The following is a 144,179-nucleotide window of genomic DNA, read 5'->3' on the forward strand; positions in this document are numbered from 1 at the left end:
GGAAGGTCATTTTTGACCTGCAGGAGTCAGAAGTCATCTTTCTAACCACAAAGGTGCCAGTCTAGCCCCAGGACTGCAGGTATCATCTTGGTTGCTCAGGAGGTGTTTAAACAAGCTCTTGGTTTTTGTGCTGGATCCAGTCTGAGCACAATTTAAGTTTACCTGCGTACAGAAGTTCATCCCTTTGGTTAAAAAAAACCCAACCATTTAAGTGTCAAGGACTAAATTTGTGAAGAGAGAGCTTCTTTCTAATAGTAGGACTTTGCCTTTTCAGCAATAGAAGAGTTTTGGAGCTCCCAAGCATGAAATAACCAAGGAACTCTAGAGGTCCCTATGCAGGAGGCCAGGCCACCAGAGCACCCCTTGATCTTCTCCAGAACAAAGCTTTTTCTTCTATAAATGCAGTAACAGTTTTTAGTTACTAGCAAATTCTTATTAAACAATCTCATTATTTGACTCTTCAGCTCTATTTATGCAAAACATACTATTATGATTGTTCTAGTCAATTACACAAGAAATAAACTTGTTTCATGCAAGGCTAAAAACCAGGGATCAGGAGAATTCAGAGTGTGTAGACCAAGTAGTTCGACAATTGTGACATGTCAGAAAGGAAAGACCCTCAAAACTTTTCATTACTGCACAAGAATCATCTCAGTCTCGCTTCACCTAGCGGAAGCTCACCACTTTTCACCTATTATTTCACCTGATCCTTTCTAAAAGCCAGCTCATAAAAACACAAAGAACTGATCAGCTACAAGTTGTGACCCAAGATGAAATCATCTCATCCCCACAAGGTTCTGAAAGAATCATTGGAACGCATTTCCAGGAAGAAATGTCAGCCTATGTCTACTGAAGAGGGCTGCTTGCAACAAAACCTGTCTCCCAATTAGAACAGCACAAGACCATCCACTTTGGTATCCCAAATCAACATACTAGAAATCAGTCCCAGTGCACTTAATTACACTCTCTGGAGCAAGTGAGATGGTCAGATGGTCACTATGCCTCAAGCTGACACAGGAGAATACCCCACCAATTCAGAGGATTTAAATACATGAAGTGCATTGGAGAAGTGTAAGACAAAGCTGATCACTTCTGTCATGTTACTAACAAGACTTAGCTTGGTGTCTTTCCTCTCTTTTTGTGCCTAAATTAAGTTTAGGAAGTTTGGCTACTGTTGTCAGGAGACTAACAGAAAACAGGAGGTTATCAGAGACAAATCAGAACAGCTGCAACTTTAAGCTTCATCTTACATTATATCCAACATGGATCAGGTAATGTTGAATTAACTTGAAGCTGTAATGCAGAACAAGTACATTCATAGTGATAGAACTCTTGATGAGACTAGACTGACTGCACAGACTTCAGCAGGTCAGCTGTAATGAAGCATTCAGCCATTATATTCCCTACTTTTGACCTATACTCCCAGTATATTTTAGAGTATATTACAGTCTGGCATTTTAATTGAGAAAATTTATCTGTTCTTACAGCAGTAGAAAGGTTGAATGGTTTGCAACAGTTCAGTTTGCCCTGCAATAATATTCTAATCCATTTTTTCTTATCTCAACCCTGCACAAGGCTTGCACCCCTAATAGTAGAGAGTTTACTAACATGCCAGTGGTACTTCCTTCCCTTCCCCCAGCAGCTAGGGAAAATATCCTAAAATGATGCATTTCCCTACCACATTTATATATATGGTTACCTTGGGTTTTACTCTCCAAATACACCTCATTTTCATATGTAAATATTTGAAGGAAAGACAATTTTATTTGCTAGATCTAAGATCAATGCTCTTGTTTAAGCTTTTTTTTAAAACTTGAAGTCATGCATTGATAATAAAAGAAATGAGACTTGTGCAAATAGGCTTAAGATTTAAAAATATTGAGGGCTAGTGCCTCTGCCAGTGTAGTGTCAGCACACTCCCTTTGATAAAGCTCTGTTAGTTAACAACAGCCAGGATCCAGTCCCACCTGGATTGCCTCTAAAGTAGATAAAAGCAGTGCTGAACTCTGAGGCATGAGCCAGTACCAAAGAGATTTCAAAGAAACTGCTTCTGTTTCCCCTAAGTTAAATTCAGATTCAAGCTACCCATTGCCTCTAAAGAACCTTCCCCTTTTATTCAAGCATAGCAAGTCCTTGATGAACCTGCTCAAAAAAATTGTACATGGAATAGTCCAAGAGATACACTTCTGTTTTGCTATGGTATCAAGGATAGTAATCATATACTCTTACTCTGAAACATACATGATACTTGATGTAAAAGTGAACACAGCTCTGAGCAGTCATTTAAGAAAAAAAGAGAACCTGTCAAACTAAATATCACAATCCTGTGTAGTCTGATCATAAACTGAAATACTACTGATAACTGACTGAAGGTTTTGCTATACTACAGGATAAGATCTTGGCAAATAAAGCCTCTGCAAATGTTTGAAAGGATCTTATGCATATGCTGGATCATGCAACAGTTTAAGGCACTTCTTTCCATTTAAGAGCTGGGGCCTCTTTCTGAAACTAACACACTTGAATTTTATTTTAGACTACGTAGGAAACATTCTTTTGCATCACACAATCCTTCAATACTGTACTTCACCAGGTTAGAATAAAGTTCACTTACTTGCTTGCTCAATAATGACTGAGAACATTAATTTTCTGTGCTGGTGGGAAAAGGTGCAATATTGCCCAGTATTTAATCTGCTAGCTGCATTTCAGCAGTCTCATAGCTTAACAGAAAACAGAAATTAAAAGGCTTAAGTCCTACTCCTGCAGGCAGTCTGTGCACAGTCCCACAGAGGAGGTGACACTGTGAGCTAAGCTCCCAGCCCTCAGGATAGAGGCCAGGTGCAGCACTGTGTCCAGCAGCACCCTGCTGACACTCCTACCAGGCATAAGCGCAGCTTCAAGAAAAAGTGCTGCTTTTTGCTCAGATGTAACAACAACAAACATCCAACCTTATCTACACAAGGCAATGTACACAAGAGCGTGGTACAAGGCTACAGGAAAGTCATTTTTATTTCTTGTAGACAACTGAAATGGGATTCCAGACAGTGAATGATATAGCCCTTCCTCCTTTCAACATCTTCAGCTTTGGGAACAACAGACCAGCTCAATTATTTGTAGGTGATATATAAAGGCTATTGCTGAAGGACTACAGATCAGTTATCAGAAACATCATCTGAATATATACAATGCCTTTTAGAATATTCTAAGATTTATCCTCGTAGCAAGCTTATTTGCCAGATGAAATATTTCAAATAATTACACAGCTACAGAAACATGTATGGAAAGGTTCATTATAGATTATTTCATTTTAAATTCATTCTTCATTGCTTCTCAGAATCTCCTAGGCCACTCAATACAACTATATAGCTCAGAAGAGAAGCAAGCCACCGTTTTTTAAACTTTAATAGAAATAATGTAGCAGGTTTTATAGATATAACATACCCAGAATTTATACACTCCTGACTACAATTTAAAGATTTTTTTCTTTGCATTCTGTTTCCTTGATAGCCTTATGCCTGCAGGGATTTTGTTTCTTAATTTGGGAGGGGCTGTGACTGCATGCATGCTGAAGAATACTACGCCATTTACATAATTTTGGCCATTGACTTCAATGAGAATGAGGCTAGAGCCAATAAGGCATGTCATCATAAAAGCAGCTTGCAAACTGTAACTGCTCATTCTTCCCACTTTGCTAGGAAGGTGAGATTAGTGATGCCATTATCCTTACGCTGCAGAAAGAATTGTAACAGCGGCTGAGAGACTGCCAAGGGCCTTGGAGGGAAGCAGCATTTGGACAAGGAAAGAGACTCAAAGAAGCCCCTGGCTCCAAGGGCAAAAAGCACTTTTCATTACTCTGAAGAGAAAAGCAAAATTTAACTAATAATAAGCCTGTCAGGTGTTTAGGTGGAAAATTAAGATAGGACAAAGACACAATAATCATCTATTTAATCAACTTAGTGGTTTTCTAGCTTTTTAACATACCAAAAAGCATCCATACTCATGTAGATAAAAATGATAATGTAATGAGAACAATGAACACTTCCACCATACACTCATATTTAATCTGCTGAGAACATGAAGGACATGTCTTAACTTTGTGTGTAGGTGTAAGTTTTGAACATTTTAGAAACTTAAGCAACTTGAGTTACATGAATCTGTACATAAAGTACAGGAATTAATACATAAAGTACATTAATTATGTTGCCCATTCATATTTACATACATGCTTGGCTATGAATGCCCATAGAAAAGATATAAGAATTACCACACAAATTTCTTTGAGCACATAGTTCAAAATTTCACTGCTTGAACTAGCTAGTGTTTCACTCTTCTGTAGTCTATAAGTATCTGAGCAAACCTTTCCTCCCTTGTGCAGATTTAAACATTAGATTAGTTATATTTAATCAAGGCTGCATTACTGTTTGCCCCCTGAAAAGATGACAGCAGCATGGAAGGTTTAGTATAAATTTTTTTTCCAGTGAGTCAGCCTAAAATTAATACAGTCCCATTGCAGAAATCCACAGAAATTAGTAGAATGTCTCCTTTTTTAGCCCTGATACTAAGGCAAGTAACACCAAACCTTGAAAATTACATATACATACCTCAGTGTAAAAAATTTGAGGAGAAACTAGTTTTTCTGCATGTAAAAAAAAAATTGAGTTCTAGTGAGCTGCTAAGTTTTAGAATAATTTTTAGGAAAGATACTATAGGTGAAGTCTAAAGAGTCCTGAAACCACTAAAAATTAGTATTTCCTCTTTATTGTCCACAAATTTCTTTTGTCCACTGATAAGTCAAGACATGTAAATTCCTCTTTCAAAGTAGGCCTTTGCATAGCTAAGAGGAACTGCCCCAGCAGCTCAAACAAAATTAGTTGTAACATCCAGAATTTGCCATCTGACAAGGATTTGAAGATTGATGGTAGGTGGCAACAGAGGGTGGCAAGAGCTACCTACTCCAAACCAAATTAATAACCCCTCTGCAAAGGAGCTAAGCTACTTCTATATCCTATTCAGCTTGAGAATCTATAAAAACACTGGGAAGGCTGTAAGGGGAAGGACATGGAAGTCTTTGCAGGGAAGGAGGAGTCTGGCTGTAGCTGCACCACTGGGGGAAGAGGGGATTCTGCAGTAAGTCAACCATGCACACATGTATAAACTACACTGCTGCTGAGCTGCAGCACTCAGAGGTCTCATGAAAAAAAGGATGAACCACGTGTTAGGCATGCAGTTTGTCCCCATATAGATCTCTGGAATGGGCCCTGTATATTTAGTTATACAACAAACACAGGAAACAAAATTAACCAATGAAGAGATAATGGCATACCAATTAATAGATAGCAAAAGCAAAGGGTGAAGGGATGTGCAAAAGAGCCAAGAGTGCCTGAAATTTCAAAAGACATTTCAGAACAGAGTAAGCAAATCTTGCCCTTGAGCAAGCTATAAATAAGCACATGTTAGTGGCATCACTGAAAGACAACTCAAGACAGAAAGCACTGTCAGACAAGTGTATTTTTGTATGATGTAGATCTCTTGCTCATACTACAAAGGAGGTTGAAACACCTGACCTAAAATGAGGAGGAAGTGGCAAAGACAGGGCTCTAAATGTTCAACTCCAGGTCAATACTACTGAAAATGATTCTTACTTCTACAAACCTAAACCCAAATTAGCAAACTATTTACAATTAAACAGATTTGTTGATATCTAAGCCTATTGCCTGTCTATGTAGAGCTAGGATGTATGCAACACAAAGACCAGACTGGTGGTTTATAGCCAGATTTATTTCATCTTACAGCTTCAGCCACTGTGCATGCTAAATCTGTAAAAATCAGATTATAATCAATACAAAAATAACAATCATAAGAAAAATGTCTATCCTGAATTATTATAGCATAAGATCCATAATGGGTCAGATAAAATGAGAAACTTTTAATTCTCAAGTATTAGTTTCAATATCAGGGACTGGACAACACACTGGCAATGAAAAAGCAGCTTTTCATAAGCAGGCTGCCTGCTAACTCCTGTCCCATCTACAGAGATCCTCCTCGGCCTTCTGCAGCCAGCAGGCCAGCTGTGCTGCTCCACTTCTTACTGGATGCATTTCATTATCAAAAAAATGAAACACTGCCTGGAACAGAAACTACCCTGGGCCAGCATTGTCCTCTCACAGGCAGCTGGCCAGCCTGAACACCGAGGTCTAACACAGGACACTGTTATCACCTCACTTGCTGATAAAAACAGGCAATGAGCTTCACCTCCTCAACTCTATTCCACGCTGTTCCATTCAGCAACAGAGCACTTCTGGGGAAGTTCTGAGAAATGACTGCCTGTCCAAGCCATGTTGCTTTGCCATAGTCCTTCCTCTTTTTGGTAATCATACCAGTACTGTCTGGAACTTGGACTGCTGTACCTCATGCAGACTCATCTTGCAATTACACTCAGTGCTGTTTGCTGGGAGGCTGAAAGCTCCAGCTGCAGAGAGGCTGCACAGGCCAGCTGCTTGCCAGGAGCAGAAACCTTGGAAAGTTACAGAGGGAGTGTAATTAATGATGCCTGCTCCCTTGACCAGGAGAACACTTGGACCCAAGATACGAAGCAGCAATTACTGAAGTGCACTTGCAGGACTGTGGAAGGGAACTCTAACGTAATAATGAGCAACAATATTCTACAAACTGGGTACATGTGATGCATCATTCAAATGATTACTCACACTGATCACACACTCAAGGAAACAGTGCCAACATGGCAGAAAAAAAACCCCAAACATTTCTAAGGAGAAAGACTTTGATACCCAGAGAGATTGGGCTTCCCAGGACACTCTACCTCACAGAAGTAATGGGTCTATCTGCAACTCCATATCCCAGAGATGCTAGAACTAGGCAGGCCTTGGCAGGAGCTACTTCTTTTCTACTTTCAGGATGCTTTAAAAATTGCCATTATTATAATATCTGCAAGCATTTTTTTGGTGCCAGAGGTCATAAAATGCCAGACAATAGAAGCCACGTTTATTCTTTGCTTTACAGTCACAGAATTTTTAAGACAGAGTAGACACCAAAAAACCAAAACTCCCACTCCTCTAGCAGCCGATGGTATAATTGTTGTTCATGTACCTCAGCATCTGGAAGGTACATGAGAAATACATCAACAGCTCAGGAATTTGAGTGCTCCAGGCAAGATGTGCCACTTACCACCCAAGTCAGGATTACTGTGCTGGACTATATTATACAGTTATGAGGAGAACACCTTCTGAAGGAGAAATCTCAGACTTGGAATTTGGAACCCTGAGCGCTCAGGGTGCTCACCTCAAACTTCCCTGTTCCACTGCAAGACCTATTCCACTAGAGATTCTTTTCCTTTTCTTCTGTCAGCCAGCATTCAAGGAATAAGGTGAAAAAGGGAAAGGTGTGGTTTCTGAGGAAGATGCTTAAGTTTCTCCAACTTGCTTTTGCAGTTTTGGGTATGGTGACAGACTCAAAATGTTGGAGGGAAAAAAAATAAAAATCAGTGGTGGAAGCAATCAAACCTGTTCAAGACAGTTATTGGGTGTGTGATGGTTTTCCTAAGCTGAAGTACAGACTACACCAATCTGAAGATCTGAGGTTTAAAATAAACATACAAAAAAGTACCCTAAAATCTCAAAACTAGTAGGTGGAAACACCTTCCACAAAGCAGTTAAACCGAGGCTGTGGGATTACTCAAACCCTGTTTGCAATGGCTCGGCAAGTTCCTGTGCACTTGGTGGTTTGAGAAGGGTCCTTGCCAGTCCTGGACACAGCCCCACAGCAGGATGTCTCCACATCTGGCAGCATTTACTATTGCTCTCCTGCCTCTGGCAGGGAAGGGAGGAAGGAATGGGGACTGGCACATGGCCAGGGCTCTTTAGCTGGCCTGAGAGCCAAAGGGGGAATGGCTTTCCATCTTCTCAGCCATCAGCTCCAGCTGAGAGCTGCACTGAAACAGCTTCCTTTGCTGGCTTATCCCAACTCCATAATACTGTAGTTGACATTAGAGATTCATTTAGGCACTATTGCTATCAGTGTTATATTGTTTCCATAAGCACATCAAAAACCACACTAAACCATTGCAGTTTTAAAAACCAAAGTTATTCAGAAAGGGAAAAACTCCAAACAAAACCAGCTAAACTCAGGAGAACTTTAGTTTATTAAGAGTTTGATAGACAAACTGAAAGGAGTGTATAGCTCTATACATATACTATAGCTTTTCTTGGTCTCCCAGGGTGAAAATGTCTTGACTTGTCAATTTTCCAATCTATTTATGCAGAAGTGGAAAAAAAAATAATGGAAATTTTAAAAAAGAAAGCACAAAAGAAAAAGCACCTATTTGGGCAGGGGAATAAGGGTGAATAACTTCTAGCTTGCTCAAGGTAAAAGGCTCTCAACTGTAGAGAAAGAGTACTGAGTGGCATGATATCCTGGAACAGAGCAGTAATAAAAAGCGGTGATTTACAGTACTTGAGAAAGAGGAAGAGAGGGTGGAAGCAAGATCTAGTTGGCATAGTTTGTCATTTGGCCTTTCCACTTTTCCACACTTGCTGATGTCTCTCTGAGAAGAGAAGTTATTTCTGATCTGCAGTGTTGCAGAGTTTTTCAGCAAATCTCCAAACTAATCATAATACAAATCTCAATGGCCACAAATTCTTTTGGAGTGCACCTGCAAAATATTAAACAATGGTCCTTACAAGGGCCCACTCATTAATGTACTCGGACACTGCCCATAAAGTCTCAAGTTGGTAAGACTAAGTCAGACTTTTTTCAAAGTTTGCATTCATAAACTCTAAGTGTATTTTACAGGTTTTACATCTGATGAGATCACTTCTTGTTTTCCTCTGCTTCAAAGCATACAAACCTCAGGCCAAATTCCAACCTCATTTAAAGCCAAACTGGTTGGTTTCAGGTGGGAGTAAAGCCCAGGTCAGAACTGGCTCTACTGCTGTATTTCCTGAATGAAAGAGACATGATCTCATCAGGGCATTAAAGATCCTTTATAAGATGAGTCTGCACCTGTTAAACACAAGCTAGTGGGCAGAAATTGAACCACATACTACATGAGTCCTCACAGAAATGACAGTATCCCACTCACCATTCAAATGGAAGGAAACCCAAACGATACAAACAGCATATTAAAGTTTTAGGGCAGGGGTAATTTGACACAATTAGCAGATGTTGAAAAAATTCTTTTTGCTCCCAAGAAGTACTGGGCAGATTCAGTCTGGCCAGAAAACACTCACCATGATGATTCAGGCATGCAAATGGGGTGGAAAGGAATTTTTTACAAAAGGCATGGATCTATAGTACATGGGGTAATGGTTAAAACTGAGAGTTAAGTCTGGGTTAGATATAAGACTAAACTCCTCACCATGAAGGTGGTGAGGCACTGTAACAGCTGTCAGTAGAGAAGGGGTGGATGCCCCATTCCTGGAAGTGTTCAAGGTCAGATTGAATGGGACCTGGTCTAGTGGAAAGTATCTCTTCCTGACAGGGATTGGGAGTGGAACTGGATGGTCTTTAAGTTCTATGATTCAAACTGGAAAGTTACTTCAATTGCCAAAATTTAATGCACTTTGCACATCCATTTCAAAGTTTTATAGAAAACAATGTTTATAAGGTCTTATTTCAACATGTTCACAAGGAAGTTTTTCTGCCAGAAACAAACAGATTTAATTCTTCTTTATATGCAAGAAGTAAATATTCAAAGGCTAACAAGTCAGTTATTGGAAAAGAGAAACAGTCATACTGAACAATAACAATGACCACTTAAATGAAGGGTTGCAAGCTTGCAATGGATTACTTTTTAAAATAAAAATTAAAAAAAATACCAAGTCCTTTAACAATTGAATCAAAAATCAGTATTTAAATTTTTAAAAAACAAAAACAACAGTTTTGCTTAGCCAAGCCCCTTCTTCAACAAGATTAAACTACTTAAATAAGTGCAGCTAATTTTTGCTTCAGATACTGCTGAATCAGATTTGTTGTCCACTGTAAGATAAATTGCATTTATTCCATCTAAAAGGAATGTAGGTCTTGACTAGATTCTTTCTTCATATTAAGTGTCATGCACTGTTAGTCTCACACAACACTCAGTCTCAGAGCACACAGATCGACATAATCATCCCCCTCCGAAGAAACAAGTGTCCATATGCGGAGCTGCAGAGAGGACAGAGCCAAGAGCTGCTCAGAACACACAGGATTTTCAGGCACATGCAGGGGAAATGAAGGTCTGTACAGCTCTTGGCTCTGCACAGATTAATTCTCGCTCTTAACCAGACTACAGATGCACATGAATGCTTTTGCTGCTGTACCAGTAAGTGTCAGTATGGAGAGTCGTCATGCCTAATTCCAGAGCTCAGCACAGTTATTTTTCAGACACTCTGGGTTAGTACCATTCTGTTTATTCAATCACACTATAATAACTGAGATCTTCAATACAGTTGACCAGGCTTTTATTTCAGACTTACCATCTCTCATGGATCCAAATGAATACAGACTAAGTACTAAACCACTGAAGGTACACTAATTCTTTGGAGTATTTCTGGTGATGCACAAAATTATTTTTGACTGCAATTTTAAGAAACAAAGTAGGAGTTTTTCTAGTGAGTCAATTTTGGGATGACAGCTCCCCATGATCACCTTTTCAGCTTCCACTGGGAAGCTCCTATTTCTTTCCAGTCAGAAAAATGAGGTGCCTAGGACCTTGCATGCAATCTTGGGGCTAATACTGGCAGGGCTGAGTACTGCTCTTGGTGTCATCTTTGATCAGAAAGAACTCCTGTAATAGTTTGATCCTGCTTCTTAACATGATATCCTATTCAGTGGCAAGCAGTTAAGCCCTACAGATAATATTTCTAGACATAGATTAGAAACAGCCTTTGTATTTTTCAGTTTCAAAAACGAAAAAGCTTTCTCAGCTTTGGTCTTTCTACATCCCAATTTATTTGGCTCCCCATGGCCTTTCCCCACTTTCACCAATAGGAAACCTCGTAAATAACAAAGATGTTCAACTCTCTCCTGTTTTTCTCTGCACTGACCTTGCTGCAGTACCACATACAAGGCAGCCAGGTTACAGACCTGTCATTCAACCACACAGCACCAGGAACCACTGGGGTGATGGAAACCAAAAATCTAACTCACATGTAAAAGCATTTAAGATATGGGAGAACAAGTATAGAGCTTTCACTTTTTATTATGCCTGACTTTTCCACCCCAATTCCTCAGACAAATTCCAACAGCACTGCCCTATGTCAATAGCTACTTTTACCTTGCACTTGACTGTGTCACCTTCACTGCAGGCTCACAAATTGATCTATGATTCCCTTTTTCTCCTGATAGTTAGACAGTAGCAGATTGTCCACACATGTCAGTTAAGTAGGAAATTCTATAGTTTGACATAAAGGCAGGGGTATCCCCACAGAACACTTTCCCTTCTTTTATCTCTAGAGGGTCTCTGTTTTTCCCTAATATTTTGCCAAGTTTGAATCATCAAGTTTCTCAGTGTGGTGCCCTGTTATAGTTTTATCAGTTAAAGGTATAAATGTGTTTTATACACAGTAATCCTCACAAATTTTCTATAACACAGGACTGTTATTCATGCTCCTTTTATTTCTACTAAAAATCATTTTATTCCTGCTCTAATACAATGCTACACAAACCTGATAAGAACAAAGCCCAATTACTATAACAGGACAACATGCTCAGAACTCAAGAGCAAGGCTGATAAGCAGCCAGATAACATGAATGAGTAAAATTTCTGTCTTCTATTAAGCGGCTAATGAAGGTAACCAAGACATATGTAGCATTTTAGAAAGGAAAATATAAAAAAGGTCAAAATACAGCATTTTAAAAACATACAAACTTATGGTATATTAATTTGTCCACCTTGAATGTGGATAAAAAAAGCTAAAAAATAATCTTTTGATGGTACAATCCTTATCCGGTTATATAAAACTACAGAATGGAAATTGGTCAACATAAGTATGAGAGATGCAACAGACGAAGACTGCTGAACACTCAGATGTCACTGCATGCATGAACTATTTGTTCATCAAAACATATTATTGTACTTGGCCTTCATCTGCCCTGACTAAACAAGTGCACTTGCAAAGTGGAGCAAGGCTGAGCCTTAGAAAAGAAGGTATGGAAAGATTGGAGCAGACGTTGAAGTCACAGGCAAGCATCTCCTCCCAGAACTGTATTTAAGTGATTCTGGTACTGCAAATACTTAATGTAGTGGGAGAAAAAGAGCCTGGAAAAAATAAACAATGCCAGCACTACAGCTATTCTGATTTCTCCACAATAGTGATTTGGACATGAAGATACTGGTGAGAGGAGCAAGGCAAATGCAGACCAAAGCTGAGATTTGTGTATGATACTAAACTAATGACCACAAATAGCATCTGCAACACAGGTTACATAAGCAATATTATCCACCTTAAAAAATATCCTAAGGGTTATAAAGTCTGCAACTATCATAACTTCTACTCTGAAGATTTGTTTCTCTACTCAACAGTAATAATTGTGCTTATTTCTTCCTGTTTGTTAGGTAAATAACTAGCAGTGACAGAGCAAAAGTCAATCATGACAAACTGTACAAAAAGACTTGTGATAAGTGACAGCAGTTAAGGCCATTGGAAAATAGCTCTGTATGTAGTGATGCTCTCTAGCTCCCCATCCAGTTTGCTCTCATGAGGTGTGGTGAAAAACATCCATCCCAGTAACAGCCACGAGAAAGATAAGCAGCGTTTTCCATCTAAAACTAGGCAGAAGCATCACAGAACACAAGTATGCATGGTTTTCCCTGTTTTTCCTCTGCAACCTTGGGCATATCATTTGTCTCTGTTTCTCCTTTGCAAAAATGGAGATAACTACACAAGAGCTCTTCAGAATTTACTGCCTCTTGAAGGCTATCAAGTAAGTACAGCAAGAAGTACAAGAGAAGGCTGGCAGGCTGCCTTTTGCCACAGGACAAGGTAGTGTCTGACTACATATAGAGAAGAAATTTTTTACAAGCACAGCGAGACACTGAAACAGACTAGCCAGAGAGGTGATAGAAGCCCCATCCTGGGAAACATCCAAGGTCATAGTGGACAAGGCCCCTAGCAACCTGCTCTGCTTGAAGATATCCCTGCTCATTGAAATGGAGTTGAACTAGATGACCTTTAAAGGTCCTTTCCAACACAAATCATGCTATGGTACTTTAAGCGGTAATTTCACTGCCCTTGGTGTTTTCTCTTCTTGTCCACTCTAAGATAAAAATCTGCTGCTGATTTAATCACCAGAAAAGGAGAATCAGTTTAACGGGCAGTAGTTTAACACCTTGAGAGAGCTTGAATAAAAACCTCCCAATAATGAAGTACTGACTTGGGTCTAATAACTTCATACTTTGATCTCAACAGGGAAAATGAAGAGTGAGGCCACTACATGCTGGCCTTAACATCAATTTGTCCTCCCTTTCAAAGGTCTGCATTTAGGCCTCAAACACTCAGATGACATTTGTGCTGCAGAATATAATCAGTATTGCTGTTTTAGGCATACCAAGTTGAGGTTTCCATGCCTGTCAGTGTTAGATACAGAGAGGGTTTATTAAGACAAGAGCTGCAGCCAGAAGGGAGGCCAGTCACACCAGGGCTTGCCTGCTCTGCAGCACATCCCTCTGTCCCCCCTCCAGGCTTTGCAATGACTGCCCACAGTATAGCACAAGCCAAGGTCCTCACAGAAACGGGGCCTCCTGCGCACCCTCTTCCACAAGGACAATGGAATTGCTCAGACAAAGCTGCTTTTGGAGACACAGCCAAAATCCTCACCTCACTGAGTCAAATGGGAATGTGCCAATGACTCCCAAAAGGCTAAACTTCAGCCTTTGCTGAGAGTATGAAATATCCACAGCCTTGACTCACTTCCAACACCACACTGATATTTGGAGGCTGCAGAAGCATGCACATATTCATTGTCCTGTACCACTCAAACCGCATCAATCTCCATTTTTATTTCAAAACAATTTCCAGAAGCAGAATATTTGAACATTTTATTTCATGTTGAATTATGCTTTAAAATAAATCCTTATATTTAATTTTATAGTTATTGTTATTTTATGACACAGGTCAATGACAACATTAACTACAACACGTTACTGAGCCATGTCACAAGCTTTATAAACATGTCAGATTAAGTCCCACAAATATTCTCATTTTAAGGGTGACTACTGGTACTTGGAAGTCATTAAACTCCTTACTTTATTTTTGAGGTCAAAATATTTCCTTTTACCCTCTGTAATAAGACTTATTGTTGTTTTCCAGATCAAACTATTTCTAAACTGAAGAACAGCTGCTTTCAATATCTTTGAGCTTCTAGCCTGAAACTAAAATGGCTTCTTTCAACTATGGGATGTTTCAGGGACTGCAATTACTCAGAAATAATACAAACCCTATCTGTATGCTTTAGTTACATATAAAAGCACATTTCAAACTAAAGTGCTCTGTTTATCAATTTAAAGTTTCAAGTACCTTCTAATATACTTAATTTCAAGAAAAATTCTAATAAAACTCTTTTCTTTCTATGGAAAGAAAACATAACTACACATTCTGACTTCTAACACAAAATGTTTCCATGTAAATCAGCCCCATATCTGAGATAAGAAATGGAAGAAGTTGAAAAAATGCAGTTTATTAGGAAAGGATACTTTAAATTTTGATTTAATAACTTAGAACTAGTAAAAGTTGTTCATCATTTTTCTTCTACAGCAAAAAAGTTGCTAAAAGTTTCAAGTTTCTACATGACTCTGCTTTTCCAATACTTCTAGGTTTTGATTTATTATTATCCAAGAACAAGCTCAGATTTTTGCCAATTATGCTGCAGCCACTAGGAAGAACATTTTACAGAAGGGAGTCAGAGCAGCGCACAGACCAGGAGTATCTGCTCAGACCTGAGCCATGCTCTGGCCATTAACAAATTTTCCATGAGCAAAGCAATTTCCAGAGCAAATAAGTTACTTACTGGATGGACCTACATGTTCTCCCACTGCAGGTGATCATTTCCTTTTCATAAGGTAGGTCATCACTTTCAATACCAAATTACATTCTGTAACCAGCTTCCCATCCAAAATATTGGTATAAGATTTTACTCACACTGCTTTCCTACCATGCACCCTCAACAACACTGCCCTGGTGCTCCCAGGAAACCAGCTCCCTTGAGAAAAGGACTTGAATAGTGAAGTCCCAGCTCCTTTGCTCACCACAGCCTTCAGCTCCCCTCAGATTTCTTTTGACTTGCTCCAGCAATACCAAAATGAGGATAAATAATTCCTAACTTGCAAACCTAGCTAATCAAAGCACTACACATCCATTTTGACTAAGTGGAAGAGCACAGGCCTTCTCCTGGCCTCTTAAGTGCAGAACACTCTTGGTACAGAGTGAAGAAATCACTGCCTAAAGAGTGAGAAACCATGATGATTTTGTAGGAAAAATAATGCATATAGACAGAACTGTGCTGAAACTGAATTACACACATCAGACCATGGTTTCGTCTGGGGCTTCTCATTATTTGGAACAACCTAGGAAAAGAAAGATCAAGGCAGAGGAGAGAAGGCTGGGCAGCATGCACAACAGGAAGAAACAGCAGAACATTTAGAGGAGGAGTGGTTTTAGCCAAAGCTGAAGCAGAACTGAACCCTTTCTCCAGGCTCAGACCCAAGCATTCTCAAGCACAGCCACCAATGGCCACAGAGGACAGCCCTGCATCTTCCACTGCCCAGCCCCATGGGACAGCAGCCACACTGCTCCCAAACATACCCTACAACCACTCACACAGCAACCTCCACACAGCTTAGCCTGCAGTAAATCCTCATCAGCATTTACTCTGAGGAATTAAAGGATTACTTCACTAGGACTGCCTGAAATAAATACCCTGAAGACAACTTCTTCAATAGTTTACTAAATGAACAAGCCCAGTTTAGTTGCTGCATCCCTAAGAGCTGAACAAGATTAAGCAGTGGCCTCCTGTTGCCCTCTCCTAATCCCCATCAACCTCACCCCAGCACAGGCCAGAGCAGGCACCAGGCTCCTCCTGCACCACATCTCACATCCTCCACCAGAGCCCTCACCTGCCTTCCCTCGGGGGCAGCACCCAACCTGCCTCTCCTGCTTTTGAGCACCAAGAACTCCCTTCTGCTTTAGCCAGCAGCATCCCTAAGAGCCAGGCTGCACATCTCTGTCAGCACACTGCAGGGCTGATCCCATAACCCTTTACTGCTGCAAGCAACCCTGCCAAGCTTTCATTTACAACAGGAGCCAGATGCCTCAGGAGAACTAAGAAGGGTGGAAGGAGGCACAGAAAAGGTTGGGCTCTTGCAGTCCAATTGCTATAACCACACAACAAATACACATTAAGATTCAAGCTCATTTGGATTTTTTTTACATCCAAACCATTATATGAAGACTGAAAAACTTCTAAGCATTATTTTTTTTCTTTAAATCAAGCATGGCTTATGTCCAAATGCTTCCAGAACATAAGCTGAAAGCCCAACCAAGCCAACCTCTAGACTGCAGATATTCAGCACCATTATATTATGGAGATTCCCAAATTCCATAGTTTGTGTCACATTCAAGCAATACCAAAAGAAAAGCACAGTGGGGAGATGTTACAATTTTTTTTAAGGAAAAGAAAATCTAGGCATTCTCTCACCCTCTTTGTTATCTGAAATGCACTTGTCCAGAAAGAGAAATCAACACATCCAGTGGAGAAACCTCAGCTGGGAATTCATTATTAAAATTCAGTTATTAGTGATCTCCTATCCTTTTAACCAACATTGTCTCAATTTCATGACATAAGCTTCAGATCAGAACACAGTAACTCAGATGACCACTAAATAAGAGTCAAATGCCTTGAGGCATCCCTAGATACTTAGAGAAGTTGAAGGAGGGAGAAAAGGAATGTCCTACCCAAGGGGTTTTCTGCATGTTAATCATGGAGACTCCTGCACCACTGGCCTAATCTCTCCCATCTACTTCTCTTGCCTGGAAGGCCAGAAGCTCCATGCTCATGTTTATTCCAGGCCAGGTGCCAGCACAGGTACACCTAAAGTTAAGATCTCCAAGCCCAAATTAACACTATTCTATCTGTCACTAATGGAAATACACAAACTTCCCAGCTGCTGCAATTCAACATAGGAAGGTTGTGACTGATGGCTTGAACTGATGCCAGGAGCTAAGGAAATACCCAGGCTCTCTAGGGATTCCATTTTGGCTCCTTCAGACAATGATCAAGACCTGGACTAAGCCCTGTGCCAGCTATTACTATCAACAGCCATCAACCCAGCCACAGCTATCTCAACCAACTCCACCAATGCCCAGTGATAACACAAGCAGAAACCCACACACTCTCCCCCACTATAAGAGAAGTCTATTTCTGGAACCTTAAAAAAAAAACCACAGCAACTCTAATCAATTTAGTGGTACTCTCATAGTTGCACCATAATTACACCATTATGTCTATATAGGCACTGTATAATAATACAAATTATTATAAAATTTTGGCTAGCCTGCTTCTTTCTACAATTATCAGGACCCGTGTTACAGAAAAAAACTTTTGGAACATAGGGTAGTAAAAATAAAACATTAACAGCACAACTGCAGGCACTTTTTCTGCAGCTACAATCTTTTTTTTGGTATTTTTTATTGGGTTGTTCCTTCAATATATCTTTGAGACAGTACAATATATCAGCATGGTCTTCATATAAATTTAAATTAAGAGAAAAAGTAATTCCCAATCATTTGTAATAGCAGGAAGAAACATTTCATCTCCCTTATGAGGCTTCCACACAGACCGCATGGAAGCAAAACTGTGAGGAGCCAATTTCATCTACTTTGTTTGCAATTTTGAAACAAGAGAAGTTTTGGCATCTGCTGCTAACAGCTCAAGTTCACAACCATTTGCAGTCCCCCTTGAGAAGTATCAGGCAGTAGCTACAAAAATGTTCTGTGGGATCTTGGAGATTTCAGTACAGGTTATGTATCGGTGCTTTCATCACTTTCCATGAAGTGTTCTAAGCGTTAATAATGAAATCGGCCAGAGCCTATTAAATACTGTCTGAAGTGACAGCTCTGCTATATTATTACAGTGTTTGCACAGCAATCATTCTGCAGGTTAAGTTATTTTAGGATGAGTGGTGTTTAAATTAAATATAGTCCCCTGTGTTCTTGTTTCATTTAAAGTCTACCACAGACTGCCTGTCTTAATATTGTGCAGCATCAGTAAGTTTTGCTAAGTCTCATTTGTTTGTTTTGCTTTTACCCCTTAGCATTCTTTTTGTCAGGTGAGATGAGGAATTTGAAAGAGTCCTGCTGTAATATTTCAGAGGTTTTCATAGCACAAACCACCGCAGAGCATGAATGATGGTGGAAACCAGGCTTAAATAATTTAACCCAAATAGCACACACAAGCACTGCACACATCCTAGCCAATCCAAGTATCCAACTACTTCTACAAAAGTCAGTGCCACAGTGGGCCAAAGTGAACAAGGACAGCAAATCCCAGGTCTGTTCTATCCAGGTCTTTCTCTATAAGCACAGATAACAGAGATACTGTATTTAAGTTCTTTAAGAAAGAACAGCTTCCGTCTCTGCTATGTTGTTAACATGGCTGTACACAAGTACTTACCTACTTAAGAGCATTTTTCAGAGGCATATTATCTCCTTCAGACAATTTATGGCATTAATGAGATTTAACTAATAGCTTTCTTGAAAAGTGAGCACACTGCAGTAGTTGTAATCCACCTATTTCTCAACAGGGAAATATTTAAAGTTGCAGTTTATACTCCACTTTCCCCAGTGGGTTGAAAACCCATAACAAAGATTAGCATTGTATCCATTATTAATGCTTACTCAAGCACATTTTAATAAACACCACATACATATGCATATAAGTACATACTCTACATCAGCCTTTGAATGCTCATGGCAAGGTATTTCCCAGAGCATACACTGCCTCTGCTATAGCACCAAGTACATTTCCTGCTAGCTGGGAGACAGTCCAATTTGCAGGAGTAGGAAGAGTAAAGAGACCAGCACTGTGAGGCTGCAGAAGAACCAAGATAGGAGGAGAGCAATGAGTTGGATGGAGGTCTGAAGGATGGTCCCTTCCTAAAGACTGAAGAACCAGCACAGCCCACAGTGGGTCAGGAGGTCACTGTCAGTCACAGGGCTTATTTCAGCTTTAACATAAAATAACTATACTAAGGCTGGGGTGGATGAGGAAGAGAGAAGAAGCAGGATACTCTAACAATAATTTTTATTACCATGAGAGCTATAACAAGACTAAACCCAATGGAAACAATAAAAAGGATAAAAATCTCTCCCTAACACCTGAAGATGCTCCAGCAGTGCAGGAACTACTGCATTCAACTCAGCAAAATTCAAGCAAGTCAAACCCCAGTACCAGTAGTTTTTCAGAAGCAGGACAGACCACAACTAAAAATAATCTGACCCACATTCAATACCATAGCTCCATATCTATACAGTCACACTAAAAAAAAAAACCAAACAATTAAAACCAAGCACCCCAAAAGACATCTGCTTAGGAAACAGTTGTGGTACCCTAATGCACTTCAGCCCCTACTTTTTTCCATTAAAGATACTCATCAACCAGAACCCAACACCCTCAGAGACATAAAACCACAGTAACTTACCTGCCCATCCTGCGGAAAGGAGCCAACACAAATGTGAGGACAGCCCCGTGCTCCCAGCAGCTCCCATACTGCAGCCAAAACCCCACTCACCCCCAGGCACTGGGAAAAGCCCCAGGCTGTGCCCATCCCAACCAACCAGGCTCTGGCACAGCTCCTTTGCTCATCACAAACAGCTGGGCAGTGGGAACAGCCCAACCAGCCCCAGCTGGGACCCAGGGCCAGGAGCCACCAAAGGCAGGCAGACTGCCCACACCTGAAGCGCCACAATGCAATGGGGACTAGCCTGAACGTCAGACAGCTGGGAACAAGAGCACTGCAAGTGAGCACAGCTGAAATGTGTAAAGCAAAGTGCTGTGTCACAAGTTTTACTGAGGGAGTAATTTCAAAGTACATTCTGGTTGGTTTTTTTTTTTCCTTTTATGTCAAAATTAAGTGTGTGTATCTCTAATGCCACAGTATGGAAAGAGCATGTGAATCTCCTGAAGGAGCAGAAGGCAGTAAGGAAGAGGCAGTCCAGGGAATGCCAGGTGAGGGACACCAATAACAATCAGGAAACTGAAAAAATTGTGGCATTTTAATACATGTTAAATCACCTATTCTATGAAAAAGGCCACTCCTCCAATTCAACATGAGTACTGGACTTTTATTCACCTCCTTTTTTAAAACATTGAACCATGGAAAGCTGGGCTTCGAGTGGTTGGGTAAGAATGACATGAAATTACCAAAACAGCTGCTTCACATTTACCTGAATTTGTATTTTCACAATAGTAAGGCCTTTGGAAATGATCTTTAAAAAATATTTGTTTTTTGGATGCTCAAAGTAACACCTTAGAATGATTCTGCAGTTCCGAGAAGACAAGATGATCACTTCTAGAGCTAGACTCCTTTTAGCTGTGATGGGATGAGGTTTCAAATTCCCAGATAACTGAAAATCTTGAAACACACCACATGTTCCCAGAGTCTGCCATGCTAGAAACACTGCTGAACATAGTAGGCCCCCCTCAGCTGAGTATTAAGTCATGTGTAGATATTTGCAGGGTCAGGGGCCTGAGCTATAAACAGCTCATGGGATATACTGTAATAAAAACTGGAACTAGCAAATTCTTGCTTGAGTAGCATTTATGAAGATTTATTGTAAATATATGTAAACATTAAGTAATAAATGTTGTAAAATATCAGAATGTTACAGGCTTTAGCTGCTCTGTGTGAAAACATTTTACCTAAGATAGCTTTTAAAATAGCCTATGAATATCCATGCTTTCCCATCTGCTTTCGAATGGAATGATCCCTGGAAAGCAGCACCATAAATATTTCCACAAATGAGTGATCTGTTCACACTATATCCCCTAATGCTATCTTATGGCAGCGCAAACAAATAACTCACATGTCACATCACTGCACACAGCAACAATAAGGTGTACTCTGACTGGGTTTTAGCACATTACTAAGAACTGCATCACTGGTTGTCTCTGAGGATCTAACCTGGCTTTTTAGAGACATATTTCTTGACAGCCTGTCAAGAAAGGCTGGAGATGCACATTGAAGAAAGAATACCTTTATCATCTCATTTTTTTTTAGACATGATGAATTCTAATCTGGGCTGAGTCTCAAAAAGATCTGAACAAAAGGATAAATAGGAAGTAGAAAAAGAGGATTTACAAAGGTGTTTTTATAAAATGAAGTCTTAAAGGCAGAATATGCAAAAGGAAATTTTTATGCATCAGTTATAAAATCTTCTAGTCTAGTCAGTATTTTAAAATATAAGAAATTAATTTGCTGCATTTATACAATTGTTAGCTTTTTCAAAATGCTCTCAAGAGTTTCTTTGGAGACAATGACAATTGTAGCAGCCAGACAAGCACACACACAAACTGAAGTTGAGTGACTGAAGAAAATATTTCCTGCTTCATGTTCACAAAACTCCAGGTCTCTCCTTGATCTTCCCAGCAATGGATTCGGGCTGAAAAGGGGGCTTTGGCATGCTTTTGGCATTTTTTTTTCTGTCTGGCATTGAGCAGATCAGTGGGTCCTGGGGACAGAGATGCTGAGCGGTGTGAGGAACATGTTCACCCTTCTTTGAGCTTTTGCTCTGCAAAGCCCCACTGTCAGTCAGGTTTGATGAAATCAGCAGCTTTGCCCTAGAAATGGGCTGGTTTGGGTGCCTACACAGAGGCAAGGAGAGCTTAAAATAGACCTTGTACCTGGTGTGGCAAGATCAGGGAAGTTTTCCAAGACTCTGTACCACGGAGTGCTGAGGCACTTGCTGAGTCTGCCCAATGTCTGTAGCTCCCTAGTGGGAAGCTCTGTGGGAAACCCCTGTTATTCCTTTTATTTTAAAGTAACCACTGAAGAAAGCCATGTTGTAGGGGAGTGATGTCAAATGCCAAAGGCAGATGAACAAAATCAGTCTGGTGTACACTTGACACCACATCACATATAGATTTTTTTATTTCAAAAATGAATGAAGTAAAGCATTGCTTTAATAAGGCTCCTTTGTTTGTCAGAAATAAAGCATAAAGCATTCAGAGGCACAAGTGGGGAAATTATGAAGGAAGAGGAGTTAAAGTCTACTTAATCCAGTTTTTCTTATAGAAGCCATTCTTGAGACAGATGGCTTGGTCTCCCTCCCCTCCTAAAAACAGAGAAATAGTCCTGCAGGTGGAAGCAAACAAAACTTCAACTAGATCGATTGTTTTAGGAGACACACCCTCTGCTGAAGTAGCTAACAGCACTGTCTGACTGACCTCAAAGCTGGTCCTTCCTGTGAGGAAAGACCTTTTCCTTTATGCTGCTGCTGGGGAGTGTCCTCTGGGGCTAACTCTGCCTGGCAATTAGGAAGCTGCCTTTAACATCACAGCATCCAGTGTTACATCTAACTTTGCCCCTGGGTCAACTGGTAGCATCAAGGACATTACCTATTGGCTAACAAATAGCAAAAATGAGGCATGGTTGTAGAAATAATAATACTCATACAATGGCACAAAGACCTATAGGTTCTAAGAAAATTAAGAATACCAGATGTTACTGTTCTTTCCAGTTGCCATGCAACCACAGCCACCCTGCTATGCTTCACCTTCCTAATCTCCTTAACAGCTAACTCTAAAACAAGTACAATTAATTCCCCAATGAACAAGACAGGACATGACCCAGTCCCGTGGTTACAGGAGTACTTTGATTGTTTGTATATAAACACAGAACAGATACAGCACCAGCACACAGTGTGGCACAGAGCTGGCATTTTGTACAACAAACACAAGTCATTGTTGCAAACTATGAACTTTCCTGCAGCACAGCTTTTTACAACTACTCCTAACTCCTATTCCTTATGCTGCTTAGGAGACACTCTGGCAGCTCTCTGGTGATCTAGGCAGCCTCTTACCCTAGAAACCCAGATAGAAATGAGTGTGCTGCGCTGCGGCTGAGCAGCATGTCGAGGCATTAGGACACAGAGAGCCCACTTACGCCCTCTGAAAATAGCTTTATGAATAAGGATCATATTTTCTCTTTTAAGAGCAATGTCTCAGGTGATCTGCTGTGTTGTGGTTTTAAACAAATAGCTTCTGTACCGTATGTATAAAAACATGATTGTTATAGCTGTGCTAAATTAGATCACTTCCATTATCAATAAAATGGATGGTGAAGAGTCGCTTCTGCTTCTAACAAATATTTGTGCATGTTTATAGATTTAGAGAAAGTAATAACTACACAAAAACCCCTTTGATTCTGATGTTCTCATTTGCACCAGGCTTAGACCCATGATACTAATATTTCTACATAGCTTCCTGACACAGTACAGAGCTGGTAAGCAGCCACTGAAATTATTCAATTAGCACTGAATATAAAGATATCCCAGGGTTTCTGATTTAGCATTTAAGATTGTATTGTAATAAGTATAGATTGTACAAGTGACATGCCAGATTTGTGCAATGTCTTATTTCACAATATGGGGGAAAAAATACATGAAAGGGGAAAGAAGCCATTCCAATTAATTTTCTGAATTCAAGCTTGGGGGAAAACATGTATTTGCATATAAACTGTGTAGCAATAATGATGACATTTCATATTTCAAAAATTATAGCTTTCTGATATTTTTAAATGTGTTCTTAAGCGATAAATACTTCAGTTAAGTACAGGATAGATATGCTCTCAAACATTTACAAGTGGTGAAAATTCACTTTGCATCAGCTGTAGAAAATACTGTATTGGAAAGAGGAACATATTTGACTGTGCAATATGGTAGTATTAAATGCTTTCTTTTTCACACCTCCTGTGAATGTCCTGCTCCCTCTCAAAACTTCTCATGATGGATTTCTAGTCCTGCTTTTGACCCACTGCCAGAAGTCACCACATTGTCCCAAGATAATCAGAGTTCCCAGGCCAACCTGTCCACTTTTGATATAGAGGCCTTGACAGTGCTGCAAAAACCAGGAAAGAATTAAACAGCTACATGTGCCAGGGCCTCATCTTCAGAATACCAAAATGATATGTTGATTAAAGCATCAAGAGTACACCCATGCCTGGAACTCTTCTTCCAAAGATTTCCTCCAAAGGCTTCCAAGGCACAGTTGGAAATATAGCATATAACCTGTTGTATTGGCCAATGAAGAGAAGAGCAGAACTGACAGGTTACTCCCAAAAAATATCAATAAGTGGATGATTACCTATCAGTCTGGGGCTTTTAAGATGGAGTCTAATAGGAAGCAAGTTAGCATGGGCAGGTATGTTAGAATTTAGTTGGTCTGACAGGGAGCAGCGTCTGAATTATGTTGTGTCTAAGTCAAATAGATCTTACCCTTGGCTTCATAGCACAAGTATGTACTTGTCCAAATTATGGTTTCATGAGCTCATCAGGTTGTAGAGTTTGCCAGTTTTCATGCACTGTTATTCAAAGCAAGATTCACAGAAAAAAAATCACATGTTGTCTGCATAAAAGCTCTGCATAGCTGTGTTCTAGAGCCAACTCACACTTCAAAGTCAGACCTGATCATGTTAGGCTCTAACTTCACAGCAGCAAGCACTGGTGCCATGATTTCCTATTACTGTTTCTCAAGCATATGGAAATGCACAAATTTTTCATTGCCATACAAACTAATACACAAATCAATTAAAACAATATTTTAACATTCTGATTGTATACTTAGATTATTAATTGCTAGTCTGGTTCTCCTTATATCTTCCCATCTTCTCATTATCTGGTTATTGCAGTGGATGGATGATAAGGGAGAAAGACAGACAAACCTGAATGGTATTGTAGCCAGAGGGGCATTTAAAATATTGCTCTGCACCTGGGAAACAGGTTTAATTACTGGTGCTGTCAAAATGTTTTAATGTAAACAGATTTCCTGATGGATCACATTTGCTTGCTGAGAACTATCATCCCCCAAACACAATCCACTTTATGGTGGGGCTTAAAAGGCAGGTATCATAAATTAGAGCAATGAAGCTTTTATGATTAAAGACGCTTCATCTGCTTTTAATGCCCCAAATTATAGAAACTATAACAAGCCTTCACATTAAAATTTAAATAGGATTAAGAGTCTGAAATTCTTTATAAAATAGGTGTCATAGGCCTGATTCTTTCTGAGTTGGTACAGAGTACAAAGGAGGAAGGCAGCTCCTACTTCTTTCTTTTGGGCAGTTTGGAATTGGTCTGGCTGTTGGTGTGCATTAAAGAGACTGAGAGTGCCCTAAGCTGTACAGCAGAGGCAGTGTTTGATGTGCCAAGGCAGTGCTGGGGCTGCCTCAGCCATGCTGTGCCTGTGGCTGGTGCTGCTCGCTCTGGAGGCACCACAGGGCACTGCCTGCTCTCTGCGCCTGCCACTGCCCTGCGCCCCAGGGCAGCCCAGCACCTCTGGGACAGGCAGCACACCTCCTTTCACCTGCTCCAAAGGAGAATCCACCACAAAATACCTGCACCTCAATTCAGAGAGCATTCTGATTACTCTGTTGTGTTTGATTTATGTAAGCATCTTACCCTGTTCACGTTACTCCTGGTAATAATTCTGAGAGCAGGTTTCGTATTAAGCAGTGTTTGTCAAAAGTAGATTTAAAATCTGTAATTATAACATCTGCTTCCACAGCATATTTATATTCTGCTCATCCATTCAAGATACAGAAACATGGATCTTATTTGACCAAGCACCATTAGGTAAGGAAGCTCTGCTTTCAGATCTGCATATTACCTCAGAATTTAAAGGGAAAAAAAAGTAAAATAAATGAAATTATTTCACGTAGGTGGTACATGAAAGAAGAACCTCAATTCATCTTATAAATTATTCATGGTGATTTATTCACTTGACTCATATAGAGACAAAGAAGGTGTCTTTTTATACTATAAAATCTACTCAGACTTAAAACCTGTATTAATATGAAGCAATGTGTGATTATAGTTGGAGATGTACTTTTAAATAATCCTTGTGAAATTCGACTTTACTAAGGACACTTACTAAGGGTGCACTCTGTTCCCTGGTAAGAGCACTCACGTGGAAAGCACACAAGCGAAATGCAGAATTCGAGAAAAACTAAATGTCACTCAACTTGGTAGACCAAAGTTCTTTCATTCTTTTGAGGGATGAAGCAAACAAGAAAAGTCCAAAACACTCTAAGGGCATTCCACAAGAGTTCTGATTTCTGTTGTGAGACCACAACCTTCTCTGTGTGTACCACAGCAGACTTTAGAAACTGCATTTTTGGCAATATTTACTAGTTCAGACTTATAGGATCCTTTTGCTAGATTATAAAAAGTCAAAGCCCTGATCCTTGCAGCCTTTAATCATGTTAACAATGGAACTAGGAATATTCCCACTGATTTATGACCAGATTTATAGTTCAAGTGAGTGAAAATACATACATACCTGCATGTTAGCAGCCTTAGAAACACAAGATGGAAACTTTTGGTCAAACAAGGCCAGTATTCCAGCACTGAAACACTGCTATAAATCAATGCCCTACTGAAACAGAGTTCTGAATTCAAGACAATTTTTCTTAGTAGAAATCTCTCTCAGAGCCTCACTACTATAAGAATTGGGAACATTTTCTGCTTATTTTTGTTCTACAGTCATTCATATTTTTACCATTTTGGCCTGCTTCAGCATGTTAGGATCAGGTCTGAACCTGAAGATACTCTAAGTTTGATAATACCTCATTTTCTTAGCTGAGATCCAGAGTCACACATCTCACACTTGACTAAACACCCCTGTATCAGTGAAAGCTCATCTCCAATAACTAAAATCCTTTGCTGATCAAACATAACTCTGTTGAATGAGAGAAAATGAAGTATTAAACAGCTCCAGAAACCTATTCACATGTAACAGCACAGACTGGAGAGATGTAATAACTTGCTGCCTCCCTACCACACACACCAACTAGTTTCCATGATTATCTCATATTTTAAGGAAATGATTAACACTAGGAATACTGGCTAGCTGGTGAAGCCATCTAGATGGTGGGATGGGAAATAACTTTTCTCTAGTGATGACAGGAGTAAACCTTTCCAAATTTACAAGATTATTGCCATATTTTGTCTTTCCCAGGAAGGTTCTGGACCACCAACTCAACAGTCAGAAACCAATGTCATACTTTGTTGTCCCTCTTCCCAGTGCACAGGATGTCAATGTAATATTGCTGGGCATGTTATGGGCTCCTCTTGGTCCAGTTTACCAGATCACCATAAACTAACCCTGGCAGCTAAGAACAGATTATACCGTGCCATGCACAATGTTACCCTCGGTCTGCTATTAGACTTTTATGCTAACAGTGTTTCCTGAGGAAATAGAAGCAAAAATCCAATATTTCATGAAAGAATGGAAAAAGAAGAGAAAGTATAGTTTTTAGAAAGTTTACTATTTAAAATGAAAACTGTACTGACAATAAACTTATAACAATGGGGGTCAAATTGCAATACTGGAGTTGTTTAAAATCATTCTGTATTCAAATTCATGTTTTTTTCTGAATGTAAAGATACTTTATTTGTTTTAATCAGGGTCTTTTCCATTGCTTCTGTTAACCAGTGGAATTAGGGCCAGTATGAGCTTTAGACATGTGCAGTCATGCTTCATTGCAATAGTAGGATTGTCACTAAGAAGATTGATAAATTGATGCAAAAGAAACCTGATATGCAAAGTTATACCCAGACCTTTTCAACAGGATGTCAGATATTTCATTCAGTTCCCTGTATTTTATTTAGAGTGATCCAAATTTTGTTCTGAAGACATCTTTCCTCTTCAACTTGCTAATAACTGCGAGATCTAAAATTACCTTTTTTATAATTCATTAATATTAACAGATTTGATTTTCATCCAGAGAACTTAAAGAACTGTTTATTTTCAAGGAAACAGTATAAATCAGTAAGATAATATTAATTAAGTTGTGATGCTATTGTATTAATTTATTACATCATCCAATTCTAGTAGAGACATAGCTCAGAATCAGAAATTCATCAAGGAGTTTTTATTTTGAGTCCTAATCAGATGACCTTCTGTCTTTAAACAGTGTTTTTTGCTTAAAGTATCCTTTTTAAAAATGGTATGCCTTAGACTTGGCAATTAGAAGTTTTAATTATAATGCAGAGTCTTAGCATAATTTATCTCACCTAACCTTCTTATTTCTGTCAAGAAAGCTGCATCTCCTTCCCTTTCAGATATATTGCTATTAATTACTATGAATTGGAAGTACAAAGTCTTTTGTGCTTTACTTTCACCTTTCAACTTTTAATCCAAAGAATTAAATGCACTTGCAAAAGATTTTTCCTTCAATAGACACATATTAGAGACAGGCTTAAGCTGCAAAGTTTGCTTCTGTACCTTCATTTTCTTTATAGGCACTAGGAAAACAACCAATAACCTGCGTAATTTTGGAAAACAAACAACTTCCTGACAATTAAGAAGACTATTTAAATCACTTAAAAAGAATTTCTTCTAGCAAAAGATTACTAAAAGTTTCCACTCTTGAAATCCAAAAGGCAGCTATGAGATCCATAGCTGATCATCTCCTAATCCAAACAAGGCAAAGCAGAGAGCAGGAAGCTCTGTGCCTCTGCTCCTTTCCTGCAGCTAAGCAGCCACTCTGCTCCTTCTAAAAGTAATCAAAAGGGATTTGGACATTGCTAGCAGACAGACATAGAACTGTCATCACAATATTAAAACACAGAAATATATGTAGAAGAATCTGAGAAAGTCTAGCCTTGAAAAATCAGCTTTTATCCTTCAGTTAATTAATTCTGGAGAAAATTTTTGATCAAATCTCATTTTTAACCTTGCTGTCAGTTGGTGAATTGGCCTGTTTTTCTCAAGTGGGTGTTGGCTGATAGCAATGTCTTATGTCATACATCTTCAAAGATTTCTCTTCTTTAAAAGATTTATATTGGGAAAGGACAGGAGGTCTTTTGAAATTAAAGTACAAACATTTAAGTTTACTTGTAAGATGTTTCAAGCTCTATGTGTCCCACGATGCGCCTCTCATGAAAAGTTTTTTTGATTTATCACTGAAACAACAATTTGAACATCCTTTTCAGAAAGGACGCCTTTTTGTAGAACAAATGGTTTCATAAATACCAAGAAAAGTCATTATTTTTGTGTTTTTAACTCAAAACTTCTATGTTTTGGGAAGGAAGTAGGGAGGGAGGGGGAGAGGGTAAGAGAATACTGATCAGCTAGAAATTATTACTAAAAAGAAAAAGAATTACTTTTGCTACTGTGAGAGGGACAACAGCAAAATAGCTCTTGCAACGACTTTCTAAATTGATTCATAGCAATAACTGCAGCACTGCACACTGCAAAGTTGTTTCTATACTAAACATCAGCTTGGACATGCTCACATTTTTTGGAGTGAAAACAAGTCTGCATTTTTCTCTAGCGGACTGCATTGTGGGAACATTTGTGTTACAAACATGACCCAGGATTTCATATACTTTGGGTGCTTGCTGGAAACTGACCCTGTGACATAGGTTTGAAAATTATTACACACAGATTAGCAGGCTATCTAGTACTTACATTTTTGCTAAGAAAAATCTTCTGGGAATGTGAAACATTGACTCTGGCAGTTCCTTTACCAGGAGACAGAAATGCAAAAAAACGTGCAAGTTAATCTGCATTATTTGGTCTGTGTCAAATGTTGGATTGCAAGTGTACATGATGCTTACCCAATTACTATTTTGTGTGAGGGAAGAGTAGAACAACAGTACTAAAACACTGCACAAAATTCAAAGCTAGAAACTTTTTACAGTTAAAAAGGTGTCTTTGAAAGACCTTTCTACAAATTTTATAACCTAAATAAAAACTTTAAAACTTTAAAAATGTGTGGATTATTTAGGCCTTTCTATTATTGCTAAGTAAGGACATTTTCTGCCTGGTTCTATGAAGACCCCTTGTTCAGAAGAAAAGTTTTACAAAAGGTAGCAAATAGGCACTCACCTATTGACAGTTACTTTTGCAGGAGACAAGCCTAGTGAACTGCCATCTTTTGAAAGAAAATTTCAGTCCTGAATACAGAAATTGTATTAAAAGTTAAGATACATCTCCTGTAAGCTGCAGGTTGTCTGCAAATATCCCCTGAGCCACTGTGCCCTTGGATCCTGCAAAAGAGGACCAGAAACTTTAATTCATGGTTTGGTACTTGTCTTTTCGGTCCTTCTCTGTAATTTCTTCCTGTGTGAAGTTCCAAGAATCAACTTTTTCCCCCTCAGGGGTCATGGTAGACACAGAGGCAGAGCAGAAACAATGGCTGATCCTGGTAACAAGATGTGGCCCGTACTCATGGACTGGAGACGGGCTGAGCACTGAAATGACTCCCAGCATTTCAGATACTGGTCCCTACCATTACCTCAGTGCCTCAATGCCTCTGAGCAACTCACTGCTGCAAACTGCTCTGGCTGTGACTGCTCAAGAACAGAAACTTAGACCACCACATACATATTTCAGAATATTTTTATAACCACGCTTGGTACAGAAGCCAGATTTCTTGTATTTTAGTGAGTGCTAAATATGATCCTCTCTATGGTCCTTGCTGTCAAACAGCAGAATGGTTAAAACACCATTAGAAACCCCAAATATCCATCTCTATAATATTTTCTGCATTGCTGCTACCTACCCTAACCCTTCCAGTTAAGCTTAGGAAGTCGGTTGCAGAATAAACCTATTTTAAAAATTGCCATAAATTTTATTCTAATAAAAGATTAAAACTTTTTTTTGTTGTGAACACAACACATCTGAAAGGAAATTTTTCTGAGTGACAGCTGAAAATCCATTATCTGTAACATGTGCAGCAGAAATTTCACATCCATGCTCATCACGGCATTAAGGGCCTGAGAAAAATCTATCCAGTTCAGTTCAGTGGGTGGGGGCATACTCAAGTAGAGATTAATAGGACAAGAAAGACAAACAGGTTGCAAAAGGGATTTAAGGAATGAGAATATCAACAAGGATACAGAATCATTGAAACACCCTTAAAATTCCCATTTAATGTGCTAATAAAGGATATTAAGTACAGAAGTGTCCTGAGGGAAAAAGACAGATGCAAATATTAAGAATGAAGTAGTAGCTAACCTTCAGGTTTTGGATTAACATGTGCTATGATTCAAGAAGTCCATGGAAGCCCATCAACAGCAGTCTTTACTCCTTTCCTTTCTCCACGTCCACACAGCAAAGAACAATTTAATACTCAGGCTAAGAGGCTTAAGTATTGGCTTTTACACAATTTTACTGCTTTTCTGTCACCAGGGCTACAGCTATGACTATTGTTACTACTGGTAAAGAAATAAAAGTTCAGCTTTACTGAGTGCTTTGAAGTATTTAGGCAGACAATGCAACTGAACATGAAAATAATCATCAGTTTCTGCCAGGGAATGTAATGAAACAATCTAACACAATTCAAGATCAATATTTTAAAAACAGATTATATAAAATTTGTTGGATATGACAGAAGAATGGAATGATAAAGCAGAAAGTCAGAAGCGACTACCATAAGACATCTTTGTTCAGTTTAAGAGCAATTTGTGATTGGAATGTAATCAATACTGGAATAGAATTATTTTTATTTATCCCATAGAGAAGAAAAAAATTAGTTCAGGTAAGAAAACTGCAAAATTAATTTTCTTTACTGATGGTATTTAATGCTTTTGTAACTAAATTCAAAGCACTCATGAGTTCACCACCACTATCACATTCATTTTGTAGACACTGAAATTGAGATACATGATCGGAACAAGTAGGTTACAAAAAATATGTATCAAGAAATTGCCAACACCAAAGAACAAATTGTGGAACCAGCAGGCAAATGGATATAAAGAAGAGAGGGAGTGCACATGTAAATTATACTAAGCACCCACACAGTTGCTATTTGTCTATTATCCTCCACACATAATGACCTCTCTTAAAGCAAAAAGGTAGCCATACAACCTCTATCTGATTCTTATTGCACATAATTGTTTTCCTTTATTTGATAAAATAGATTTAAATTACTGTTGCATTCTCAGATTATTTTATCAAACACATTGGCTAAATGTGTGTCAGGTGACAATTTTGCCTGATTGGACTCCATGTGACTGTCAGACATATAGGACATTTCACCAGTGTCTCCATAAGTAAGGAACACTGTTCCTAAGTCCCAAATAGCTGACAAGTGCACAAAAGGTATATTTTCAGTTCAGCAAACTTGCTATCATCACGTCTGGTTTTTGTTTATTATGCAAACCAAATGGTATTCAGTATTTCTGTACAATTGATAATTGCTAATTATGGAAGGAAACGTTATCTGATTGTCAACCATGGAATCAAATGAATTGAAAATATTCCATCAAGCATTTAACGAAAGTGTAGGAAAAAGGCAGACTAAAAATAACAATGAATGTGTTCTTTGTGTTGAAAGATCATTGGCAGAAGTAAATCACACAAAATTCAGATCCTTATTGCTTAATCATCTCACATTTCATTAGCCACAGCTGCCAATTGTCTTGTGCAATGTGAATTGCTTTTCCTAATGAAAAAAAAATCGCAGGCTAGAAATCAGTTTCACTAAGATGCAGTGTTAGAATGCAAATATTAATTTCTGAATTAATTCATGACAGAGGGCTTGGCCAACCTGAGCTAATCACACCCCTGGGGTCCTCTAATCCTCTAAAGCTGATTATCTCATGATTGTCACACCCACTGGGAGTTGCCTTTGTCATTAGCAAATTCAAACTGTAGTTTAAAAAAAAAAAAACAACTTGTTTTGATGCTAAGGTTGGATAGTGAATAGCAGCCCCAGCTCTAATCCTTTGGCTGGCTGACAGGAGGAAATGTACTCTAGAATGTGTTGTTGCTCCCTCAGAATTACTTGGATTGAGGAAGAATGCACAGCTACCAAGTCAGGAGGCAAGATTATATACTGATAAGACAGGTTTGTTCCTCCAAACTTAAAACAGATACCAGTAATAAATACATGCTATTATTTTTTTTCCCCTATTCATTATTTTCTGAGTTTCTTTTGAAGGCAAATTAGCATCAAGGTGATGCTATTTGTGCAACAAAAATTATGGATATGTGTTCAACACACATCTCATGATGTCCTTGACAAAACCTGTATTCTATCAAGACTGTACAAGCTGCAGGTGGAGTAGAAAAATTCACAGGATGCATTTGAAACAACTGGAAGTGAAGAGGTGACATCTGTCTCCAGCACATACTTGTTAAATCTATTTACTAGATTACATCAGTAGAGAACTAAAGTCAAAGCTTAAAGCACACTGCTGGGGCATTTACCCATACACAGCCCCATCGTGAAGGAGTTTCTCCATGTGAGATAATTTTAGTTGTGTTCTGTGAAACTCATGATGTACAAACACTATAAAATTTGAATCTGTGTCAAGCTGAAAAATTGTGCAGGGAAGCTGGCACTGAGGGTATGATTTCAATTATTCATCACAGTTGTTCAATTTGCATTGTTTTTGTGCCTGCATTTCCAAGCTGCTGGAATTTGTTTGATACATTAGCTGTGTAACCACTGCATTTAAGTGCAAGATAGTGGCTTTCCACTCCCTAATCCAAACACTACTTGTGTCTCATTTGAACTGTTTACATCTCTCATAATGACTCTGTATTTGTTGGATTCTTTTTTCTTCACTGTTAAATAAAAAGCAAATAATCATAGGTGAGCAGAGGTGTGCCTTCACTTGCAGGTATGGGATATGCTAGAATGTAAAATCTATTAACTTTTGCAGCTGGTATATGAGAAAGCTGCTGGTACTGCCTTGAAATTCTCAGAAATGCTAGTATGACATATTTATTTTGAATCTATACATCCATTTAAGGTTTCACTCAGCTGTAGTGTCCAATAAGTACTGCAATATGGAGTCTTGCTTAGTGAGATTCAAACTTATGTCCTGAAGTTTGCATAGGAGATTTGAGAGTCCTTCTGCATGAAAGCCTGGTTGGTGTAATAAAATATGTATTTTGTGAAAATATGTAACACGGTGTGGAATGTGCATAGCATGGCTCATGATGTTGCAGCAAGGTAAAGTAGTGCATGATCTGCTGTAAAAGTGTAATTGTGTGTGCTCTGCAGTTAATTTTGCACACAACCTGAAACGTAGGCTGCTAAATTTGTGTTCTTTCTCGAATAAGCTGAGAAATTTTTATCAGGCAAGTTCAAATCTATTCTGCCTCACACACTGATGATCTGTTCTCTGTCTAGTGGTACTGCCTGCACGCTGCTACTCATGTGAACATTTGTACTTCTCTCAGGTGTGCTGCAGGGCCTGTGCTCAATGGTCCACACTGGATGGGCATGCTGAGAAACCCAAGCTGCACAACGAGAAATTTGCACTGGATTTCCTGTGAAGGCACCACTTACCTCTCCCACAAGGTACTCACAACATACATGTACTATGAAATGTTCATTGTAAAAAGGACATCAAATTTTACCAAAACAAAGGGACCACTGCAGTAAAATTGTGCTAAGTACACAAAGACACAGATGCACGCACAGACAATAAGGTCTTGAAGATACTACAGAATTTTAACAAAACTCTACCTACAGTGGTGGCAAGATTTTTTTTCCTCAAATCTTCCTGATTCTGCATGAAATTAGAAATGTTGTTTCACATAAAATGTTTTAGGTATATTTTTTTTATAAGCTTTTAATGGACTTGACAATCATAATGAAAGTTTTATAAATTGAGTTTATTCTCGAAAACTTTACTATTATAATTTCAAAACCAGTGTTGCCAATCTCCCCAAGCCATTATATACATGCTATTTTCATGCAGCCCCAGCTCCCTCTTGCCAACATACATGGAATCTTTTAAACTTTAAGTGAATTACTCATGTTAAAATCGAAAAGCAAGAACTGAAAATCAAGGCTTTATGCACATGGACCGAATAAAAACCAGCCACCCCTGGCCACAGAAAACTTATATTTTTAAATTGTTTTACAATGTCAGAAAAGCTTCTACACTGGAAATTATAGAGAAATACTAAATACTAAATTCTCTGAATTAAAAGTCAGATCTCTCAATCAAGTTATACATTTATTCAAAATGATGATTTTAAGAGGCTACTTTGCCATGGATTTTATAGGGTAAGCTAAAAAAACTGAAAAAAATCAAAATCTCTAGGATCATGTAAGAAACAGGTATCAGAGTATATGCATAATCAGAATTTAAAATAATCTATATTTTTCCTTACATAGCCCTTTAATGGGTTTGTTTCTTTAAAAGCTACATATCTGAAGCAAACTATTTATTCTATCTTAATACACTGTGAAATTCTCACAGGAAATGAGGACATCTAAATTAGTGTCATATGACAGTGAAAACAATTGAGCTGTATGAATTGAATTTACAATTGTATTGGTGAACCCAAGGCTTTCCCTGTACTTGCCAGTGATTTAATTCTTCAGCTTTTATTGCAAAAATTGTTTTTTCTGATTGCTTTAGAATGTAAATCTTCAAACTGATCATTACAACTTGTAAATCTCTTAGAATTTTTTCAAAATATTGATGCATTCTACACTCTTCTTATTCTAGAGAGCGTAGGATGTGTGTGTGCAAGCACACGTGCTTGTGTGAACACACTTCCCTCAGTGTGTCACCAACAAAATGATCTGTTTGTCTTTTGAAGTATGACCAAGCTTTTTACAATCTAACTATGGAGAAGGAAAGAGAAATGAGATTTGAAAAAAAAAACCCTCCCTTCTTTTGAAAGCTGTGTATAAACCACATCTCTAATAGTTCATGGGTGAGCATGAAGAGATGTACGTCACATTTCTTCACAAGGTTCCTCATGTATAGAGAAGTCCTGTGATGAATTTGAGACATATCAACACTGCAGTAGACTGCATGAGTCAAATGGAAATCAGGTGGTAAAAACATCTTTTAAAGCTGCGAATACACTATTTTTATTTACTTATATTTATTGTGGCAAAACAGAGGCCTCGCCAGAAATCAGGCTCTCTCTATGTAACAAACACATTTTCTTGTCTCCAAAGGAGACAGAGAGCTTGATAGCTTATATTGCATATTCTATAGACAGTTATGTGGACCCTATTGGCTTCTATAATATTTTGAAAATGCATTCACAATAATATTCTCTTTCCATGCTAGTAATGTCAGTGGGAGTCCTGGTAGTATGCTATTTAGGCACACTGAGAAAATAATAGGATTTACAATAGCTGGCAATTTGTTTTCTACTGCCACAATGTCTGCTTTTGTTACAGTCTTTGTAGCTCTTAGAAATTTCTTTCTGGCTATTCTGTTCATCTTTTCCACAGAAACATTTCTTCAGTATGAATCGCTTCAGTATGAATTGGAGTGGTTTTGCTGCCATGAGTTTTTATTACTAGAACTAATACAAATAGTGCAAATGTTTTTTTCCAGAAATAGTCATTCACATTTTTAATGTCTGTGGGGCTGATGGATGGTCTCACCAGCAGTACTAGCATGCTATTTCAGAAGGCAGAGAATATTGCTAAATCCTGGTAGCAAGCTTGTTGGTTGTCCTTTTGTCCTTAATCACTTCCAATAATTGGAGGGAGCCAAGCCTCCGGGTCTTCCTTTACCCATTGCCAGGCCATTCTGAGGATTTTTTTTTCATATTTGATAAATTAAGAAGGAAGAAATAGTATTTGTCTATCACATCTTAAATAGAGAATTGTAGTCCTAAACTTCTTTTTGAACGTCCAGCCCAATCCCATAGCAAACTGACTGTTGCTCTGGTCACCTGCCACACAAGGATAATAGTAATTAACTTTTTAATTGCTTACCATTTTCTTCAGGTTAATCAGTCAGAGCTGTCTTTCTACATAAATACCCAGCAGAACTCAATCCAACACTAGGATCCACAGACCTAGCTAGTCTCAAACCCAGACCTACCCAACTTCATCTACTGACCAAAAGATGCTTGCAGCCAGTGCCTGAATCCTAAAGGAGTGTTTCATTCTGCGGTCTCATCACCAATTTTTCCTGATGGGCAGGGACGAGCCCAGAAGAACCTCAGCAATTGAGTGCAAGGCTAGACTCAGGGCCAGCCTAGACAGATGGCATTTGGGAGACTCCTAACTGAGCCAGCACCATGGAACAGGCACGGCCCTTGGTCCCAAGGCCAGGGTTCAGACAGGGGGCCCAGTGGCACAGTCTCACAAGTGCCCACTGTGCACTAGGGAAAATGCATTTAAATATTCTGTCTTTCCATATTCAAGAAGATAGAAACACATTTAGTAAAAGATGATTATTAGAAGTTAATTTGCTGTATTTTTTTCTGCCAAATTACCAATTAATGTAGCTGGAAAGAAGTATTTTACAGATGTATAATCAAGCCCTGAAACGAGAGCTTCAATTGAAGCCTCTAACTATAAATGTATTAAATTATCATGATGTATCTTCAGCTGATTATATCAAGCACTCTTCTAGAATTTGAGGAAGTAGTAATAAATTAAATGATAAATTACTATTGATTATTTTTTAACTTATTATCCTCTAGATTTTGATATGAATATTGCCAGCTGATGATGAGATATAGTGAACATAGGAAATGGTTTCAAACAGATACTTCTCATTATAATTGTGTATTAGAATTGCATTTTTCTCTTTGCTCCATTGCTAGGTCATGATGATTTATGGCAATCCTTTTTAGGCATGAATGTATGCATATGCACACAATAAAAAGTTCTCTTCAAATGGAGGAAGAGATCTAACTATAAGGTTTTCATTTAATTTTGTTTATCCAAACCTGCTATCAACAGTACAGAAAATTACTAAGATAGCTAATAGTTTATATGAAACCTAAAACATAATATTTATATTACTACAGTAATTATAATAAATATATAACTTCTTATTAATTTTTGGCATAAAAATGCAATAATTTTACAGTACATAAGAGTGTTTTATTGATCATTACAAAACTCAATTTCCTTTCACACAGCTCCCTATCTGAAGTAAGTCCCTATTTGAAGTAATTTCAAATCTGAAGTTTTGTCTCTCAATTATAAAAATATTTCTGAATGCATTTTTAAAAAATCAGAGGTCAAACTATCTAAAAAGACCATTTGAAAACAGACTTTTGAAAGTGGCCAGCTACATGATTCTGTTTTCCTTAGAAAATTCAGCCTGGAAATGTAATCACAAATCTAGGTTTCACAGCTTGGTGGAAAAATACCTCTGTATCTTACTTGTCCTAGGCTGTCTATATAGTCAGCTTTTAATAGGGAGGGAGAAGCAGATTATTCTGTCTTGAGAATGTCCATTTCACAAAGAAAGCAGCATAATAAAAAATCTTCATGAAAACATGAAAATACCCAAGGCAGCAAAATACAACTCTGAAAGACTTTATCTGAATTATTATAATTATCCAGGAATGCTTAATTTGTAGAAAGTTCTTAAGGTAAATCTGAAGAGTAGGCATCAAAAACCACTAGAAGTCCTTCCTTGGTCCTCCTGTCAGCGCTTGGTTACAAAGACACATCACCTTAATGATCTCAATCATCATCAATCCACCTTAATCAGCACCTATAATGACTATTTTGAATTTTAGGTTGGAAGCCATGAATATAAAATCAAGTATTCTACATACCAGCACTGCTTTTTTCTTGCAATGTGTGATTATCACCTTCAGAAGCCATGTGAAAATGTTCTGGCCAGAAAGAGAAAAAGTAAAGCTAAAGACAATTTCTTTAAAAAAGGCTTGAGAAAAGCAGAGAAGTGATTCTAGTAAAAAAATTAAAAGTAGGGAAATTTATAAGAAGTCTGATGAGACAGAAGAACATTTCTGAAAAGGTGTCCTATTCTACAGAAGAGATTTAAATATCTTCTGGTTAATGTGTAAAATCTTGCCAGGCAAAATTAAAGACATTCTTCTTATTCAGTACTTATTAACTTTTAAAATAGTAAGTGGATTCAATGACTATCATCAACACTGTAATCTGATGCCCTGTTTTCAGTACAGAAAGAGAAAAAATTATTTCCCTATACCAAAGAGCTTTATGAATTTGGGTAAATCAGTGAGTCATGACATCAACAGTTCTTGTCATTTCCCTACTTTTTCTTGTTTGCTATACTCTCTTACACCTTTCACTAAGTATGAAACAGTGGGGGAAATGAAAATCTTGAAAAAGTAGCCTGGCTCACAAAATATTATAATCTAATGTCCCCATCAATAAAAATCAAGATTGCAATTGGTCCTGTGAATAAAAGCCTTGTGGATTATGGAGTTAACTCTTTCTAAGGGCTTGGGACAGACTGTTTTTCTGGTCCTGGTGGCCTTATTTCCTTCCTGAAGGAAATTACCTCAAAGCAGTGGTAGACATTCAAAAGGTTTTTGCAAAAAGCATGAAAAATGTATTAACTACTCATGCAGTGGGACACCTTACCTGCTGTTATTCATTATTATGTTTAGGACGAGGAATAGGAAGTGCTGCAATTACAAGCCCCAGCTCCCAACAAACCCTTCACCCAAAGTTACTGGAATATTGTTGTGTTCAATGGTTTGTTTCTGTTCAGTTCCAGGGAGTTCTATAGCCACGAGCACAGTGGGAGGGATAAGAATCAGAAAGAGAAGAAAAAGAGCACACAGCATAGAGGATCATTCTGCGGCTGAAATTATAACAAGGGATGACAGCCAGGCACCATTTAAAGCAACTGTTCAGGAGACATTGTGCACAGCAGAAGAGCTGTGTATGTGTATGAAGTTCATGCATGCAAATAAGAACTGAAAATTGGAGCTTTACCATTATCTATGAAACTTAGATAACCATTTCCTTTAAACAATTAGATAAAATCGGGATGCTCCATCCTGGCTTGAAGCAACCCAAAACAACGGAGCTAATGTCTTCAGATTCATTAGCTTATTTCCAGCACTGACATTAAAAAATATTGCACAAATTTTTGCAGAGTTTTAAAGGCATATTTAGGTAGTTTTCTATTAATAAGACATTATTAAAACATTGCTATAGCAACCTAAAAGTTATAGTTGAAAGAAATTTTCTAAGTCTTTTTACCCTGGTACTTCTAATTTCCAAAGCTTTTTGAAAATCCTTTAAATTACTCACTGGTTTCACTTAAATATTTCAAATCTGTTGTTAATAGCAAACACTTTAGAAAAGTTTTTTTGAGAGGATTGTCACGCTTGACAAATCCGTGTGTATGAATATCACACCTTGCATTAAGAGGTATATTCAGAAGCTTAGGAAGTATTCAATGAAATGGGTATAAAGGCAGATATTGAAATGATAAGTAAGGCTATAAGTTTATACAAAATTAAGTCTGTAAATTAAAAATTGCTATATCCTTAACACCTGCAATACTGTCCTAAGCAGAGATATTAACATACTCCAGAGGGCAGTATTAAATGACTAAAGTAGGCAGCATACACAGCAATACAAAACACTATGTAAGCACAGGGATATTTTGGGAAACAATTTCTCCACTTGTGTGTACAAACCCTTATGCTGACATAGGGCCTGATTTACTGTGGCAGAAATGCAGCAGAGATAAGAAGAAAATCCACAAGCCTGTCAGTGGGAAGTTTTCCCTTCAACAAGTAGCTTTTACTCAAAAGTAATAACAGTTTTCACCTACAGACCTGTATGCAGGACCAAGAGATCAGCTCTGTGGCATGCCTTGGCTACCAGGTGAAACAGCTGTGCCTTGTCTGAAGGCACGCCTCTGTGGAGATTTCTTCTCCTCCTCCATGAAAGAATCCATAGGCAAAGTGGAATAATCTAGAAAACCCATTATTTTTGGTATGTGCAAGTGTTGCCTTGAGGACAAATTGGTTATTTTCACAGCTGACATTTTCCTTTCTGGCCAAAAGAGAAAAATCTAATTTTCTCATGGATGTCAAATGCTTTAATTTTTTGAATCTTTGAGTCAATGTTGAATCATGCACTTCTGGCCACAGGGAGACAATCATGACTGGAATCACAGGAGTATATCTCCCTACTCCAGAGCAGAATTAACCTATTTCTGATAGATGTTGTCCTCTAGCACCCTCTCAGAAACCCTCCATGACTTCACAATCTCACAGACAACCTGCTTTATTGTTGCATTGCACTTAGGAAGGTGCAGTAATCTTAGGGCTAGGAAGTTTTTCCTGATGTCAAACATAACTCTCTCTTCCTGCAATTATGCTGAATTTATCTCTTGAAGAAAAACTACTGTGTTCAGAGGGAGATGATGTGTGGATAGTGATGTGGTGACTTGTGAAAAGACATCATTGCTCCTCAATGGGCTACTCTTACAAGACAGGCAGTTTATATTTTCACTCGAGATCATTCAGATGAAAAGACATATTCATCTGAAGGGAATAGTCTGGACTTCAAAGAAATATAATTTGCTACTACTGATTTCTTTTTCAGTTATACACAGGATATAATATACAGTACTGTATACAATACAATACAAATAAGCAATCTCATAGAGGATTCTGCAGGGAATGTTTTCTGTTTGCACAGAATAAAAATTAGGTCTTGAAGGAAAAAATGCAAATTTTTCTCTACATGTTTAAAAACTTTTTTCCATATGTACTGAACAGCCTACAGAAAAAGTTCCTTATAAGCAGATACATACTAATAGACAATAAAGACTGGACTGTTCTCAAACATCTGAAAATTTTTCAGTAAGTTCCTTGATTCCTTCTGAATACAGCTAGAAAAAATACTCCATTCATAACATTTGTGACAAAAAATGATGATTTCCTATTTTAGGTAAATAAAAATTTTACATTCCTAAGGTTAAAGGTTTCTAAACACAGCTCTTTCTGGCATAATCAGAGAAGAAATGCATATGGAAGAGACACCAACTCACATATTCTGTTTCTTTCTTCGGAGTAGTTTATCAAAACATCTTTCTTTTCTTCAGGAAAAATTGACCACATTTAATTAGTTAAATTCTTTCTGCACAGCTTGTACTTTCTGGATTTTACACCTGTGGATATTGATTTATACCTCTGGCAAACAATGAATGAGAAATGTAGAGAAGAATATACAGCACTGTTCATCTGCGGACTGGAAAAGACTTCAGACTTAGGGGACAGAAGGGGACTCAAGTAAGCTTTTACATCAGAAACAGTGAGTTCAATTTGCACATCAGTCCTCAAAGAAAACAGTAACATAGGTTTGGCTGGGATAGAGAGGATGTGATCAAAGGCATCAATATGTGATGAATGTAGACTGTAGCAATGACAATCTCATTTCTAATAAGGGTACTGAAGCTGCTGTTGTTGGAAGTCTAAATTCAGTCATTGTCTCAGCAGCCCAAAGGGATGATAGCAGCATGCAACACTGTGAATATAGTTAAGAAAAATAAAGGAGCTATTACATCCCAGAATCACAGCTACATTTCTGCATCGAGGCAATTTGGCAATTTAGTGACACCAAAAGCTGACAAAGCAGGACAGGCAACTGACACACACTGACACAGAGAACCATTGGCAGTACAACTGCTCTTGGCAGGGAACATGTATCCAGATCCAGACCTGCTGCAGTGTAATTGCAACCCCATGGAAATCAAACATTTAAACTGTGCAAATTGGGTCTGAATTCAATCTTTCAGGTTTTATACCAATTTAAATGAGCCTCCTCAATTTTTTTTCCCCAGGACAACAGTATTTGATCTAGGTGCTACCAACAGCATGGAAAGATGACAGCAACAGCAACTTTGGGCTTCTTCATGGTTCTGTTCTGCTCAAGGAAGTGCTGAATTCATAGAATCATAGAATTTTTTGGATTGGAAGGGACTCTAAAGTTCATCTAGGTTCAACCCCACTCAGGGGGTCCATTAGATCAGGTAGGTCAGGGCCCCCTCCAACCTGGCCTTGAACACTTTCCAGAAAGGGCCATCCTCAGCTTCTTTAGAAAAGATGTTCTAGTGCCTCACCACCCTCATAGTGAAAAATTCCTTCCTCATATCTAAACTAAATCTCCCCTCTACCAGTCTGAAGCCATTACCCCATCTCCTGTCCCTTTATGCCCCTGCACAAAGTGCCACCCCAGCTTTCTTGTAGGCTCCTTCTGGTACTGGAAGGTGCTCTAGGGCCTCCTTGGAGCCTTCTCCTCTCCAGGGTGAACAACCCCAACTCCATCAGCTTGCCTTCAAAGGACAGGAGCTCCAGCCCCCAGATCATCGACTGGTGACTCAACTGATATCATCAATACATTTTTTTTCCTAGCTAAAATGAAAATTCCCACAGATTCAGCTTTCACAGTTATCTAAAAGGAGCTCCATAAAACAGGAATATATTGTGGATTAATTTTCCACAGGGAATATTTCACACAGCTTTTTACCTAGAGAAAGAATCTTCAAAGGAAAAGAAAACTAATGACTGAAGATGTTGGCTGACAAGGGCAGGTTTGTAAAAACAAACTGGTTTTAATTGAAAAGATTTATGTTAACCATTTAGTTAACACTGACTCAAAATACAATACATGGGTGCCCCCTCTTACGATCTAGCTATGCCTTTTTCCCTGCAATCCTGTCCATGAAATTCTATGCTGTTTAAGAATTTTAGCAGAGTCAGAGGCCAGAGAGCAATTAAAATTAATAACTACTCACTTTCTGTGAAGAAGGTTATATAGAAATATGCTTGCTGTCATAAGTGTTAATTTATCACTTACATGACACCTAGGGAACACAAATATGCTGAAGCATGAAAACACTGCACTGGAGTTAAAACATTTTTTTTATTCCTTTTCTTCACTCCTTCAACTAAGATATATGATGCTGCTACTGAAAACCTATTCATATTTGGAACCAGATCAGGTCTGAAATAAATTTAATATTTTCTATCTGAGGAAAAAAAATAACAAAGTAAGAAAAGTAATTTATTTACCAAACCCATGCAGCCATGGTATCACTTAAACCAAGGCAAAACATTACGAAATAAGAATTGCAACATTGCACACAGGTGTAAATGAATAATTGCACATGAACATGGAGTGTACAACAGACTGCAGAGGATGCAAAAAATGTTCCCATTTTTACTCAGATTAATATTTAACTGTCACTAAATCCACCTAAGTACAATTTCCATTTTTTCTATATCCTTGGTTTTAGTTTAGAGTCTGCGTGTGTATGAAAATATCTCACATGTACTCACTGCTTCTATATACATCAAACAAAATAGGTTGACTTATACAGGCACATCAAGAGTCCTGCAGGAATGTTTGTGAAAAATTATCATTATGAAACCCCAGCTTTTTATTTTTAACATGTTTTCTGGTATTTTCTAGCACACCAGAAGGCCAGGAGTGATTCCCTGCCATTTTTGTAGGACCTGGGCTCATTCACTGCAAGGTAAGTCCATTCTACTGCAGACCACAGTGATTTCTCATCATTATGCACTGCACAGCTACTTTACTGTGATTCATGTCTTTTCAAGTGATTTAGGTATTTTCTGCTTTGATTTCAACTGGTATATTACTTATTTTTGCTCATTATTTCTTACAACAGGTTTCACACTTGTAATTTCTATATTCCTGGGAAATGCCTTTATTAAGAATTTCATAGTACCAAGTTAAGACTGAAATATTCCAAGAATATGTTAAGGAATCTTCAACTCACTACTGTCAAAAGGCAGTACAACTGAAAGCATGTGTTTTCTTTAATCTTCCTAAAACAAACGTAACATATAGAAATGTTTAAAAACAATGGGAGCCATTTTTATAACTATAATCATTGCTTACTATTCCACTGCAGTGTAGTGATCAAAAAACCCCAAAGATGATGCGTTGTCCAAAATATTTATTACCTAAACAATAAAGTAGATTAAGAAACAATCCCTCAGCAATTCTGTGAATATCAGAGTCCATTAAGTCTTCTTTGCATTAGAGTTGCACATTATGGCTGACTGGTTTTGATATTCAATAATATTAATGATATACCATAAGTTCACTTTTTATTGGACACCAAAGAATACCCACAGGAGAAAAAAATTTCAAGGCTGCACCTGTGGAAAAACCCAAAATCAAACTTTTTATCAAGAGTCCACAGAGGAGAGAAACATAGACTATAATACCTGTATTACTCTGTAATACCTAATACATTGAGTCCCTCAGTTCTCTGCAGGGATTTTCTACTGTCTAGTAAAAATAAGATCAAACTGTATTCTTTCTTTTCAGATGAATACAAAATAAATTCTTTTTTTTTCTGTGTGGCTATCTTCTTTGATAAAACTTAAAGACTTTTTAAATCCTTTACTCCTCTTCCAAGTTTTGCCAAAGGCTTAAAATGCATTTGTACAGTATCACAGACATTTTGTTTCCTCAAGAAACCAGTCCCAAAACCAGATGACAGAAGAGCTAACAAAGAGCAGTTGGTTTATTATGGTGAGAGGTGACAAGACTGGACAAGCAGGCACTTAAATAGAAAGAGCTGGAATGAAAGGTCAAATGAGGCAGTGAGGTGGGTGGCCAACCTGACACAAGAACTTAAGAATATGAAAGCAAACAAACACAAAGAGAAAGTAAGAAAGATGAAAAAAAATCAGAGAATAGAAAAATAAATAAACATAGAATGGATGAGAATATGAAGATTAAAAACTAGCTTTTTGAAGGGTAAAGATTTACACTACTCAACAACTAGACCCTCTGGAGGATATAATCTCAAATTATCTGCAAGAACATTCATTCATCTTCACGCAAATTATGTAAGGAAAAAGAGGAGAGCATCTCAGAGGAGATGTTATCCACTCAGTCCTTTCACTTCTCTGAGGAAACAGCATCTGCTCAGCACTTCCAAAGCAAAGAAGTGAAAACTAGCTTTATACAACAGCTGCAGATGTAGACTTCCAGGAAGTCAAAGTAGTTCATTGCTTCTTCAAGACGAGAGTCTAAAAATTCACAGCTCCTGTGATCCACTGGAAGCTTGTTGGGGGCTATAACAAACAGTTTGAAGAACTCTCCTGTGGAGAATAGCAATTGTGGAGCCCAGAGGATGCAAGCAATGGAACCTACAAAAGGAAAAAAATCTTCATATTTCACATGACATAAGAGATGACAGTTATCAGAGACTCTGGATATCATTGACATTCTCCAAGATGGAGCAGAGAGGGCAAAAAGAAAGAATGTTGCACACTGAAAATGCAAGAATGAGAAGCTGTTCAGAATAGGCATTTGAACAATGCTGGAAAATAATCTTCAATTAAAGCCTCATGCTCCAGGACTGCCTTGGGAAAGAGGTCATGGTGAGACAAGTTATGGAGCTCTGAGACAGATGATGAGTAACTTAACAGTCAGTAAATGTAAATAGTCACTGGCACTATAACTAGTTTGGAAATGCTATAAAAATGTGAATAATTGTAAAGATTACAATTAATCTGATCTGACAATGAAAAGGTCTTAGTTTTATTTAGTAATTTATTGTGAGTTTAATGCTAATTTAAAACCTAAAAATGCAACTGAATTATTTTAATCCATTCCTGACATTGGTTTGATGAGGGCCAGAACATCTCATCAGCTCTTGTAGTCTCCTTGCTATTTAAGAACATTGTGGTGGGTAGTGCTGAACACGATGTAAAAGCAATGCTCTCCAAAACTGCCCGTGGCCACCGTGCTCTTCACAACCACGTCACTGGTGCAAGTCCCACCCTGCACAACTGTGGAAAGGCAGACATCAAGGGAGGAGCACAAGGCCTGCAGCTCTATTTGCATCACCCACCCCTACAGAGCTAAGATCTCTCAGTTTCTCTACTGCACTTTTCCAGAAAAAATGCCATCGTTTGACCTTCCCTATAACAGAAACTATTGAACAGTTCTCTCATTTGGTGGCAGGATAAGAACATGATACAGAGAGAAGAGGTAAGGTTGGCATCTCATTTTCAGCTCTCGAAAAGAAATGAAATCTTTCCTTCCAAAGAAAATGTTAATTTTATTTCCAGAAAATAGTCCCACAAGGAGCTGGGCAGTCAAGTCTGAGGCTTGACAGTGCTTCATGGAAATGGGGAGGGAGGGAATTAGTAGTGCTCCCCTGCCTTAAAATTAGATGTGTTTCACAACAATCCTTTCTTCTCCTAATTTTAAAACTGATTATTTTCTGAAAAACTTTGAATTTTGAAGTTCTGTACTTGTTTTTAAAATCACTTTGGCTAGATTACATAGCCATGCAAAAGACAGCCCAGAAGACACAGGTTATTCTGTATTTCCAGCTGGTGGTCTCAATAAGCCTTAACAATATGCGCTGATTAATGGTTCCAAGGACCCTGAAACATAAATAGGAACTATTCTTATTTTACAGATGAGGGAACTCAGAACGGCTCTGTGACTCTGAGGTCAGAGTGCACCAATGCTATCTCTCTCCTCTGTCAATCTCTGCTGCCCTTCCCACAGTATATGATCTTCTCTCACAAATTAATAACCAATATTACAACATGCCACAATTTTAAATTTGCCCTTTCCTTTCCCCAGACAGGGTTTACCTGACTTATTTTCTCTTCTTACTCTCCATTCTGACCTTTTCTGCTTCCTCTTTTTTTCATTGTTGCTTTAAGCTGAGAACATTGTGGGGCTAGCAGAGCTAAAGGAACATGTTATACTTCACCCTGAAGGCTTTGAATGTTGTGATCATTCCTCTCTGGTTCTGCAAGAGCCTCAGAAGTCTTCAATGTCTTCTGCTGTCATGAGACTTACCCTTGAGTTTAGGAGAAACACTCTTCACATGTAAAGTAGATGGCAGGAGAGAACATTGTCTGAAAATAAGCTGTTCCAGGTAGTGACTAGAAAACAAAGCTTTTAAATTGAATAATGATATTCTGAAACTGATCCAAATTCTGTGGAGGGCCAGCCTACAGAGGGAAGCAAACCTCTTAGATTCCAGGCAGCAGGGTAACTATTAGTGAGCAGGTACACCCAAAGATAGAATAGAAATCTCCCCTTTTTATTGCTTGGCAGAAAAGAGCTATTTATTTTTTAGTTGGAAGCTCTGTTGTATGAAGAAATGTTTCTAACTTGAGCACACTTTGGAACAAAATACAGATTTGCTTCTTCAGATATGATCCTGGAAATCTCTAAGCTCCTCTGCCAGGTGCTGAAGCAAAGATGGACAGGCATCACCCCACATCAGAAGCAGGCATTTTGTACATTTCCAGGGAGTGCCTTTTCCCAGAAATCTGTCCATTTCTTTGAAAGATATTAAGTCCTGTGACTGCTGCATGGTTACTGCCCACCAAAGAAGGTTGACCTATTCTGCTAAGTATGCTCAGGTCTCCCTACAATACAGTCCGTCCACTTTCACTGAAAGTTTTCCCACTCATTTCTCTCTTTTTTTTTTTTTTTAACAGGGGGCGGAACCAGAGATTATCACTTGCCAGCCCTGAGCCACAGGCACAAAAGCACTTCCTATTCTGCTGGATATTGCTTGTATGAACCATTACTTTCAGTGGTTTGGAATGACCCCATCAACAGCATAGAAACTAAGAAATAATGCAAAGAAAAGAAGTTGCACTTTTAAAACTCTTTTTCCATTTACATGTTTACTTGTTGTGTAGAATTCTATTAAAGATAAATTTGTGAATGTAAAGACTGATTTCACTGCTTCCTTACTATAAGAAACCAATGAAAAATAATATGCAATTAAAAAGAGTTTTGTTTGTTTCGGGATTTCTTAATTGAAAGAGATATCAGACAAGTGTTTCAGCCAGGGCTGGAGACTTAAAATGCAAAATTATTAAATGGATATGCTGATACTTCTGATTAACTGAATCTTTTTTGTTCTATACCTCCTTTATCCTTGATTTAATACTAAGACAATAAAGTACCACACCAATGCACCAGATAACTATATATTGGATATTAGGAGATATCATATGTAAAGCATTGATGGGAGTTACCAGCTTTTCTCAAAACAACCTGGCCATCTGTTTATATGTTGGCATTCAAACACTTAACTTTAACCTGTGTTCCAGTTCAACACTAAATTAGATTAATTTGATTGACCAAGATGTTCTTTCTTAAAATTTCCACCAGTAGGATTAATACAGTCTACTAGGAAGAACACTACTATTTGAAATCATGATCAGCAAAGGCCAGAAGTTCATTCTCACACATGGCTGAAAGAGAGACAAAAATAAGCAGACCTCAGGAATAATGATCTCCATTTAGCTAATTAATTAAAACAACGTAAGGTAACTTAGGAATAAGAACACCCCTGAGAGATTTTTGGTGGCTTTCAAGATCATGGATACAGTACAAAGTAAAGTCATCTTTTGATGTTAGATGAGTGGAAGCAGCTTCATTGGCATATTTTTTTCTGCTGTTTTGAAGTTAGCACCATGTTCTTATTTGTTCTGTCATAGCACAGTCCTCTCTATTTTTATTTAACCTAAAAGCACTCATAAAACCACAGAATGTTAATATTCATATTAAATATTAGTGAAAACATAACAAATGGTAGTAAATGATAACTGTTAGAAATTCCAGTATGAATAGGCAATACTACAAGTAGTCTGATCCAAGCAGAGCTGGCATGAATTAAGCTTGCATTTCCTACACTTTCTCACCAGTGTTGCACAGAACACAGGAGCATCATTTCAGCTCAGCTCCAGTTGGAGACATTAAAATTCTTTAAATTTAGGCTTTAACTCACACTTTCATTGTGCTAATTATATTTTTATATTTTAAACTTCCACCTCAAGTTCCTGCCCCATTGTGCCATCTTCATGAATAGCATATTCTGTGATACATACAAGTCTCCTACCTGAAGAGATGGAGTAGGTTAATTTACATATTTATTAAACATTGTAAGTAAAAGCACAAACTGCAGTGCCACACTGCATTGTGAAGGAGGACTCCAGAAGCAGTTGGGATTACTATACTGGAAAACACACAACAGTCAGTCTGCTGACATACATGCAAATAAAGGTAGGGAAATGACACAAGAGCTATTTAAGACAAAAAAAAAGAGAAATACCTTCATTCAGCAGTGCAGCTGTGCTCCACAGGGGCACAGAGAACATCCTTGGTCTCTCATTCTCTGCTGGGAGCTCAGGAGAAACAGCACAGTGGCTGGCCAGGAAGGACACTCATCTACCAGCTGGCACCCAGCCACATGAGCAGTAGTGAAGGACTCCAGAGAGCGCCTGGTTCAGTTCTCACTCAGAAAGAGGGTGCTGCTCCAAATTCTAAAACAGAAATTCTCATTACAAAAAGGAACAAAAGCTCAAAGAAGAGTTTGTTATTGAAACCATGGGACAAGACTAAAATCAGACTCAGGTCTCACACCTGCTAATCATAACTTCTTTCCTGTGCAAAGATTTCTGGCTGGTGATACTAAATGAGCTACTTGAAGACAGTCGCATCTTGACATCACACAGACGGGGTGATAAAAATGACTGTGACATTAAAGCAACTCAGTTCTAAGTTTGCACCACTTCACCACTCAAATACTTCAGAGAAACATTTCAACGTGCTGAATGACAAACAGAAGGCCTCCACTTGCCCTGAGGATCCAATCTTTTCTTGCTCTTGAGTTTTGCTAGTATTTTTCCAGGGCCTGACTTTCCATCTTAGATGGCTTTAGCTGTGATTATTTGAGACCTCACCACTCAGGCTCTCGGCCTGTATGCAACTGCTCCAGCACAGGAGGCAGCAGATCACCTATGTGGGAACACTTCAGCTGAGGCTGCCCTCCCCTCTCAGCCCTCACCACCACCATGGGTGGAGATCTATTCTCCTGCTGCAACTGGAAACACTGGGCACGAGTCCCCACTATGGGAAGAAGTCCCACTGACCAAGGCACAAAAGAAACTGCTGGGAGTTGCAGCACCTTCTGCTATTGCAGAGACTGCCCAGCATGCTCGCGTCAGGGCTGTGGAAGACCATCCCTGCCCACTTATTTGCAGGGGTGATTTATCATGATAGGGCCCTGACTTGACTTTCCTGTCCCTTTGTGGGAGATCAGGGCTCCTGTACATGAAGGGAGTGCACAAATGCAGATGGTTTTTTGTTCCTAGTCAAAAAGCAAGATGCTATAAAGCTACTCCACATGAGTCTTTGGTAATCCTGACCTTCATAAGCTAAAAAAGGTATTGCTTTTCTTTATTGCAAAACAGCATCAGTCAAGCAAGTCTTTACACAGTGCAGACATGATAATGGGAAATATGTAGAGGCCTTACCCTATAATTAGGGTGCTTTCAGAAGTGTCCCTGGCTTTCCAGGCAGGCAAATAAATGTAAAGCACTGTGACTCATCACTAGAAGGTGTGATGGCTCTCAGGAAATTTGGAAGATTTTCTTTAAATGCTGATAGGTCCCTTCCTCGATGGGATGTCAGAATTTGAAGAGCCTGATGGGGACTGAAGTGCCAAAATGCTGATAAGCCAGATAAAGCTATTTGTGCAATTGTCACCAGCCCTAAAGGCTATGAAGGAAATCTTTTACTCACCTAACCCCAGGGAAGTAAATAGGTTAGTCAGACCGAGGCAGTAAGGAGCTGTCCAGGATCCTTTTTCTTAATAACACAGTCAGGTGGGCCAATTTAGTCATGTACTTTTTAATTATTACTTTTCTATAAAAACACCCATCAGCTTATGAATAATGTCTGCCTCATGTGTACATTTCTTTCTGACTTCATCTTGGTCAGGTGAATTTGACTTTATAATTATCTTGCCTTCCCTTGGCTGGCATCAATGAGGATATCAGCTCAATTACTACCAGCCTATACACTTTCTGCTTTCACTCAAACTTTGGTCTTTTGGACCCAGAGCTTTTAAGGAGCCAAAGGTTTCCAATCTAAGCAGTCTGTAGATAGCACTAAGACATGTGCTTGTGTGTAGACTTACACACAGTTTAGGAGTAGAATGTCTCTACTTGTAAAAGGGAAATGTAATTTTCAGTAGGCCTTCAACATTATTCTCTATTACAGTTTTCATAGCAGATTATCACACACCAAGAATGACAACACAATTTTACTACACCCTGTGAGCAGAAAAGGGGCAGATTTCATACTGAAAGTTTTCCAGAAATGCTGGTCTGCCAGGGCTGTATCTGTAGAGCCAGGCTCTCCCTAGCTTATGATTTACACGCTGTACTGATGAATATACACCACAAAATAATTTTATGGAATTCATAACGTTACTTATAGACCTATTCTTCTCACACTTTGGTACAGGTAGAGCCTGTATTTACATTTTACTCTACTGTAGTCAAATATTCAAGACACTGCACTAAAAATGAAATGCATTAAAGCAACTGTAACTACACATATCTATACATCAAGGAGAAATTTACAATTAAAATTTCAAGGGAAAAAAATCCTCTTACTTGCAGATGGAATAATGCTTATTTATTGAAGGAAATATCTTTAGGAAAGTCGAATTACTTTTGTCCAGTAGTCAAGAACAATTCCACTTTAATTTTCTCTAATTTTTCTTGCTTTTCCTAAAGCTTTCCAAGTAAAATGAAAATGACAGCAATTAAAAGCTAGTGAATGCAAGCTGCTTTCCACAAAAAAATAAAGCATGGATTTTTTTTAAAGCACTGATACTCATTTGACACACATAGCACTGAATTCATTTGAATGAATGCAGGAACTCCAAAGAGGCCACTGTGTTTTTTCCTTGCATCAATAATCCACACACAAGGAAAGAATTTACAAAACAGAACACAAGAACTGTATGTGAACACTGTAATACAGACATATCCACATAACTTTGTGTTTTGGAAACATGCATTTATCTGTAATGTTTTTAAGCACTTAATGCTAATCTGCCCATTAAAAACCAGTAGCCAACCAGTAGCCATTTAGTCTTCCAGTGTGTAAAAGACAACTGTCAAATACAATCTATGCTGAACAGAAGGATTTATGGTCTACTACTTAGGATTATGATGAAGATTAATTAATATATGTAGTGCTTTAGTTCATGCTAAGTATTTTTCTATGGATTTTGATACAGCAGTATTCAATGTTATAAAGGATCCTAGCTAAACAGCTAACTCCTGTGATAAAAAAAGTCAGCAAAATTCTCCTCCAGATTCTATTCAAGCATGCAAGGATTCAGAGAAGGAAAGATATCCTGAAAAGTCCTGTAAGAATCCCAAAATCCAGGCTTCAGGACAGGCTGCATTACAGCAGTCTCGAGATTATTGCTGAACTACAGCAGCCTCCAAAAAGTCATTCTTCAAACAAGAACAATTGAAGCACAGCAGTGTTCTGGCTCTTGCCTTCATCTCTTCCACCCAGCCCCCTTCCCATCCTTCCTCCACCATATTCCCATGCCAAACTTTGTAAGGTGGCAACACAAAACCAACAGATGGGCCAAACACCAGCTGACAAAGGCACCAGGAGGTGGCTTTCTAATGGCTGCTTCCTGTCCACTGCCACATTATTTCTCAAAAAATTTACCTCTGCTGCTCTTGTGAATTCTTAAGAACAAAAATGAAGTAGGGACATTTTTCTTTAGGGGATTGTTTTTCCTTCATAAACCCCAAACAATTCACAGCATCCCAATGTAAGAATAATCAAAGTTATGGAGAAGGTACAACAGGATGAGCTGCTTCCTGAACTCCCTTCTGTAAGTCACTATATCCCTTCTTGGCCCAAGATTTTTGCATAATCTGGTTTCCTACAACTCTCTGTTAAAACTGTTAATTATCTTGGGACAAGACACACTGACTATTTGAAAAAAGAGCTACCTTACAAGGAGCACTAGTTGCTGCTGCGACATTACCCACAAACAAAAACACAATCAAAATTTTACCCCATCCACCTAAAAAAAAATAAAATTGTTCATTTCCTGGTTCTAGCACCTTGTCCCCATCTATCTGTAGCACTGTGGTAGGGTGCTGTAGCAGGAGTCCAACAGGGGCTTTAACACAACCTGGAAGGGAAATACACTTAGGACAGAAAGATGCATTTCTAGGTGATTCCTAAACCTAGAAAAATATGTTCAGATGTCTATGCAGTCCAAGGCAGCTGTTCAACCTCTGTGTGCTAACAGAAACTTCATATCTGTGCTCTGACAGAACAGGGAGGGAGGCAGACCCAAAAAGACACTGGGCTTCTGAAAAAAACATCTACTTCTGAAACAAACATCTACCAATCTACCACCGTTTGCAAACAGGGCTTCTAAAAAACATACCCCAAAGAACACAAAAACAACAAAACAAAAACAACAAAGGCAACTGATTGGGGAAAAAAATGTAGGCCTGAGCACCCAGGACTTCCTTGGGAAGGCTCTGCAATGCCAGCTGCACTTCCACAATTTGAGCACACAATAAACTGACAGAGAAAACACATCTACTATTCTGTACATCAGATAAAATTACACTGAAGTCAGATTACAAGGGATATGAAAAGTCACAAAGATGTAGATTTGTAACAATAGCTACTAAAATTGGCATTTTCCCCTCTCTTTCAAAGAAAGAACCCTTTCTTCCTGTGAATAACAAACATAGCCAATGAACATACAACCTCATCAGAACAAAGTGTCATCCTCTGAGACCTGATGTCAAATGAATGAATATTCAATCAAATAAATATCTTCATGTTCACACATTGGTGTAGTAAATTCATTTTAATATAGTAAAAAATGCTGGGAAAAAAATAAAAGCTAGAATAGTTTTTCTATTAGTCTCCCTTAAATGAGCTTTCTTAATTTTCACTTTGTATCCTGAAAGCCACAAAAGCCACACATGCAGTAGCTGATGTGGTGTACAACTCTTGGCCAATCTACTTACTTTCATTCTGTAGATGTACATTCTTCTACTACTTTTTTTTGGGGGATGACTGCAAATTTTCCCCTGAAATAATTTTAAAGACTTAATCCTGACTTTCAAAGTTCCAGCAAGCTTCATCTTGAACATCATCAACATAATGGGAGGAGGGGAAAGGGAAAAGGCTCTCAGTGCTGACTGATGGATTTTTGATATTGCTGCGCTTCCCTTTTACTAATTATGCCCAGATTGCTCATCATGCCAGATACTGTTTATGCTAGGAATTTTCTACAGCATACCTCAGGGGCAAATTGCCTGTAGTGGTGAGCTGGGAATTCTCTATAGCCTACTTTAACAAACAAACCACCAGTATTCCTCCACATCATATCATTCAACTTTCCTGCCAAATCTTCAGCATACTTTTCAACTGAGTTAACTTCAACTGAAGGATATTCCTTGACACTCCAATTGTTTATTCCCTCTAGAGCATGGTCTATGCTCTCTGAGCCCTTGATCTGGTACAAACTAAGAAAACACAGCAGTTTTAAGTCATTAGGCTGTTGATGATGAAAGCTATCCAGGCAAAAGCCCTTGTGCTGGACAGCAACTGTTAGTCTTGAGATTTCTTGTAAATTTCACAAACATTTATAGTAATTGTTAATTTCTTTGCAGAAGCCAGTTATCCACCACATCAACCTCGTCTAGTTTTCACAGATAGATAAGATCCTTTATAAAGAAACTGGACTTCAATGTCAGCGTGATCAGGGTCTAGGACTGGAGTATTTACATTCTCTGAATCGGTGGATTGCTTTGGGCAGTGTGAGAAGCTGTTCCAGCGCACACCACCACCGTGCATTTGGAACGGGCCAGAAAACAAGCTACACCTCCATACCATAGCACCTTTCTGTGACACCACAATTGCCATCAATTGTCCCCTTTCCTCTTTAAAACATTTGGGATTTGGTGTGCCGACTGCTCGCGGAACAGCTAACTCTGGTTTTGATGCCGAACCCTTCTATTCGGAGTGGTGAGGCTGCAGGGCGGCCGGCGTTTTTCCAGTTCCCATGTGTGACAAAGTGCCAAGGGCAGGCGTTTGTGGTGGCGGGGTAAGAAAGCACCACGGGTCCCGTACCTGTGCGTCCCTGCCCCGACACGGGGCGCAGGGCACGGGCCGAGGCGTGTGAGGTGTGAGGCTGGCGAGGCCGAGGGCTCTGGAGACCGCACGCCCCCCCGGCATCGCCGTTGCTGGGCACCGGCCCGGCGAGTCCCGCGGCGGGCCGGAGGCTGGAGCCCCTCGGGAGCCGGGCTCAGCTGACGGCTGCGGGTGACGCCGGGCCGGGTCGAACGGCCACCGAGGAGCGATCCCCACCCCCCATTCCCGGGCCGCCGCTTTGTCCTTGCCCGGCCCGGAGCACGCGCGCCCCCGGCCGCGGCGGGAGCGCGCCTGCGCGCACCCCGGCGGCCGGCAGGCGGGAGCGAGCGCCCCCTCTCCCCTCCCCCGCTCGCCGGGAGCTCCGCCGGCGGCCGCGGGCGGGCGGGGGAGCCGGGGCGGGGCGGGGAGAGCCCGGGGGCGGCCGGGCCCCCTCCCCGCCTCCGCTCCGCGGCGCGCGCCCGCCGCCCCCCGCCCCGGCCCCCCGGCCCGCCGCGGGAGCCCGCGCCGCAGAGCGGGGCCCGCCAGCGCCACCCGCCGGCCGCGGGGCCGCACCGCGCCTCCCCCCGTCCCCCCCTGCTCCGGCTCTCAATGTTCCACACTGCCCGGCCACAGAGCCGCCGCCGCCGCCGTAGAGCCCCCCGGCCGCCTCCGTCCCCTCCTCGGGCGCCGCGGGCCCGGCCCGGCCCCCCGCCATCCCGCCCCTCCGACCCAGCAGCGGGACAGGACGCCGGCGAAGGTAAGGGAGCGGCGGGCGAGGCGGCCGCCGCGGCGGCTGGGCGAGCGCGGTGGGGGGAGGCGGGGAGGAGGCGGGGGGGCTGGTAGAGGAGCTTTGTTCTTGTTTTCGGCGCTCGCTGCCTGGCGGCGGCCGGGGACGCGGGGCCGGCCCGAGTTCACGCCTCACTTGGTGCACACGCACGGTGCGGAGCGGGGCCGGGCGAGCCGCCGCCGCCGCCCGCCGAGCCGAGGCGAGCCGAGGCGGGCTGGCGCTCCCCACAAAGCGCGGCCGGGCGGCCGCCTGGATCCAGCCCTGCCGCAGCTCCCGCCGCTCCTCCTCGGGCCCCCCCGGCCGCCGGGGCAGCCCCCTCCTTCTTCCCCCCCCCCCCTTTCCCGATCGGCGGAAAAATGTCGGTCTGCCTGGCGGAGCTGCGCGGGGAGCGGCGGCGGGGAGAGCTGTGCAGAAGGTGCAGTTTGAATTATGCTTCTTCCCCCTCCGGCAGCTCTGTGGTGGCCAAATGCAGTTCTCGCTGCTGGCCATGTAAATAACCGAGGCTGCTGCTACCCCAGTGGCTTTAATTGCGTCGCGGGGCTTTTCCCCTTACTAAAAAAAGCCCTTCCACCAATGAAAAAACCAAACCTCGTTCCCCCCGTGCCAGCCCTTTAAACGCTTAGAGCAAGTGTACATTTCCATCTGAAATCAACCCAAGTGTTACTGGCTGTGTATTTTCTCGGAGAGAGGGGAAGAGGGGGGATCTGGCGTTTGGACCCAATAAAATGCTCTGCTCCAGTGTAAATATTTACAGGTTATTAGTGACTTTTTAAAAAACATTTTCAATGAGGTCTGTTATTTACAGTGTGTCATAAGTTATTAATGTTCATTGCCTAAGTACCCTGCTAAATCTGTCTCATGCCTTAGAACAAAGTCGACAATTGGCATATTGTTTAAAGTATGAAAAAAATGCGAGTGGGTTTAAAGATTGGAAATATCTGTATTTTCAGAAGTGTAAATATTGCTTTGTAGCTGTCAAACTCCAGTCCTCGGGTATGAGACAAGGAAGTATATTTTGATTAATTTCTCACTGAAACTGACTTGTCACCTCTACAAAGTTTTCTGGAACTTGGAAAACGTCAAGAGAGAGTCCTGCCTGTTGTATGAACTCTCCCTCTTTTCATCCCCAAAAATGTTTCACGTGATGTCCAGTGGTAGGCAGAGGTCAGTGGAGCTTGGGGAATGACAAGGGAGAGTCCTTCCTTGTGTATTAACTCTGCCTCTTTTCTTTCCCCAAAAAGTTCCCCACGATGTCCAGTGATAGACAGAGGTCAGATGATGAAAGTCCAAGTACCAGCAGTGGTAGTTCAGATGCCGATCAGAGGGATCCGCCTGCACCTGAACCTGAAGAGCAAGAAGAACGAAAACCCTCTGCCACCCAGCAGAAGAAGAACACCAAACTATCCAGCAAAACTACTGCTAAGCTATCTACTAGTGCAAAAAGGTAAAGGAAGGAGTGAAACATCCTGCAGTATTTTTGCACAGTATTTGGAGTCACAGTACTCACACTGCACTTGTCAGGGCCGAGGCGTTCTTCTTGTAAAGCTATGTGGAAGGGAGTGAACTACCAACTCTGGACAGGAGCCTGCTAAGCCATGTTTTAATTGATCCAAGTCTTGTTGGTGTAACAGTTACACAGAATGGTCCTATGTCTTTTGAAGAGTTGGTACAGAACTTGGTAACTTACAGGCTGACTGGGAGGGGGGCACCTAGGTACATTTTGTATTTGCAAAAATGTGTGAGAGAGCTCTGCCGCTTTCTTTCTGAGTTGGGTTTCCATGCCTGGTTGGTATAGGGTGGAGTCCTCCTGGAGTATTTTATTATGGTCGGTAGACTGATGACAGGCAATGCTGTCTAATTAAAGAAGTCATAAAACCCCAGTGGCTTCTCTGGGTCTTATGAGAGCTTTTCAAGATGATGCACAGGAGAGCCTTACGCACCTTGAAGGAATGGGTTCATTCTGCCATTCTTCTGGGAGAAACTTAGGTGACTTTTCTCCCTTAGGATCTGTGGATTTAAACTGTGACGTTCTACAGGTAGCCTCTACCTTTAAATATGAGAATTTTCAGAAACCTTGTTTAGTTATTTTGGTTGCACTTTCATTTACATATATATTTATTGGCAGTCTGGCTCTCAAGATGTACACTCTGGTACAAAGATCAGCTGTATGAAATACTCAGACTGTAAATTCTTTAATTCCAGCTGTCTTTGGAGATGAAGCATAACTTTCCAGTCCTTTCCCTGGAGTTGCTTTTCTTTGAAAACATTTACAAGTATCCTGTAGCAAGAACAGTTGTAAAATAGTTGTAGTAGCTTCAAATTTTGCTTACTCAGCATGACTGTTGTGGTTCTGACTTTTACGAACACTTTAGTATTGGACTTAAACTTAGTAAATTCCTTTTGAAATATGTTAAAAATGTTGCAGAGAATGGCTGCTCGGCTTTGATGACTTTTGAGCTTGTTAAAGAAACCCTTTGAAATAGGGCTGGCTAAAGAGAATAAAGTTTTGCAACTACTCTGTAGCACTTGTAATTTGTTGTTACTTGTTTTTATTTGACAAGCCTAAGATACAGGTTTTTGACACAGAGTTTTCTCATGTTGTCTTTATTTAATTTAATTGTTGCAAGTCTAATTCCATGCATCTCAGATAGTTCAGTAGGCTGACTGAATTTATTGGTATTACTGCAAGGACATCCAGAGCAGTTTCTGTTAGCTCACCTTTTAACACCTGCTATTTGCATGAAATTCACAGTATTGCTCTTATGGGTCCTGTTGTGAAGAGAAGTTTTGATTTTTTTAAGAGGAGTTAACCATGTGTATTTTGAAATTGCACCTCTTATGTACCTGAATAAACTTAAATTGACAGGAAGTTTTCAGTACTAATTTTTCAGATCTTAACTCCTCGTGAATGTTTATAATAGAGTAAAGTTATGCACAGATTATTTCAAGTTATTGTATCAATTTTTAGGACATAAATACAGCTACTGTATAAGGTTGCAGGAGGAAAGGCAGCAGAAGGTATGGAGAGAAGCAAAGTTGATCCAGAGAGATTATTCCAGTAACAGAGCCTGGCAGATCTGCAAATCCACTTTTTAAACACACTGCAAAGTAATAGGTAAAATATTGTGAAAAGACTGTGTCTGCTGCCAGCACGGTTCATTTGAGCCTCAGTCACAGGTCCTGTAGCTCTGGTTTAAAGTCATTGTCAAATCTGCTTGTGCAGGCTCCCCCCCCCCCGCCCCCGCCTCATTTGCATATTAGCTTGAAAAGAAAATCTCCCTGGTAAAAAGTGCTCGGATGTGAAAAAGAGTTACTTTTCTGAATAGTTGTGGGAAATTTCTACCCAGCTCAGCTGTAAGGGTTCTGTTTACATGCAGCGTGGAGCAGGAAAAAAGCTGCAAAGTTTCTCAGCTGTGGGATTTGGGTTATGCCTCTGAGAACAAAGAGGAAGCAGCCATGTTAGCATTACTGAAGGCAAAGCCAATCTTGCATTTAACTGCATGGTGGTAGAGGGCAGTGTAATTCCCTGATTTATTCTATAGACTATCTCAAATGCTTTGTGTCTGTTCTCATTTCACCAACAGAATCCAGAAGGAGCTAGCTGAGATAACCCTTGATCCTCCTCCTAACTGCAGGTATGTAATGGCTTCTTAAATTGTGGTCGGTGGTAGGAAATTAATGTGCTCAGGTTAACAAAAGGCAAACTTAGTGTTTACGACGGGTGACTGTTAGACAGAAATTGCATACAGAGGATTGAACAAGCACACAAAACGTTTGAAACTGAAGTTTGATATTTTGTTTGCATGTTGGAGGTTTAGTCATTAGTGATTGATGTATGCAGTGAAATCTGTTCCATTTGTTGTTCATAGCTGGTCACTGCCTTTGTGAAACATTAATTATATGAATGTCAAAATATGCTGAAGCTTTCAACTTAATGTCTGCATGTAGTTTGAACTGGGTTTTTAAGTGCTGAGTTTCTAGAGTGATCTTTTCATTCTGAAGTGAAGAACCGTATGTGATTTTTATATGCTTTCTCTTAGTATGTTGTTTAACAGATAAACTGAAGTGTTGCCTCTAAATTTATGTGTCTGTTGGTCAGACTTCTTGTGTAGTCTCTTGATAAAGAATATTTCTGAGGAAGTTCCCAACTTGGGAGGCACTTGTTTGGTTTTAGAAAATGAAATTGTAAGCATGGAAGGCTGAGTTATTTAGTTTTAAAGTGATGGTTTGGAATTGAAGCACTTGATCTGTAGGAAAGTTAGATAGTATCACAGTTAGCTGATTTCTTTAAATCTTTTGCATGTTTTACTTTTGTTTAAAGGATACATTAAAATTCTCATTAGCTATGAGCATCCAGTGTTCAGATTTGCAGTAAAGCTACCTTTAAATAATGTTGCTTTCATTTGAGGCATCTCCGTAAGATTTCTGACTGGAAGGTATCTTAATAACTCATGTAACAGTGAGCCATGTACATGTTTTTAAAATTTGCTGGAAATACTTTCTGATTCTGTGTTGGAATTGTTTGGCTTTTGAATAGTTGGTGTGTGTTTTGTGAATTTGATAAAATATGAGCTACTCCTCTGTCTCACTAATCCATGAGTGCAGGGGCTAAGCCAGAGCAGTGTTTTATTGAATTTGTGGTGAAGGCATCTTGTCCTGAGGACTGTGCTGTAGATTGCCTGTGGCAGCCTGATGTATTTGCATGTAGGGTCAGTGGCTCTGTTTAGGGTTTGGGGTTTGTGTTTTCGTTTTAGGTTGGGGTTTTTTTTTTCTTTGGTTTTGTTTTGTTGGGGGTTTTTCTGCATTTTTGTTTTTTTGGGTTTTTTTTTGGTTTTGTGTGGGGAGATGGGTTTGGTTTGGTTTTAAATAAGTGCTTTAGATAACTTTAAATAAATTACTGGGATCTAGTTCTGTGTTGGTCCTGCAATTTATATTTGGACCATCAAAGGGGCATGGCAGAAGAGAAAGTATTTAAATGAAATAGAGCCCTGATGCTTTGCTTACAGTTGCCAAAAAGATAATTGTAGCAGTTTCGGGTACAGCAAGTTACAGCTTTTAGAAAGAGAAGCTTTCACACTCTGCAGCAGCACTATCTGTTACTTGGCTTCCTGGCAGCACATGTTCCTCTCATATTAGCACAAGAGTATTGCAGAGCATTTTGCTTATGAGCTGGTACAGCCAGATGCCCAGGAATGATGTTGAGAATGAAAACCCCCCAATGTGTCTAAAATTATTCAAGTTTCTTTCCTACAGAGAGTAGGAAAAAAATGTGGGGTTTTTTTTGCCATTGAGGAAGTCAATGCTTCTGTTCCCATAGGTATTTTTAAGAGGAATTTAGTGGATTTACTCAATAAAAGCTTTATGATGACTGCATTTTTACCTTTTGCAAATTAATTAAAAAAAAAAATCTACAAGAGAAACAAGCTTCTGTAACAGGAGATCTGGGTTTTCATGATAAACAGTTGGAACAGAGTTTCAGTGCCCAAAGTATTTACTGTTCCGTTGAAACTGACTTGTTAGAAGGAGCCTTTCTGATACTACGAAGTAAATGCAGCTGTGTGTTATGTGCTGAAACAGTTGGCACTTTTGCTTTCTTATAGGGTTGTAGTAGCACAGATTAGGCTACACAGCAGGCTGATGAGACTTCTGCACTGCTCATCATGCAACACGCAGTAGAATGCTACTTATTGCATTTCTTGTGAAAGAAAAAGAATTTGTAAAAAAAAACCATTTAAAAGCCTGTATAATTTGGGCATATTCACATGTGCTTTAAAAATAAAAACCTGGTGTCTAAGTTCTCCCAAAACCAGTTTTCATGCACAGTTGTTTCTCTTCCACTTCTAAAGCACAATCTTACCATTTGCAGTCCACATACTCCAAACTTCACAAGAATAAAACTGGCAACTAATGCTCTTGGATGCTGATAATCCTTCTGCTTACTCAGTTACATAAGTAATGAAAAATTAGCAATTTTTAAAATGCAGTAATGGCACATATAAAATGTTAAATGTTACTTTAACAGGATCCTGTTAAAGTAACAAATACTAAAGTACAAATATGTTGAGCTCTCTCATATCATGTTAAACACTGTTGTCTGCTGCCACTTCTCACCTGCCAGTACAACTGCCCAATCACCCCGTGGGAGTGACCAGAGGCTGATTCATCTACTTTAAAATGACACCGACTGGCTGCACTGTGATTCTCATGCAAAAGAGGTGTAGATTTCCCCAGCAGTTGTTTTTCCTGCAGTCACATCTATTGCTGTAACATCTGCTTTATAAAAATGCCAGAGCCCCAAGAAAGCCCTGTTCCTGGGTATGCTGAGCAGGCCTGGGCTGCACACTGACTTCTATTTTAGGTACTGGAATAGCAGAATGACAGGCACAGTAAAACTAACTAAACAGTAGTTTTTTGCTTGCCTGTCTCAACAGAAAGGATTGATTTCTGATTCTGTTAATTGGACAATGAACTGTTGAAAAAATCATGTTGTCATGTATCATGCTGTCATGTTTGTGAGCAGTGAATACGAGCTGCATCTTGGGGGTACCAGCTATAAAACTTAATATCTTCATGCTGATAGCTTTACTCCTTAACATGCAGTAGTACTAAATTCCTGTGATTTTGGTGTGGTTTTCAAGGAAGATAAAGCATCAAAAGCAATAAAATTCAGTCTTAGGCCACTAAAGATGTTGGAGAAAAGTTAAGTGCTGCTTTCCACTCATGTTTTCTCCTCTTCAACAGAAAGGCCTGAAACAAGTCAATTACTGTCCAACATACACCTTAGCACTAGGACACGTAGGTAAACTGAGGACAGGTATCTGGTTTCATTTTTTCTTGCTTTTGCCATCTTAACTCAAAGTTGTGCTACTTGATGCAGTGTGCTGTATTTAATTTCTTTTGTGCTTTTAATAGCATAAAGCAAAGCTAAAAAGATCTTGGCCCTATTGCTCCTAGGCAGCTCAGTTTCAAATCACGGCCAAGCACTTATGCACACTTCAAGGTGTGGAGTGTGCCAAACCCCACTGTTACAGACTCTCAGGTAAATGCTGCAAAGATTTTGCACGTAGTGCATGGTAAATCTGGGCTGCAGAGATGCTCTTAAATAAGTTTGACATATCTGGAATAACTATTTTCAGCTCATAGCATAAGACTGTTTGGATCAGAGGTCACTGCACTGTAGTTAAGGTTTTGTCTGAGGCTGCTGTTGAGACCTGCAGCTCAGGTGGAGCAGGGCGCTGCTGTCTCCACCTCTCATTGTATTTCCTGGATTTTAGGGCTGGCACAAGTGGGGCTGTTCCCAGGGGTGCTGTGATTTATAGCAGCTTCCTGTAGCTGTTCCTGGCTGCCCTGCTGATCTACAGTAACAATAATGTGTATTCCCAGTTTTCTTTGCTTGCTCTTCCTCATTTCCATTCCTAAATTAAATATTGTTCTTCTTTGTGGAAAAGTTTTTGAAGTTCTATTTAATAACACTCATGTCAGCTTAGTTTATAGTTTACAGCCCATTTACAACAAATCCACTTTTGTGTAAACTTTGCAGGAAATGAATGCAAACACCAAATTCAGTCTATCCACTCAGAGCTTAATTCATGTGGTTTAAAAAGTGGTGAGTTGAAATAGTGCATCTTTCCCAGGCAAGCGGGAAAATGTAAGTCTTTTATATCCTGTGTTGTAAATTGGCTTTAATCTCTTCTCTTTCCTAAAGTGAAAATCAGATGTTTGAAAGCAGATGGTTTAAAAGAAAAAAGTAAAGTGGAAAGGCCAGGCAAAGCACATGCCTTGGAGCACTGGTCAGAGAAACAACTTGCTTTCTTTGTAGCTGCTGGGAAATGGGACTTAGTGCTAAGGGAGAGCTGCTTGGATCACCCCAAAAGCTCCCTGATCTGTCTCATCCTCTAGCACTCAGTGCCTGACCTTATAGGTCTGTTGAAAAGATTTTCCTTAATATAATAATTTATTTTCAGGCCTTGTATGCTAATACATACTAATGTGATTTCTTGAGCAGTACTACAAAAGCTGGCAGTTGATGATTTTGCTGTTTGTGGCCTCTCCTGGACTTGCAAATAGGTTGATGGTTTATGAGTAGTTAATTTTGAAATTATATATTTTAAAATAACACTCCAAAGTATGTGGACTAAGAACAAATGGAAGGAAGATGTGTAAGGGGTTTGTTTTAATACAGGATTTTTCTGCTTCCTAAGAACCGCATTTGTCCCTTTCATTACTGCCACATCTTGGGCTAATTCCACCCTGCAGAGTGCTGCCAACGCCAGGGTCTGGAGTTTGACACAAAGAAGAATGCCTGCAAAACCCTGGCAGGCGAACGCTATTACTGCTTTGGTTATGGACCCATGAATCCAGATGTTTGTAACTGTCGGACTGCGCTTGTTATTCCATCAGTGTGGGAGCACTGCAGTATGTGTTTAAAGCAATATTGTGAAGGTACTCTTCAGACCAGCAATTTAAGCTCTTTCAGTTGAGCTGTCTGAAACAATGAGGAGCAATGAAAAATTGTGCTGGTGGTGCAGGCTCGTTCATGTGCAGAGGTAGCACTGGGTTTGAGCTAATGCAGCCTTGTGATTGTGAGGAAGGTGCTGCAGCTAAGCTTGTAGAAGCATTCCTTTTGTTAAACATACTCTGTCTGCAGTAAGGCTATAGGCAAATGTTTACTCTGCAAACAGTTGTGCCTGTTGAAGATGTTACTGCACAGCTGTGGTTTGCTCCAGTTCTGACACGGAGGTGACTACTTCAGTCAGAAAGCAAAGCAGATTCATGTGATTACTCTGTAATGCTCCCCAGGGAGGGGAAAAAAAAAGGGGAAAAAAAAATCATCCAAGTTTCCTTAAATGGTTTAAATAGGTGATTCAAATGAACTCTGCTGGGTTTTTCCTCTGTCCTCTCAGAGTAGTCATTGTTCACACAAAGCTTTTTGCCACACACACCAGGATATGAATAAGCCAATCCATCCCTTTGTCTCTCAAATGTAGTAAGTTTCCATCTTCCCTTTGTCAAAACCAGGCATTCTGTTGCTTTTATGAAATCAGGAGGAGAAAGAATACATTGCATGCAGTCAAATAGGCCTTTATACAGTAGCACAAGTGTGTGCCCCTCTTCACGTGTACGTTTTTTTCTTCTACTCAAGCTGTTGACTTTCCAGATCTGTGTAAGTTTTGTGTTTATTCTGTTAATTTCTTGTTGAGCAAATGTCTTCATTGTACTAAATACTGAATCCCAGTGAAAAAAAAAAAGTCAAATTTTCTGGTTTCCACCTCTGCAGTCAAAACCCAGTTGTGAGCGCTAAATGGTTCCTTATAGAAGAGCAGTAGATTAAGATGTGTAAGAGATAGTTATGTTTAAGAGTATGTCCCCAAATGCTTGTGCTGAAGATGAACGAGCAAAATTTATAAAAATCACCCAAACTCTACTTAATAATGTATCATAATGTGACATGTTATGCTTTTTATTGTGGCTCCCTGCCCAGCACTGCCCAGCACTGTCACCACTGAGTGCAATAAATGCATTCTGCATGAAAAGAAAGCTGAAGTTTGCAGAATGGTTTTAAGAATATAACCCACAAGATTATTTCTAACACTTCCTTCCCTATACAGAAGTTAACAGTTAAAAAAATACAGTGAAGAGGGTTCATGGCTCTGCTACAAACATATTTGAAGTAACTCTCAAATGAATATTGAAATTCTACTTGTTAGTATTGCCCATATCTGATTTATCTAGTATTATTTCTCCTAAGCAATTTCTTCCCTTGTCTTTCTTCCTTCTTTTTTCTAACCAGAAGAATGTAGTCCAGGTCAGAGTAGAAAAGAGTGATGTAATTTAGCATGGCAGTCAGAAGTCTGGTGTTTTTGTATTTCTGTCCAGTTGTGGAAGCAACTTTTATGTTACAGAGTGGCTTTTACCTTATTTGCTGGTTGTGAGTGAAACTGCATTAAGTAAGAGGGATGATGCAAATTTAGAAAGGCATTTCAGTAAAATATTTAAGTGTTAAGTAGAGCCAGACTGCACTGTTATTTAATATACTTTCATTTAAAAACTGCACTAGTGAAAGATTGTGTAACTCCTGAATGTTTTGAATTGTGAGACTATTCAAATTACTTTCTTTTCAGTTGGAACTAGATGACAAATCTACTGACTCAAAATGCCTCAAGTTATGGGGTTTGTTTCCCCTCTGCTAGTATTGACCTCCTGCAAGCTATAAACCAAGGTTTTTTATCAGCCGTCACGCATTGAATTTCTCATGCAAGTTTTTTCAGTGGCATAATTAAGAGAGGATTATGCAACACAAATCAACTTATTGGACTAAGTTTTCATGCCTGCAGATTTGCAGGTTTGACACTTGTGTGAGGAGTGTCCACAGTACTGTCCTACCTGCTCTGAAACCTGTGTGTTAGTCCAAAGATTATATAGATGCTTCACTAGTTTTTATAGCACTACTGTCAAAATGAAAAGAAATAAAATTTATGTTTGTCTACCTACTTTAAAGTTGCAGAAATGGTTCAAACACTTTTTCATTCAGCTACCAGTGTTAAAGAACTGATGCTCATTATGTCTTAAGTTTTATCTGGAAACAATAGAAAAGCCTGACCAGTTTTTTAAGCAATTCTTTAGGTATTAATGCAAAATTTTGTGAAAATGCCAAGTAATGGGTCTTAGAGTTAAGGACAAATCTGCTTTTTGGGTTTGTATAACTGTACAAAGGCCATTCAGGCTCTGTGATAAAACTTACTAAAATATGATGTGTATATGTATAGTTCTTTCTTTTTACACTCAAACTGCACATTGCTCACTCCTGCCAGCCTGTCATACTTAGTTTGTGATCAATAGTATGTATGGCAAGGTCCTAGCATTGAGTGCTTCCCCCTCATGCTGACTTGTCTCTGTGTATCAGTTTCTTTACTATTACAGACTTGGGAGACCTACTTCAAATTCAATTTATCAAAGTGCAAGTACAAGAGAATCAGCTAAATAACATCAAACCCTTTATGTAAAATTACCTAATCCCCATAAAACTGATGTGTGGAGGTTTCCTGGAGCTGGTGTACCGTGGGTTTGTATAGATGTGGAACATTTTGAGACAGGTAATACACAGATCAGGAAAAATACCTTGAGCATATTTTCTGAGTACAGGGCTGGGTAGGCAGGAGCAGGAATATCCAGCTGCTGTCTCAGACAGGGGCATGTGTACCATTAAGCTGTCCAGGAGCTGTGCTGTTCCTTTACATTGATGCCTTACTTTGAGCCAGTAACTGCTGGTGATAAATGAGTCCTAGCCTGCTTGCATTAATTTGGATTAATTTTCTCTCTGCAGAGAGTGCACTATACTGTTACCTAGTTCAGAACTGTGGCTGGAGCAGTTGTTAATTTTATAGCACTTACAGTAAAACAGACTGGCCAGACCTTTTAGGAACTCAGATACAAATTTAGTTGACAATGATTAAACTACCATTGTAAGCATCACTTTCAGAAACAAAGGAGGGATAAGATTTTTTTTGATGAAGCAGCAAAGTGACCTGTAGTTAGAAGTGAGTCACTTTCATGTTGGAAAAATCTGTAGAGGACCATCTGACAGTCCCTAGTAATTGATGTTTTCCTTATTGATGAGGATACTGGCCTAGAGCATATAAATACTGCCTTTGGAGTTAACAGTGGGGACGAAAGAGTTGTAGCACATTGGAGGACAGGACTAGAATGATAAGTGATGGGGGCAAATGTATGAAGTGACCTTTAAAATATTGTGTAATTTAATAAACAGAACTGCAAGGTACAGTGCTTTAGTAGGCATAATCAGCTGCACAAATCTGTGGGGAGAAAAAAACACTGGATGAGAAGTTCTTCACAATAGGTGTAGCCTCTTTGAGGATCATGTGCTTTGAAGGAAGAAGGAAAGAAAGGAGAAGATCTTCAGACACAGAAGAAAGTTGCTGCAAAGGAAATAAGCAATTGTTACTAGTCCAAGGTTGGTAGTTATGAAAAACAGCTTCAGTTGCCATAATGAAGACCTAATATCAATGTAGGAGTACCTGGACATAAAGACAGCATGCAAAAGGTGGTGGGTCTGCATTGCCAGAGGTTTTCAAGAAACAAAGGACTGACAGGATCAGTTTAGATACAGTTGTTTCTACTTCAAGCAGGAAATAGACCTCTTAAAGACCAGTTTGACCAAACTAGCATTAATACTGGATTTAAATTATAATGCTAAAGGAAAGCTTGTGGGAAAGTGATTTTCAGTTCATTTAAAAACTGTAATTTAGTCAGGGTTTTGTAGTATAATCATCCTGGAAGATATACAGATGCTATTATTCCAAGCAGCAGCAACAGTTATTTAAAAAGTCACTGGAAGTGCACAAATTTTGTGCTGTTGTCAGTCAAAAAAAGCAAATGTCTTTCTGCTGATTTATTATTCCCCTTTGTCCCTCTCACCCCCCCCCCCCCCCAGTTTTGGCTTTGTTTTAATTGTTAATCCTACTTTAATTGCACAAAGTTGTCACCTTCTGCTAACTAGAAATAAACTAGGCACATGTCCTCAGTTCTCCAGAAGTTTGTCACCTTTGTGAGAAGCAAATAGCACAGTAGATCTGCAGTAGATCCTGAATTTTGCTGCTTCATACTCTCTGTGCTTGGGTGCTGTGTGTTTGTTCCACAGGCCCATGAGTATCTCTAACACTGAGCTAAACAAAAGCAAGGGCCATTTTTGTCCTTACACAGAGGCAGTTTGCAGTAGCTATGCAAGCACTAATGCATCTTGCCCAGCACCCCAAATGGATCAAGCACATCAGAAAGCAGTTGTGTAGTGCTGTCTGTGCCCATGGATCCTGTCTCGAGGCACCCTCTGGAATCAGAGCTCAGACGATTGTAGTGAAAATGTAAGCAGCCTGGCAGGTTTCCAGCTGATGAGTTAATGCTGCTATAAACTTGAGTAGTTCCTCTCTGAGGCATGCAGAAGGGTGCAGGAGCTGGGAAGGCAGCCAGCAAAGTCAGAGAACAGACGGCAAAGCTAAAGGCCAGCCTCAGGGATTCACAACGAATTGTCTTGGAGGTGAGTTCCTCCCTTGCCAGAAACCCTTCATGTAGCTTCAGTGGCAGGGTGGAAATCAGTAAGAAAATTAAGGCTCTCATTCAGTGCAAAGCCAGCCTGCCTTTTGGGAGCTTGTTTAACATAGCTTGAGCAAAGGTAGCTGTGCCCAGCACTCAGGCCACCCTGTGACTGACTTAGCAGTACAGGTGCTGCAGAAAGCCAAGGGTTCTCAATCAACGCTGGCTCAGTTCATTGAGCTTGAAGCTGCAGTGAGGTGGTTTAGGTTTGAACTCAGGTTATCACTTCACTCTGAAGCCTAGACATTGAAGTCACCAAAATGTGATAGAGTGAATCAGTACAGCATCAGCTGGTCAAATTTCATTGGACAAATGAAATTGGTGCAAATGGGTTCTCCCCTTTCTGTAAGGGAAGGTTAGCAGCAGAAAGCTGGTTTTGTTTGCAATTTCAGTAAAGCGTTTATGCTGTAAATGCTTCGAGCAGAGTGGATTTTTGAGGGTTTGGAAAGTGTTTCAATAGATCAGTAGCTATGCAATAGGAAAGATGTTCAGCTGATGGTGGTTCTTGCTGTGGAGGCTGCAATTGTGGCACACTGGGCAGGTTCCTCCCCAAATAAGCCTTTTCTGACTAAGGACCTGTCTACTGTGTCCCCACTGCCTGGGGTTTGCTGGTGTTTGTCCTTCTCCCTGGTATCCCAACATCAAAGACTTCATCCAGGCTGGAGGATCCGAGGGACAAGTGAGTGGTGCAGGGATGGTTAGCTGACACAGAGCTCTGTGTGGGCATTGTGCATCAGTACCTGTCCTAACTTGTTCATAGATACCTAGGGCATATCTGTATCTACTTCATTAATATCAATGGCAAAAGCTGTAGTTGGACATTACAGATTTAGCACATCTCCCTCTACAGACACCCTGAGGGACCAAAGAACGAACATCCTTATGCAAATACCTGGTTTTCTGTTTAGAGCTTTGGACTTAGAAGGAAAAGAATGAGTTTTGATTTGATTTCTATTAAGCTAATGCAAAGAGAAGTCTTAAAGAGACTAAAATAAACTTGCACTGAATACTCTATATTCACATGGAAGCAAATCTAAGTGATCTAAGTTACGCAGCACAGCCTACTGCACCCTAAGCATTGCTCAAGTGATACATATTCTTACACAAAAGGTAGAAATACTGTAGAACCTCAAATTCTACAAGCGTGATTAAACATTAATCTGAGAGGGTGATCTTCACTTGATAAAGTATTTGAAGCACAGTCTGTGGCTGAAAACATGTTTCTTGTCTGGAGTAGAAATTTTGTATGATACCCATACAGGTTTTTATACAGCCAGGTAGTGCCTAGCTCCACCTTCCCCTTCTTCCACAGAGTCTTGGATAGCTGGAGTAGTATGAAGAGTTGCAGTAGCAACCTGGCTGCTGTGTATTTTGAGTGTAATTTGCTTCTTCCTTTTTTTTTATAAGCCAGAATTCCAGGTGGTGTACTTAGTTACACCAGAGCAAACACACCACAACTTGTTTTTTTTAAAAAAAGAAACAAGTTTCTGAAGTGAAAGGGACATCATCAAAACAAAGCAGTGATTTGTTTGATAATACAGAGTAACAAGCCTTAAATAGATCCATATGTGGAAAAGTCGGTTACTTTCAAGGTTCTCTGAAAACAAATGCAGTGAAAACATTTTACTTTCAAGTGTTTTGTTTGGTTTATTTTTCATGGTAATACTGCAGACTAGCATTATTTGAAGTCGTTGTTTTCTATTAAACCTGCTTGGGGTTTTTTGTTTTAGGAATAGAAGAAGCAAAGTAATTTCTTGTCAGTTACAAGGAAAGCTGACAGTAGTGGCTCTTGATGCTAAAACAGCTGTTGTAGGCTGAGCACCATGTGGTTCTCCCAGATGTAAAGGGCATTTGGCAAAACTCCTGTTCAATGACCAGTGTGCCTTACTAGGAATTAGAGAAGGTGGGATTGGAGATGGAGAAAATGGAGACTGATGTGAGCTGTACTACTCTGAGAAATGACTTTTCATCCTTCTGGATGCTGTTTATGCTGTTTGCATCGCCTCTGAATTTCTCTGCAGGCCATGCTTGATAATTTTGCTGTAGATGGTTACTGCCTGCTTTTCATTCAGGTAGGACTGCTAAGAGAGATTTTGATAACTCTGGGTTTTTTTTTCTGACAAATGCAAGTTGATGTGCTTAATTTTTCTTAACTCCCAGATTCTGACCTTGGAAAAAAAAAAAAAATAAAATCTCTCATCTGGATTGTCAGACTCAGCTGTGCTTGTACTCTTTTTGTTTTCAAACATGCGAGTAAGGAGACAGGAATGACTGTGAACACACCTCTCCCCACACCTGAGATAAGCTGGATACCTCCCTGCTAAAATCATCCATCCAGGCTGGGCAGCTTTCCATTAAAGATGACACGTGCCCACCAGTGTGATAGCAGCTGGTTTCAGGAGGTGGGAAGATAAGAGTGCTGTTTGAAAAAAAATGCACCAATAGAAATATCATTTGGGTTTTCTGCTTCTTGAAAGTGTGCGGAGAACAGATAATTATGAGAGACTATTGCCCAAGGTCTTAGTCCAAATCCATTTATGCCTAGAAGAGTTCCATGTTTGTTAGTTTTGAAAGACCCATTGGCTTTTGAACCCTGAATGAAAAAAAAAAAAGCAACACTAAATTGTGCAGTGAGCAGTCCATGCAGTGCACTGAATGTTATTTCTGAAAGTAATTCTGGTGGTCTTTTTCTGAAGTTGGTTGCTGATCACAGACCAAGGGGTCAGTTCTGGTTAGCTTTGCAGTAGATGCCATAAGCAGTGAATGCTTGATGAGTGTCTGAGAGATGCTGTGCTGCATCTGCTTGTGCTTTCCATATGCAACTCTCTGTTCCCTTCAAAGTCATCTTGAGTGCAAAGCACCGTGAGTCATCCTGGCACTCCTGCAGTGTGTAGCTACAGTCTCCTAGGTAGGTGCAAGCCAGAGCCTGGCTTTTATCCAGTTTAGATGCAGAGCAGGACACAGGAACACCCCATTGTGCTGTTCTGTCTTAGGTGGGAGGATAAACTGCACTATGAAATTGCACCAGCTGCATGTGTTCCTAAGAGGCTGAAACCTCTGTTTGGAGTGAGCATGTTCCTGGGGCACCCCAGCTCTGCTCCAGGACCAGACCAAGCCAGGGCACCTCTTTCTCCTGCCGAGGGGCAGTGCTGGGCCCAGTGTGCTGGTGGTGCAGCTGTGTTGTGCTTGTAGCGTGGCTCCAGTGCCTGTGCTAATAGGCACTGTGCCTCTCAGTCTGTCAGTAGTTTCTCTGAGTTTTTTCCGAGCCTCTGAAGTTTTAACGGGGGAGTCTGGACCACCACCGGAATAGAAATTTGGGGGAAAAGGTTTTTCTGAGGGAAATTTGAAAGACAGAAGCTTTACTATAAAACCTTTCTATTCTCATTTTTGCAATCTGTAGAAAGTTGTTCCTGATAGTATTAATTCTTCTGGCAAGTAGAAATAATTTAGGTATTAGTCTTCATGCTGCTGTATGAATTATAGATTTAATTATGGTCCAGGTGCTCAGAGCTTTGCCATTCTTCTATATGTTAAATATAAAGAAAAAATAAGTCTGAGTAATTTTTTGGCTTACTGAATAAATGTAAACACTTGGAAACTGTGCCAAAATATAAATAAATAGAGGATTTACTTCACAGAGAATGCTATTATCTACTCCAGGGCATTCTGCTTTATGGGGAGGATTAGTGCTTTGCATTATACTGGAACACACCTTTTTACAGCTACTACTCTCTGCAGCAGAAGATTAAAAAGTTTTCCTGTAATTCCTTGTAGTTCCAAATTTTCTTTTGCAATTACAGCTCATTACTAGGGGCCAAAGGTTGATTTGAGTTAACATAGCCATAACAAGAAACAGTCTCTGATTCCCTGGCAGGGGTAAATTACCAGCCTACTTGTAGTGTTCCTCTTCTTCTGAGTCACTCGGTCTTTTCTGCCTGACAGTTTTGTCAGTCCTTGATTCACAGTCCTTGAAGGTTCTCGTGCTGCATACCATAAGTGTGTTTGTTTCTTGTCCTAAACCAGATTTTCCTCCTATTTTCTCCTAACCTATAAGTAAATTTAATTTTTGATTGCAATTTAATTCCATTAAACTCTTTCCATAACTGTCTGTTCACAATCAGGCTGGATATGAGAGCCATGAAAAACCCCTTTTTTTTTGAGATTTCCTAGGATATTTGGGCAAGGGGCAAGTATATGAAGTATGTTAGATAACTGGGACTTACTTCTCTTCATTTGTCTTTTGTGTCTACATTTTTAATTACTGCCTTTCTGTTTTGTGTCCCTGAGTCAGAGGAAGCCCACCTTTCTCACCTTTTCCAGGAAACTGTGTGCATGTTTAAATGCTTTTCCAAAGGGAATGTGAATTAGCCTTGTTTCAGCTCCTACTAAACATCACTTGACAGAGCCTGTGGGATACCCTGCCTGTGTATAATATGCCTCCTGCAGTATTGGGGACAAAAAAACCTTAAAACTATACTTCTTTAATATATTTCACTATTAGAATGCATGCCATTTATGGATGCAATAGTATGAAATTTTCAGATGAGGGTCAACTAATTTACTCTTGCAATTGTCCCCTTATACTCCTTCTAATTTGTGGGTCAGAAAAATGCGTGTCATGATTTCATTTTTCTTTTGGGCGCTGCAGCTACCCTCAAGAGTCTGCTCTTCCTTAGACACGAATAACATATTTGATGCATCTCCTGAGGAAGCAGCCAAAAGTGCATGTTCTGACCTCATCTTTAAGCCTTTCCATTTCCTTTACTCACACTTAATGAAGTTACTATCACAGCCATTAAAGATAATTGTGTAAAAGTAGATTATGTAATTATTGGAGTTGTACTGGTTTAGTATATAGTCAGGTATTGATTCTGATTCTTTATTTTGGCCCAGTATGGCAATGCTAGTTTACTCTGACTGTTGGATTTGAAAGTCTGTGTTGGTTATTTGGGGTAGCTAGGGAGTTTTTTCTGAGGAAATCTGAATAGTTTAGAGCACCTTGATACTTTTGTTTGAGAAAAGAAATTAATATACATTGAAGAGACCCTGTTTCAATGTCTCAAAAGTTTTTCCTCTGTTTCTTTGATGCTTAGTACAGGGGATCATTTACAAAGATTTGCCAGTATCCCTCAGGTCAGTTGTGATTCACTGGTATTGATGCTATGGAGAGCTGTGCAGTTGTCTTCTAGACATCACTGGTGTGAATGGATCTACAAGTGAGTTCTTACACTTTTTGTAAGCTCTCTTGATGCACTGCACCTTTTGATTGGGGAAGCTACATATGCAATTTCTTTATTTGAATACACCTCTAATGTGGTTAAGTTAAGACTAAGATCTGGAAGTAAACTCTTCATAGGGATTTTCCTGTAACAGAGACTAAATTTAGCCTTCTTTTATATGAGCATAATTTTAGATCTTGGAGAATCTACACTTTGTGGGAGGTTAGTGAATGAATGGGCTGGGGGCTGACCATGTATGGGCTTTCAAGTCCTTTACTCAAGAGGGAAATGCAATTGGTGTCAGCGTGTTAATTTGATGAAGTACATTTATGGGAAGCTTTATATAGCTGTTGGCTGTTGACTTAAAACCGTGTCTTCATTTTCTACCTTTGTTTGTTTGTTGTGTCCTTAGGTTATTTAATAAAACATGCAGTGAAACACTAGAAAAGCTGAACTTCGTCTTCCAAACAGCTATTGTTGTCAATGTAAAGGGTCTTCATGTCTTAAACAAAGCAGTAATTTTTCCTTATAGCAAAAGTATGATTTTGAAGAGTTACTTTATGTGTTACTGTGTATTTTTATTTTAAAACTGAATTATATCAATTGGGTCTTCTCTGGATGTTGAAGTCAAATCAAGTCACTGTGACTTCTAGAAATAGAACTGCTACTGTACAAAATCCTTATTAGTATAAAAAACATTCAGAAAAACATTTCAACTCCGTGCCCACACTCTTCAGATTCCCTTTGTTTCTGAAGGCCACTGTGGGGTTTGTTGTATTTCTGTGTCTGTGGTAAATCAGTGCATACAGTGGTGCAGTGCATGAGACAAGGTTGGCTTGGCACCACTGAATTGTCATCAGTCCGCTCTTGTTATTACTCATAAACTGTGCTTGGCTGTAAGCACACTATAGATGCTCCCTGTTTAGTGCTCAGGAACTCTTTCCTTGGAAATTGTGTGCCTTTTTAATGTGTCATGGCTCAATTATCACATTCATTTTGGCTGCCAAAATAGCCATATATATTGTCTAGCAAGTGACAGCCTGGGCCTTTATCTCTTTCTGGCTGTTTGCCAGCTGTTTAATTGCAGCCCTGTGTTTGCTGTGTGTCACATCTTATGGTGGTCTATTATACCCAGCTAAAACAATATTTTGAAAATGTTTCAAATGTAAACTAATTCTGTGAGACTTTACATCCTGTTATTTACATGATCTGCTAGGAATGTAATGTAGGTCATTTTTCCCCCTACAAATACGAACATTTATACCTCGGATCATCTTACGAATTTCCTGGGCAGTGAGAAGACAAGATGGGGATGCAGAAATGTTCTCTCATCCCCTTGAGAGATGTAATTAAAGCTGTGCACTTGTCATGCAGTTTTTCATTTGTAGTTTCCAAGACGTTTTTAAAGGCAAATATTCTCTTTGTTCTACCTTTAGAAAAGAACAAGCATACAGGAACTGAGCTGAGATCTCAAAAGGAATAGCAAAGCCTGTGAGCCATTTCTGCCCAAATGGATACTTTGGGTGAAGGTGATGTTGGGGTTTGCATGAATGGTGTCTCACAAAGGCAGAGAATTGTGCAGGTGCTGTTTGCAGACAGCACATTTGGTTTGGCAGCCACCTGCTTTCCATCAGGAAACACCTAAGGCAGGGCTGGCTCTGTGTCCTGCCACCCCACCCCACCCCACCCCACCTGGAGGATGGAGCCACTCAGTGTGAAACCAGGATACTGGAGGGCTAAGCACTCCACAGCACTTAGGTGTGCAGGGAATCCTTGGGCTAAGTATGAGTCCAGTTTTAGCTGCCTCTCTTTGTACAGATATTAGTATCTTGCTCATTTTTTGCCTGAAGAGCTGTTATCTTGAGAGTTTCAGCTCCTGGATGGATTGCTTTGTGGTGCAAAATGATTTAGCCTTAAGAGCAATGAAGGTACATTAGCTAACAATCTTGGCTATGTAGATTTTTTGGCCGAAACTTTGCTTTTCTACTGCTTTAAGAGGAAATCAGGATTTGTTCTATTGCTTGTTTAATAGGAAGAATAACTGTTTAACAAGAAAGACGTGATAAAAGTCTTGATAAACAGCGTTGCAGTTGAGAGGAAGACAGAACAGAAGAGCACTTAAGATCCCATTTTTGTACAAAACACTAGATTTATAATTAAGTAGTAAGGATTAACCTTAAAAAAAGGAGAAAGAACAAATTATCCTGTAGGCAGGATTAGATCTACAGGATTTTTCTCTTCTTGATTGGGAAAGGATCCCATCTAGCTAAAGCCATCTAGCTTACTGGAAGAGGCTTGATATTAAAATGAGCTTTTTTAAAAGGAAATAAAATTATTAAGAATGCTCTTGAACCTTGTGAAAAATCCAATATTGTGTGAGGATAATGTATTTAGGCATGTACATGTTTGTTTTTTCTGGTTTATCTGCTAGAAAAATTGTGGTAAATAACCCCCTTTTAAAATGTCTATTTGAGAAGGTGACCTGTTACAAAGTGAGCATTCAAAGGTATTTAGGAGAGAGTTGTACACATATGGGGCAGCTGGAGTGAGAATAGTTGTGGCAGTTCTGCTGTGCTGTCACTGCATGTCTCCTCAGGAAATGCATCAAAACAGTCACTAATGTAATTTTTTTGTAGCAAGACCTGCATAATTGCAGTAGTTTACAATGTGACCAGTCTATCCAGTGTCAAAAAAAGGCCACTTGGCTTGAGTTTCTGCTTGACAGAACTCCTCCTTGTTTCATTAAGCTTTTGCGCAAGTGCTGTATTTAGCATGTTTTGTGTGTGAGTTTCTTACGTATCTCAAATCACTTTACTTTCTGGTGAGTCTGAAGACATCATCAGCTAAGTTTTGTAGTATACAGATGAAGTGGGTGCTGAAAGGCAGCCTGCAGAAACCCTTCCTCTCTTCATGCTGCCTGGTTCGATAAGGCAGGTGTGCCTGTGTGCCATTGACACAGAGGTGTAGATTTTTACTTGATTTGTTAAGAAGTTTTTTTTCTGAACAGAAGTTTCAGCACTCAGTGAATAGATACCCTCTCATTGAAAAACGCCTATGTGTTAGATATGGTCATTGCAAACTAACAGTGGCTTTGGGGAAGTGAAGATTCTCTCCTATTTGAGATCTTCTAATATCCCGAGAGTTAGATACTAGGAAGTTAAATCCCAGCAAGGCTTGTACAAAGCCAAGCTGGCAAAGCAATGATGCCAATTACTCGTCATGGCTGAGCATTCACTATCTACTCGACAACAGATATGAAGGACATGATCAGGACGGGTCACAAGGATGCATAACCCATACACCACTACAGGCTGATCAAGCCGGAATGTTGAAATCATGAAATATTAATCAAATGCAGGAAACTGGTGGGAAGTGGGGTGAGAGCAAATACCCATGCTGCATTTGCTGTGGAACTGTTCAAAGGTGCAGTGTGGTGCAGCCACAGTGCAAAACTGTCACAGACCAATGGTTCAGACTGAGTGTGGACCAGCTGCAGTACTGGTGCTTCAGGGTTTTGCTTGGCTCTTCATGTCCCTAAGCTTGCTGTGCTTCCTGTTCCAAGTCCTGTTTCACATGCTGCCTTTGTTCACCATTGCTGAATTTTTCCATCCTCTTCCTCTTCCATCTCCACAGCTGTGATTTCAGTAATTGGGACTAAACACTGGCCTTTCTTCAGTGGAATGTGTCTTGTATAATCATAGCTACTTTCTTTGGGGATTAAATAAAAAAACCAACAAAACAACAGAAAAAAATGATACATCCTTGGCAGGAACAGGCAGCATGTTCAGGGTTAAAGCAGACCAGGAAAAGGGACACTTCCCTTTCTTGTCAAATTAGCTCTGGTTTCTAAGATCCATCACGCTGGAATGCAGCCCTGAAATGCCAATTTTCTTGTAAGGAGGAAGCAGAGCCAATTGACTTAAACTTTTAGTTGCATCTGCTGGCAATTTCCACCAGAAGCTAATTACAGCTCACAGCTATCACCAGCAGCACCACTGGTTCCACCTCCCAACAAAGAAAGTTTTAACCCACACAGGGGTTTCTTTTTCCTTGAAATTGTAAGACTGGGATAGCATTTTTCAAGCTGGTATTTTATACATACAAACAGAAATCTACAAAATTTAGGTAAATTATTTTGTCATACAAATACTATTTTTAGGTCTTTCCAAATTTGGAGGTAATTTATTGGGCTTTGCACTGTATCCCAATATCATATCAACACAACACAACGTGTGTATTTTTAAATTGTGATGTGATCAACCCAACTCACTCTCTGTGTTGTCAGTTCTAGAAATTACTTCAGGATAACTAAAATAGCTCAGACCTTTTTGCTTTGTTAGTGCTGCAGGTTTGAAAATGCTTATGGGTACTGAAATATTTGCACCTTTTGATACTGATTCCACAAAAACGAATTTTGCAAGAGTGAACCTTTTCAGGAATGATTCTTGTCAACAAAGAACGGAGCACGACTTTTTTCGGCTAGCATCACTAGATGGCGTTGCCTAGTAGTCTAACAGCTGAGAGTCTGAAAATAGATGAAATTAATGTAAATCTGTAGAGTAATTAAAACATTTAAATCTTTCACTATGTATGTCTTAGGTATTTTTTTTCCTTTTCAATCATGCTTCTAATTGTTGAAGAGAGGCTGTTGTGCTGAAGGTTACTTCTGCCTGTTGCAGATCTTAAGCAAGTAGTGAGTATAGTTTCTGCTGGTTCTGCTCTTCCTTGGCTTGAGCACTTCTTGAAGTCGTGTGCTGAGGGACTGAGGCTCAGCCAGAGCTTGTGCTGCTGTTTCATGCACGGTTCTGTCTGTACACAATTAGCCTCTTTTAATGGTATGCTGAAATATTAGCAGAAGGACTGCTTGGAGGACACCAGAGTAGACAAGCAACGAGAACTCTGCCAGTATTACTTTATAGAAAGCTCCTGGTGTGACGTGTGTTTCTAAAGTAGAATGCCCACTGATATTACAGACTACATTAAAAAAACCCAAAAGTGTTGTTTGGGGCTTTTATTCTGTTGTTTATTTTGTGGTTTAGACACCATGCCACATTTTTTTCTTCCTGGCTGGTTTCTTCTGTTTAGTCAGTGGTCAGTCATGCTCTGGCAGCAGCACTAATGTGACACTGCTGTGCCTGCACGTGGGGCATGACCATGCCTGCACACTGTTCTCTGGTGCGCTTTTTCCCAGGCAAGGCTGGAGGAAACCTGCCTTTCATATGAGTAGTGTATTTAGCTGAAAGCAAAAAGATGTCAAGTAGATGGATTTATTCAGGGAGGATGGTGAGGAGAAATGATGAACCAAGCAGCTTTTGTTCAGTGCTTTCAGCTCAGCTCCATCACCTGCCTCTTTTAAACTGTGAGTGAGAATTTGGCATAACCTACTCCCTTTTCTTAGTTCACTAGCACTTTTAATTTAGAAGCTCTCCTGCTTGCCATTATAGTTATTTTTAAATTATTGCTTAACCCATTGCAGATGTCTTTATCAGTCTATTAAAAATCAAAGAATTATTATTGACAGGAATTGGTATAACTCACTTGTTTAGTTTCTTAGTTTAAATAATATTTCTAGAGAATGTCAATCAGTTTGCCTGTAGTTATACATTTAGATGTAGGGAGTGTGCACGCCTCTGGTTAACACTTGTATTTACAAAACAATATTTTTAAAGATTTTATGGTAGAATCTTAGTTGTAGGATAATGTTGAGGGTTTATAGTTTGGACACCTATAAAGCAGTATCACATTTCACAAAAGAATGAGGAATAAAAAAGCCAAGTTAAAGAAACCAACAAACAGTAACCATGTACCAGATGCTTTTGATGAAAGTTGGTAGCCAAAGCTTCTGTTTATAAAAGAGATTTAAAATTAGGTGCTAGACCTTATTTGAACAACTTTCTGGAAAGCTGTGCAGTGTATTTCTGTACGTGAAGGTAGCTCTTTTCAAAGCCTCACTTCAGAGAAATGTCAAATAAGATCTGGGGAGAGAGCAAGGTTGTTTGAGAAGTGCAGCACACTGTTTAACAGCTCCTTACGTGTTCTGGGGAAGCAGTATAAGAATACCAGGACAGGAAAACCCTTAATCTTCTTTTACATATCCATGTTTTTAAATCAGAATAATGTGAGTAGCTATAAAGTGATCAAGTCCCTTATGAGCTTATTTTTCATCACTTTATACCTGGTAATTGATAATAAAGGTACAAAATTTGGTACAAGAGAGCACTGGTGGGAAAGGTATATATTTGAACACCCCAGCCAGTAACGATCGGAAGCACGTGCTTGTCTCCCATTGAAGGCGCTGGGTTTTGAGCACATGCAGAAGCACTTTTACTGAGCTGGGTCTCAGGGAGGGGAGTCAGTTAAGCAGGGCCAAACACAGAAAGAGGAGGGGAAATCAGCATGGTGACTGCAAGTGGGAAATAGCTATTGTGTTCATTATTTTACAGGGAAAAGCTCTACCTGTAGCTGTGCAATGCACTGCTAAATTTGTACCAGACCTCAAAACTTCATCTTCAAATACGTCTGATCCCCCAGTGCCTCCACAAGGGGTTCAGCCCAGTGCCAGGTCAGTGCATTTGGAAAGCACAGGCTTGGGCGCATGAGCAGGGAAAGGAAAGAGAAAGCAGGGGAACTAGGGCCTGCCTGCTGTCCCCTCGCTTTGCCAGCTTTCTTGTTGAAGTTTCAGAAAGACTCCATTCAGAGGGATAATATTTCTGCCACACCTCCATCCCATTGTGCTGTCTGCAAGCAGGAGAGGCAGAAATGTAGACCCTGTAGTTTTGAGGAACTGCTAAGAACATTGCTGTTTGGAAGGACACTGTTTCATGAGCATAAAATCAAAGTACACATTCAGTGCCAGTCTTTTCACCTAAATTTTACATGAAGGCTGAATGCTCATTTAATCCTGTTTATTTGGGGGCATTCAGCACATAATACTAAATGTGCTTGATTTTTTTTTTATTTGCAGGTCACCTTTTAATGGAGCTGTAAAAGTAAGTGTAAACTGCACCTTCTTTTGTCATCAGTAAGTGCTGAAGGGTGTAATGCTCAGGGCAGGAGTGGCTCTGGGCTCACATGTGGGAGAAGGATGGGCAAACCCTAGCACTACCCAGTAAGTAAGGGGGTTGAAAGGCATCATGGGCTCTTGTTCATTTGCACTGTCTGTTTGTACAGGCCTCCTCAACACTACAAATACTTCCTTTTGGTTTCTTAATTGGGATGCTTCTCAGAGGCCCTGTAGTGCTAATCCTAACAAAGACATGTCCAGGAGGGCAGTTTTTGCACTGAAGAGTTTATCAGCAATAGCTAGAGGTTCTCCTGCTTGGTTGAAAAAGAGATCTGGATACCTTATCTTGATGTCCTCCAAGTCAGACATAATTAGAAAATATAGCTCAGGCTGCTGCCTTGCTCAGGGAGGTAGCACATACCCCTTCCAGAGTGTCTTAGAGAAGAGCTTTGTCCTTGGTAGAAGTCAATTAAGTACACTTTCCACATGATGGATGCAGGCAATTCCTGTGTTCCCTACCTACAGTGAAGAGAGTATGATCAGGATGCACTTTGCACATATGCCAGAAATGCAGGTGTGGGCCAGATGAAGCACTCATAGATCTCAAAACCCCTTTTCCCCTCCCTGATTTGCAGCTATTGAATTCATTAGCAGTGCACATAAATGGGAAATGACCCAAAGGAGGCTCAAATTCACAGTACACTCTGAATGCCTTGGGCTGTAATCTGGATGGGTGGTGGAATAAAAAGTCACATCAGGAGTCAGTTTCCTTCTGAGCTGCCCTCTTCTGTCACAGGAGCAGATTATAACCCTGCTGCTGCAGATCCTCCTCATTCATTCCCTTCCTTGGCAGCTGCTGTGTTTGAATAGGAAATGTCTGCATATCTGTGGTGGTGGGAGGAGATGAGAATTAGGATGTCTCACCCCAGAAGATAATCAGTCCCTTTTAGGCACCAGGCAGGAATGGGCAGTGTCTGGAGGTGGCTGCCCAGCTGCCACTGTTCTGTGTGTCTGCTAGGCCTGGGTGCTGAGTAATGTTCCTCTAGCAGTTGTGTGATCACTGAAATCAGGATCAAGTTCTCATTTCTTAAAAAACTGTGTATGTTTATTTTAAATCACAACTTCTTGGAAGAAAACCCAACTGTTTAACCATGGCATTTCCAGGAAGGTGGGAAAAATGCCAGATGGAAGCAAATGTAATTTTTACTGGTTGTGAGAAGCAGACTTGAAGATCTGTGTTACACGTGGCTGCCATCACTGCAGAAGTTGTCATCCTCAGCACAGGGCTGAGCTTTCCTGTGTAAAGCCAGCATTGTAGGAAATCATATAAAACAGATCTGATGTCTTACCTCACACCAGACATGGGAATTTCTCTGTTGGCTTTTAATCAGTTGCAATAATAAAAAAACCACTTTGGCTTGTCCTCAGCACCTGAAACACACCTTTATGATTGTCGGTGGTTTTATCCCATCTGTCTTTTCAGATGCAAACAGTTTGCATGACTTGTTGAATCTGTTCTGTGAACATGGAAGAAAGTCATGTTAAGTGCCTGAAGCTGGGAGCTGAGAAAGGCCTCAGCCCTTGTGCAGGCAGGGCTTTGTTGAGGGTCACTGTGGTGTCAGCGAGCTCTTACAGGGAGTTGTGTGCATATTTGAAAAGTATAGACCAGACTTGCAGGCGGTATCTACCAGGGTCTGTCCTGATTTCCTGCTGGCTCTGGGAGCTGCTCTCCCTTGAATGGGGGTGTGGCTGGCAGCATTAGGAGCAGGGCTGAGGCTTGCTGCAGTGAGCTCCCCTTCCTGTGCTGCTGGCAGGAAGGCAAGGAGCACGAGGCACAGGTGAGCTGCCAGGCCTGACAGAGAGTGCCAAAAGGCAGATCTCCACAGAGGCATGAATACTGTAAGGGAACACCAGCTGGCCTAGCTTCATCTTGAAGGCTGCCCTTCAGTACAGAGCTGTCACTGGATCCTGCCTTTGCTGTGTTAATGCAGCAGAGTCTAACACAGCAAAGGCAGGATGGCCAGTGCCCCTGAGAGGGACTCCCTCCACACCCTGTACTTCTGTAGAGAAGACAACAGGAGTATCCTGGAGCAGGAAGACTGGGAGAGTGTTTTCTCAGAAGGAGCTCTTCCCTTGCCTTGTATTTTCCTGTGCTCCAGGAAAACATCAATACCTGAGTAAAATATTTTTTTTCTTTCTTTTAATTTAAAAAAAACCCCATTACTTAAAAGGTTCAACTGAAGCTTGTCAGAAGAAAACACTCAAGTCTCATGCAGGTATAGAGAGGTTGGTGCAGGACATTTTGTGTGCAGAGCGGTGTAATGACACTTGCAGAAGATGCTCTGCCTGTCTCCTAGCTCAGACCCACTGTGTTGTGGCTTTTTTTTTTTCAGACACTGTGTGAATCAACTCAGGAGCAGGAGGCTGAAGCAGCAAGACAGCTGCTATCCTCTCCTTGGAGACAGGGAAGTATCAGTATGCCACCAGACCTGCTTATATTACATGGGCAAAACATGCTCAGTTCCCTTCTTCTGTGTGTTTTTCATCTAAAGGCTAGAGCACAGGCTGAAAGAAGAGGGACTTTGAAGGGCAGAGCCCTCTGCCTAATTATGCACTAGACCCCTTACAGTAAACATGTCTCCTAAGTGGTCTAACTGCTATTGTACAAACCCACAAAGGAGCTAATGGTGCTCAGTTCCTGCTTTCCCTTGATGTTCACAGAGCTCCCAAGCACTGTCTCTGCCTGGAAGCCTTCTTTGTGGCCAGGGAGACACTTGCCCTGCTAGGTGTGAGTCAAGGAGGGGGAGGATCATTCTTTCCAGGGAAAGTACTTTTGGCAGTTTTACCTGTGAGAGCCAGGAACAAGCTTGGGTGCCTGCCAGTCCATTCTGAACCTGTGTATTGGCAGATGTGAGGTAGTAGGAGGGAGAGCGCCCAATAAAAGTGTGGAGAAGCACACCTAAAAGATCAGTTTGTCCAGCCGTGTCCTCTGTGTGCATGGGTAGCTGAGGGCCTAGCACTTCTTTCCATGTGCTGACCATGGTTCAAGGAGCAGCAGTCTGCTGCAGAGGGGAAGGGCAGATTGGCAGCCTTCTCCCTGTTTGGCCCTTGGCAAGATGTGTGCCCTCAGGAGTGAGCTTGGAGAAACGCTTCCCTAGCAGAAGGCTTGACAGCAATTTAAATGGCTGATCAAGACCAAAGGAACCTGCTTTTGCTTCCAGCAGTCTGTGTTGGAAGGCAGCCCACCTCTCCAACAGTCTCATCCTCTTCATGTTCTCCCTGGCAGCTTCCACTGCGGTAACTCTGCCTTGAAACACATCTCATGATCCTGCTTTAGACCACAGAGTGGTAAAAGGCTGGTGTGGGTGACATGGCTCTGCTTTGCAGTTACTGGCCACATGTAAGAATGGCACCTGTTTCAGCTCTTTTCTGACCCATTCTCCAGACAACTTGCTTTTCTGCATCATCTCAGGGTTTCTTGAATCTCTCTTATAACCCCTGGCTTTTAGCTGGAGGCTTCAGGATTATTTTGTTTTTTACAGCTTTTCAATTGTCCAGAGGTCCTGCTAGAATTCTTGGTTGGCTTCCAGGTCTGGCATAAAAATGAGCTGAAATATCCATATTCTCCACTGTCTTTTTGTTGCTGGGCAGGCAAATTGTTGCTTGCCTGAGCTCTTCTTCCCTGCAGAGACCCTGGAGATGCAGGAAAAGGGCTCAGCAAGGACCTCTGTGTGGGTAGAGCAGGGGACAGAAGTGTCCTTCTGGCTGCTAACAGTAACAAATGTGGGGAGAAGCACTGTCTGTATTTGTTTGCATTAGGAGGACAAGGAGACATTTACAGAGAGAGGAAGGAAAGCACAGTTTAAGTATATTTAATATTCATTTGAGTTTAAAACCCCATAAATGTTAATAATCAAATAGATAATTCACATTTACTGAAGTATACCTTCAACAAGGAAATATTGCAAGCTAAGGGCTTTGTGATTGCTTTGTTGATGGAGGATGGACTTGGCTGAGGTTATTACAGTATCGACTTGAAGAGGATGGATTCGCTAGCAGAGTGGGTGATCTTGTCTGGCTTCAGCCAAGGGAAAAAAATGAGGGAAGTTAAGAAACTAGAGCCAGCCTGTGGCATTGGCTGAGTAATCTCAAACAGCCATGAATTTATTGTAGCTTTAAAGTTATAGAAATATATGGTAAGGAAAAGAAAGATTTCATTCAGTAGACAGGATAGTGGCAGTCAAGAGAATTAGTTTACATTTTTATTAGGCATTCTCATTAAGGGGGTGGGAGAGCAGGATTTATTCGCTTCCTGACTCATAAGGCTTATTGGGGATGTTTCAGTACTGAGATCCTTAAGCATCTCAGACTAATGAAAAGATCACTTCAGGGCTCTTGAACTGCTTTATAGCTTGTGATAACAGAAAAGATGTGTTTATTTTGGGAGAGATTGTTTAACTGGTAAAGAAATGTTCTTAAGCACTGGCAGAGCAATATGCCAGCAGTTGTCACATGCATATGTAATACCATAGCTGAATATGGATCTAATCTGTTTACCAAGAAAGTAAATAATAAGATTGTGGGGTTTGCTCTTGCTCAGAACAACAGTGAAATAACCTGAAGAGATTTTGTTTCTTATGCCAAGAGATTGTATCTTATTTGGAGAGATTGTAGCGGTTCTTACAGATTTTTCTGTAAAACAAATATTAAATCTGAAGAAATTATAAATAGATTTTTATCTAAAATACTGGTCTGATTCATTTTTAGTTTTATTGCCTCTTTTAAAATTGTTTATTAATTCACTGACTAAACTAATTAATTAGTTATACATTATCAATGTTAATAATTTAGTTGTTAGTTGTTAAATGTTAATTATTGTTCATTTATTAGATATACATAAAGTATACTTTATTCTTTAGATAAAAACACAAATTGCCATCTTTTAATGAATTTTGAACCAAGTAAATTAATTCTTACTAGCATTTCCTGGTGTCCAAAGTGTGTATTTGTTTAAAGCAACTCCCCTGATATCAGTGACATTAGCTGAGCCTCAGACAAGACTGAGAACAGATTTTGGTCAAAAGGACTGAATATACTTGTTCATTTTAATAATTCTCTGCATAGCCTATGCTGGCAAAATATTTTCATACCAACTAAATATACCATTATATACTCTGCATGCATCCTGTGAAATGCTGCAGATTAAAATAGCTCTGCTGAAAGCTTTTCAACCTCCTCCATTAAACTTGGGAAGAGTATCTATCAAGAAAGCCTTTAAATAGGAAAATGTCCTCAGTTTTGGATCTTTATTGGCCTTTGTTGCCTCCCTCTCTCCTGCCCTGTTGCATGTTTCTTGGATTTGTCACTAAAAGTCATTAACAGCTCAAGACCTAAAGCTGCTCATCACATTGACATAGGTAGTGAGTAGTCCAGCTTCAGGCTGAGAAATCAGCTCCTCTACCTAGATCTCCCCGGCTCCCTGAGGCTAGTCAAGGTCTTTGGTAAATCTTCAGAAAAGGGGACAATAGGATCTCCTCCTGTAGGGTGTTCTGCATGGAATGTTTCTAAAATTGTTCCAGACAATGTAAACTCTTACCTCTCTAAGAACAGAAGGTAATACTGTGTATTTTGCTGATCTGATTTATCATTTTAAGGCTCTATTTAGTTGACCTCCTGCTGCTGGCATTGTTACATTTCCCAGATAGGAAAACTGAGCCTGTCTGACTTTCATAACCAGTGGGAAAAGGGTCCTCTCCACTCCACTCCTCTCCACAAGTTCCCACTGATGCTCTGCTGACAGCTCCTTAGCACTCATGTGAATTCTCCCCACAAGTCTGGACCTGAGCACACAGCTTTTGTTTCATTTTTGGACATGCCTTTGTATGCTGCTCTTCTAAGTAAGAATCAAGATTGCATCCAGCTGCTCCAGACTATTTAAATTTTTCTGAAAGCGTGTTTGTCCTGGAACAGCCCCACTGAAAGGAACAGAGGAGTGGGACATGCCAAGCGTTCAGGCAGCTCTGAACAAATCCTGCCTGATAACATGTTTCTGTTTGTTGTTCAACAGTGGAGTAAGTTTATTGAAATCTCAATGATCATAATTAGGCTTCAAAAGTTAACATTGTGTCAGCACACAGAAAAGACATTGGATGTTGCCTTGGAGTCAGATTTCAAACTTGGTGTCACTAGCTCCTGCATGCGTGGTACATCTGCCTGGGCAATGACATCTTTAACCTCCTCTTCAGCAGGTGTTCCCATCTAAGACCGGTAACAGCTCTAGTATAGGGCATCTTGTCCATCCTTTTGGTGCAGAACATACACAGGCAGGCCCTCAGGTGCTGAGGGAACACTACTGACCCCTTTCCAGCCAGACTTTACTTTCTTTAAAATCCTGTGTGAGTAGCTTCATTTGATGAACAGCTCCTTGGAATGCAGTGAGTCAACTGATAGAGTCCAGTTTACTTCATCAAATACAGAATTAGTCTCTACCTCAGCAGAGTTTATTTTGGTGTTTCTGTGATTTAAAAAAAAAGCAAACAACCAACCACAGAGTTCAAGGGTTTAGTTTTCAGGCATTGGGTCTTTTTGGCTGATTGTTGTTACAACACTCATGGCACCTGTTGAAATCTGGAGATGGCATTTGACCTGGAAAATGCCACTCAGTTACACAGTAGGGCACAGCCCAGAGGCCAATACATACTGTACAGATGGCTTTAACTTCTCAGCATTAACTGTCTTATCCTAGGCAGGATTGATGTAGCACTGAGCTGGCTTGTTTCCAGACTTCATTCATGGAGTTGCTATGAACAAGGCCTGCTTCTGCCTCCCTCAGCACTGGTGTGTCATATATTCCCAGAGCAGAGTGTGACACTGAGGTGATTTTTGGGAAAGCAACTTTCATATTTTTCCGTATTATTTGTGTACACCACATGCTGGTGGAGTTTTCCAACTGCTCTTTCCTCCTTACTCTGGTTGCTTGTTTCTGGAGATGGTTGCTGGAGCCTGATTATTCTTGAAGGGTCCGGTCATAATTCAGAAGCTGTGCAGAAATCTCTGAGAATGCTTCTGAAGGTTTTAACTGTGTTGTGTGTGCTTTTGCCAATGTGTCTTCTGTGGGTGTGTCTGAGCTGCAAGACTATGATATCCAGCCTCAGGCGTGTGAAGAACTTTTTGTCTTTCAGGGAGAGTTGGTTTTGTTCAGATGTGCTGCTGCTGGATTAATTTTTTTGTCTTCTTCAGTAATGCAGCTATGTTTTGAATCTAAGTCCTCAGCTAAAGTAGAAGTACAGTATTTGGGAAAACTAAATCAAAAGAAATCAAATGTTTCTGTTATGTGTTAAAAATAGTCCTTACAGTTTTATTTATTGAGATAGAAGGTGGATGAGATAATGTCTTTACAGATGAAAACCATTCTTACAGATGGGCATCTGTAGAGTAAATTATTCAATCTTTTGTCTTTTTGTGAATATTTGAGTATTGCCATGTATCATCTCAAGCTCTGATTTAGATACAAGTTGCAGAAAAGTAACATCAGTGTCAAGTATCTGAAAGAAAGCAGGAGGCCGGGAAGCAGCCCTGTGCAGGGCAAGCGTTGTGGTCAGGGAACTGCGAGCAAGCAAGGAAACTCTCAGCAAAGGAATCAGAGGATTTTTTATGTCTTACCATTTTTAGGCTTTCTTACAAAAAATGAGGATTTGGAGTACTAAGCTCAGAAGTAATGCAGCTGCTGCTGCTGCTTGAACAACTTTACAAATACCCAAGTGCAAACAATTGCAAATCTCAATGTGCATATGTATTTTTATAGCAAACAGGCTAATTGCACATACTACTGCTAATTGTACATACTACTGTCCCATACTGTACAGTTGCTTTAAATTTGTTTGTTTTTCAAATTGAGGATGCTGATTTTGCCTGTTTTCATGTGCGTTTAATACATCCTGTTATATTTTAATTCTTGTATATTTGCCTCATTTTTCTGTTATGACACTGGCATTAGTTTGATATCTTTCCTGGCAAAAAGGCCTTGCTTTTTTCCAAGACTTTTTCTTCTTTATCAAAGTTAATGGTTTTATAACATAGAATTCCTTTTAGCAGTGGAACTGTTACCCTTGTGATTCCCTCAAGGGATGTTAGTGGCGAACTCAGCTTGGCATGTGAGCCATAGCTGTTCTCTGGTATTTTGGTATTTTGACTGCCAGGAAGCTGGGTATAGACAGTTTGCTGTATAGGTTATAGGTACAAAATATTTGTCTTACTAATAGGTGGTGTCACTGAAATTGTGAAACGCTATATAAGAGTGTGCAGTCAGGTAGTTAAAGGGAATGTCAGGAACTTATAGGAGAGTTTAGACTTAAAATTGTCATGTAACTTTGAATTTTGCATTATCTAGTTTATGAATATTTAATCATCTCCTCTAATATTTCCTTGTCATTTTCCTTTTCCTTTTTTTTTTCCTTACTATTGAAATATTTCTAAATTTAAAAGAAATACTTTTAAGGAGAAATAAATGTTGACAGGAGGAATATAAGCACTGTTAACAGATCAAAGTATTTCAGGTAACAGCAGCAGATTTGCATTGATATAGTTTTGAAATTAAGATGCAAACAGCTAGAGGCTGTTTAGACTCATCATCCTCTTTAGACTTAATTTATAGTAAAAACATTATTATTTTCATATTACACAGCAGATGTAAACCAGCTAAGTATTTTGCCAGTGTGGGGGGAGGGAAGGGTTGAAAGTGGAAGAATGGCAAGGAGGATGGTAGATTCCATCAAGTGACCTTGCAGCTGGGAATGCCAAGGCCTGGAGAATAACAGCGTGGGAAACCATATATTATGCCTACTGCTGTTTATCCTTTGTCTGTTTGAGAAGAGGAATTTCTGTGTAGAGATAACACAGGTGTTTACAGAAACTTGGAGGGCCTCTCCCAGACATGCTTGAGCTCCTTGTTTTGGGAGAGAGATCAAAACAGAGATCATAAAAAGCAGAGAGGAAAATCACAGCATAGTGTTAACCCATGTGTGGCCCTTTGATGAATGGGTGCAAACAGCAGCCCTGATGTCCTGCCTGGGACTGGGCTGAGCCTGACAGTGCTTGTGCCCTCATTTTGGGTGTCTGCAGCCCAATGTGGTTTTGGGATCCTCTAGCCAGCAAGGTAACAAAATTAATTTACTCTTTGCATTTCAGCTGTGTTTTTTTGGTTGTCTTCAATCAGCTGTGTGTGTTGGTTCACACAACTACAAAAAAAGAAGGTCATTTGACTAGAAATTCAGGAAGAAAAAGCACTCTGTGTCTCAGTCATTGCTGTTAGTTGTATGGCATGCTCAGAAGTAAAGTTTTGTAAATAAAACTCCTCCAGTTTGAATATGAGTCTAAGGTGAGTAATTCAAGCAAGTCGAAATCAGTGATGGTGAATGACACTTTGGTATTGCTGTGTGTCTGATATGTATTTTCAACTGATAGGAAGCATGTAACTATGTCATTTATAATTAATGTTTCTTCCTTGAATCTGAGGGATTGTCTAAGAAAAGGAATTTTGTCATCTTGGGATGAGGATTGCCTTCATGGTAAGAAGAGTAACAGGATTAGTACGGGCATATTCAAGGAGAGGGCAGAAGATCTACTTGGAAGAGATGGGAGGCATTCAGCTGAGCCAGATGGAAGAAGAGAGGTAGAGAAAATGTATGCACATTCTGGGAGAACCGCAGTCAGTCTCTGCTGGCTGAGTTTTTAGTGAAGACATACTTTTTTTCTTGCATTCCTCAAGGGAGGTTGAGAAGGCTGTGAATAGAGTGGGAAGGTGTAAAGAGCTTGAAAATTTGAACTATAAGGAGGCTGGAAACATACAGTCTGCAGAAGTGGTACATTAGTTTTGTGGACCAAACTTGTCAAAATTAGTCAAACAACAAGTAGATAAAGCTGGAGGCAAGTCAGTGTCTTGGGATTTATTTTTCTGTTGGCTGCTTTCTGATGCCAGATAGACAGCTATGTTTAGATTATTTGTGCTTGGCATATCAAATGTACCATGTTGTTTAGATACAACCCTTAGCCATTCCTGCTTCACCTTTTTCCTTGACTCTGTGGTTTGCTGCTTGGAGCTGTGCCCAGAGACCATTCAGAAGCTAAAATACAGCCTGTCCCTGTTTGTTAGGCACCATTTTATTGGAAGTGCCAGCAAAATTGCCTCCTGTCTCTTATTTGGGTTTGAGGGCGGAGCCTGACCTTCAGAGCTTTAGGGATTTTGAAGGCTGGGATATTTGCAAGGTGGGTCCTTGCTGCTCCATTCCTGCTGCCTGGGCAGGGTCTCCATAAGGCATCCCAATGGCACTTTCCTCCAGAGCCTGGCAGGTTCACCCTTTCCAGTGCTCCACAAAGTTCTCCCCACATCACACTGCAGGTCTGGTCAGGATCTGTAGCTCCAATACAATTGAGCTGAGTGGATTAGTTTATGACTGTGTAGGCAGTTGATTTTTAAGTGACTAATGTAATTCATGTTCATAGGAAGGCTTGGCATAACCACTTAGTTGATCCAAGAAGCACAGAAATGCCAATCTGCAGAGTATATATAAAGGTTTCAAAAGGGAAAGAAGAACACAAAGAAGCATCATCAAAAATATATCACCATGATATGTTCCACTTCATACTGCTAATTGCTGTCTTTATACCTTGAGTGGTTTACCGCCTTGTACAAGGCATGGATTGCTGCATCTTCCATGGCTCAGATGAGTCAGTGGTTACTGAGGTCATGCCAGGTGCTGGAGGTCTCTCCAGGGCACATCTTGAAAGGGAGGTGGAAGTTCTGAAGCTCTTGAGAGGCATGTGTAAGTGTTATAGATTGACTGCTTCAGAGCATGCTAGGTGATCTATCTTTTCAAAAAGCCACACTCGTAAAATTGCTGTTATAACGGCTGAAATGCGTTAACATTAAAAAAAAAAAGAAGACTCATGAAAGTGTTTAAGGCATTCAGGATAGCTTGGGGAGCCAAGTGCCCTGGAGGAAAATGGTGTAAATCTTTTCTTTGTTTTTAAGTATGCAAAAACTTAGCATGGGCTCCTGAGAGATTCCAAGGTTTGCCAAGATTGACAAGGAAAGCTTATGGAAAAAGTCAGAAATGACTGATAGATCAGCTCAGCATTGACTGTCAGCAGGAGAATAGTACCACATTTTGCAGTACTTCTCATCATAGAATATATTCTAAACAGTTTTTTACTTTTAGTCTGATTGAAAAAACACAGTGGTGCTGCTTTAGCATTACACTTTTGACTCCCATGTGGAAGCCCACGCGTGCCTCGTGTTCATTACAGCCATGTAGTTCAGGAGCAGCACTGCCTTGAATGAATGAGGCTTCTTACTTCCTTTCTCCCAAAGGCACAGATGATGTAACATGTAGTAGAAGGGCCAATAATTTCCAAGTTTTGCTGCTTGGGTCATGCCAGCAACGGGGGAATGATGTCATTCTGTGCTTGCTAAAAGGGTGGCTTCATATCACCACAGTCTTCCTGGATAATCATCCACATGTGAACACAGCTAACTCTATGTTTGCTGCTTCATTTTAACTAAAAAACTAAAAGGTTTTTTAGTGAATACTAGTGTTTGCTTGAAAAAGTAGCTCAAATTAAGATCATGATTTATGTGTCACATGGTTTGGGACGTTACTTCTGTATTGTCACTTCTTATAAACTTGATGTTTCTGAATGCTTTTGAATATTGTCTACTAAGAACCATATTTTAGGTACTTAAGTTAGTATTTTGGAGAAGGGAGGCAAGATGATGCTTGCAACAGATGACCTTCAGCCCTCAAGGGGTACAGAGTATTGTAGGTTATTACCTAAAATGCATGCATCTAAATACATTTAAAACTGAGTACTGATAAAGGTTTCTTATTTTTCTAGTCTGTAATTGACAACATCCACAGGGTAGAATTTGTACAAAACAAAAGTGAAGGTATTGCTTCAATTTTAGTCATGACAGTCTTTCTGCAGGTGGCATTCAGCAGTCTTGGTATTTTGCCCAAGGTGGAAACTTTTTTTTCCAAAGAAGTTTGAATAAAGCAATGCTGATGTTGAACAGGACATTGCGACTGTACAGCTACTAAAAATCTGTCACCCATTCCTCTTGGCTCTGGGCATGGGTTACATTTCCTACTACGTCCCCTTCCATAGCACAGTGAGAGCATGGTCAGACATTTGCTTTGCAATCAGCTGCACGTACAGAGATGCTGCCAGCCGCTTTCTGTGGTGTTCAAAGCCCTCCCAATCCTGCCAGCTGGAGGATTCATGTGAATGGGGTCTATGTTGGGGTCTGTATTCCCACTTTGTACTGTAAGTATCCCTGTGAAATAGGTGGTATCAAACTGACAGTCTCCTGTGTCAGCAGTACTGCAGGAACAGAAATACTCAACCAACTCTTCATCTTTTTCACTATATCCTCCAAGAGAAGACATTTTAAAATCATTTCCCTCCTTGTAAATTGTAGACTTGAATGCTCAGCACTTTGCAGAGTATATCTCTGCATTGCCACTAGCATTTATTTGGAATAAAGTGTTGTGGACCAAGCTGTTGCCTCTAAGTAAATGTCTGACTTGGTCCTTGGTTCTTTTTTCATCCTCCTATAAGATTTTATTTTAGGTTATTCTCAATAAGTGCTGCACTTGAGTGGCCATATGCTTGGCAAAACACAGATAATTTACAACTGTTGTTTGTATTAATTTTTGTAGTTCTGAAGTTATTTTAAAAACACAACCTAAAGGACTTCTTCCAGAATTAATGTTTTCACATAAATCTGGAAATGCCCATACGTCTGCTCAGATCTCCAGAAAAATGCATTTAGTTCATTAGTTTCATGCTGAAGTGTTAACATTTTAGGTTGTTTTATTAGGAGAGAATAAAGAACTCCTGCCTTGTTGAAAATTTGTTGCACAAAATAAGGATGAAGAGGTTCCAAAAGAGCTAATGCTAAGCACTGGAAACTGGATGAAGTTGTGCAGATTGGAAAGATTTCCAAGACATCTGGTAATTAGCATCCAGTTCTTATGGAGTCCTGTGAAAGCTGCTGCTGCTGCTTGGTGAAGGGAGAACAGGAGTTAGATGAGGCCTAACTCTGAAAAGCGGATCACAAATCATCAGTGGGCTATGGAAAACTCTATGACTACCCCTTTGGAAAAGTAACTCCTAGCAAAAAAAAGTCCAATATTTCTCCCATTGCAGGATTGTCTTCTGTTCTGGCATTTTGCTTGTCACTATGGGGAAAGGAAACAAACTATCAAAGAGTTCTTTCTGTCTTTCCCTGCCTGAGCCAATGTGCCAGCCTGCCCTACAACCAGCTTGCTGTGCTCCCCAGCGGCTGCGCCAGAGCTGGGAGTTGCTGGAGCATGACTGGCTGGTTCCTCCCCTGCCCAGCCCAAAATGCCAGAGAGGCTTGGCGCTGCTGTCAGAGCTGGCACTGGGCAACCTTCTCCCGGGAAGTAAGGTAGCATGCTCAGGTGCAAGGGACCTAGAGCCAGGCCTGAGCTTGATCCTTTTGGTATTGTTGTTGTTGTTATTATTATTATTATTATTATTGTTGTTGTTGTTGTTGTTGTTGTTACTACTACTGTTGTTATTTTCCAGCACTGGTTTTTTTTTGTATGTTTGTTTGTTTGTTTGTTTCATTAAGGAAAATTTAAGCAAGAAAGAAAACTTGCCATTTAAGGTAGTTTTGTAAGTTGTCTCTTGGGAGCACTTATATACACCTGGTTAAAGGATAAGGGGTGTTTGTGGGGTTTCTGAAGTTCAGATGTATAAACCTTCAAGCACTGAGTGGGAATTGCTGAGACCTAGTGCTTTGGTTACTTGTCAGAGACTTGGGAGACTATTTCTGTAACCTGCTCTGCCCTTTACCTGTGCAGGCACTTTCATCAAGTCATTGCTCTGTCATGTTTATTATTCTTTGTGTAAAACAGAATATTGATCTTGTCTTATATATCTGCAGTAAAAGTGGTTAAAAACAAAATTATATATTTACTACTTATTTTTTTTACAAATATTTTATCATCTAAACATCAGCAGGCAGTCCCCGCACACTCACTACTAGTAAAAATGTTTATCTTTTCAGCTCTGAGTCTATTAAGTGCAATGAGCAGACAGCCTGTCTTAAGCTAATTTTATAGCAGTGCACTACCTAAAAATTAGGCATTTGCAGCAGAGAAAAAGTTTTATTGAGATTTGTTATCAGAAAGAAAATTATTTTTCTTAGATTGCAAATGTAAGCCAATGTGTAGTTAATGGTGTTCACTAAATTATAATGACTGAAAATATGAAGGGAAGTAGAGTTATGTATGAATATATAATATTGGGACATGTTGAAAGAGATTATACTTAATTTGTATATAACCTGATGAATTTTTCTGCAGTAGACATTATCTCCACTGATAAATCATGCTTATAGCTTCAAATAAAAACCATACACAGTGTGAGCATTTTTTTTTCTTAAGATCACAGCCATTCCATGTCTCTGTTGTAGCAGTATCTAATTCCTGAATGTGGTGCAACTGGTGCAGCTGCCTGAGCTATTGGAAAGAAGGATTTAGCACCCAGTGTCTGTGCTGTCCATGTGATTTTGATTTGCCCAAGGTTGAGCTTCTGTATCCTGCTGCAGGCAGTAAAATGGCACTTCCCAACAGCTGCCTCGAGTCTGGGCTGTGAGAGAAAATGACTTTTCTTACAGTGGAGTCCCAGCAAATCTTAGTCCAGGGGTACCAGTGGTCCAAGCTCAACAGCAGAATTCCGTGGAGGTCACTAATTCCCTAGCTTGTCCTAAGCAGTGGCAGCTCCCTTAGAGAGGGGTACATAGCCCTGCTCCCAGGGCTAGCTCTAACACTCTCTGCTCCTTACACTTCAGCTGTATGCATAGAAAACATTTGCTTTGAATATTAAATTATTATTGGTAGAGTAAGCAATAGTTGGGCTGGATCTGGCTTTTCAATAAACCGATTTTACTTTTAGGTAGACTTGTTTCACTCAGATGTTTATTGACCTTTCTTTCTCCTGAAATGATTATTATTTTCACATTTTTTCTATAGCGTAGTACACTTTTGTGGAGTAAAATAAACTCATATCAGACATTGATTTATGTCTATTTGTATGCATGATGCTTTCTCTATTCCTTTGAATTGCTCTGCTTTTGGAGCTAAAGTTGGTATTCCCAGAGTGTTTTAGTGCTTTTTATCTACACATTACATTTATATATTCTCTGTACCAAGTGTTGCTTCATCTGTCTCCAGTTCTGCATTACACAAAGCACATTCTTATCCTCAGCTGATTTGTTTTGAGACTCTCCAAGCACTCATATTTAACTAGTGAAGTGGACATTGTTGGGCTAATGTTTCAGAACCCAAATGGAGCCTGCCCTGTACTGTTACACGGCAGGTAATGCTTATAATATTGGTCACTCTACAACTCCCATACTAAATGAACCCTGTGGAACAGTGTCAGAGAGAGGATCCTGAGCCCTGACTTTATCCTTGCTGTAGCTCTGGAGCTGCACATGCAGAGTATAATTCCAGCATGTGTTAAGCCAGTTTGGGTTGAGCTGCTGCAGCCCCCTCTTTTGCTCTCCTCCCCACTGCAGCAGTTCTTGTGCTGGTGCTGGCATCTGAGCCAGTCTGCAGCCAGCTGCTGCTTCCAGGAGTCTTGGCAGCAGTCACTGGTTACTTCTCAACTTGCTCAGCACCACAAAACAATTAATATCAAATAATAAATTAGATATGTAAAAATTGTCAATAATGATAAACTTGTCCCCTGCACAGAATGTGAAGCTTGTCATCATTTTGCTCTAAGCAGAGTTTTAAACTCATAGCCAGAGTTCTGGTGCTCATTTCAGTGGAAAAAGAAAAAAGAAAAAAAAAATGAAAAGCTCATTTAATCAACCCTCAATGTAGGAAATTTTGTTGGCCAGTGTGGAGGCATAACTAAAGACAAACCTTCTGAACATTGAACTGTTGGGCTGAACAAGGTTCTTGAGTTTTGCCTAATCAGATTCATGTCCCTTCAAAACACGTAACTACTTTCAATTCAGCTAGTCCACGTGGTGACCCCAAGCATGTTTGAAAAGGAGCTGCACTGGAGAAGGTGTCCATATTGCATGCAAGGTGGAGAAACCTTGGTGTATGAACTGGGAAAGAACATTCTTTTTTGAGACATGCAGCCTTTTTCTAGTTACCGAGATTTGCATCAGAATTTTATGGCTTCAAGATAGGCATCTGACACAGGGAGCAATGACGTAGCATTTTCTGGTTTGTTATGCTGTACAGTCTGATGTGGAAATGGATGGAGGCAAGAGGAAAAAAGTATTTAAAGGTAACAATAAAATTGCATTTTGGAGAAAGCCTGTGCCAGAAGGTTAGGAAGACTGGACCAAGAACTGACTTAGATGCTGAAAATAGAGACTTTTGAATGAAAATACTCAGTGCTCACTACACGTTAACTTTCAGGAAGTTAGTGTGAAACAGCTCTAAGAACAGAAGTGATATTAGAGGTCATAAATCCCCAAGCAGGTGCTTCTTATTCAGAGTGTTAATGTGTGGTAATGGAGGCAAGGTTATGTGACTGACTGGTTTTGTCTTTACATCTGTGTGGGCAAGCTGGAACATCTGTGCTGAAGTTGAAAACTGAGTTTTTAGAGGAGAGGGAGATGCAACTTCTAGCTCTGTTATTGTGAAGTGGCAGAGAAACCCAGTCCTGGATATCCTGGAGGTGGAGGAGGAGGAGGTTCCACTGTGGAAGCACCAGGCATGTCTTGTGTTCACCTTCTTGACAGGTGGATATACACACATTTCAGTGAAGGTGGCTTCTCAGCAATTCTCTCTTTCTTGGTCCTTCATGAAGTACCTGAATAAATCATGTTCTATAAATTGCACTTTATCACTTTGTGATATTAGAATCAAATTTTTCCACAACATTAACGCTGTTCACAAGTTTAATCACAGAGTTTGCCTTTGGGCTTGAATTAATGGATGGTGGTGATTCTCTAATTCACCAGTGTGCCTTCTGTCTTGAAAAACACTGTTCATAGATGTTCCTTTCAATTTTTGGATGAAGGTACCTTCCTTAGAAAACAAAACATAATCTATAGAGAGGTAGAAGATTTTTTTAATACCTTGGTCACATTTTTAATACATTTGGAATTGCCTAATAATTAGGTATTTGGTGTAGCTGGATAGCTGGGATTTCATTTGAATAGCTTAGTTAACTTGCAGGCTTAGTCTGTTGAAAATTGCCCATTTCGTGTTCTTAGGCATGAATATATGTAAGTTTACTACATTTTTAAAGCCAGTTGTATTTTTAGTTTAATTAGGTCTTTTAGTGAAATTGTTTTAACTTCTTTCTTCCACCATCTGAAGGGTGTGCATAAGGGATGTTTGGAACAATACATTTTTCTCTTTGTTGACATTAAAAGTCTTATTGAAAATATTGGGAGGAAATCCTAAACTGGATTTCTCAGTGTCAGCTTTGTGACATGGAGATTTTGCAGTGAAGGGTGGAGGTGGCTGATATCTGGAACATGTAGAAGCCCCAGAACAACTGAATGACTTACTAATAATGTAATCTCCTGAGGGTGAGGTGGTGGTCTGGGATTTGGGAGTTGTACATTGCAGTCATACTCAACAGCACACATCTGCTGGATGTATTTGTGGGTGGACACCTTAAACTAAGGCTGCACAATTTCTCAGGTACCATGTCATTCTTTCAGTGTGAATTGCTAGAATCACTATGGAAGCTAAACATACTGAAGAACAAAATATGTGTGTATCCCAAATGAGTTTTGTTTGCGGTAGGGAGTTGAGAAGGATCCTCTCTCACAGGTGAAAAGCAAAATTTTCCATGAAATTTTAGCATAAAGCTAATAATCCATGGATGGTTTGTGGACATGTATAGTTTGGCCAAGTTAGTTCAGGCTGGATCAGGGCTTTGCATGGAGCAGCCATGCTGCTTCTGAGGAGCTCTCAAGTTGCACTTGCTTTGCATTGAGCCATGTCCTTGGGCACAAGTCCGGCACTGCTTTACAACCAGCTGAATTGTCAGGGGATCCATGAGGTAAAAATAGGTTGGTTTTTGTGTTGTTTTTTTTTTTAGTGCCAATTTCTAGATTTCAATCATAAGGACATTATAGACTTTAAGAAAGTGACACAAGGAAAGATTTGTACACTGAACTAGATACTTATATCCTCAATTCCACAAAGCCTCTGTGGATCTGCTAGAAGCAGTAAATAACCTTTTCCAGCAAACAAATGCAGCAGGTAGTTCAGTGGCAGGTAAAATCAAAACAGTTGTAGCTGTTTAAAGAACACAATAGACTGAAACTTTTTCTTTGTAAAAAATTGCACATAATATATAAACCTTAATAATAGTGAGCACCTAATCAAAATGTGTTTTCTGCACAGTTTTGATACATTCCTGTAGACAGCCCTCATGTGTCCAACCTTAGAAAAATGCTGTAATCCTAAAATTCGGGCTATACTTTTAGCTCCTGTCAGTGAAACCGGAATGCTTTCTGTGTCTATATGATGTAGTACCCAGATTCTTTAAGTAGAGGTGCTTAGGCACTGGCACTGATAATATGAATGCTCAGAATAAGCACTCCAGAGAGCCTTGTAAACAGAGAATTGAAAAATAAAGAAAATAGAAATTGTTACCCATGCTTGTCACAGGTCATAGAACTGAAAGCCACACACAAACATATGCCTTTTAATTAATGTTCATTTCCTTTCTTGTATTCTATAACCAAAACCACAAGAGTGCCTCCACACTTGGAAAAGAGAATTAAGGAAAAAAAGGATAATGGACAAATTTTCTTCAAAATGTTGAAAATATCAAAGCAAGAAAATATTTTGAGCATTTTCTATTCCTGTGCTCAGCATTAAAACATAACTGCTGGTAAGTGGTTTGTACTCTCTCCAGGCCTCACTGAGCAAGTCAGACAGCTTGCACCAGATAAAGATCCTTTGGTTGCTTGTGAGATTATTTTTTTTTCTTTAATTACCAGCAGCATGACAGTGTGTATCTGTAGCTAGATAAAAAGGTAGTGTGCTTCCAGATAGGGTTGTCTAGCTCTGTTTTCACTCACTTTCTCATTGCAGGGAGGGGTGCTGAGCTTAGTGGCTTGTGTTAGGAGCCAGGCTCCCCATGCTGTTGGTGAAAGGTAGGTGTCACCAGAGGGAGATGGAGCACGTTGGTATTAGGGAGTATTTAGATATTCTGGGTGCTGCAGTCACTCTTCTCTCTACCCCGATTGTCTGGGTAACCTGAGAGACAAACATCAGCATCCACACTAGATATCCTGCATGGTAAATATGAATCTCCACCTCTGTGATAAGTTGAAGTTACTTGAGCCTGGGGCTTTTTTCTTCCACTGGAAATGAGTTCATCAAGCTCAGAAGCTGAGATGGTGAAGCAGGCAGAGTCCCTACAGATGGGGTCTGTATATTTCCCTGAACTGTATATGTTGGTGGGATCTGTCACAGCCCCTTTAGTATCTCATGGTGTCACACTGAACTAGATAATTCAACAGCTTTAGCTCTGTGTAGGTCCAAAGCACAGCCTTTTGTGCTGGTAACAATCTGAGTGCCTTTCTTCCAGCAGTAAAAGTCAATTTCCAAAGCTGTGTTGAAGATTTTGTAGAGCTTCACTATACTGTAGCATTATGAAGTGGATTTTTCAAGCACAAGGTTGTGGAAAATGCTTGAGGGCCTTTTTCTTTATTTTCTTAGTACCTCCAGTTGAAATAAGAAAAATCAAATGAGATATCCCTCTTTTAAAGCACTGACTTCACTTACACTGCTGTAAAAATTATATAGTGACAAGAGTTGGGGCTGAGCAGTCTGTGACGAACTTCCTAGAGTTTTACTTTGGCAGAATCTCATTTTCAAATAAAAGTTTGGGAAGGATGGAGGGAGATCTTTCCTTATGTAATTCTCACTGTAGGTGCCCCATTTGGTTTGTTAGCTGCTGCCTTAGTGATAATGAGTAGAGATCTTTTCCAGCCTTTACAGTTCTATGATTCTGCCTACTTGGGCATCACACCTGAGGGTGGAGCCTTTGAGAGGAGAACATGAGAAAATATTCCACCACTTAAACTTGTGCCATGTAGGCACCCCTGGGAGTTTTATTTGAGGGGTAGACCAGTACATTTTGTTCTGTGATGCCAATGACATTTCTCATAAGGCTTTTAGAGTGAGACACACTTCACTGTTGGAAGCTTCCAAAAACAAGCACAACCACCCCCCAGTTTGCTATATGCTGTTGCAGACCCATATTCTATATCATAATAAAGCATAACACAGAGTTAACATCAAATTTAGCCAAATTACATTTTTCCTCATCCTTTTTCTTCTCAGTTAGCACGGTCTCAGCACAATGAAGTAGCATTCTGTCGTCAAAGTTAAGTCTTGTGTTTTGGAGGAGGGCTGTTGACAGCAGTGCATTTAGTAAGTGCAGAAAGCAAAATGCTACCAGCATCATTGTAGATTGGAAATTTCTTGTCCTAGTTTCTCGTCCTGCATTTAGTTCCATATGGGCAGCTTCAATGCATTTTGATTTAATAAATTGTAACAAAAGCTGAACTTGGATTTCTGTAACCACTGCATCAGGGGTCTAACAGGCTTCTTGCTGGTGTGAATGCTGCTGCATCTACATGAATGCTCTTAACACTGTGCTGGAAAAGCTGTCCTTCATCTTTGGGAAACTTGAGAGCCAGGGTTCAGCAGAGTTAGTTTTGACATGCCTGCTGTGAACCCATAGGCCCCTCAAGTTTAACCTCGTGTCTTTTCAAATTTACCATCTGAAGTCACACTTGTAAATCAAATCTGCTCTGTGGACTAGCTTGGTTACAGCATGGTCATAAATCCTTTGTCTTATCTGAATCAGGTATATATCCCTCAGTGTAGTGGCATAATGAATATTTACTTAGGAAGCAGATGCAGCCGGTTAACTCTAATTTATTTTTAAAAAGCAATCCATCTTTAATGTATGAAGTAAACCCCCTTAATTTTGCAAGTAATATTTTGTCATTTCAATTAAATTGCTTTGTTATTTTGTCTGTGATTTTTTTAGCCCATATTGTAAAAAATTTAATCAAGGGGATTTTTATTGAGAATGAAGTATTGGTGCCTTTACTGAATTTGTAGTGTTCTGAAGCTAATTTAGGAGGACAGCAGGCTGTTAGCATTGGGCTGCACTTGTATGTTCTGTAGCCAAAACACTGAAGTTGTCATTCAGACTTGTTGCTCCATTAAGATTTTGTGTTTTGTGGCTACCAGCTCATGGATGCCCTAGCTCTGGCTTGGTAAGTGATTACCAGATAGTTTGACCCTGGGCTGGTGCTGCACTTAATCATGACTGATTCATTGGGCTGGAACATGTCACTGATTTGATACATCCATTTCATTAATTTGACTGAAATGCATCCAGCCATTGGAGGTGTATGAAAGAAAGGTACCTGACATGCAGGGCAAGAGCACTAACCTCTGCATTAAACTATAAAGCAGTCATTAGGACATCTTATGCTGAAATTGATTTGCTCCACAGAAATTTGGTTTTCAAGCACAATACTAATTAGCTGTAAGCTTGATGAATGTCAAGAATTAATTGAAACATTTCAGTGGCCTGTGTGGGTTTTAAATGTCGTTATTGCCCCAATATTTTCAGTTCTTACACTAATTGCTTTTCAGGGAGTGTGAATAAAATTATCTTCTGGAGTGACTGAAGGTACAAATGGTTCATTGCATTACCAAAAATGGACCTGTTTCTTTCTAGATTTCCCTTTTTTTTTTTAATGTATCTAGTATTTTCCTTTCACTTCTATGTATGCACAGCAAATAGAAAGTAAGATTTTAGACCCAAACTTTATTTTTGACAGCACCTGTAGGGTTTTTTTCCCTAGCTGTGCTCTGGAGGCCAGCATTCTGTTGTTACCTACTTTCATTTTGGCAACAGGAAAATAGCTACAGCTTCATAAAATAATTTTTTGGGTTTAATTAAATAGGATGTCATCCAAATTCTGTGATTATTTTGTCCTGTTTATGAAAGAACTGCAACATTTGGTACATGAAATGTCTACAAGATAAAAAGCATCTTGGAAAATTATGAATTGACAGTGAATTCATAATCAAAATTAGCATTTTTTTCTTAAATATGATCTTAATGTAATAGTAGCTAAATTTTGGCGGGGGTGGGGGGGGGGTGAATTGCAGATCCATAGTGCAGAGTGCTCATATTCCTTGTCTCTGATGAGTTTCTCCATGTTTGACTACACAGTAAGGATGGATGTCCAACATGTTGTGTTGCAGACTGCAAACATATGCGTATGACACATATTTGGGGTGACATGGCATAGGAAGAGCCTTTTACTTCTAGGGAGTTTCCTCTGTGTGCTGAGCAGTTCCAGAAACCACGAATTCCCCGGCTCCAGTGTGGTGCCATGCCCTACCACTCGCTTCATGGGCAATTGACGTGTGACAGTCCTCAGGGCCTGTTCCTGGGCACCACAGAGGGAGAAGGATGGGGCTGCTTCAGCATGTCTGGGAAATGGACGTGGTGCCTGGGAAACTGCCCAGGTGGGGAAAACTGAAAGGATCTTTTGCAGTGGTGTGTTATTGGCTTATCTACATGAATGTGATCAAGCCACTGTGGCTGCATGAGTTCAGTGCTGTTGCTCTCCATAGCAGTCAGTTCAGTAAGTTTGGCTCTCAGCAGGGAGGGTTCAGGACCCTTTGTGGAAGGTTAGGTTACTTTTTATGCAGGCTTGCTAAAGATTTTATTTTTTTGGTGGTTGTTCCTTTGGGGGGCGAGGGGGAGGGGAGGGGTTAATTGTTTGGTTACGGTTTTTTGTGAGGAGGTTAGATGGTTACTGTGTGATAATAGCACTGGTGACAGCTCAGAAGTTGAGAAAATGCTGAGTCATTATCCATTCTTTCAAACCTTTAATAATTAATTACACAGTAACCCTTTCCCTAGTGAGAAGTGCATTCTTAAAATAAAATATTTTTGGCTCATTGTCTCATTGCCAACTGCCCAGAGGCATAACACAAATATATCCTGAAGAAACAGTTTTTTGCAATGACTGCTGCAAGAAGCTCAATTCCTTGTTACTTGATTCTCTAGCCCTTCCCTAATTTTGCTGGCCAAGGGTGTAACATTTCACTCTAGCCTATGAAACAAGTGGCAATAAATGTGTATCAATATACTTGAAAGACATTTTTTATGAAGGTGTGATCTGCTAAATGCTTCGAGAAGATAAATGGGGTCAAGATGTAAAACTCCTTTTGTGTATGAATATGATGGCATCGAAAGGGTGGTGCAGAAAAGGTGATGTAGAAGCTCAGAGCAATGACATACTCCAGAAAATAGATCTGGGGATATGTTTTGGACAGTGAAAAACCAATAGTGCATGGTCATTCTATTTCATTGCTGTCTCTCCAAACGAACAGCAGAGTACCCAGCTTTTGTGCCAGTTTAAAGCATCTAGCCCACTGAAATCAGCTGGAAATTGGGCAGGTGTTAAAAATAATCAAATGGTTTCTATTCAATAAAATGAATGCTGAAGGAAATCCATAAAATGCCTCTCTCAAAGGTACATCTGACTCTTTCTTTCCCTCTCCTCTTTTTTCTTTACACAGTGCCGGTCCTAAAGGAGATAACATTTATGAATGGAGATCTACTATACTTGGACCTCCAGGTTCTGTATATGAAGGAGGCGTTTTCTTCCTGGATATCACGTTTTCATCTGACTATCCATTCAAGCCACCAAAGGTAAGGGTAAGGTTTATACTGTGCTTATCATTTTTTCATGTGAGAAGAATACAGATTGCAGCCAGGTGACTGCACATCGCTTTCTGAATATCAAACTTGTTTATGGTCTCTTGAAAACTACAAGGTCCAAAATCTTGGCTTGCAGTCTCATAAAAACCCCATCTAATTTACTTCTTGATTACCACAGTTAGTACTGATTTCCAAATTTCACTAAGTGATAAATGAGATGCTAATTCTGATCAACAGGTAAGATTCAAGAAATTTTAGTTCTAGTAGAAGACAACACAAGGCTTTCTTATGTTTCCTTCTTCTCATTCTAGCTACTAAAATACATGTATAATAGTCTTTCCTGTTATGAGCCAGATTCTATATTAAATATTATCAGTAATTTTTTAAAAAATAAGAAAAAGCTAAAATAAGTTCACATAGAAAACTGGAGCATTATATTGTGACTTAAAATTAGGTAAATTAGTGTGATGAATTTCCATTATTTTAAAATGTCTATTTACTACTGCTAAAATCAGCAGTCTTGTTTGATAATGTTTTTGAGAAAAAGCTCTTTTTATTAAATTAAACTAATTTAAATTAAAATGTCAATTCCTTGCTCAGAAATAGCATGGACAACTAATAAATTGTAATTTACTGATGGATATGAAAGAATTTAAAGGTCATTCCCTTTTCCACTCCCTTACTGTCAAATTACAACTCTTGACCAAGTCACCAGAAAAAACACTGCAAAACTCTCACAACTAAATACATTTTACCACACAACATTCTAATACTTCCATCTTTGGGGGCCATAACTATGTTACTATAAATCTAACGCCTTTTTTCATTCCTAGAATGATAACAACATAAAGAATATATACTGTATTTCACACTTCTCTTTAACCCACAGCATTTAGTGTGTTTTGAATTAAGAATGTTATACTGAAGTGATGCACAGTTTTAGACAAATTTCTCATTCAAATCTTGTAGATTTTTTTAGAGCATGATAGTTTATAAATTTTCAGGATGCATTGTGGATTCTACTCCCCCCCGCCCCAGTCAGTATGAAAAAGAAAAATTTCCATATGTTCTTGTGCTTATTGTAATTAAAGCAGTTACATATTTCTCACTTCTTATTTGTGCAGAAGGGTCACATGCTCCATCAATATTAGCCTGAAATAATTTAAGAATGGATTAAGTGTAATAGCATTGTTTTGGCTGTATATTATATTCTGCCTAATGAAGGGTAAGGACAAAGATTTCACTGTTAATTTAACAAGATTAATTTTCATGGTTTGCATTTAGGCTTTTGAAAGAAAGAAAAAGATCAACTAATACTGCACATGCAGACAAATTCTGTGTGCTTCCTCACCTTCAGAAATTACAGTAAAGTTACATTTGTGATTAGAATGTTCCTGACGTGTGATATATTCATTAAATAGCTTCCATACTATAAAGTAGGTCTTTATTTTGGTGGGTACGGTGCTGGGAGCCTGTGTGAAAGCGGTTTATGCCCCTAATCTCATCATGGTAGGTTTCTTAAAGGCAGCCCTGGCTACAGAAAATAGTCACTCTTCCATTAAACAATTGTGGCTTGGAAGCCAAGCAGAGAGGAGCTGCGTCTGCAGAAGCTCTGCAGAACTGGGAATCCCCCAGGCTGCTCAGAGCCAAGGGGCACCATCCCTGGGCAGCACTGGATGACTCTCTGTCTCTGATGCTGTGATTTCAGGTTACTTTCCGCACCAGAATTTATCACTGCAACATCAACAGTCAGGGAGTCATCTGTCTGGATATCCTGAAAGACAACTGGAGCCCTGCTTTGACTATTTCAAAGGTTCTGCTGTCTATTTGTTCACTTCTGACAGACTGCAACCCAGGTAAGGAGCTGAGAGTTCACTTAGAGACTCTCAGTCATTTGACTTAGTTGCCATGGAATGTAATTTGTATATTTGATTGCATGCAGATTAAATAAAATTTAATATTTTTTTAATTTGTGGTGAAGCACTCCATATTGGATGTGGTCCCTCTTTTAATGGTGTTTTTCACTCCTATGGCACAACAGAAAGTAAATAGCACTAAGTCTTTTTTTCCCAAGATATGATGGAGAAAATAAGCTGATGTCATTGAAGGTCTGTATTGAAGGAGGTCCAGCAAATGGGTGTTCAATCCAGGAAAGGAGCAACATTCTCCTGAGTTATAAATCCTGCATGTTGGAAGAGGCTGCAGGAAGTCTCTTAAGACAGCGGTTGAAAGGCTTAATCTTGCAAAAGTGAGGGAGGTGATGTTCAGAGAGAACTCACTCTATTTCAAAGACACTTCCTTGATCCTGTGGGGAGGGGAGGAGCTCCACTGGAAGCAGTACAGATTCTCAGCAGAAGCTGTGTGACAAGTGTCATTAGGCAGAGATGCTAATTGCCTTGGTCAGGGCAGGAAGTGAGCAATAGTGCTAAGGGACCGTTCATTTACAGAAAGTGGTCACAGTTAGGGAGATATGGATCAGCCTCTTAGGTACAAAGGCTTGATGGCTCCTGAAGGGCTCTCCTCGGTGTGTCCTGCAGCCCTAATGCTCTAACTCCCACTAGTCCTGGGCACCTCCCTGACAGGAGAGTGTCAGGCAGCACTGCTGTATGTGTCCTGCAGGCAAAGGGCTGAAAGCAGAGCACCTGCCTGAGGCAGGATTCATTCGTATGCAGATAACCACAATAGATTCTTCCTGTTTTCTTTTTCTGTTTGTTGTGCTTTTTTCATGTGTGCTTTCTTGGAAATGTCTTATATGCTCCACTATATTTCTGATCTAAACTATATTTTGGAATGGATGTGGTGTTTTAAAATATGTTTTTACTTGGGGATTTTTGTTACTTGTGGGATGGATTCTGATGCATTTTCTCCTCCCTTTTACAGCTGATCCCCTGGTTGGAAGCATAGCCACTCAATACCTGACCAACAGAGCAGAACATGACAGGATAGCCAGACAGTGGACCAAGAGATATGCAACATAAATGACAAACTACTTGTGCAGTGTGAAGGTGCAGAAGGCAACTTTGCAGTGTGCAACAAATCTTTATAGCCTTTACAATACGGACTTCTGTGTATATGTTATACTGATTCTACTCTGCTTTTATCCTTTTGAAGACTGGGATACTGCCCCCCAAAAAGGTAAATGCTATCAAGAGTAGAAGTTTGTAGCTGTAGATTAGTTATGTTTAAAATGCCTACTTGCAAGTCTTGCTTCTTTGGGATATCAAAATGTATTTTGTGATGTACTAAGGATACTGTTCCTGAAGTCAACCAAATATTATAGTGCATTTTAGCCTAATTCATTATCTGTATGAAGTTATTAAAGGTAGCTGTAGATTACTAGGAATTATGTCATTTGTATTAAACCCAGATCTATTTCCAATATGTGGTACATGCTGTTGTGAAAACTGTTTTAACTTTTACCTTTGTCAGTTTGTAATGAAAGGATTTCCTTTTTCCCTTTGTAGCTCAGAGAGCACCCAGTGTATCATCTCAAACACAATAAACATGTTCCCCAAGGAGTAGTTTCTTTGTTTTCCTATGTTAAATTTATATTTTAATAAATTTAGTTATAGTAACAAGGCAAGGCCAATGTATCACAGATCCCTGTGGATAATTTTTAAATTAATATGCATAAGCAAAGGCTTGCTATTAAATGTTTAATGCAAACCTGTGGATTAAGTTTTCCCTGTTTTGTTTTTAACAGAACAAGTGAAATTTCTAAAGTTATCTGAAATTTAATACTTTTCACCTCTTTCTCAAGTTGAAACAATCACATTTCATAGGCTTACTCCAGAAGTTAACGTAGCTGGTTGCTTCAGGGCCAGTCCTGCTCTCAGAACAGGCTGCCTCAGTCTTGCTACAAAGGTTTTTTGCAGGAGGATGGCCAAGTTAGAGATAGTCTGGTGCTTTATTTTCTGAGTAAAGCAAGTTGGACTTGCTGACCCTAGAGAACTGAGTTATCCATTGAAAAAGGTCTTCCAAAGCATGATTGAACACTGTATCATCTACCCAGAAAAGAGAGGAGTACAATGAATTTAATCAGATTTATATGACATAAAAACAGTTGTGGGGGAAATAACCTTTCTTAATAAAAATGAAATCTGTAAAAAAGTGTTTTAGACTACCTTTTCCCCCCTTCGCTTCCTGCCTTGGAAATTTTGTAACATCTGTAAGTACAAAAATACAGCTTTATAGTACATACAGTTTAAAAGGTATAGTCACTAATAGTTTTATAATTTAAGCTTTTATAGTTTGCCAGTCACAGTATTGATTATTAAAAAAAATACACTTGATTCCTTTAAATGATTTTAAAATTACACTTAATTTTAAATTTTACAGTCTCCCTTACTACCTGGTGTTTTTGGAGATAACATAGCACTTCCATCAATAAGATGCTCTGTTCATTTAATATATGAAAGCTGAATGGTATGTTTAAATATTAAGTCAATACAAAAACCACTGAAGATTTAGATCTAAAATTTACCATTACTATACAAGTCCCTGGTTTTTGTATCACATGACCTTTGACCATGAATTGTCCACCCTACTTTAAATATTTCTACAGATGCCTGAAGGTGGCTTGAAGAACTGTGTATCCCAAATATCTCAACCTAGAAGCCAATCTCTCTTGGTAGCTACAAGATAGCTTTAGAGTCAGGTTAAAAAGTGCAAAAGGGAATGAGAAACAGGATCTGGCAGGTAAATATGCCTAATTCAGGTAACAGACTAATGCCAGGAGATGAAGTGCTGGAAATCACTGCTGAAGGTGACCAGAATTTCTTGTCATGTCATTGGATGTGTGAGAAATAGCACAGATTGGCAAAGAAACAAGGGGCTATCACATCCGGGCTGCACGTCTAAAGTCTGCTCCCTGCTGACCATTAGTGCACTCATGGGCCACAGGGTGCTCATACACCACTCCAGTGACCTTCCCGTGGAGAGTTCATGCACTAACTGTGTTGCCTATAGAATTTACAGATATTTATATCATAAAATATTCTGCTATAAAAATACAGGTTTTAATTCTGATTTTAATGTATTTTGGGTTTGTATCATACCTACAACTTCAGATACCTAGGTGTACAAATGGGATGCCTTGTTAGTGTTGCCCCATCTTGCCTTCCTTGCAATTGGATCCTTTACACTGAATTCCCATCCTCTTTTTTTTTCTTTTTTTTTTTGTTGGTTTGTCATGATTCTGTTCTTTTTTAATGTAGATTTTTTTTGTGTGTAAATTTTATATTTACTGAAGTAAAGGTTGTTTTTGTGTAAACATTTAAACTTTAAAAGAAAAAGAAAAGAAGCTAATTTTGTTTCTCAAGTTCTCTCTGCTAAACCATGCAGTAGAAAGAAATTTGTATTGTTAAATAAATCAATTAGTTGTTAAATGAGAATGTGTGTCTGTTTTCATGGGGAGGGAAGAAACCTCTGCTGGAAATATATCCAAAGCACTGGTTGCAAACAGCATCTGGTGTTTCAAACTATTTCCTTCCTGGCTGTGCTGGGGTGAATACTGTATGCTACCAAAGAATGGCACTGATACTCTTTGACAGTTTTAAAAAGATAGAACAGAAAATTATCACCAATCACTGTGCTCTGTATTTGGGAAATAGTGAGCTGAAATGACATTTTTGTGTAAAGCTGAGGATACTGCGCATGCCCTCTTCTTGTCCATTTTGGATGGGCTTTTCTTTTTCTGTTGTCTTTGGGATTTGAATGGGGAATGTGTGAATCTGGCTGGGAAGCTGCCCAAACTGGGCTCCATGATGGTCTGGCATAAAGAGATCTGTCTGGTGTGGAAACTAGCAGTCCCAGCCTGTGACACACCTGAGGAATAGAGAGGGGCAAACACCTCTTCAGCTGAGCTGGTGGCTACATTCAGAGCAAATGAGAAGGGATGGGTAAATGAAGTGTTAAAAAAATAAAAATACTGCATACAATGGAGAGGCTAACAAATATCAGCCTTGTTGTTTCTGCAGTAACATGTTCTTGGTGTCTCAGTGATGTGTGGTGTGCCTGATGTAGAGACAGTCTCACTGATCAATGCTGCATAGTGATCATTCCATGTCTATAGCCAGGAAGGGGAGATAGTCATAGAAAGCAAGACCACAGGGCAGCCCAAGCCGTGGGCCAGGCTTGTGCAGCCTTGTAAGGAAAGCAACTGCACCAGATCTGGTTCATGCTCTGCTCCCTCTCTACCCTTAGGGGAAAAAGGAAACTCTTTCAGGCTTTGTGGTACACCAGTTCCTGCTCTGTACCAGCTTATTTTTGGTCATTGATATTGCTAAAAATGAGACCAAGCTTCCTCCTTTCTTCACCTTCATGTGTGAGAACCAGATTTGTGACTCTCAGGGGTGTTCTCACCTGCCTGCACCATGACAGGAAAGCTGCAGGGCTGAAGGGCTTTGCAGTGTCTGGGTGCAGTTCTGAGCCATGGAGCAGCCCCAGCTGCATGGCTCCCCCAGGGCCCTACCTGAGTCCCCTCAGTGGTGGAGGGAGGAAAGCTGCAGAACACAGCAGCTTCTACAAAGAGTTCATGGCCTTTTGCCTCTGGGGTTTTACCTGTGTGGGCAGAATCAGCAAAGGAAGAGCTCTTGACTCCAGGCTGAAGAGTGCATTCCATCTTGCCTGCCTTTTCTTCAGCAAAAATCATCAATGTATATTTATGTGAAAGAAGGAAGGCTTGTGCAGGAATCCTAGACTGAAGCAGTTGCAGAGGACAGTGACAGTAGTGTGACTGAAGTGCAATTTGATTCAACCATAAAGCAGCATTCTATTTTGGCAGCCTGTGCTATAGCCAGGGAAACAGATGCATTTGAGAACGTGGCGCTGCTTTATGCACAGTGTCCCTTCAACTTCTGCTTGGTGGCACCACTTGCATTTGTGTTGCACAGTAACTTCCAAGACTGAGCCCCCACTCCCTTTCCTTCACTAAACCACTCCTGACCGAAGGTGGCTGCAGACAGGTTCCAGGGCAACAGGAGGGATTATGTAACAGAGTGCTGATTCCAAAGGGAGAAGCAGGGCACGGCTGCCTGTACTGCTGCCTAACCCTGCAGCGAGAGTTGGACACATTCAAGTGTTCAGCTTAGATGAGAGAGCAGATCATGTACTTGGAAAATAGTGGCTGGAACATTTGCAGCACACCAGGGCTTTTCCTTTTTTAATCCTTTAAAAGGGAAGCCTGCTTCAGCTTGTATCTCCCCATCTCTCTGCATGCATGTCTCTGGAGGGCAGCTATGACTTCCTCTGTTGCTGGGTAGAATAGATGTCATCCAACATACTAGTAACAATTTGGGGATCCTTAAAATAAAAACTGTCAGGAATAGATAGAAGAGGCACAGTATGTGTATTGTATATATCTATCTTCTCCCTTCATGGGGACCACAGGCTCTGCATCTAGACAGATCTAAGATGTGGTGGGACCACATGCATGAATATAAATGCATAGAGTCTTCTTGCTATCCCTCTTCTACAGCTGAGGTGTGGATGGCCCTATCTATTTATATGGTGTTTCAAAGTATTGGGAAGGAGTTTTTAACTTTGTGGTCCAAAGTAAATCCCACATGTAACCATCCTAAGTGATTACCATAACATCCTTTGGCAGTTAATGCTACAGGTATGTATTGGCTGTGTGAAAAAAGCACTTTGTTAGGAAATTATTTCATGCAACCTGGTATGTGAACACTTAATTTTATGTCTTCCAGTTTTATACTGTGAAAAATAATGAATAATTGCATCTGTTCTCCTGGATCCCATCAATGATTTCATGTGTCATCGTTATTATCAGCTCCTAGTAACCTCTTTTTTCCCAGGCTGGAAAGTCCTCATATATTTAATCTCAACTTATATGGAAGATGCTCTGAAGATCCTGGTCACCCTTGTCAGTACATTTTGTAATTACACTCTAGCCAATTTAAAGGAATGAGAGCTCCACACTGCATGCAAAATATGAACTCAAAGTTCATCTGGAACAATGTTTTCTGGTTTGATCTCTTTGCCTACTAGTTCAGAATGCTTTGCCTCTTTGACCTTTATTGCTTAGCTAATGCCTTCATTAAACTGTTCAGAGAGGCTGGGATCTCTTTTCCGAGCAATAGCTAATTTAACCTTTTATGCAGATCTAACAAATATCTTTCCCAACATCTACTGCTTTATATTTATCAACACCAAATTAATATGTGATCTTATCTCCCACTTCTCAGAAACATGAAATACTTCATGACTCTTAGCAGTAAATTTTAGCTTAGTCTGCTTTGACTATTGACTCTGTGTGCGTGCACTGCCTGCACCAGGGGTGGGAGGTAACAGCAAAAGTAATAGCAAAGTGCAGTGGACAGGTCTGACTGCCAAGAAGTGATGGGTCCCTGAGGACAAATTATCATCTGGCTTCTGAATGGCACAAATGAAAGCAGCTGCCAACTGTTTTCATCAGTCTGGGCTTTGTCTCCCTCTACAGAACAAATGTCAGGTCATTATTTAAAGAGGAGCTCAGCATGGGTAAATTTCCAGAGTGCTGAATGAGCTGTCATCCTGGAGATTAGTTTTCTGGATATCATATAGGTAGACAGGGTGAATCACAAATCTTGTGGGAGACCATTCCTCTGAACACAGCCATTGGATATATGTCTGAAGGATCCAGCTGGGCTGGAAATCAACAGCCGAGCAGGCATTCACAGTGCCAGGGCTGCAAGTGTAGAAGTGATAAATGGGCAGGGAATGAAACTACTGTTGAAGTACAGCAAAGTGCAATGGCATTTTTTACACTCAGGATGACAGCTATGTGCAAGGGCAGAAGTCTAGGGTTGTGTTTATGTATTCCAGTGTTTTCAATGTGTGTACTTTTGTGAAAATTTGCACCGAGCTGAGACTCTTGACCACATGCTAAATAAAGGTTGCCAGTACTTACAGTTCCTAATTTATAGGCAAATAACTTAAAGTGACAGACAATTTTAAAATTGTAGTCAGTTTCTGAGGAGAAATATTAATACACCCCATGCTATTCTGTTCCTGCCTAGTTTCCCTGTTAACTGGGAAGCAAATGTGCTGCCTTTCACTGGAATGATCAGTTATCACAGAAAAGTGACATTTTTATTCTATTCACTATTACAGGTTGCTGTTTTCAATAGCTTTTTTTTCCATCAGTATGGATTTGATGAAGAACTAAAAACATTAATGTATCAATTAAGCTTCATTCATTGATTCAGTGGATATTTTACTGTAAAAATAACCTGAACTCCCTTTCTTAAATGAAAAACAGTAGTGTCTGGGCCCAACCATAAAGAAAAACTAAAGTTTGGACAAAACAAGTTTAAAAAGTAAATACCGAGCCAAGGAAATAGTCAAACCCCGTGAGAAGTTTTCCCTCGAGTCTCCTTTCCCAGACGCACTGGTGGGGCGGGTCGAGTGCCGCGAGGTGGCGCTGTCGCACCGGCTACGGCGGCCCGCGCCGGGCCCTTCAGCCGCGGGGTGACAGAGCCCCGGGTGCGCTCCCGGGACGTTGCCGCAAGCCCCGCAGTCCCAGCCTGTGCGGGAGCGGCGCGCCGGGCTCCCCTCGCCCGGCAGAGCAGTGGGAGAGGCTGCGAGCCCGCACTGGCACCCTGGCTACAGGAGCGCGAGATCCCGCGGCTTCCCCTGCCCGTGGGGATGGATGCCTGCGGGAGCGATTGCTGACTGCTGCTCAGCAGCCCCCGCGCGCTGCACTCTAAGGACAGACAATTCGCTTCAAAGTGCGGTTTTACCCCAAAATTATTAACGATTAGAAACTGCAATAGATTAAGTGAAGTAGCTGCTCCTAGACCCATACTCCACCTCTCTCAGATTCATTAAGCTGCTTTGCTCCACAAAGTTAAATAGCACTTACATAAATCCAACGGCTCTAGGGAACACGCGGCGTTGGTGCACTGGTTGGTGCCTGTCAACTTGCTCATTCTCCCGGAGTGTCTCTTTCTCCTCAGACAGACGGACCATATATTTAGAATATGGTGGTGCTGCTGCACTTAGATGCCACTGCTTCCAAAGAGCAGGCTGTTAAAGAAAATAAACACATAAGTTAAGAAGAGATATTTTCTATCTCTATTAACTATCTTTCAAAGTTAAATCTTTGCAGATGGATAGATTTAGTCCAGATGGAGTAAAATATCATGTTCAGTTCCTATTTTGTTTAGGAGATTAAATATTAAACTCCTGACATCAGTAAGTTATTTTCTCTCTTTTAATAGGCCACACTCATTCATTTGTCCCACGGTAAAACCAGGCCTTGCTGGTTTTCTCTCAGTAACAAAGGACTCTGATGGTGCTGCTTCCTTTCCTCCTCCACAGTCCCTGCTGCTCCTCAGGCACAGAGTTCATCCAAACCTGTGGCATTTGTAGGGAGACTACTGCTGTGTAGGGCAGCAAGGCTTTTCCAAGATTTTGACATGTATTTGGCCACTTGAAGGGTAACCTTTACAGCTAAATACTGTAAATCAGGTGAAGCTCACAGAGGTGACTTGTGTCTCTCTCAGCTCCAGTGACACCCTTGCCTACTCAGCCATAGTGCCTAACGCTGCTCCTGTTTACCCCTCCGGCAGCAGTTCCCCAGTGTAACAAATGGAGTTGTGCTGGTCTGGCACTCTCTGTTTAAAAATGACGTATGGTGAAGTATTTTAAATTTACCAAATTGCTAATGATTTTCAAAGGCTTTAATTGAGTGATTATAGCAGCCATTGATTTTTCAGGCTTCAACCTACGCTATAATTCAGACACTGTGCAAAGGAAGTCACGCACAATCGGATTTAGCCATCATTCACAGTGAGGCCTGTGCAATTACCATTGCAAACGTCAGGTATTGTGTTTGCCTTATTAACTTACATTAGGAACCTGTAGTGAAGCTGTGAAATAGCAGTTGTCTTAAGACACTTCCTGTGGTAGGGTTTTTATTAAAGACATTTACATAGCCATAAACTGCAAAGGAGGATGTTTGATGCAAATTGATGAGATTTATGTTTGAATGTGTTGTATCGTCTGCAATGTGCTGGAAATCCTACAAAAGTACTGCTAAATCCACAGACTGTATTAGGAGGAACCAGTACTGCCTGGCTATGGGCTTTTTAAGCATTTGGCAATTTTGACAGTCAGCAGCAGCGCTTAGAAAGCTGGTTAAAAATGTCTAGATTTTTTGCAATCAGGCCAGGATTCAGATTGGAACTTGGGCTGTACTCTGGGAGGTCTCATGACATTATACCTCCACCCTAGGCACTGCATGGCCTATCTGCCCCATCCATCACACTGATAAGACAATTGCTACTACATGAGAAACCTTCTTGCTCCCTCCCTTGGGATATTGGACCTTCTACCTTCTGTTAAGTCTGGCTAGACTTTAGGAACCTTCAAATTTCTAGTTAGAGGTGGAGCTACAAAGAAAGGATGAATGTTTCACAACCCAACTCAGTTTTTTGTATAGTGGCAGTCATTCAGACCTAAGGAATGTTTTCAGTAAGATAAAAACACTCACAAAATGACACCCCAGCATATACCACAGTTGAGATAGCCACAACACACAGAGCATCACCATACAATTTCAGAAGGCCTTAAGCATTCCCCCACACCAAGTAACACCATACCACATTAGAAGGCTTCAAGCCTCTGGCCCAGACAGAGATCCATCATATCACTTCAGAAGGCTGCAAGCATCTGCTATTTCTTATTCTTCAGCACAACCTTTTATACCCTCATGGTTCATGCATTGCACCTGTGTGCCCCTCATGGTTCATGCATTGCACCTGTGTGCCCTCTGTTCCCTTTGGTGATTGGTCAGTGCACCTGGGCACTCCTTGGCTCATTACCTTCAATGCTGGTCACCTGTCCTACACAGCTGTAGCCCATTGGGGATGAGACCCAGACACAGCCCCACTCCCAATTACCACAAACTGCATACCTACAAAATGAGAATCAAATGAAAAAGTTATTTGAGAGCAATTAGACAAGCTGTTCCTTGGTATTAAAGCCCCAGCTCTTCAGAGGGAATGGATGAGGTCCTGGCAGTGTCCTGGGATGCACACATTTATGAAACATGAAGCTCCGGAGACAGAAAAGTTTAAAATTCCACAAGGTTACTACCTGCTCTCACCTGCCAGAACTGACTTTTACTATAAGGATCTATGAGGACTGTCTCTTGGAATCTAAGACTAATGATTCTTTTTATTGCAGTCAACTGAGGGAACTGAATTAGCTCTTTTCAGGTCTTGTCCCCCCATTATTTTCACCCTTAAATTTACAGTAGCTCCTGCTTTCATTGTCGTACAATTGTCTCTGTCGTTCCCAGCCATTTTTAGTGTTGCATTGGGAAAGAGGCTTTGGGAGCTCCTTCTGCTGGTTTAAGACCAACTAATTTACTGTAGCAAATGCCAAGCAGGCTGCAAGCACCAGATGAGTACACCTTCCTCGTGGCATATGCACCAGTGCAAAAGATTTTTCTCCCAAGACCATCCTTCCAAGCCTTACTAATGTTTTCTTTACCCCCACTTTAAGCATTTTGAAAGAAGAGTTAATTTCCTTCAATTTGTTATTATGAAATACTATTGTGAAGGTAGCGCTTCAGTCTTAAATTAATATAAGGTTAACAGTCACGGAGGCTGAGTGATGGGGAAGCAGAAGTGGCTCTGGCTGGCATGTAGAAGGTCCCTGGAGGCCATCACACTGGCAAGAATTATTGCCTGAAGGGCAATTACATTGGCAAGCATCAGCTGGAGCACAGTGCACCCTACTTTCTCACGTCATCATGCCAATTCCTGCCGCCAGCTTTGTTCTGACACCCATCCTCTATCACAGGAGCAGGTGGCAAGGAGCCAGCTCTGCTCAGCATGGGAGTCTGTGCTCCTCAGAGAGCCCATAACTGAGGGCCAGCTCAGCCTCCGCTGTGGCTACAAAAATCCAACACAACGCAAAGGGCAGAAGTAAAGCCCAGCTGAATAAAACCCAAAAGTTTGGACTAGTCTAAAGAATTTTTCTGTGAACAAGAGGAGCAAGACAATGGGACCAAAGAAAATAAAACACATTCTGGAGCTAGACCTGACTGGTGGCAAATTGACAGATGGACAGCTCTACTCATCCTCCTCCTAGGGAAAGGGGTGGTCATTCAACTGTCAGACAAAAGACATGGACAGGAAGGTGCAGATTTCCCCATCCTGGCTTCCATCCTGCCACCTTCTGAGATAACTGTGGTCCCACTGGGCTTTTATTGCTCTCATCCCATTAGGGTTAGGGATGGGGTTGGGAGGCAGACAAAGCCTGGCCCTGGGTTGGAGAACTATAGGATGGAGGTCCCCAAAGGAGAGGCCATGCTGCCCAAAGACTGGTCTCTGCATGAGCTTATCCCCTGGTCCCTGGCCAGGTGTCTCAGGCTCAGCCTGAGACTAGGGTTAGGGATAAAGGACTAGGATTAGGGATAAAGCTGATTCTGAAACTGTTGGATTATTGCAATTTTTGTTTAATAAATTAGGAAATTATGGCAAGACTGGAAGTCTGAGTGGCCACAGAAAGTACCTGAAAATGAAAAAGAGAACCACCACAGCTCTACTTGTTGCAGACAAAATGTTATTTTTGCAGAGCTACCCTGTAGTAGTGCCCAAAATATGCTTTCATTTTGCTCCAGAAACCAAGACATATTTTGAAAACTAAAATAAATAAAAATCAATAGCGCAGTTTAGTAATCATCCCTAAATATTTACATGTTGCTTACTGGCATTTTGTTTGCCCTATCCATCTTTTTTAAATGCCTTCAGCATTAAGAAATGAATGTTCTTTTTCTATAAGAACCCCATCCTAGCTGAAAATATGGAGGAAAAAAAGTGGTAAGAACAGAAAAAATAAGTATTTGATTTTACATGTATGTGCAGTGAATAGCCCAGATGTCTCCCATGAAAGATTTGAACATCACCATCTAAATTTTTCTCTTGGCCCTACACCAGCTGCACCACACTCAATAGATACTGCACTGCTGCAGATGTGGGGAATTTGAGCCTACACTAAATGAAAAAGCAATCATTCAACATATGTCAGGCATCACATTGTTGAATCATGATAGGAAGCCCTGCCAGCCCCATTCTGCCCCACACACTCAGAGGCTGCTACTGTGCACTGAGGACTAAGGATGTACCCACTGAGAGCTGCAATTTCCAGCCCTCTAGCAGCTGACAGATGAATGACAGGCCAACCCAACTCATTAAACCAGCAAAGAAGGAACATAGGGAAAAAAAGATGTAGTTTTGTGCAGCTGCCTTATATTACATCAGCTCAGTGTGGTGTCAGATATGTGCTAGGGCTCATACACAGGCATGGGTGAGACTGCTTAACTGTAAACAGGAACGGAGACAGAGAGACAGGGAGGGTGGGAAGGTGTTTGCCCTTCTCAGCAAAGTGAGCTGCCCTTCTCCTGCAGAGTGTTAAACTGCTTGCTTAAATATAAATCAGTCCTAAAATGGGTCCTTTAAGCTCTTCAAGATGGAGACACTATCTTCCAATTTGAAGGTGCTCTGCTCCTGTAAAAAACCTGTGGTTCTTCCTTTCCTTTCACATTGCTTTCCAGTGATATCCAGTTGCATTCAATTACAAATAACCTTGGAAATCTGGCACAGGTAGATCTTCCTGATTGGTTATCTGGAATGTCATATTAAACATTACATTATCTCCACTCCTTTAAGAGATAAGTCCATTATCTCCTGTCGGTGTCTGGTCAGTTTTCCTCTCTACTGAATGCTTCCGTTTCATGATGGAGGGCCACGTGCTAGAGCAGGCATTTCTAAGGCCTTATTTATTACCTGTCTGTGGTGCTTTAGCTCTCTCATTTAGACTTCATGACTTATAAATGGACTCAAGATTCATAGTGAAATATGTTGCCTTTCTCCTCAAACACGAATTCTGATTTATTTCATTATTTCTATATTCATGATATTTATTTGTTCTTATTCAGACAGAATGATGTCAGCAGGGCTTCCTAATAGCTACAAAATGTGCATTTTTCTTTCCAGTCTTTAGTAGACTTTTATAAAAACACAGCTGCATTTTTTTCTCTAGGACCTGAGTTGCTTATTTTTTCACAGCATCAAATATTGTCTTTTTTTAATACCTGTAGCCTAAAAAAAAACTAGCAGCATGGTCTTCCTGCATATTTTAACTCCATATATGTCTCTATTACCTAAAAGTGGATTTGAATGCGTACCTGCAGCACATGTAGAGGCGCGATTTCTCACTCTTGGTCACTGTGGGTTGGAAAGTATATTCATTGTCCATTCCCCTCACTTGTCACTTCTAGGTATTGGATAGTGAGTTCCAGTGGAACAGTAGTACACACTGCAGCTACCCTTGGTTCATATGTCACTCTTTTTCTTTCCTATTTGTCAGGGGACCACAGTGCCAGGCTCTCCATCTCCCAGCACTCAGCGTCAGCTACTGTAGTGGCATACCCAGAGATGCTCAGCACCAGGATATGAGGGAGAAGGTTTCCTCTGAATGCAGAATTAAAAATTAGTTAGGCTTCTCACAAAAAAATTCATCCTCAGGACCTGTGTGTTCACTTTGGGAAGAATAGTGCTGCAGGAGCTGAGGGGATGGGAAGGGAAGCACACAGAAATTAGCACGTTAAGGACTGCGCAAATAGAAGTCGGTGCAGTTTCAGATTCTGGGAGGAATTGAAAATTAAGTCATTTGGATAAGAAACATCAAATAATAAAGTAGCACCTGGGCCCTTGTCTAGAATTTTGAGTACAGTCTTTCCCAATGTCCTCATAAATATGTATTTTTTTCTCCATTCTGAATAATCTAGCTCCAAATGATCAAATTTTATGTGAGGTCCTGTTCCAGCCTATTTTTTCAGATGTATTCCCACCAGCTAATTTGGGGAATGATTGGGTCAGTTTGGGCTTTTGAACTCAAATCTCCATGCTCCTGGGCATGCCATCTACTCCAGAGTCAATTCATTGCTAATTAGCACAAATCACAGGGACATAACCTTTGGAAAATACTGCTGATACACAGTGCATTTCAACACAGTATCCAGCACTGAGATGTGATTTGTTGGGAACACTGTTATAAATATTCTTTTGCACAAGAGAAGCATGGCTAAGAAAACCTTATCTAATCCTGTTTTATGCCACATGCCAGATTAAATGTATCAATTGCTATCAAACAGGATCCAGATGTAAACATGCTGTCAGCTTTAAATGGTATTTTAATTTTATAAAAATATAAACCCTGTGGCAGAATGTTTTTTTCTGGTTTCCCTTTCCCATGTTGGATTAAAACATCAACAGCTGTGAAAGAATGTTTCCAACCATGCTAACCATGCTACAGGATCTTATTATTAAAATACTGTCCATACATAATGTCCAACAAAAGAAAATTTTAAGTCTTGAACTCTCTGCTTCTGCTGCACACACATGAACAAATACCAGGCTTAACATTTCAGATTTTCCTTTCATCCCAAAACAGAATTAGGAGTTGACATTTCAAAAGTCATGGAATAGAAAAAAATGACAAACTTTACAAATATCAAAGGGAATTTTATTGGGCAGGGGGCTGAGAGAAGATCAGGATTTTTTATTTTGGTGCCTCCATTTGTATGTGTGTTTTCCAGGGCAACACCATCAGCATCCAAGCAGCCAGAACAAAGTGGATTCACCTGATCAAAAGCACACAGGGGATTTTCAATAATTTCCATGAAAGATAATATTGATGAACATCACAGGTTCTTGCAAAAATTTGGTTACATCAAACCTATTTTTCTTCAGTGAGGAAAAAAAGATCTTTTCTTCAGAAAGATAAAGCAGGGAACAGTTCATAGTACAGGGATGGTTAGAGACAAAAGGTTTTACAAATTTTGCGAACAATGCAAAATTAGACCCATAAACCTCATAGCCCTATGAAATTTTTCAGTGAGTACATAGTTACACTTTGTAGGGCGTTTCCCTTCACCGCTGTTTTGTTCTCATCCACACCTATGTGAAACTAGAATCACTTCCCCCAAGCTGTTCTGCTTTAGAATTTTCATTTTTCTGTGCATGGATTTCCTCTCTTTACGTCTTGTATTTATCTATTTCTTTAGTCCCATTTATAGAGTCCTCCTTTCAGTCCTTCAATTGCACCCAAGATTTATACAACCTATTTCAGTGGGGGAAAGAAATATCCTTCTCTTATTCTATTCTATTCTATTCTATTCTATTCTATTCTATTCTATTCTATTCTATTCTATTCATGTTGAATTTATAGTTACACTTTGGAGTAGGATGCTTTTCATGGTTCTTTTTAGCCAAAAGGGAAAATATAATTAAACCAAGAAGAAGTGTCAGGCCCTGATCTGCTGTGCATTTGAGGGAACTTTGCTGAGGAAAAAGACCCTTCTCATCTCTACCAGATCAAGCATGCAAGAGTTTTCTTCCCTTATAGGCTTTCCATGTCCATCCCACATCTTCACTCTTCAGATGAGGGCTTGTGCTGCAGTCATAGCCTCTGATCTGTTCCCTACTTGGTAGAGCAGAGCCCCAGCAAACAGCTTCAGGACATCTGAGCTCTCTCTGTGCATGAAGTCCCCTGGGGAAATCCACCAGCCCACCTCGTGCTTCCACTGAGCATTTACCAACTTGCTACTGCCTACAAGGCAGTTTATAGCAGTCTCTTACCCACTTGGTGCTCTTTTGTAGGATCCCCTTTCCATGGTGCAGCTCCCATTTCTAATATAAATTGTTTCAGCTTTTGGGTGCAGCTATTTGGAAAGGGTGCATTTTTTTAAAACTGTATGTATGAATAAAATCTGGGACAGTTGCGTTCTGGGCCCTAGAGAAGACAAATACTCTAATTTTAAGAAAGTCTTCTAGCTCATCTATGCTATGTTTGGCTGTCTGAACAAATGTTACTCCAAAGGGGTGAAAATGCTCTCACATTTCCCTTCAGATTCGGGATTTCAGTATCTCCAGCTATGCCATATATGTCAAATCTCAAAGTATCCTGTTTCCACCAGAAGAACCCTTTGCAGATAAGGCATTGTGTCATTCAGTGACCTGCTTCTCTGACTTCTCTCATTCCATGATGGTAGCCCTGAGGCTGCCATGGCTGTTTGTACCTGTGTGAAAGTCCTGTGCTAACTTAGAGGAAAAAGGATGCAGCATGCAAAGAGAAACTATTGACAGTAACATCTGTAAAAATGAGGCCATCTTTGACTCTGTGCATATGCATATATGTCACCATTCCTCTTCATTTTAATAAGCAGAGTATTTCTTATCTACTAAATATTTGGGCTGAGTCACAGTGGCAATTATGAAAGACATTAGTGTACTGTCAAGAGAATCCATGTACCAACATAGCTAGTATGCAAATACAGACTTCAGGAAAAAAAAAGAACATCTTAAAGCCAGAAGTTGGTGACTTTGAACTGGCTGTTTGGACTAAATTGAAAAGTAAGCACGGAAATGCCCCTCCTGAAGATCTGTCTGGAGATTTGCTTCTGGATAACACAATCCAGAAGATTGTGTAGACCTCCAAGTCCTGTTCCCTTGACATCCCTGTTTACAACTCATTCCTCAAAGGGAAGACTGTAAGTCCACTTAGTCATGTGTAGGGGGGATCTCCTTCTGACAGCTCCCCATTCCCTCCCGCCACAGCTTCACTGTCCCTCGGCCTTTTTAAAGACAGAAAGAGAGAAAAGCCCTCTCTCAGCTTACCCCTCCCCTTCCCTGGCAGTGCCCCAGTGAGACACAGACAGCTGCCCCAGACCCCTCTCGTGGCAGCAGCATGCCCTCACCGCTCAGGCACTGGGCAGCACACAAAGCACCCAGGCCAGGGGCAAGATGGAAGAGCCAGAGCCAGGCTGGGTTAGGCTCTGGATACCCACAAAGTCCTCAGCCCTCTAGGAGGCTGCCAGTGCCCAAAGTGGTGCAAGGCTGCCTTTGTCCTGGCATCAAACCCTCTGCTCTGTGTGCTGGTGCGGCTGCTTGAGCAGTTTCATCTTAGAAACCAAGGAATCAAAATTAATTCTGCTGCTTCATGGGGTTGGATTATTTGCCTGCATTTGCATGTTTTCCTATGCATACCTCCCTATAAGCAGACAGAGTGTGACTTTCTTTTAAAATTGGTTTGTCGTAGATAATAATTTTTAGTAGATGATCATTTGAATAGACTCATAGATATTCAGATCAGTTGGGGCTGGAAGGGGTCTCCAGAGCTGCTTCAATCCCACCACTGGTTCAATCTGGGTCAGCCAGAGCAAGTTGACTGCCCATCCAGCTGGGCTTCAAGTATTTCCAGAGATGGGGATGCCTCAACCTCTCTGGGTAACCTGTTCTGTGTTTGACCATCTTCACTAGGGGAAGATTTTCTCTTATGCTTAAGGGGAATTTCATGTGTTAAGTATTTCAAATAGTGTTCCTGAAGCATGTTGTTTTCAGTCGTCAGCAGAGTGTCAGGTGAAAAGGGACACACACCCTGAAAAGCACAGCTTTGATTCACTCAGTGATACTGAGCAAAATATAAAAGCTTTACTACTGAGAGCTTTCCAAATTGAATGCGGTACATTTATTCAAATGTTCCTTGTGTACGTAGGTCAAGAGGAGGTTATTTTCTTTACTCTGTCTTCTATCCTTTGTACAATTCACAATACTCCCAGCAGCTCAAAATGATCTTCATGTTAGATACTATTTCTGCTTGTTATCAGGCCATTACCTTGTCATTCTGTTGCAGTGGCATCTGAATAACTTCAACCTGCCTGGTACATTGCTATAAATATGAAGATATTTTAAAACATTACACACCACTAGCATGACATTCTATTTCTTTCTTCCACCACAGATTTCATAATAATTTGAGAAAAAACACACATTATTTCCCTCAACCAAACTGGCAGAAATTACCACGTCTACCATAAAATACAAGTACAGGTCTCAGCTTTTTCAAAAGTCCTTAATTTTCCTTTTAAATCCATCTTACACTATTTTATCTCTTTCCCGATCATCACCAACAACCCTGCAGATGGATCAGACCCACTTATTCTACCAGAGAGGTTGTGCCGCGGCTGTGTCCAGCCACAGCTGTCCTAACGCACAGAGTCAAGAGATCTGATTACTTTGTTTCTCTAGGCAGGATAATAGAGCTTTCCTGAGCAGCAGTGTTTACAGCAAGTGAACTATGCGAAATCTCTCCCCTCAACTGCTATTACACAGCTTGCAACCTTTCGTTCAGGAGATTAAGTTTGCATCTCTTCAAATTATCTCTTTGTAATTGGAAAACTTTCGTTTTGACAGAGACAATGTGGCAGCCTCCCTGCGAGCCTCGCTACAAGCCAGCGCTGAGTGCCATCTGGAGAGCTGATGCCAAAGTCAAGCAACAACATCCTGTCATATTTTATCTGGAACTTTGGAACAGAACAACTAATAACATCTTAAGCTTCATTTGTCTGGCTCTCTCATGCTCTTGGCAGAGGTCATAAGCAATGGTGGCTTTGCTGATTTGCTGCATCAGAACTAATTAGGTTACAGTGCTCACTGACAGAGCCTCTCATAATGGCATAAAAACCTCGGGCTTTAACTTTACTCATTATGTCAAGGTAAAGTTTCACACTCATAAAACTTGCGCCTGTATCATCCTCTCAGTCATAATTTTAACATCCATTAACAGTGCTTATTCAGCTTGTCAGACTCCTGTATTTCACATATCGACTCCTATATTTCACTTTTCCCTTCCCCCTTAAAAATGCTGCTGGTGAAAAGTGGGGCTCGTGGCATGAAGGCGCATGCCTGACGTTGCAGATGCAGAATTCCAAGTGCAGCCTCTTTGCCTTTTATATCCTTTAGAGCAGCAAGAATGCCCCAGTCTGACTAGATGGGGTTCGTATGTCAGTGCACTGAGAATGACTCCTGCTTCCTCTGAAGAAGACCTGGTAAGATGACCTTTTTACCGAGCTTATAGGAAATCTATTCTTTTACCAGACACTTTCAGTTTGTCTTATTGAATGAGTCAGTTCCAAAAATCTGAGTAAAATTAAGATAACCGTTGCACAAGGTTAAAATTAGGGCAATGCTCAGGGTAAAAGTCAGGGCACATCTAAACGGCTCACAGTTCAAGAGAGAAACCAGCAGGAAAGAAGATTTCTGTCTGCACTGAGGGAAAAGAGAGAAGTAAGGTTTAACAGTTTCCTTCTTAAATGTTGTAAAACATGTCAGCAGGGGGCTGTGGCAGTAAGAGGAATTGTGCTTTCTCACAGCAGGGAAGTGGCACTTCACTAGACTGGCTACATTGATTATCAAGATGAGGCCGTCTTAAAGAGCAAGCACAGCACTTAAATGTATTATAATGTGTGGAAAAATCATTATTAAAAAAGACAGCACTGTGTATTTGCTCTAAGACTTTCCACCTGCTTCTGCTTGCAGGGGCTATGGTAGTGGGAAGAGCCCATGCAACTTTCTTTTTTACTTGTGTGATAAAAATATCAGCTGAATACTAGGGAGAGCTGACAATTTTGCACAGCCTGGATTTTGCTGGACATTAATGCCCGATCCTCTGTATTTGAGAAAGACATTAGAACTGTGTAAGAATGAGGGTTAAATAAGGATTTATTTATTTATTTGTCTGTTCAAAGTGATTACCATGCTGTTACTTAATATTTTTGCACTTCTTATTTATTTACTTTTTCCTTATGCCTTTTTTTTACATGTGGGAACACCACAAAACCCTTGAACTTACAGTACTCTTAATTTCCTTTTAATTGAGAAAAAGGTTCTGAATTACATTAAATTGATGATTACAGTTCAGAGCATTTTATATAGCACTGCATCTTTAGACCTATCTGATTTGTTGTAATAGAGAATGCTCTGGGTTGATGAAATCTTCATACTCTTTCTGTCCTATTTAATGTATTTCATACATTATTTTTAAAAAAGCATGGAAAAATTTTGAGCAACACACATTCCCGTGTCATAAAATGGAACATATGCTGTCCACCCCCAGGAGCATTTCCAGTTGGGAGCTCTGTCTTTCTGAACATGGATGTACATCAATGGTTGTGACCAACCAAGTGAATGAGTGCTACATGATAATGAACAGATGCAAAGAAATCAGACGTGGAATACTGTGTACATATTAGGATACCTGATTACCTGATGAGACAGGATATTTAACAGGGAAAAATCAGTACATGATTAATGATGTAGATGGACTGCTTTCAGACAGGAGACTAACGTAGGCAAAACGTGTAGGTTGACAATGCAGCATTTAAGAAGATTGTACCCATCTGAGTGAAGAGATATTTGAGGATATTTAGATCCCCAACACCCTATACAGATAAACACACTCATTGCTTTACCACCTTAATCTCATATGCCTTGTGATAAAAAATTTAATTGTATGCACAAATATGTGCAGGACTACAGCCACATAGTGGAGAGAAAGTAGTCAGCATGACATACGCAACTCCAATTAAGAAGTAGAAATTAAAGGAATGAAAATTAAGACTGAAAATCAAGAGAGCTCCCGTCATGGAAATGTTTACCATGGTTGATGAATTAAGTTTTGTTGTGTGGCTTTTAAAACCAAAACCAAGCAACCAATTCCTTGATAAAAACAAGACAGCAACCCACACACCCTAAATGGGTGAGGCGTTCACCAATTGTAACTTCTACATCCACGTGTGTGTCTCCAGACTGATATTTTGCGCAATCAGAGCAAAAGCAATACCTTATCATATGTGCTTGGTAGGATCTACAGGTACAGATCATTTATTCCTTTGGGAATATACAAAGTGTTACATCACCACAGGACAATACAGCAACTAGCACTTGTGAACAGGGAACTTAGCATGAACTGGTAATACTCCCTGTCTCTAGTCTGAAGTTTTTTATTCACTATTATTTGATTTAGGAAACTTAAAATTACAAGACTGCTCTCTTGGGACAGAAAAAATGAGCTGAGAGACTGCATTGTGGACTAATAAATATGGCCTTATTTGCATACATGCAGTAATATCACTGAGGACTTGGGGGAAGAAAAAAACCCAAGTGGCTGGTTTATATTTTTTCTGTAGATTTTTAAAAATGGGGTTTTAAACCAGAATGATATAACGTGAACCAAAATATATACAGCTTAGATTTCAAAAATATGCTTTCAGACGAGAGGCGTACTTCATTTCCTTTTTTTTTCTTAAACCGCTCAGCTGAAATATGAGCTTTAAATCTGCTTACCTCAGGGAAAAGGGTGTTGTCTAAATTTTCTTACCACATTAGAGGGGTTTGTTGTGACAACACATTACCAGAGGCTGAGTGAGGCTACTGCCTGTTACTCAAGCCTGCTTCCAGTGCAGGAGTGCTGTGAGGACCATGTGTTACAGCTGCTTTGTCCTATGAGGTAACTTAAAGAGGGACGTAATCCAGCCATAAATTCACAACATGAATTCCCTGCTGTAGAGTAGCACTGCTGGATATAAATGTGCCACAGTCAATCTGTGCAAAGGCATAAAAGCATGTTGGAAAAGAGGGAGCAGGACTGAGGCACAGTGGGATCATGCTGAGCCTCCTCTCTGCTGCTGTGTGGGTACTGGGGTTTTCCCTCTGCCTGCATGCCCAGGACCACACCATAGCACATCCCACCCAGAGCTGCCCGCTGCTCTCCAGTGGGCAGAAATGACCATGTGAGAGAATGGCCCTCTGAAAGACTAAAGGTCTGGAAACTGAGAGGCTCCCACTCCAACTGTCTTTTCCCTTGAGTTCTCATGTTACACAGGAACGACTCTTCCCATCATTAACGTAGTACATGCTAATGATGTGTGCCAAAACTTGCCTCTTTCAGTAATGGCTTTGTATCTCCCAGGCCCTGCAAATCCGTAGGAAAGCTGAGTTCTTCAGATCATTGTCCTTCATGGTGGCAGGATTCAGTTCTAACATACATCTTCAAATTAAAAACCCCCAATCATTAAATGCTGACAGTGGTTACAATTTTGACACCACTGATCAAATCCAGAGAGTAGTTGCTGTCACTGACAGAAAGGCACAGGGCAATAAAAATGGAACTGAGAAATGGGGATATGGCTTAGACCTCCAGCCTTTGGGGATGGATATCATCAGGTTCTCTGCATGACAGCTGCAGTCACATTCTGTTTCTTATTTTGCTAAGTTGTTTTTCTGCAGTTGGAGATGGGTGCTGAAGAGACATTGCCAGTATCCAGCTTTTCTGCCAAAAGTGGAACTGTCACCAGCATTGTGCAAACTTGATTTGGCCTCTGAGCATGCTAAATCATGTTTGTTCTACATTGATAACACTCAGTTTATTTAACTGCCTTCAAAAGTCTGTCTAGATTGCATTCTGTTGAGGGATATCTCTGTGTGTGAGCGTGATAGGAAATCAGTCAACAGTCCAGGGTTCAGTGCTGGAGAAAGTGAGGCCCTTGTTCCCCCAGAATTCATGACATGCTCAGACAGCCTAGATTAATATTGGAGTTTCATGCTTCTTATAAGGACTTAGTTGTGACTGCAGTAGGTTTTCTAAACCCACTCAGCTTGCACCACTACAAAATGAAGAACATTATGACCTAGAGACCATACTAATAATCTGCTTAAATAAAACACTTTTTGTTTGCAAATGTGTTACTTCTATAGTCTGTTAACCTGGCTTAGCATCTTATAGGCTGTGTTCAGAGTTTGGTATTTTCCCATGCTCATCAAGAACAAGTTTTTTTTCAGCTAGTATGTTAGTATGTTTCAGAGATATGTTCTGTTAAAACAAAGGACTGTGCTCCCACACCCTGGTAAGGAGAGGCAGTTCAGATTGCTAACAGTGCCAGAAATGTAGAGATATATCTGCTTCATATCTTCTAAAGAGATCTGAAATAAGCATCATCTAAGTCGGCCCAACTTTATTGCTTAGAGGGAATGTGATGTCTCCATCTGTTTTTATGTTTCAAACAGAGAGTGCTGCAGCCGGTAAGACTTATTTGACTAAGTAAGATCCTGTGGCTGCAGTAGGAGACCCAGTCATTTTGTGAAGGGAGGTTTTATTTAGCTCCTGGCATTTCCAATAAAGACACAATTGTTTCAAAACCTCCATCTTTGGAGGAGATTTCTTCTTTACTTCTGTAGATCAGCTGCCAACAAGCTCCTAGGCCTGTGAAGAGGCAGAGTTCAGTCAGTCTGTTCACAATATGGAAAGTCATTGGCAAGGCAGCGAGGATTCTGTTGAGCACAACACCCTCTCTGCCCATAGAACCAACCGTCACTCTTATCAGGGGCAAGCATTAGTTCCTATGTTTTTGTAGTGCAATATGCATTTTCAAAGGCCTTGTTCTGAGAAACTGGAGGGTAAATGAAAAGTATTTTTCTCTTTGTCTCTGCCTTCTGATTTAAAAAGTAACTTGTACCCTTTTTGAACCTCTGGTTGCTTTTAGCTGCTCTCCATCTCTGTAAATAGTTGACAAGGTGTAGAAACAAAGGCCATTGTGAATGTTATTCCTGTTCTGTCTGCCTGCATGAAAAGAGGCAGGAGAGAAAGGCATATCTGAAGTCATCACAGTTTCTCCTTCAATTTTTTGTTGCACTGAAGAAGATTCAGAAGACAAAAAAAATAAATTTGTCTTAGGGGAACACATAGGTAAATCCATACTAGACCCACTTAAATGCCCTTTATATTGATAAATGAAGTTGCACTCTGCTGCTAAAGCTTTATCTGCAATTGCCTTCATTCCCCTGTGTGTCCCTCTAACACAAGAGCTGACAAAAATATGCTAGAAAACCACATATTTTGCCTTCAAAAGGCGAGTATAAATGTTGCCATAGCAACACAGAAAAGCAGAATGCTACTTTTAAAAAGTGGTAGTGGGGAAATGAGGACGAGATTAACAGAGGGAGAATTAGGGGTTTACAGAACACACAAAAAGAGACAGCTCTAGGATGCCTAAATGAACAGAAATTTGCCATGACACCTGAAGCTACTTGCAAGAAAGTTTGTCTGAAACACAAACAACTCCAGCGAATTAGGTAACATATCTAAAAAAAAGTCAGAATAGTTTTATCTCCTGTACATTATATGACAGAAAATCTGACTAAACAGGGGTCAGCCAGACTTTGGGCTTACCCAAGTCTATTACTGGAAAAAGAAACTAGGATCTTTCATTTTTATAAGCAGCATGGGACATCCCACACCGCTGTCAAGATTTGAAAGTTTCCACTGAAACTGCTAGACATTAAATATTATAAGTAAATCCAGGAGAGCAGATGCTAGCATATCTATCTCACACTAGACCCTTTGGTTGAGAATTTTTTTCTTCTGCTTGTGTCTCCCCTGGTGATGCAAAAGATGTCCTATTATGCTGTCTCAAGGATAGGTTTTCAGTGGTTTTATCAGTGAACTGAATAAAAATGGTTTCAGTAAGAAAAAAGAAAATTGAGAAGGAGCCATTAAAGAAACATACTTGTAACTGTGTTAAAAATACTCCACAACAATTTTGTTCTCATTTCATAAGAAAAAGCTGTGCTTATTTCTGAACCACTGTTGAAGGTATTTTACTTAAAATGTTTTGTGTACATCTGTTTGTGTAGGTGGTGAATCTGGATGCTGCAGACTTGAGAAGCTGCTGTCAACAAACCCAAGGAGACAAGAAAGAGCCCAGGGCCCTTTGGTGATTGACAGATTCAGTCACTTAAATGCTGAGCCCAAAGCTGAAGCCTGAGCAGAGTCTGTTTCACAGAACTATGTGAATGCCATTGGAAACTTCTTCGTTTTAGCTTGTTCTTTAAAAGTATCAGCCATCTGAGGACAATTCATTTCCAGGAATTTATATAACATGTAAAGTACTGTGAGGTGTTATTTTTAATGTATTTGCAGTTTGCTTTAGTATCATAGAGCAGGGAGAATGTCTTAGCTTGGTTTTTTCCATTCCTGTAGCCTGTACTATAGATACAGATAATACCATTCAAGAGGGAACAGAAGGTTGCATTTTCATTTGGAGTTGACAAGTGGCACATTATTTCCCAATTTATGAATGTGAAAAGCTGTACAGAAATAGAAAAATTTCTGGCTGCCATATTTACAAAACTAAAATGTTATTGCTAAATGCCTTTAAAAAAAAAAAGTGAAAGAAATATCTATATAAAGAAATCTTTCAGGCAGCTTTTGCTTCTGCCTGTATTTCTGTCTTTCTGGTGGATTTCTGCAGGTCATATGAATGACCCACAAGAGTCTTTCTAGACCTTCCTCTTCTTGTCCTCTACAAAGACTTGTCTCCCACTAAGTAACAGATACCCATAAATGCAGGGAAAGGAAGTTGCTAGCAGCCACAGTACTGCCGGCATTTTGGCTAGAACAACTCACCATTTCTTCCCTTACTCTGCAGCTATTGACTTATGGTGAGAGTGGCTGGAAATCACAAAACTAAGATTGAAACAAAGCTGACAAAATGAAAGTTAAGCACAAAAAGTCATAGCACAATCTTCTAAGTCCCTTTCATCACCATGCTGATAGTTGTAGCACTACACATTGGGTGAGAAGTCAGGAGCTCTTTTCACCTAGCAGGAAAGAACTGTTACCCAGTTCTCTATAAAGTCAAGAATTTACTGACCCATCGTATTTACCTGATATAAGCAAATTGATTTTTCACCAGCAGCAAAATAGCTTGAGGCAATTAATTTTTACTTAATTATTTTTTAGTGTGGAGAGATGCAAATTTGCAAACCTGTCCTGTATCCTAATCACCAAATAGGCATTAGTAGCACATCTACTTGCTGTGTTTCTAACCACAGAACCCTTCAGAGTACTTTATTTGCCATGTTCAGTGGTACTGGATGCAAACAAGCTTGTGGTTTTCTGGGGAACAGGCAGACTTAGTGACAGCCACTGCAGCTCTAAGCTGGTTTTTAGAGCAGAACACAGCCCTGGAAAGCCTTTTTCATGTAAGTCACCCTACCCCAACAATGTTGCTGCGTTCCCAAGTCAATCATAAATTCTTTCCTGTACACATAAATAAGCTGTAACCAGTGTTCCCTTTCTCATCAGGAAGTTCCCCATCCTGAAATGTAGCTGCAGTTATTTCCAGTGAGAAACCTTGCTTACACTTTTAATGCTTGCCAGCCCCTTTGGGTAAGGGCAGATCTGGAGCATCTGGGGCATGGTGCCTGCTCCGGAATGTCAGTCATGATGCCTCACAGCCTCAGGGGATGCTTTCTGACTACTTTCACAGGTACAAAACACAAAAATAAACCTAGGAGAAGTGAAAAACAAAACAATCCTCTGCTACTTCCTCTGCTCTAGCCTCAGATTGTGCCATTTGACTTCCATTTTAATATTGGGAAGGCTGTGGATACATTTTTTGCTATGAACTATTTAGTTCCACAGACTTTACAGTATTGAACTTGCAATCATAAATTTCAACTAGGGTTTATATCATTTTATTCTTAATTCTGAGTTCAGGAAGGGGACATACATTATTTTAGGAGATCTTTATGACAAAGAAAGGGTTTCTTTTAAGAGCACTGGAAATGGAATCACAGGAGTCTAAGGATATTTTTGGGAATGTCACCTTGGTTTCACAATATACAGCTATGTGCTGAGGGGTGTCTATGGCAAGTAGGTAAACATATAAAGCAAACTGTACATGAACATAGCTGTATGCATGTTTGTTTAAGGCTTTGGAAATATGGCCATGCCAAGAGAACGTGTCTCTTCAAGAAGTTTAAAAATGTCTCTAAAATTACTAAGAAAATGGGTCTTTGAACCAAAATTGTAAGGCTGAAGCAGAGAAAGGAAAGCAAGATTGTATTGTATGGCCCCCTGTGGAGGAGGATATTCCCAGGCAATGTAAGCAAACACATTTTAATGCTGCTCATTACTTCGTGGTACATGAGTGCTCTGGCCACTCCAGCAGACTGTGCTGTCATGTACTCCTGTACTCCTCATTACCACATGGTCCCAGGGTCCATCTGGAGTACCAGCGCAGCACAGGGCCATGCAAAACTGTTGGGATCCTGGTACAAAGCAGAGAGACAGAGCACTGAAAGAACCACAGCAGTGTTTGCAGCAGCTCCTGCAGCCCCCACACAGCCTCACTGGGCAGAATGAGTGAGAGAAAATCCATTCCTGCCCCATTAGCTACATGAATCTTAATTGCTTTCTCTTGTAGAGATACCAAATACCTTTGTAAGCAGAGTGTTCAGACTGTTACATGCAAATGTACATGTGATACCTTTATGAAATATGCAAATATGACATGCTGGGCTATGATCTGATCTGCATGTGTATTTGAAAGCCTTTCCCATGCTTTGGTTCGTGTACTGAAAATTTCTGACAGTTTGTTTAAGGTAAACAGATCCAATCTGTCAGCATGATTCATTACCAGCACATCTGATAAGTATGACTTGACTTGCAGTAGCCTTGTATGTTTTTAAAGCACTTTCCTGCTTTGCAGTTAGCAAATTACCACGAGGCAAAGCAAACACAAAAGGAGATAACAAAAGGAACGATGGATTCTATTGCATTACAGAGGAAGTGAGATGATGAAGAGATTGCTTTACCAGCTCAGACACCTGGAAAGTAGAGTGTGTGTCTCAGCTGCTCAGAAGTAGTGTGATGCAGAAGCCTTATGCTGTGCACAGGCACGGCAACAAGAGGCTGTCATCACATACTGTCCCACATTCCCTTTTATATGTATATCCCTGATTAAGTTTCTGTTGTGACAGCTTTTGAACAGTAACACCTTTCTCTTTTTTGCCTCTGAATTTTCTCCCTTGAAAGGTGCAAATTATGGTTTTACTGTGGCCTGCTAGAGGTGCAAATAAGCACAACATAGCCAAAGTGGAACAATCTTGAAGTAGTAAAATATCAGGGCTGAGTCCTGGTGAAAGCTAATATGCATGTATTGATACACTGGGGCTAAATGGTGGGAAATATGTGTGTGAACTTCTTCATGTAGTGTGAAGTTCTGTATTTGCACAGCTTGGGATAGTCGTAAAAACCAACGATGAGGGAGACACAAGCAATGTAAGGATGGTTAAATCCTGGGAGCAAAGCAGCTTTTGGAAGCAATTGCTACAAGAAATTTATATTTGTGTCCTTTCTTCACTCGGCTAGGGCCAAGTGTGCCCTGCAGAGTAAAAGGTATAACTCTCATTACTTGCTTCTGAACTTATTGTGACTTCTCATTCTTAGTATTACAGGAATTCTCTGCCTGACTCAAGCAGCCACTCAAGTACCACTTGTACCTGCTGTTGTACAGAACAGAAAAACCACTTCCTCGACCACAATTTATCACTAGCTGTTTGTCACAAGCACACATGAAGCTCTCATGATTGTATTGCAACTTCTTGATGCTGTGTGCAGAAAAAGAGAAACAGAACCATATTTGCTACTGTATTTTCTTCTCTTTCTATTCATGGAAATAGCCTAAAAGAAATTTATGAGCTTGTATGGCTTTGTTTCTATATATTCACATTACCAAAACTTAATCAATTATGATTAGAATTCAATAAGAACGCATGTTTTCTGATCTGCACTGTGCGTCCTATTTTCACTTGCATGAAGACAGAAAAAAATCATCCTTCAGGATAAAACTCTTGATGTTTAACTGCAAATGAGAAGGGGTTTTTTTTTCGGACTGAAAGGAACACCTCTTTCAATTCCACACCAAGAACAGCAAAATTCTCTTCTGCGACAGAATTAAAAAGGCCTATTTCACCCACAACTTGAAAAAGTAGAACCTTTTTCTAGTGTGCCTGCTGGCAGAGATGAAGAGAGCCTGGTTGAGAAGGGAACTTAATCAGCCAATTAATGTTTTTCAGATCATTGAAATATGTATTTTACCTTGATTTTTTTTTTGAAGTTTATCATCTTATTAGAATACCTGAAAGAAATGTTTAAACTGTATGAAAATAGGCAAAATTGCAGGATGCGAACACTTGGGTTTGGTTAACCTCATGTTTGTATGTTTGAACACAGATACGTTCCCACTTTCTTTTTTTGGTTGATCTAACAAAAGATACCGCCTCTACCTGCAAACAATCCCTGCTTCTCCTAAATTAGTAACTGTCCTGGCTGCTCCCATTACCACTTCAGGAGTTTTATTACAGAGCTATAAAGTTCTTTTGGTGGCATGAGGCTGCCTTTTATTCTTACACCAAGTGGGAACAGGGCTTCAGCACAGCTAGTTGTACGCAGGAGATTGCTAAGCTTCCAGTGTAACCACTCCGGAGAGTCTTTGCAAGTAAAAACTGCTTGAAGTTTAGCAAAATAAAGATGTGAGTGAAAGAAGAAAAATCCACAGTGTATTTTAAGAGTTCCTTCCCATTTTTAGTGTATAGATGGTATAGAAGATATATTAGACATTCTTTCAGAAGAAGGATGTGTTTTTGCCACTTAACAGTCACAAATAGAACTCAGCCACAATATATTGCTCTTTACTTCCGTCATTTAATTCAGCCATTTGCAGCAGTTCTGCATATTCCTGTACCCAGTCATTTCAGTGAGATATGAGCTTCTGTGGTTAACTGGATCTTTTAGATATTTCTAAGATTCTTTTTCTTTTACAAAATGCTGAATGGAAAGACAAACATCATTCTTGTTTGAATTCAAGTTTTAAAATCTAAACAATATAAAGGAAACTAAATTAAAAGTTAGCATTTTAACACTATCTATTCAATGCTATAAATTTAACATTATTTTAGCAGTAGTGAAGTATGAAAGAATAACTCCCTCTGCAGAAAGAGGCATTTATGCACGTGTGAGGCAGCCAAATGAACAACTTGCAGCTGAAAGCCTCAAACATCAAAATTTTTTTGAATTAACAAAGCATTCCTTCTGACTGATTGTTTTTCTTTTCCTTTGCTTAATAAAGTTCAGCTCATTGCTTCATAGAGATTAGATACAACTGAGGCAAAATAGTTGTTGGTTTTGCTCAGGATGCATTTCTGTGAGCAGAAAAGTCCCAGCTGGCATAATTTCATAGACTGAAGTGCAAATTCTGCTGGCTCCCCTGCCTTGGGAACTCTTGTTGAATTTTTCTCTCTTGTGCATTTTAAGTCTGTCCTGAGTATGCTACTCTGGAGCCTGACACACACTTTCAGTGCCACAAAGTTGATAGTTTTATATTTTTATCAAAAATATAAAATCATTTGATCTTGTTGCCCTTTGTACATTTGGCAAAAAAAAGTTCACATACATACATGTGCAAGTGTAAGCAAACACTGTGCCTGTGTGTTTGCTGTTCCTGAGCAAAGGGCATTGTCCTGAAGTAACGGAGCCTCAGTCCTTCCCTCAGATTTTCTCATCTCCACCACAGCTATTTGAGTTGCAGGGAAGAGAAGGGATGCTCCTCTCTTGACAGCTCAGATAATCAAGCCTCTGGCTCACCTCTCCTGCTGGTTGGTGGTGCCCAGCTTATCCACACACATAAGCTCATCTGTCTGGGCTCAGTGAGACTATTAAACAGCCACTTCTGAATTGCTCAGTGTTGGCAGGTTTTCATGCACACATTTGTATGTACTTGTGAAATAAGCTCTGGCATGGTTAGGATAAACTTTAGTCTCTAGTCTGCTGTTGATTTGAGCTAGCTAAAGAGTTTTACTCTACATGATTAAACATGGAGGAAGAAAAAATTCATAGAATCATTAAGGTTGGAAAAGACGACTGAGATCATTCAGTCCAGCCATTATATATTTTGAAGATAACTTTTGTAAGAAATGCAAACCAGCTAAACAATTTCACTGAAGAAAGAGAATTAGCCAAGAGAAATGCTACAATCAGTATGAAAGCCAAACCTAGAATCATTAGACACTGAAAAGCTTACCCAGCCTTATATAAAACTTTGGAAACAAATTTTGGAAATACACAGGATAAGATCAATTCCTGTAGAAAGAATTTTCATTTCCCACAGGAAGTAACACCAGCCTGCAAATCACTTCTCTACTCAGAGATGTTTCCCATATGGATCTGAAGACATTTTCATTTCCATATGTCCTGAGATAATTTCCCAGCCTCTCATCCTGCAGCTATCCAGGATATCAGATACAATACAGCCAAGTGTTAGATGGGATGTTTGTACATTTCTGTCTTGTGAAATTCAAGGGAGCTTTTATCTAAACATTAAAATGCATTCCTTTGCTCCCAAGGCAGTTTCATTTTATTTAGCATTCCTACTTCTTTCTGGATTGAAGTCTCTTCTAGGTTACTCAAGGAACAATTTCAAGCCTCACAAATGAAATTTTTTGAAATATATACTTTCAAAAGAGTATGAACCTCCGGAATTATGGTGGGAAATTAATTATCTTAAATAATCTTAGAACATTCTTCTACATAAATACGTTTTGAGTGATGAAAAATGAACACCAATGCTACAAATTTCAGTCATATGGAAGATGATCTTCATAAGATGTTAAAAGAAACCAATGCCTGTCAGATTTTAAATTAAGTGCCCAATTCACTGTGCTTGATCTACAGAGATAATATAAATTGACAAATAATTTTGAACAAACCTGAAAAAATGTTAATGAAAGAAACATAAGATTGAAAAGATGTGCAGGTCCAGGTTGTAAAATTTTAAAATACTTTTTTTTTTCTAAAAGAGGTGCTGAGTGGATATCAGAATTTTTAACTGGTAGCAGACATGAGCTATTCCTGGGAGTCTGTTTCAGGAAAAGAGTTTTATATTTTGATGTACAATGTTACATCTGTTGAGATAAAACAATAAAAATCTTACACATCCAGCTCTAGAAGTTTGTCCAATAGAAACTGCAAAGATGGGATGGGGGTCAAACATTCTTAGGACATGGGCCTTCCTCATAATCTGAGACCTCTTGACAGACATATGAGAGCATGAGTTATCAGAGGATAGTGGGGGAAAGTGACATTTAAACAAATGGAGATGAATGATTGTTTTGATCTCAGTTTCCCACTAGGCAGCTGTAGAAATCTATTGACCGACATATGTTGGAAAAAGATTAATTTGAATTTTTAAAGCCCAAAATTAAAGCAAACTCAAAGACAAGAATTAACACTATACACATTCAAAGTATAGGTGGTTTTCCATTATGAAATCTGGAGCAGACTCTTACTTTCACCAGTGCTCTTCTCAAGAATCTAAGAATCATCCTCGCCTTGTGAGACATTCACAGCCATAAAGAAATCACCACAAAACCTAATAATAAAATGGAAATTAAAAGTAAACCATGATCTCCACTAATCAAGGAGTGACCTTCTCACCAGTCTGTGCTCTTTTAGAAGGAATCAGAAAACCAATTTCATTTTCCAGTCACTGATCCACTTACTCATTTATTTTCTGCTTCTGAACTTTTAATAACCTAAGAAGTATCTTTTAACAATGTAAGTTTTTAAATTTTTTAAAAGAGGGATTGTGCAAGTGTACTCACACCAGAGCAGATTCCTCTCTGAGCACAGAAAATCCTCAGGGGCAAAAATGCAAACATTTCTTCTGTATATAGATGCACCTGGTTTCTCCACAGGTTCTGAGGCAGTTCTGTTGGTGACCCTGAAGCTGCCATTGTGCCTCCTGTCTGATTGAGCTAGAGATGGTTGTTGGGCTCCTTTAGCTCCCAAGTTAAAATTGCTGTTAGTGTATCCCAGATTCACTAAAACTTGAATAGTTTGGAAAAGAAGATATGGTTCATTTTGCCTTCAAGAAATCTATCTTGTTCAAAGAAATTAATAAACTAAAGGCTCTAGGTGTATTCTAAGCAGGATTTCAGAAGCTGGCCCACAGAAGCCACAGGTGGTACAGACACATTTTGCACCCAGAAGGGATCACATCAAGAGGGGAAGTTAGCCCTTTGGGTCAGATACGTGATATGTGATATATCCTGTCCAAACTGTGCTCTGCAGAAGAGTTAGGGTGCTTGGGGCTCATCTATAGTGAGTACTAGTGGTACCCCTGAAATTCCAGGTTCTCAGATTTCATCAAGGGTATGGTAAAGGCTAAAGGAAAGGAGCAGTTCAACTTTAGAAGAGACAGCTGGACTTTTTCAAAACCTCAGGAAATGTTTGCTTGAGTTTCCTTTATTAGGCTTTGAGTTGCAACACCAGGGTTGCTGTTCAAAAAGAATCTCAACACATTCATTATGCCATTGTACACTGTGCTGATAAATATGCAGAAAAATGCTATCTGTTTAATCTGTGTGAGCATTCAAGTCTTCTGTAATACTTCTGTGAGAAATACTGGGCTGAATAATAATTTGCAGTGCAGGAAAATAAAGTAATTCTCACAGCAGCTGTTGCAATCTTCATAGTAAAAGCAGGAGAGCTTGTGCAGATGCTCCAGTCTTAGGAGCCATAGAGGCAGATGTATCAGTGGAAATACCAATACATGGTTTTGCATATTTTCTTCTCACTTAATCACAGCTACAGGAACATCAGTTTTCTGTCCATCACCCTTTTCTTCCCCACTGTTTCCTGTAGTGTATCAACACCCTCCAGCTTCTCCCTTTCGTTAGCTGACAACACTGTACAGAAAATAGCAGCATTTATATACATCCACATCTTTCCAAAAAGTGAATTTTGCAAATGAATCTTTATTCCCATAAATAGGACACCAGCAGTTCCTCTGGGTTCATATCTCAGGTAAAGAAATATGTTGCATATACTTCTTGTTGTTTGCTAGAGCAAGGAGGACAGAAGCAGCTTGATCTTGCTGAAAGAGAAAAGAAAAAAATCTCCTCAAAAGTGCATAGGTGGCATTTGTTTAATGTTTCACAGGCCTGGGCAGAGATGTCAGTATCAAGAACCTCCAAATGGTGATGTGAGTTGGTTTGGAAATGTGCATATGAATGACTATTAATTTCTTCAGCATAGGAAGACAATAGGTGTATTATTATCTTCCTGTAAGCAGACAGGGGGCAACTAAATAATCAGCAAACTACCATTCCTTAGTGGAGCAAGACTCAATCGATTCTTCTTTTCTCATCTACAGTAAATGATAACTTGTGAAAATTATCTATTGTCAGATATATTCTGTTCTCTTGTGCTGATCCAGCTTCTCATGATTTCCCATTTGAAAGCATCTTGCAAAAAATTTATTTCAAGAGAAGATATTTGAGGATGCTGATCTAAGTTAGCTCAAATCTCCAGGAGAGGGAGGAATTGTTAAAGATGTGTGTGCTGGAATTCAAAACAAGAGAACAGTAGGAGAGTAGGAAGTGGGGTAGGAAGAGCAGGACCAGAAAGATCAGGATGAGGGAGGACAGCTGATCCTTGCCAGTGGATAGAAATGATTGCCATGCTCTCCTCTTGGTCCAAGTTCCCATTGCACTCCTGTGATGACTTCTCCCACACTGTGTATTACTTACACATTTTGTAAATAGAAAGAGCATTTAACACACTTATGGGAAAATGTTATCAGAAAAACATTTCTGTGTCCATTTTCTCTTATGAGGTGAATTTACAAAACAGATGACACAAGCTTTAACACAAATGCTTGCCACCACATTAAATAGAAAAGTCAAAGTACTGTACTAAGCCGCATAATATTTATCACATGGAGGAACTTTATTTTCATTCTTTCTATAAGGGAAAAAATGAATACTTGTGAGTTGTTAGTTTCTTTTTTTTTCCCTATTAAATAGCACAGGTCTGTCCTACTGTACCTGTATGAGAAAAGACTGGTGACAGAGCAAGAATGTCTACAGTGGCTGTTCTGTTTTGTGCAGATTTGTTCTATAGTCTGAGATTATTTCAGCAAAACTCTGCCTTCTGCATGGGTGAACTTTTGCCCCGTGGTAAGGATTTCCTCTGCCAGCCTTAAACTTTTTCTAAGTTTTACAGACAGGAGGAGAAGGTGGAGATACAGGCAAGGGCTTACTGAGGGACAAATGGTTAGGGGACCATACTCCTCTGCTTTCTACCAGTGCTTTCTAAAGACTCAGTTTTATGGCCAGATGTGTTGCTATTTTCCATGAAGTGAGAGAGGACACATTTGCAGGAGGACGCCACTGTCTGCCAGGGAGGGACACATTCCACTACCAGTCTGATACAGCAGAGCACCCTACTTGAATGACTTTAACAGTAGTGTATTAACCACTTAGTCACGCAAGTGTACCATTAAAAGGACTGCAGCATGCCTGCAAAAAAACCTTTGAGTATTTCCTTCACAGCTTAGCATCACCTCTCTTCATGAGGTTTGTTTTTGACAAGCCATTATTTTCACCATTATCTGATCTTCCAAAGACTGAGCCTGACTATAATTACGGGTATATGGCATCTTCTTGTCTAATTGTGTTTACAGGAATATTTCCAGTGATTGCTGTCATGGCACCTCATGAGTTGTCTTAGGGGCTGCTTGAAGGTGTTGATATGAACTGGAGAGCTCACTGATCATTGTAAAACTTTGTAAAAATACTCATGCCACTAGAGCTCCTGGTGGTGGTGAGAAGTATATTGAAAAAAGAAACACCTAGGTCACCTGCAGTCACCTGAAGTTGGTTTACTTATCCACTAGATTGAATTAAAGATTATTGAAACTGAAATGCAGATAGAATATAGGCCTTGGAAAACCATTAACTGTGAAATAATCACAGAGAAAATAATGTCATTGTCCTTGATCCCACTCCTGGCTCATACTCTTTTCACTTGGGAGATCCCCAGATCTCCCAGACAGGGAAGCATTAATGCAGCAGAGGTTGATGGGTCGGAAAGCACTCTTTCCATGTGCGTCTCCACTGGATAAACTTGCCCAATAACACTACTTCTTCATAAGAATGTCTAAACTTCTTCTATTTCCTGTGTTGAAATTAGCTCTCAAATAAAACTGCTTATAATAAGTATTTATTTGATTTTTTTTTATGTGCTATTGTACTGCTTAGTACTAAATATAGGGGAAAGAGGACAGGCCACACCTAACTGTTGCACCATTACATGAAATGACTTCCAGAAATCAGGGCTTCCTGTAGAAAGATTAAGAAGCATGCCAGTTTTTCAACTGTTTGGGTCCATATGTTCTGTCTGTAGTGTGTTGGCTAGTCAATGATTGAAAAGTCAAAAATTAGTTATCTTTGGAAGATGGTCCATTAAAAAGGGGTTTTAGTTAATAAAAAAGATTATGCCTTTCTTGTATTCTTTTAAAATATTTTCTTAAATAAGAATCCTGTAATTATGTAAGTTAACATCATAAAATGTAGCGGAATAAAATGCCTTAAAGGTTCATAGCTAAAATCTAAAGTCATAGGCTGTATCTATTTTTATTTCAGAAATGACTAACAGCTCAGTTCATGCCTTTACCAGCTGTAGTTGTTCAGCTGAATGGGGAAAAAAACCAGATGTTCACAATATGAAAACTTCCTCTCATAGTTCATGAACTCACAAATGTGTATGGTAAGAAAGTTGTCTGTTTCTATCACAAATGGGAAACAT

General features: G+C 40.0%; 1 protein-coding gene across 3 annotated transcripts; it reads left to right on the forward strand.

The window, feature by feature from the left end:
• Positions 1-56,503: 56,503 nt before the first annotated feature.
• On the forward strand, positions 56,504-111,310 carry UBE2E3 (ubiquitin conjugating enzyme E2 E3). 3 transcript variants are annotated; one of them, XR_014616286.1, is made up of 6 exons: positions 56,504-56,684; positions 57,956-58,158; positions 60,299-60,349; positions 82,005-82,029; positions 105,695-105,827; positions 107,545-107,558. XR_014616286.1 is itself a non-coding variant. In XM_084208918.1 (6 exons), the coding sequence occupies exons 2-6, from the start codon at positions 57,965-57,967 to the stop codon at positions 108,812-108,814; spliced, it is 624 nt and encodes a 207-aa protein (XP_084065044.1). In that variant the 5' UTR covers positions 56,504-56,684; positions 57,956-57,964; the 3' UTR covers positions 108,815-111,310. The 3 variants fall into 3 exon arrangements, 2 of the variants coding, with proteins under 2 accessions (XP_084065044.1, XP_084065045.1); XM_084208918.1 differs by lacking the exon at positions 82,005-82,029 and adding an exon at positions 108,717-111,310 and having other exon boundaries at positions 107,545-107,692; XM_084208919.1 differs by lacking the exons at positions 56,504-56,684; positions 82,005-82,029 and adding exons at positions 57,071-57,129; positions 108,717-111,310 and having other exon boundaries at positions 107,545-107,692.
• The last annotated feature ends 32,869 nt before the right edge of the window (positions 111,311-144,179 follow it).

Source organism: Fringilla coelebs (genome assembly GCF_963513975.1).
Source record: "Fringilla coelebs genome assembly, chromosome: 7".
Classification (NCBI taxonomy): domain Eukaryota; kingdom Metazoa; phylum Chordata; class Aves; order Passeriformes; family Fringillidae; genus Fringilla; species Fringilla coelebs.

Bases quoted from the DNA above. Each gene is read 5' to 3' on its own strand.
- UBE2E3 (XM_084208918.1), top strand. From the start codon at position 57,965: ATGTCCAGTGATAGACAGAGGTCAGATGATGAAAGTCCAAGTACCAGC. The intron at 60,350-105,694 runs GTATGTAATGGC...TTCTTTACACAG, and splicing joins GATCCTCCTCCTAACTGCAG to TGCCGGTCCTAAAGGAGATA. The intron at 105,828-107,544 runs GTAAGGGTAAGG...CTGTGATTTCAG, and splicing joins ATCCATTCAAGCCACCAAAG to GTTACTTTCCGCACCAGAAT.